The sequence below is a fragment of the Rhipicephalus sanguineus genome, chromosome 2 (assembly GCF_013339695.2).
Source record: "Rhipicephalus sanguineus isolate Rsan-2018 chromosome 2, BIME_Rsan_1.4, whole genome shotgun sequence".
Taxonomy (NCBI): domain Eukaryota; kingdom Metazoa; phylum Arthropoda; class Arachnida; order Ixodida; family Ixodidae; genus Rhipicephalus; species Rhipicephalus sanguineus.
The window spans coordinates 190,887,295-191,031,473 of NC_051177.1; the positions used below are offsets into that span (position 1 = coordinate 190,887,295).

The 144,179-nt window shown below is 47.2% G+C and overlaps 1 protein-coding gene across 1 annotated transcript; it reads left to right on the top strand.

Moving 5' to 3' along the window:
* Positions 1–12,683: 12,683 nt before the first annotated feature.
* Positions 12,684–97,363, top strand: LOC119383938 (uncharacterized). The gene is made up of 9 exons (XM_037652214.2): positions 12,684–12,947; positions 19,545–19,746; positions 35,886–35,989; positions 60,073–60,275; positions 75,121–75,289; positions 77,560–77,841; positions 86,796–86,940; positions 91,355–91,624; positions 97,221–97,363. Exons 1-9 carry the CDS (start codon positions 12,825–12,827, stop codon positions 97,337–97,339), a joined length of 1,617 nt encoding a protein of 538 aa, XP_037508142.1. The 5' UTR covers positions 12,684–12,824; the 3' UTR covers positions 97,340–97,363.
* Positions 97,364–144,179: the final 46,816 nt, after the last annotated feature.

A 144,179-nucleotide genomic window follows, 5' to 3' on the forward strand; every position in this document is an offset into this window, starting at 1 on the left:
TTGCACGTTGACCGCTTGAGCCGACGCGCTTTTACGACAGCAATTTGAGTGGCCTTATCACTATTGCAACTGCACTGTTATGGGAGGCATGCCAGCCATAATAGTTCGCTTGAGTACACTTTGTGTGTGTGTGTTTGTGTGTGTGTGTGTGCGTGCGTGAGTGCGTGTGTGTGCGTGCGTGTTCTTCCGTCGCGTCTTTTTTATGCACTACAGTATAAAAAAAGAGCAGCTGTTACTCGTTTTGGCGGTTCCTGCCTTGCTATATATATATATATATAAATATATATATATATATATATATATATATATATATATATATATATATATATATATATATATATATATATATATAAAGACACAGGTTAGTCCTTTTTTGGAGAGTGGCGCCTCCCACGACTCCTCGATCAGTGTTTAATGATATCCAAAGAGATTTCCCATGTTAACTGTCAAGGGTACTGAAACGAAGTTCATCTTTAAAGAGAGTTATTATCTCAAAGCTAAGCTCTTTATAGGGGTACTGACATGAATATTTTCATTTGTCGTTTTTGGACCCCAAGTGAAAGGTGCAATCCCTCAAGAGCCCAGGATATGCACTGGAAAGTGTAAGTGCGCTTTGAAAACATAATTACAATATGTTTCAAAGAGGTTGTTTCGGTTCCTGCTGTACCCTAGCGACACAGTATGGGCTTGTGGTCATTAGTTTGCGCAAGTTATCGTGACGTTTATGCAGCCGCTTCCGCTCCGTGGTTCCGTTGTTTAGAAGCAAGGGCTCGTTTTGTATGTTTCGCTACGTGACGTGGTCATAACTAGCCATAGCGATGCGTGAAGTCGCCAGAATTGATATTGAAGCCTCAAGTAACGCTGGCGTTCATGTCGGTAGATGCGCTATGAGGAAATTTAATTTAATGTCAAAATATAATATCTTATCATCACTTCCTCAGCGTCACATTTGCTCAGAGCTGTCTCTGTATTCACGAGATTTTTTGACGGAGTGAACTCAACTTCTAAAATGGGTTTCAGTACCCCTTTAAAAAGAGCCAGATATATATGACAAGTCAGGACTACTAAGCAAAAGTAAGAGCGCAGTTTTCTCCCCAGAGTGTACGAGCGAATAATTTTGAAGGGTAAATGGCTTTTGGGATTAGCCCTTTGAGACGCTATGCACACAATTGGGTACACCACTTGTTTTGCTATTTGTATCAACTAGGCCCTAAGAAAGAGCGAAATATGTCGAGCATTGGATGAATTAAACCTCCTGCATAATACATTTCTCTTCATTTAACATGGTTTTGCAGTGTACTATTGCATATTATCACATTACTGAAGGCACTACCACGTTTGACGAGTGATGAATTTACAGGCAGTTTTTCCTAGGCGGCGTCTGAAAAGGTTAATTAGTGTGCACACGAACACACTAATGGTCAATATAGCCTAGAAAACAATCAGAAATGAATTTACAGTCTGTGCCATGCAAGTGAATGCGAAGGGTAACACCTAGCGTCACTGACATCAATTTTGTTGTAGGTAAAAAAGCAACACCCTACGGCATGAGCCTCCGAGTCTGAGTCCTGGTCATCCCTGGACGACGAAAACGACGATGGCGAGGACGTAGAAAAGTAAGTGTAGGCACATCAAACGAATCAGAAACGCAACGTTCGCGCTCCCGCGTTGGCTCTCGCGGTGTGCACGTCACTATAATTTTTTACGTGCCATTGAAGCATGTTTTATTGCGATAGCAACTATATGTGCAGTCTCGGCTGGTTTTTTCCGTCGCCGTTGCCGGCGTCATGCACCGTATATGTATGAGTATGTATGTATATATAAAAGTCCCAAGGAAAAATAATTCAGAAAAATGCTTCCGAAGCGCGGTATCAAACCAGCGACCTCTCGCTCCAGAGCGCGTGATGCTAACCACTACGCCACAAAACGCAGATCCTCCAGGTAGCTAACGGCGAGCGTTATATACACACCCTTTACCGCAGCACTCAGAGACGGCATGCGCTTATAAGCGTTTCTTCATTACTAGCGAGATGGCGCGAGGAGCGCAACGGGCGCATTTAAAAGTCGTCGGCCAACTCGCTTGCGTCTTCTAATATTTGCGCAGGAACCTTGCCATTCCGCTGTCTGCTCGCGCGGTAGTTGCTGCCGGGGGCAGATGTTTCTGCAGCGTAGCAGCGCGTCCATCACGTGCCGCTTTTCTTGCTATCGCATTCATTGGTTCGCCTTTGTGGCGAAACTGTGACTTTTTCACAATGTATTTATCTACCATAGGCGCGAATAATCATGGATTGTCTGCAATTGTGTTCAGTTCGCGTAACAAAATTCCAAGGCGCTCGACATTACATTGACGCGCCACGGTGGTGTAGTTTTTATGGTGCTCGAATGCTGACCCGCAGGTCGCGGTTGTATATCCCGGCCGCAGGGGCCGCATTTTCGATGGAGGCGAAGATGCTTGAGGTTCGTGTACTTAGATTTAGGTGCACGTTCGATTTTCAGTTGTGTTCATTTCAAGCAAAAAAAGAAATTACTTATAGTGTTGGTCTTGGAACGCGGCACATTAAACGACCTGCCGAACATCGTAGCGCCTTATCCAAAGTGATCAGCTGTTACGCAGCACGTTGAGGTCCATTCTAGTCATATAGATTATGCAAAAGGTTCCACTGATCCTACGCGCAATGAATAACGTTATTTCTTGACCACCACTCTAAAGAACGGGCAAGAAAAAGCTGCGGCCACACATGTGGACATTGGGTTTCAGTTAGTTATTATTATGCGACACACCATCACCTCGTGACATAAATTTTCTACCCCATAATTTTTTTTTTATTTGGTCCCTTTGACGTTGGTACTTTGCGACCTTCGAATGCGCATTATCTCGCAGAAATATATTTAGGGCTTACGATTTATGAGCTCATCACGAAGATGTATAACAAAACGATGTGAGAAACACGCATGGCAATATAACAAAGACGGGGTTTGTAAACATTGCGGAATGAGGGGAGCATTATCAAATGAGTGAGTGGATGTACATTGATGACCTGTAACAAAGAGTTGCCATAACATCTGGACGTGTCCGCTAACTTTAGCCACAATTGAAGAAAAGGCAAGAAAACCTTGTAACAATATGCGGTTATTAGAACTCATTAGTGCTTGTTGATCTATACGCTTTCGCCAACAATACTATCGGCGTCAGTGACTTAGGTGGAGAGAAGAAACGTAACTAAAAATAAAACAAGCAAATACTTGGCTAACTTTACTTGGGGCACCCTATATACACTGATCAAGCGAATCGTCTGAGATCTCTTCAGTGATAAATGAACTGTCATGGAAACACTCGATGGTAGCAGTGTGTATAGCATACGTAAGATCAACCAGGCCGCGGCGGCTGCATTTTTGATGGAGGCGGAAATGTTTGAGGCCCGTGCGCTTAGATTTAGGTGCGCGTTAAAGAACCCCACGTAGTCGAAATTACCAGCGCCCTCCACTACCGCGTCTCTCATAATCATATCGTGGTTTTGGGACGTTAAACCCCAGATAATGTTATTATTATTACTATTATTACTTTTTTCTCTTTTTTCCAGTTCTTTCTACTCATTTCTTTCTTTCCCTTTCTTTCTACCTCTCTCTCTTTGTACTTGTTCTCTCCTCCTCCTTTCCCACCTTCTCACCCTCACTTGTTTATCTCACCTCTTTGTACATTATACAAGGTGGAGTACAGCACGAGCCGTTATTCTCGGCCCGGGCACGGCACTTGTTAAAGTTTACCCGTCCGAACTCGGCCAGTTGACTCAAAGTAGGACACGGGCCTGGCCCAACCCCGAGAAAAAATTTCACCTACCCTGCTCGTCCCGGACCGACCGCAGATCCGGCCCGACAGCGGTCCGAGCCAATAACCTAGATGGTGTTGCCCGAACATGGAATTGACAGTAAGGCGTTTTGGTAGAGAATATCTACATCTTTTGGCGCATGCTTCGCTGACAAGTATGCTTTAACCTACGGTGATGCCTTGTACAAAAAGGGCTTCATGGTGGTAACTGTTCACCGGATATGCTGGGTACAATGAACATCTTGTCGGCAGCGGCACAGTGTACTTATCTTTTTTCTCGAATAGAGTGGAAATCGTCAAGAGCGTTTTGTAGCAGATATCTTAGCAAGAAAAGTGGTTTGCAGCATGAGTTTCCATAGGGAGCACAATAAAAACAGAAGAGACAAACAACAGAACGCTCTCTTCACCTTGTTTTTATTGCAGAAGGGTGTTTTGAAGGGCCAGTTGGTACATGATACTGAGGGGAAACAGCGCAAAAACGGGACCGAGTAAGAATAACCACACAACAGAAGCTGTTTTTATTGCAGTCTCTCTTGAAATTTTAAAGCACGCTCTACCAAAACACCCAATCGTGCATCCTTCAGGATACGTATCACCCGTCTTCAGCATATTAGCAGCGTGCCACAGCAAAAGAAATAGAGGAAGAAAGCCAAATTTATTACCTGTGCTATAAATAAACTAACCTAGATTGCAATTATAACGAACCCCGTACACCACGTGCACTTTTCGAAATACGCATAAACAGCTGACAGGAAGAAAAAAATATGTGCACTTTTCGAAATACGCATAAACAGCTGACAGGAAGAAAAAAATATATGTCAGATAATTCTTTTGATGTATCACACCACTGCTAGTATATATACAGTCTATGTGTTTTTGTGGCATAGTTTACAGTTTATTTATTCACATGTTATTGTGCTAGAAGTTAAATTTTGAATATATTCTGGCTGCAAGTACGAAATGCGCTATTGCATCACATATCCTGCCGAGCTTAAGTTTTTTTAATTGCTTGCGCTAACCGCGGGTGCGCACGAAATCTGCTTTGCGAATTGTGAAGGCGTCGGCAGTCGTTGCTCTTAGACTTCCACCACTGGATCGAATTTTGCACGTATCGGCGGACCTCTGCAGAATGAACATATGCTGTCTAGCTAATTCCTTCGTTCCTCTTGTTCCCGAACGTCGTGGCACGCTTTAGTACAATCTATAAAACTCCTCTTTGAGGGTTCCTCCTTGCAGATTTCAGCGGTGTATATTATGTACGTTTTTTACCATGCTCTTTTTTTTAAATATTATACTGACGTATGCCTGCCTAACGATGTTGCACTGGTAAAAGGCGGATATTGGACTGCGCGGGTTGGACTGGCAAGAGGTGGACGACGAGATTTCGATCTGTTTTCGGAGCTCGTTAGAATCTGTTAATGAAGGAGCGAATAAGCATTTCGACGTTTCTTCATTAGATGCCCATGGTTCGAGGTAATTTTCCTTTTTTAAGCCAGATATTTCGTCGAGTGAATATACTTTGCCCCACACGCTCCTCGGCAACGTGTGGGGCAATTCCAACGCTGCTGCGGCAGTACCATGTAGCTCTCGCACCACATAGCAGAACAAGATGATCGCCCAAACGTTAACAATGTGGGCACACAAAGCGGGCTGTGCATGTCCATATCGCATCACATGACCACTAGGAGCCGTGACAGAGCCACGGAAAAAAACATTTTGTCTTTACTGCTCAGCCAAACATAATACTTAAGGATGGTCAACGATCTTTTAATTCCTAATATTCCTAGTATTTACATTGGCCGCAACAAAGTACTAAAGATTGGAAACGATGCATTTTCGACGGAGGCGAAAATGTTTGAGGCCCGTGTACTTAGATTTAGGTGCACGTTAAAGAACCCCAGGTGGTCGAAATTTCCGGAGCCCTCCACTACGGCGTCTCTCATAATCACATCATGGTTTTGGGACGTTAAACCCCAGATATTATTATTAAAGATTGGAAACGAAACCGCCTACCACGACTTTCCTGCACACATGAATGGCAGGCGTGCCGCTTTTGTGGGGGCACAGCTTGTATTCATTCTTAGGTTGTAACCGACTAAAGGGCTGCCTTTCCGCCGTGACAATCGTTATCAAGGACCATCGTGTCTTCAAAAATGTCCATAAATAGGAGGTAAGGTGTACTTCTCGCTCAGAAAGCGTTATCTCTGCCGTTTGTTGCCTCCTTCGTTCCCTTTTACCCAGTGCCTCTCTTAAATGTCCATGAATAAGGGCGTATGATAAATAACTAACAATTGGTGACATAAAGCACCATGATTCTTACGGGTGATCACTGTTGTGCCTGAATTCCTGTTCATTCGCATAGACATTCGTCTAGGGAGAAAAGAAAATATTACAAACGTTCGTAGTGGGTCGTGAATGAGGCTGGACAGTAGCTTACTGCTACTTATGATAATAATACCTTGTTTATTTTCATCAACGACGGAGGACACTGCGGGTAAAAGTCTCTTGAGACACAAGCAACTTAACAAGGCCCGCAGCCACCTCTACAAGGCAGGCAAAGATAGTGCACATACACAGAAATGAAAAAAAGGTACAGAACGCTTATTCCAAAACTAAATATTGACAAATAATGCACATTTATATCACAAAAATATAAAAAAAGATAGTGCTCTTATTTATCATGCAAGCATAGACTGGTGAATTGTTTGCGCAGTGCTCTTGCAAAAGCTATTTGCAACTCAAGACCTAATTTATGAAATGAATTTAAAAGGGTTCGAAGGTGTATGATATTCTTGCATAGAATAATCTGCCCACGCAGTGGCCAGATTATTCTATGCAAGCACCTTCTAGTGTTCAGTTTAAATAGTGGCCCATAGCTTCTGTATGCGCGCGTCTTTCGAGCTTACAGAAGCAATGGATCAGTACCAACTAGCGCGATGTCAGCGCTCGCTTAATAGTAGCAATGAATTTGAGTTTTTATCAACTTATGATAACTTATGAAAACACTTTAAATTCCATTGGATATCCCGTTGTGGCGCCAGATTTAACTTGTAGTTATAAAAGTGAAACACGTGGCATTTATCTGCTTGCAACAATAGGCCTGAAGTATGGGAAGAGCGGCTGAAAATAGTGTATCCGTTGTGCATTTTTAGCGCAAAACAGGACAAAGCACTTTCAGGCGCTTTGTCCTGCCTTCTGTCTTGTCGCTTTACGCTAAAAAAACACTATGAATTCACAGCAACTAGGCCGCAAAGGCATTGTGTTGGTAATAGTGAATGCGTTACATCATGAAGAGATCTTGGGAAGGAGCACGGCCAATCGACGAGAAGGAAATATGTGAACAAGTTAACAACACATGTTAAGGTTGTTGAAGTAGTTGCAACCAGAACAAAAATATAAATCTAAAAATGCTGCACTGCAGGCGATTTTAAGGGTCATTAGAATCTCTCGCACACATGCTGCAATCTCGAAATTCCCAGAAAAAGACGTCCTCTCCTAATATTAACCTTTGTGATAAGCAAACAGTAGCCTGGCATGAAAAACCGAAATAAACTGTGTGAGGACAGCAGCGCATTAGAAACAAAAATAGTCGTCCTAATATTCAGGATTGAAAACCGACGTTCATTGTGTGCGTTCAACAAGGAACAATGAGATCGCTAGCCTGCCGTGAATGTCAGAGCAAAAGCCCAGTGAAGATGACAAGCGGGTCAGTGGCGTAGCCAGGAATTTTGTTCGGGGGGGGGGGGGGGGCTCACATTGAAGCGCGGCCTCCTCATTGAATTTTTCGAACGACTAAGTATATGAATAACATGTATTACCGGTGACAATCTGTATTAGAAGCTACAAATCACTTCTTGAATGCTGCGCACTGTCAAGAACGAGTAAGACATGTGTTTTTTCATAAAAATATTATGTTGACATGCCCGCAAAATCTTTCCAGGAATGACTGTCTTCAATCTTTTCAATTTTTTTTATTTCTTTTGTGTACGAGGTACGGCAAATATGACGTAAACTTTGAAATTGCATCAGTGTTAAACTGAAGAAGCGCCTGATAACGAAAAAATGAAGTCCACAAAATAACCAGGCCGAGATCAAATATTTTAATAGAGATTGTTTACGCAAAATGTTCATCTTTTTGCACAAATGATGTGGCCAGGAAAACACAAGCATGGGAAAGTACACCTCGAATACGGGCAAAACACAAGTCACCGGAAACAGTGCGCAGTATGCTTACACAAAACATCACAAATGTACATTTAAATATGCAATCAATATACGGAACTAAGCAGTGATCACTACGCATAATGCCCAAAATAAGGCAAAAGAACATGCTGCACAATCACAGAAACTGATATGTCCTTGGACCAAGCAGCTGTCTCGGACGCACCATGTGGACAAAACTATAGGAAGAGCGCAGAAATAACGAAATAAACTATTTCAAAGCTGTTTTAAAAGTGCGAACCACTATTGTGCACTCAATATAAAAAAGGGGTGTCGCTTCTAGTTCAAAAAGCAATGAAGAACAAAAAGGACAAATGAAAGTAACAAACAATGTCGCTGGTACGGCTTCCCAATAGCTGAATTTGTTTGGTAACGCCGCGTATGCTGACCTCTCAGCGAACAAGGTGAAGCTGTCGATTGGCTGTTAATGTCCACCTGATGCCCGTATTCGTATGTTTATATTATGTCACGGTGTTAACTGCTAAAAGGTACAAAATCCTCACGGCTTTAAAAGGTGGTGAACAATAACGTTGCATTAGAATTATGGGCTCATTGACCTGAACTCTGGAACAGCAGTGCCTTTTCCTTTCTTTCGTGCTGATTTTTGCCCTGCTCGGTATCAAAGGACAAAGTTGAGCCGGCGAGGAAGCTTAGCGAAGCGGTCAATGACTTCCGACACGCTGATGCCGACATTTCTGTGGGTGTACAGAAGTGCCAGGCCAACCATGCGTTCCTCAGACATCGTGGAGCGTAAGTAGTTATTAAGTAACCTCATGCTTGAAAACGTCCTCTGCGCTGGCAGTGGTCACTGGAAGGATGACTAGAATGTGGAGTAGCTTGTACACATTCGGATAGAACCTGCTGTCGCATTGTGAGAGGGCATCGGTTCCTGTTGTGGGACGCTGGTTTGCTGCTTTGTTCGCCCACTTTGTCCACCATAGTCACAGTCCTCCCAAAGCAGCCCTCGTTTCGACGTCATGCGCAAAAACGGTGAGGACATTTTCTGCTCCTTTCTCCCGATCATCTTGCATTAGTGGTATTGCGGATGGTCCAATTACTGAAAAGTCATTTAGAAACGCCCTGTGCTTTTCGAATGCATAATTGGGCTAGTACGTGGTCCATGAACGGAATGAACAGGGTTCTGCGAAAATATTCTTCCGCGCTTTCGAATGCATTGCTCCCAAGGTTTTGCTTCCGGATACCGGCTCGAAGGCTGGTGACCTCCACATTCAGTTTTTCTGCCAATGCCTGCACTTGTGCAAATATTTTTGAGGGAGAACCATTCTTCCTCAAAAAATGACCGCAAGAAGCGTTCTTGCGGTCATTTTCAATTGTCTCCTGTATCGCTTCTACGTCGTCAGTGGCCGATACTCCTAGTCTGCAGCTTCTTTGACAGTGGCAAAGTCAGTGCTATAGCGCGTGCTCCGCCACATGCAGGCTTACAAGGAACGCTTACAAGAGTGTCAACATTAGACTGTTTGCCTGCACTGGACTTTCGCCATTTCCGTTAAACTTATTAGAGAGTTTTAGCGCTGGGGACCCCAAGCCACCTGCGTACGCACGCTCTTGTGTTCCTTTGTACTCCCAGCCGCATCCACCGAGAATACAAAAGAGCGCAAGGGCGCGCGCGCCCCCAAGCCCGCGGGAACCCAGCACTAAATCTTTCTAATCTCCTCTAGTGCTGCGATCAACGGCTCAAAGAGGCTCAGACATGAAAGCACTGCATCGTGCTTCTGGACCCAGCGCGTTTCGCATAGTTCCAAAAGGCGCTGCCTTGTAGACTCCGGGCAGCTCAAACTTATCATTTTTCGCAAAACGTGTGAGCACCTAGAAGATTTACGGAAAAAGACTGACGTCACCTTTAGAGTCCCAAAACAGTTTCGGATGTCTGTTATGGAGCATGCCGCACACAGAACTAGATTAAGGGAGTGACTGGCACAGTGAGTGTAGAGTGCGGCTGGATATTTCTCACGAATAGCAGCTTGAACACCACTCGTTCTGCGGGCCATCGAGCTTGCACCATGGTAGCCTTGACCACGGAGATGCTGGATGTTAATTTCCATGTCTATAAGGAGACTTATGATGGTGTCGGCGAGGGCCTGGCCACTTTGGTCGTGAATTGGCACAAAGCCTATGAACACTTCTTCGATTTCGTTCGCATCCTTATTAAGGTACCTTGCACAAACAGTTAGCTGCTGCTCGATATCAGCAATATTCGTCGTTTCATCAGCAAGTACGGAGAAGCAGCCTGTAACGTTTACTTTTGCGACTAGACTTTCCTTGATGATTGCAGCAGAGATTTCTATAATCTGGTTTTGTACATCTGGACTTAAATACGAGGCATTATTTGGGCAACTTTCCAAATGCCTTTTTTACATCTGTGTCGCCACAATCCGCTCGCATGCGAAGCAGCGCTCTGAATTTGCCTGTATTTGTAGAGGAGGCTGTCCTTGAATCCATGGGACCACTGTCTTTATGGCCACGGATAGCCAGACCTTCCCGTAGGCAAAAGAGAACTGTCTCAACAATAGGATGTAACTTCCTTCGGTTCTCTCTTATTTGAATTTGCCTGCCATGGTCCAATCTAGCTGATAAACAACACTGGCACACATCCTGAGAAGGTTTGAAGAAAATTATCGGCTACCAGCTGAGCGTCAGTGTGATATTTAGTGGCTTCATGTGCACCGAAGACTTCGACGGCGTGCTTCCACTTTTGGAATGGCTTGGATACGAGGGCCCCAGTGCGCGCATGTTGGCCCTTGCCAACCTCACTTCTGCTAAAAAGGACACTCACTTGGCAGCACCCTCTTGAAGCGCTGAGTAGCTAAGCCATCGGTACCTGCCCAGCCAAGCCACCTGAAACCTTTGTTTCGGCTTCAAATCGTCCATAGACCTAAACATGTAGCCTGGAGGAGGAATCCAAGGAGAAGTTAGCAGTTGATGTTTTGTATGATGTAAGTAACTGCATCGAGAGTAACTGTTAGATCCGGGGACGTTAGTCCTTAAAAAATTAATGTACTTAAACGTGCGTCGCCTTGTAGACCTTCTAGGTTAGGAAGAACACAGTGGCAGACGCCGGCTGCGTGAAAGTAAAGTAAAAATAGGAATAATCTGACCAGAGTCAATTTTCTTTTTATTGTTAAAAAAAGAAAAAAACAGTGACGCCCTGTTTCACAAACTGCATGGTTGAAAAAACCTTGCAGAAAAGCCACCTTCCAGAATCTTTCAACTGTCCATGGCATTGTCGTGCTCGAAAAAAAATAATTTTAGACGACATCCTGGGTGGTTTTCGGTGAAGGTGGTTATTTCGGACGGTGGTGTATCATAGAACAAAAAAAAAATAAAAAGATTTCAAGGGGGGCCCAATAAATAAAAATTTCAAGCCCAAAGATCCCACCCCCCGGGTGACACGCCTGGTTGGTGGTGTATGAGAGCATGAAAAATTTTGGGGGGGGGATGAAGCCCCATAAGCCCACCCCCCCCCCCTGGCTACGCCCCTGAAGCGGGTATATACCCGCGTGGCGAACTATAACATTGAATTGCTGCCGCGGAAAGCAGAACGAAAGCCCGCGCAAAATAGCCTTGCGTCGTTGTTAAAGGGTCACTAAAGGCAAATATTAAGTTGAGGTTGATTGTTGAAAAATAGCGGTCCAGAAACCTCGTAGTGCTGCTTTTGTGCCAAGGAAGTGCTTATTTTGAAATGAAATCACGTTTTTAGTGGTCCGCATCGCGTTAGCGCGCTTCAAATCTCCCGCCTGAAAATACGACTTTCATACGTCACTGCTGCCGTGCCCAACGTTGCCCGCTTTTACTGCGCGGCCGCCGACATTAGTAGCAGCCGAGCGGAAGTAGCGGGACCCACAGTAGCAACAACGGCGCTGCGGCAAAGACTTGCTCGGATGGGGACATTCAAAGCCTTCACCTAGTTGCGGTTGGTCTCGTAATCCTCAGTACGAAAGTGCAGCGAGCACACACGCAGAGGTTTTGACTGTTTAACACACTGGCGCAATGGCATGACACTAAGCCACTTCGAGCGTAAGGGCTCATTCCGCGGTACCCAGTGAAAACTGAAAAGACACACCGGTTTCCTTGCTGCAGCACTGGCGTTGTGCACCATTCGGGCATCCGGCAATATCACACGCATGCGGCATTTTGTCGAACTTTCTGTCAGAGCGACTTTCACGAGCGCGCAAAGCACGCACGGCAGTACGCGATCCCGAAACTACCAATGAGACGGGCGAGGCGCAGTTCGGCGAAAACGGAACCTTTGAACCACGCGCGCCGTTCCCCATGGCAACGCCACGGAGGTTTTGTTTTCCATGAAGCAAGCGGAAACGAACAAACAGCATTTTATTACGTCGTTTGATGCTCGGAATGTTCTTTTTTTTACAGCTGCTAGTTTGATTACTAGTGATTTATTGTAGGCCGACTTCCATACGTCATCGGGATCACTGCGAAAATGTCCCACTCGTGGCGCTCATCATGTGATACATTTAGCTTAATTTCTCGGTAAGTAGGGCACTGCTGTTGATAATATTGCCGTTTTAGAAGTTGTCATACATTGGACTTTCACTCTGACATAAATTGTTATTTGCCTTTAGTGTCCCTTTAAGTGAAAGAATTGTACAGTATAATTCACGGCATAAAATGGCACTACGTCTTTGATGAGATTTTATGCCGCGCAGCAAGTATTTGGCGATTACTGTAAAATATTATTTTGGTCACGCGTGTGACTCTTTCACTTTTCAGGTTTGGTTGACCGTGCAAAACCCCGAAGATGAAGGCTCGCATCGAAGATAACGTCATCTACTCGCCGTACCCCGACATCAAAATTCCAATGTGCTCTTTCTACACTCTCGCGAAACGAAAGTTGCTCACGGATCCGGACAAGATTGCTCTGGTAAGCAGTGGTTTTACTTTTTACACGATCCCTAAATACACATCCTCAGCATTGTGCGCCTTACCGCCCAGCTTTACACATTACTGCCTTAGACTCCAATGTGAGCGCCGACTCCGTAAACGTGCTGCAACGCTGATCGTTTTTCTGCCCCCTATAACGGGAATACTAAAGTATCGCTTATCGTTATTCACCTTAATTAATACAATAATTGAATTGTTGATAGCGGAGAGTTACCGACTGTTTGACACTGTGTATACGCCTCGCTTGTGTGCACGGCACTTTACTTTCGCTTAGTTTTTTTTCGTCCAACGGTTGGAATTGGTCGTCTATCGCCAATAATATTGTCGCTCCGTGGCGAACTACGTTAATAATGACGACGCTAAAAAGACCGCATATAAACGAGCGCTCATCAAATCCGACAAAGGCCCAGCTGTGACCCGCGATTTGAGTTTCAGAATGCGTTCGATATACATATACGAGGTCCCGAGCGACTACCTTGAATAAAACGAAGTAATGAGGCTAGAAGCAGTGGTTGACCACAGCTGTCCGTACTTAACACACAGGTGTCGACTGTGTCGTAAACACACAGGTGTCGACTTCGCCAGAGAGATCGTGAGAGCTTGTGTCAGTCTACATTTGCGAAAGATTGAGGCGCTCGCTTAAAAACTAGCAGTTGTTGCGTCTACGAATACAACCGATCAGCGAAGCTCGTCGTTATAAATGAGACGCAAACTACTATGCGCCTGACCTCGCTGCTGGCTTTCATGAAGGCGGTAGGGTGGGGAGCGGGTGGGGAGAGCATCTGGTGTGCTCGGTGGCGGGAACGACTGAGCGAGTGAGTGTGCGGCGCGCGCAGCGCAGGTAGAGGGAGACAAGTGGGAGTGGGGTGCGAGCGGTGATGCCGCTGGAACCTTCGACGGCGGCGGCGTTCGGCGCGCGCCACATTTAATTGTCTTGACGCGCCGGCGCCGGATGGGGAGACCATCTGCTACTACCTTGGACAAAGCGACCGTAGTGCGCTATAATCATGGTTGTCACTTCACAATCCACGATAGAGGCGGGGAAAGTGAAGACGACCATTATACCAGTTGTGCACAGGGCTTATTTCTTTAAACCTAAAATTTCTGGTGCGCTACGCCCAAACTGCTCAAGGCCTAAACACGTCCTCCTAAATGACCGGCCACTGCAACCTAAAGCGATGCAAAAGAGGAGGGAGCTTCGACGGCGACGGCGGGGTGCAGGCCTAAGGAGCTTCGCTCCTAATAAAGTTTAGAATAACAGAGCTGAGCTCGTCGCTGAGTAATCAGGCCTTTGTGATGTCTTGACTTCTTTCTTCTGTCCGTATCTGCACGCCCTGTCTCTTTAGCATGATCGCCTAAATAAGTAAGCGGTTCAGTGCAAGGCTTGTTCAGTTCTGTGTGATAGTTAATCAGAAACATCTTGACCACGCTGAGTGAACTGTAAAAACAGGCGAATGAAGCAATATTATCTATGTTTAGCGTAAATTGTAGCGAGTAGGGCTCAAGGCAGCATGTGCCAAGGTAAGACAAACCGGATACTCACGTTCTTGAGAACATCTGCGCAAAATATAAGTAAACGTGGGCAAACAAAGATACGCACATGGATAGGCGCTGAACCAAATGTTCTTGCCTTGCGTGCGGCCGCAGCAATTAACATCTCACACAGGGTCTTCTTGGGGAGGAAGGACACCCGAATAACTGGAAATAAACCTGCTTAGGCGATACTGGCGGCCTAGTTGGCTGTACGTCATCTTGAGAGCAGCGACGCAATATTTGATTCCTAAATTCTGAATTAAACGACGAAACTAGAACAAAAAAAAAAAGAAAGCAGTAGCAATGTTGGTAATAAAGCTATAGCGATTAAATACAGAACAGCTTACAGTGCTTCTTTGGTTGAAAGGGTAGCCGCTTGCGCGAGTTTCTGTTCCATCACAAGAAATAGTTCTAGCGCGAAGCATAAACTTCCCGACTGCCTTTGTCTTGTGTTTAATACTTCGTCTTATAACCCTCAAATGCCTTTTAGGGGCGAAGCACCTTAGGGTCCCGGCGTGTCGGCGTCCATCGTGCATCGTCGTCTGCTGTCGGGACGGTCCATTTGCTTGAGCGCGAGAGAGGGTGCCACCGCCTCAGCGCTCGCCGTCTGGTTAAGAGAGCGAACGGTACGCGTTGACTATGGAAACGCTGTTTTTGCTATGAACACTGAACTGCCAGCTCGCAAGGAACGAGAACGCACCCTCGCCCGCGAGAGACAATGCCGACGCAGGTAGCGTCTGCTAGCGAGTTTCTTGACTAGGGGTGTGCGAATCTTCGAAAGTTTCGAATATTCGTCGAATATTACATTCGAAATATTCGTATTCGATTCGAAAATCGTGTATTCGAAAAGTTTCGAATATTCGATAACTTCGAATATTCGAAAAATTCGAATATGCGATTCGATTATCATGCATAAAATAACTAGTCTTCCACATTTCTGCTGCGTTCGTATCGCTAAAAACATTGTCGAGAGGAGCGATAAACATCCTAAGTACACGGAGGCACGATATCTGCCTGCTACGAGCGCCCCAATACGTATGGTTTATTGCTGGTGCATCTCGGACGTGCAGCGCTGTTGGCGATCATGTAACCGTACATTTTCAATATTATGCGGCCGCAACGTGCCGCACTACCACTCGTTCACTATGCGGGACCACTTCTGAAGAAAGACAGTGACCCACGTGACTGGTGGCGGACTGTTCAGATACCCCAGTCTGGCAAAGCTTTGCTCCATGTAATTAACTCCCTATACCAGCCACTTCTGTTCCAAGCGAGCGTGCCTCTTCAGTGGCAGAGGTGGGGGGGGGGGTGTCTCTGTTACAAGGGAGCGCCTGCTGCCTGATCATGTGGAGCAACTCATATTTCTTCATGATAACATGTATTCATTACTTTCATTGTGCCGTGATATTTGCTTGTGTTGTGATGTGCATTGTGCTAGCCTGGACATTGTGTTCTGGAGATAGCAGTGTATGTTGTGTTGCCAGTCAGGCTGTTAATGTATTTTTTTTTTCAAATATCTACATGGTAAATAAAATATTGTTACTGTGGAGGCATTTTTCCTTTGATATTCGATATTCGATTCGATATTCGAAGGTGGATATTCGTATTCAATTCGTATTCGAAAAATTTCATATTCGCACACCCCTATTCTTGACTGATAAAAAAACGACTGCTCGCGCTGCACAACCGTTCGCCGGCCACCCCATATAATAGGCAGTGGATCTTGACCTGCAATGTAGTGCCGGTGGGAGATTTCTCTTGTGCGTAGTTGAACAATAAAGATTGGCAGCGTGCACGTTAACTAAAAGCGGCCTGCGGGACTGTGTGTCTAATCTTTGGTCGATCTCTCATTGCCCATTAACAGTGAGCTTGCTGTGGGAAACACCGGCGCATACTGCATGCTTTGCCTCTCGTCAGGTTTAACGTTAGTAGAGCTGAAACACCCTTTTTTTCGTCGCCGTCTGCCGCGGACCAAAGAGAAGCAGCATCAATCACCAGAACAAATGGACAAAGGAAACCTCGCTGCCGTCTTTTACGTATGCGAAATATGATTGTATGTACATTTTGACAGAATTCGCAAGAGGACACTTCAAATCCGACAGCAATTGGCCTCGAGATCTTGGAGTGGCGCCCTCTCGCGTGTGATGTCAGAGCGGGGACTCCGCTCTCAACCGCGCTGCAGCAGCCGCTGCTCTTGTATGCGGATCGTCTCCTTGAGGCGGGAGCTTTGTCGAACGAACAGCCTCACGACGGTAAAATAACGCCTGCAACGAATGCTTTCGAGTGTAATATTGAACTTGTTTTAGTTGCGGCCCAATCGACAGGGCCAAGAAATCCCCCGGATGGCTGACGAGTGCGTCGATACCACCGACCGCATTGCTGGTAAGAAAGTGAAACCATGTGTGAGTGTTCTCGCTCGTTATCTTGTTTCCGCCGTACGATACCAATTAGTTAGGGTGTTTCTTTCGATATTTCAGTAAGGGTACCGTTCTCCGGCATCTACAAGTATGTAGATAAAGCTTGTGAAAGGTCGCGGTACCTCAACGAGGACGAGGCGGTGTACGACGCAGGCGACGTTGTTGAATGCGCGGTCGAGGCCGTCAACGGAGATCGCATCACCGTCGCAGCTCTCGTCCTGCAAACAAGTGCGCAAGTGCCGCGTTGTTGCACACCCCCCTGTCAATGCCAATGATCGCAGATGTCCCGTAATGTTCGTTCAGTGAGAACGATATTACATGCGCCGCCGTCTAATCTCGGAGGCCATGGATATTAAGTCGTAGTTCATATTACCGCCGCACAGGGCCGTCGCTGGGTATTAGAATATAACAAATAGTTAATCAGTGATTATACCACTCACAGGGCCACAGAGATTAACGTGGCAAAGGCAAGCTGGGTCGTGTTCCACACCACGCAGACTAACGAAAAGCTTAACTCCGCTTTTAAAAGTGTCTGTGCTGCCTCAGGCGAAAACTTTAGTAGAATGTACACTAAACCGCGGCAACAGGTTTCGCTTATGAATTTATGATAAGTATTCCGCTAGGCGCTCGCTTGCCTTCATAAGTAAAAGGCGTATGTACACCATCCAAATGCAGCCGTAGTCTCATATCCTGCGCCTCTCAGCTGAGCTCACGAGGCGCGCTTTCCTGCAAGGCGATTCGGAGGCCGCGTCGTCGGCTCCTTCTCTAGGGGCCTCCGCGGCAGGTTGTGGGACGGCACCGCACCTGGTGTACGTCGCCTATGCTTATAGCCTGCGTGCAATAAACGGCTTAAGTATTGGCGAGGCGCTTAAACGCGGTCACAAGCTTACGTAAGAGTGGCGCGTATACGGTGGGTAGCAGAAGTCACTGTCCGCGAAGTGCTTGCTGCACACTGTCAATGAAGGCGTGAGGCGCTTTTCCATTCTGAACTTGACTATCCACTTCTTCTTCAGATTCGGGTCCTTAGGACAGTTGTGAAAGCTAACGGCTTTTTCACGAGCGGACGGAGTACACTGAGAGCAGTACTTCACCATTGCGCAGTACTCGCCGTCGAGACAAGCGGCCGCACTTCTACGAAACAAAGGGCTGTAGTTCTAAATGAACGTTAAAAGCAGACCAACGGTTGTTCGAACAGCGTCAGTAGCCACCATACGTAAAATAATTAATTGAACTGCTTTTTTGTTGAGATTTACCACAAAGGTGGTTTCAATACGGCGCTGGGCCTACGTAGCAGACGAAAGCGCGCGAATCCCCGCTCTGACGTCATACAGGCGCCGTTCGCAGCGCCGCCATCGGTCGCACACCAGGCCAATAGGGAGCTCATATGACCGGCCGGTCATGTAGGCAGTCTGTCTAGAGAGCAATGGCAATGGTTGAACAGCTGCAAAGCAACGCAATGCGCGTTTTAGAGCGTAGCTCTTAGGCGATCGATGCTGCGTTGAGCGGCGTCGCCGTTGTCGGCGTAACCGATAGAGAGAACGATGAAGAAAGAGAGCGAACGCGGAGCGCAGCGTGCCGTTGTGTTAATTTCTGCAATGCCTCGTGCCTGCTCGCGCTCTTTGTGACAGCGCAACGCATGCGCCTTGCACACGGGCACGAGAAAGTGGGTTAAAGGGCCCCTAAACCACCCAGAGGCCGACATTTAGTTGTGGCGTTGCAGTTGTGCACGAGTCTACAGCGAACGCTGGCGGATTTGCACGCGCGTTTTCGTTTCGCTCTTTCCTTCGCTAGGCTGCGTTCGTCGGCTCGTCTATCCACCTCTCCGACTGCCCCTCCTCAGCGTCCGAGGTGGGAACGCAAAAAGCGCGCGCATCTGCTAGCTTAAAACAGGCTTTTGTTCGCCCACTGACAGCGTCTCTTGCTCTCGACGTCACCTAATCATACAGGTGACGTCATGACGACTACTGTCGATAGAGGAAAGGCACGGAGAGGAGCAGGCGAGCGTCTGTTGGTGGTTTAGGGGCCCTTTAACCTGCGAGGCTTGGGAGAAGAAGTCGTGCGTTGGTCAAAGGGACACTTTGTGTATGGAAGCAGCTGATGGAACGCTATAACGGACTCTTACATTTTCCATCTACTATTCCAGGCACAAGTTCGCCCATAATAAACAAGTTTTTGAGCGCAGCTGTTAGGCGCCCGTCCCTGCGTTGAACAGCGTCGGCGTCGTCGTAACCGGCAGAGTGAAGGCGGGACCCAGCGGAGGATGAAAGATGGTAATAGCGAGGAGAGCGCAAGCAGGAGGCATCGACAGCGGCGATACCAAGGGTTCCGCGGCGGCCACCCGCCGCGGAACCCTTGGCGCCGTCGTCGACGGCGCCATCACTAAGATATGCGGCGAGGGCACCTGCCGATATCATATATGGAAATAAAGCCCTGCATGAAGGGAGGCCTGTCTGCGGCAGCTGTTGTGCAACGCGCCTAATCGCTGCCTTCCGAGGTCTCCAGGTAAGCGAGGAAGTCGTGCCTCAACCCGTCGCCGAATCAAAGCAACTAAACAGCTGCTCTCAGAATTCGCAGGCACTATCGTAATTGTCCGTCAAATTTCTTTCTTTTTTTATTGATACGTGCAGGTTAGCGATGGCGTCAGCCTTACACGAGCTAAGTTGTTGGCTGGAATGGAACGCTACGCTGTGGGTCTGCAACAGTATGGCTTGCTTCCTGGAGACCGGATCTGCGTTCACCACAACAACGGAGTGGAGAATTTACTAGTCATGTACGGCTGCATCCTGGCTGGAGCCACGGTTGTGTTAGCCAAGACATCGCTCACTGAAAGTACGTAAACAAATTGCCGTGTATAGGTTGCGACAGTGTCGCATTGATTGCAAAATGTCGAATGGGGATAAATTCCTATATTGTGTTTCCTAAGCTCTATGGTTTCCAAGCTCTTATTTTGCGTCAAGCAATGCGTAGGCATATCCCCCTCCCACCGCCGGGCTGGCACGCATCGAGGTGCTCAACGCAACCCGCGGCGCGTCTGTAAAGATGGAGTGACGATGTTATGGGCATGTTGGAAAATGCTTCAGTGCCACACTGCTCAGCCTGTCCACCATCGTTGCCGACACAACGAACCAATTTTTAACTGCGTTGCATAGCGCGTGTTCTCCTCTGAACTTAAAGGAGCAGTGACGTCAACTTTACGCATCTCGCATTTTCTGCGCCTAGGTGTAGTTATCGACGCACTAGTAACGATTTGCTACTGATAATGCAAAGGATGGACAAATAAATATCTCTAATATTGATTAGTATGAAAAGCATCAAGCAGGTATTCAAAACGGGTCCCAAGCCCGCCAATTTCCAGCGCTGGCAGCGCTGCCGCGCCGTCACCTCCTCCGGTCACGTCACGAAAGGCCATCATATTACGTGGCCACACAAAACGGTGACGCGAGTTTGAGCTGACCTTTCGTCTGCTAGGCACGCAGCGTGCCGTAACCATCATCGTCATCACCGCTGTCATCGGTATCTACCTGTGACAAAGAAAACACTGAGGAATATGGAATCGCTGCCATTCGCGATGTCGTGAATCATTTTCGCTTCGATCCTCTGCAAAGCAGCGATTCTGAAATCAGTGCCTGTCCGAGCAGCGACAAGGAGGCACCTGGCGACGCACGCTTGGGCCATATTGGATGGTAAGAACACAGAACAGGAAGAAACATTATGGAGAGCACAGGCGCTCCTATCCTGTCCATAAAAATAACCAGTCTTGTGGCTAACTACAACAGACATTTATTCGACGGTTTATAAGAGGTGAAATACTTCGGCACTGCTCATTATTTCATTCGCGTCTGCCGGTTCTTCTATTACACCGGGCTCACCTTCTTTCACCTCTGCGTCTTCGCCGTGCCGCTTCGAATGTTTAGTCGCTTGCTTGTCAGTGTGTGATAATTGGGAGCGATGATCTCAACTGCATTATCTGCCAGCATCTCGTGAAACAGTTGCGCGCGACTTACACCAGTGGCCTTTCAAGTACACAGGAAGAAGGAATGTCTTTGTCGCGGAGTGCTCCAACGTTCGTTTATAAGAACTTCCAGGTAGGATCTTATTGTAGATTGTATGAGCGAAAAACAGCAGGAACAGAAGCGAAGATCTTGAAGGACAGACGCTAAACTTACAACTGCATTTTATTGTAAATTTTTTCTCACGAGAGCACAGAATCGCCCATGTGCAACCACCTTATCACTAGAAAGACAAGGGCAACAGGAAGGTTACTTATCGTGAACTGATATGTTCGGCGCTTTAACTATTTAGGTAGCCTATTTTTCTATCGTTCAACGCTACCGAGGCGACACTGATGCACGTGGTTGAGTTTGGTCTAATCTGTCCAGCTTCCGTGATCTCCCTGGCCAGTCTGTGTTTTGATTTACAAAGAACATTAGTGCTTGCGAACAGCGGATTACATCCGCAATCTTTGCAGTGAAGAGACAAGTGCGTGCCACCTGCGAGATCCTTCAAAGACGAAGCATCTTCTTTGAGTCTGTCATTTAGACATCGGCCCCTCTGGCCGATGTACAGTTTTCCGCAGCTCAACGGAATTCTGTACACGACCTCCCCCGTACAGGGGACCAATTGCATGGCATATGTTTTTTGTGCAACCTTTCATGTCCATCTTTCCCTTCACATGATTTTTAAACATGGCGCACAGCTTGGCCAGTTTGCAGGGGGTTCTGAGCACGACGTCAACCCCGTGCTTGCGACCAATCTTCTTCGAATTGTGCGACACAGAATGCACATACGGCATGACAGCCATTTTTTTCTGTTTTCCTTTTTTCCTGGGTGTTGGAAGCACTTGTCCGCTTTAACTTCTGCAACAACGTGCCACCCATCGCAACTAGCAGACTGTCAGGGTAACCCGAGCCGAGTAGGCGAGTCACTTCGTTGCGGAAGCTATGCTCTATGTTATGCACACACCATTTCTTCAACGATGAACTAAGGCAGGAAATAGCAATAGCTCTTTTTACGAGCTTACTGTGCAATGAATCATATGGTAACAGACCTTTATTGGACCTTGGCGAAAAATCCCAGCAAACATGGTCAACTCGAATAAAAAACAAGGTAACATCTAAAAACTGCAAAGCATCATTGGCTTATTGTTCATGAGTGAATGATAATGAACCTGCACATTTTTTTAAAACAATATAAAACGTGGTGGCAACAGATGTAGGTGACAAGTTATCCGTTACGTTCAAAAATACTAGAAAGTCGTCAACATATCTGTAGACTTTGACTACAGATTGTGCCACAAGCTCGGCTTGAAGTTGCCTGTCAAATTTTGCTAAAAATATTTCGCAGAGCACTGGAGCCACACAGGAACCAATGCATATGCCTTTCTTTTGAACCAAGGTCAGATTTTCGAAGTTCACCATGGTCGCGCACAAGTAGCAATGTAGAAGCTCTAAGAAATTTTCTACATTTATTAAAGGAGCACTGACATCAAGTTTACGCATGTCAAGATTTTTGCATCCACGAGTAGTTATCTACCCCCTAGTAGCGATTCGCGACCGAATATGCAACTGAGGGACGAATAGCTATCTGTTTTATTGATTTATATCACCGGTATCTAGCACGATTCAAAACGGCCGGCAAGCCCGCCATTTCATAGCGCTGGCAGCGCTCCCTCGCGGTCAATTCCAGACCGCGCCCCAGTTTACCGCTTGTCCACAGAAAGGAGTGACGTGAGGAGCAGCTGCTCAGCTAACATTTGGTCTGCTAGGCGCGCACGTTCAGTCATGCCTTATCACCAGCATCGCCGTCGTCGCCGTCAAAATTATTGACTAGTGTTAAAGACGGCATTCTGGAACTTAGAATCACCGCGATACGCGACGTCGCGAATCATTCTCGCTTCGACCCTTTGCAAAACAGCGATTCCAAAATGGTTGCCGTTCCAAGCAGCAACGAGGAGGTGCCAGGGGACGCACGCTTGGGCCATACTCGCTGGCGTGTCTCAGTTAGCTATATCAGAGAATTTTAGCGTGCACAGCATTCCGGTATACGCAAAGGGTCTATGGAATATCGGCACAGCGAATGCACACCAGCGGAGAAATAGAATACGATAGGTTTCTACAATAACAATTCTGTGCTTGCCAGGTTCTTCTTTGCACCGCCAGATGGCACCACCTATCCGGCCTCTCACGGTTACGGCTGCAGTAACCCGGTATTACGCTAGCGCAAGGAAGTCCACGGACGAACTAACATTCACTAATAAAGCTACATATGTGTTAATTGTTAGCGATGATATTTATCTATAGGCTGCTCCACTTCGATAGCTTGTGGTCGTGTTGGCGTGTACCGTACGTGTAATGAAACGCCACGCACTTTCCGCTTTTTTAGCGCCTCGACGAGCAGGTCCGTACCACGCAGCGGTTCCCCGACATGCTGGCACGTAGTAGCTCCGATTGATCGCACTCGCGCTGAGGATCACACGACAAATCAGTCGATACGACACGATGAATCGCAGGCACGGATCGGGACAGCAAGGAGAGCTACCGGCTGGGAGTGAGAGCCGGTGCAGCGCCTTGGCCGGTGAGAGCGTCGCCTGGCGTCGGCAGCACAATAAATAGACTCAGATCGTCGACGTCATTGTTACTAGCGTATCGTCACTCAGGATGGTATGGTCGGAATGTATCACACCTGTTACGTAGCACTAGTGTCGATGTCGCAGCGTGATCAATCTTCCGTTGAGCTTTCGTACGCTGTTTGCCCTCGAAATAAAATTACTTCCACGCGATGGACGCCATTCTAATTTGGCCAAGGAGACCTATGCATACCGACCAATCGAATGAAGGGCACATCTCGACTTTGAAATTTGATGTCAGTGCTCCTTTAAAGCATTATTTTGAAAGGTCACTACACCGAAAGATTCAATGGTTTCCCGAACAGCTGAAAACAGTTCGTCGTGCGGGATAGAATAAAACAATTCCTCTACGTCGACTGATATTCTGTAATGAGCTCCAAGCAGACCTAACGACAAGTCTTGCACTAAAATGTCCGTACGCTTCAGTTTGAAGGGGTAACCCGGTGCCAGGGCTGGGCAGAGATACTCGGAAAAGTATTCCGTAATACAGACATCGAAATACATGGTCTGGAAGCCTAAAATACAGATACTGAGATACATTTTCCTTTACCGTAACGGGATATTTCAGAGATACTTTCGCAATAAGGAGAAAAAAAGTATTCCGAAATACAGACACAGCAATACAGATACTGGAATACTTTTTTTATGTCAAAGATGCTCATACTCCGCAAACACATTTACAAGTGCAGCATAATGTTGTAAATAAAGTTGGAGCGCATTGAAACTTTCAGCTCATTTATTTATTTCAGTACCTTCAGCGCCATTAACACATTACCGCGGGTTTGCAATATGAGTAATAATGACATAATCGCACGTATCAATTGCAATAAAAAGTACACTTTTTCACAGCAACAGTAACAAGCATTGGACACCGAAATCGACATACTTGGTGACAACAAAAGGATCTGTGCTAGAAATAGCATCGTTTAAGCAAATCACTAATCACTAATGAACACCAGTGAAATGAGAAAAAGTATACATTTATTTTGCACATAATATCTGCTTTGCTGAGTAGGTTGCTGTGTGAGCATCTCAAATAGGTTGTCTTCTAGACAGCGTCGGTTTGGCCTCAGAGCAAGACTCGCGAAAGAGAAAAAGTCTCTACCGCTGCAGACGATCACAAATCCGTGTTATAGTAAATAAATACCTCCTTCATAGCCGGATAGGCCTGCAGCATGGCGATACCTCTTCTCGGGTCATCTAGATACAGAAACACTTCGGCCCTGACGTGGGGTTGTTCTGACCGCTCAGAAGCCCAAGTCGGTCCCCATCTTCGGAATCCTCAGCCGTCTGGCCCGGTCGGCGCCGGGTCAGACGGCTGAGAATTCCGCTGCCCATGTAGGCCGGCCATAATTACCTATGTGCAATGGAGCCCAATATGTAAATACAGCACAATTCAGACATTGGCTTCCTAAAATCACGTTCTTTGGGGGTGAGAGGGTTTAAGCCCTCCCCAAGTCGCTCCTGCCAGCTCTCTAAACAGACGTGGAAACAGCGAAAGCTGCTCAGAGCGCCCCATCAGAAACTACAACGAGCACTCGTCGCCTGGGCCGAAAGGGTCACTCTTTTATTGCTGGGTTCCCGCGGGCTTGGGGGCGCGCGGGCCGTTGCGCTCTTTTGTACTCTCCGTGGATGCGGCTGGGAGTACAAAGGAACGCAAGAGCGTGCGTACGCAGGTGGCTTGGGGTCCCCAGCACTAAAACTCTCATTTCAGCAAGCCGCAAGAGGGAAAGTCGGCTCCGGTGGTGGGAGAGCCTGGTACAAAAGACCGTTTCACGCTTGTAACCAATTAGGAACGCACCCTGCCATGTGGCGAGGTGGCTGAAAGCGCGAAAAAGATAGCGTTCTTCTAGTCACTTCCGCCGCAACTACGGGAAGTGCTTTTGGAAGGGCAGCCGCTTTAAAGGGGCCCTGCAACACTTTTTGAGCAGGGTCAAAAAGCGCTGCCAATCGGTAGTCGAGGCTCCCGAGAACACGCGAGCCAAATATTATAGCGAAGCGAGCGGCCTGGATGGATGGATGGATGAACAACTTTATTTTAGTCCTTCGGTGCGCGCGATTAGCGTGCAGCGGCCTGGAACTTACAATAAATTCTCAAAGTCAGCTGAAAATCGCTCCCTCTTCTCTCGACAAATGATGTATTAGTCCGCAATATATGACGCGATTGTCGGCAGTTCCACCATTGGCTGATGTTTTAATCACGATAACACCCTCATTATTACCTTAGTTGTTAATTTTGAGTTCAATAAGTAGATAATATGTATGTTTATATTGTGTTATGCCGTTAAAACACCGAACAAACATTAATATTACCACTTCCGGTCTCGCCGACAGCTCGTCTGCTCGTAGTTGCGTGGTTGCGTTTTCTTCACCATGTGCAGTGCCGAAATCGTGAATATTTCTGTGCTTTTGACCATCGCCGGTTGCCGTTGAGAGTGGCAGCCGTTCGAGTGTTGCCTTGTCAGCTGGAAACTGCATCGTCGGCACGTTCTCACGACCGACCGAGACAGCGGTGCAGCATTTCTCCGATAACAATGCTGGCGCCGGCTAGCTTAGGATATCTGTGTTCGCTGTATGGCGAGAGTCCCGTTCGCTGTCTGTTCAGTATGTCATCGAGCCGTACCTCGGCCTATCCTCACCGTAGTCTCAGGTTCCCGAGAAACCGCGACACAGCAACCGAGCAGATTCGCATTTTCACGGTATCTGCAGACAGCCGGGGGATGGGTCCGCGCCGGCCCGATGCCCCACGATCCTTTCTTCTAGTCTGTAGTTCTTTGTTGTCAGCCCGCAGTCGCTGTGCGCCCGCATTCGAAGAGCAAACAGCATCGAAGTACCGCCACTGGGAGAAGGGTGCACGCAGCTTGCCGTGTTGAATACGATTCAAGCGCGAGCAGTGCGAAGAGGCGGTGTATCGGAGTGTGGGTCGAAACTGGCTGTCATTCGTTCCAAACGCGCACGCAAGTTTGCGTCCATGGTTGGCAGAGCGATGAAAACACTACGGCAGTTCGAGGTGCACACCCAACATTACCAAACCGACTCGCAGTTTTCAAGCACGCGCGATACACGGTGCCATGGGCTCCGCCGCTCGACGACGACCGCGCGAGCCGACCGGAAGTGGCGCCACAGACCACGTTGTTGCGCCGAGACGCCAAAGAGAAAAAAATGCCGCCGGCGCCATGGCCGGCGCTGACGTCGCCTCCTTGCACCTCCGCCCTCCCTCCCTCCCTTCACGCCGCGCGCAGATTTCCGCGCGCTCGCTGCGTTGAGTTGAGGGAGAAAGCTGCGGAACGTGATCTCTGTAATTTGGTAACACCACTTAGACTTGACGGATTCGAAAAATTTTTGCGGCATATGACTCGTGAAGAGTCACACGTCAATAATGAGACTATTCCAATATAACTAAGAAAGGTGTTGCAGGGCCCCTTTAAGCACTGAACGCACGCTAAGCATTGCAAAGCCTCTGTTCCAAGGCGGTATCCGCGCGGGGGGTCACGAAGTAATTAATTGCTTGCCACCCGAAAAAAATTAGGCGTGCTGCACTGGCCTTGAGAGACAGCGACTTTCGTCGGCAGAGGCCGACAACACTGCCTCCGCGATTCTGCCGTCTGTGGCGTCGCGCGCTTTACCACATGGACCAATTTGTGCTTGAGGGGAAAGCATTGCCGCCCTTTCTGTCGGCGACCGGCGGTGCGTCTTTGCTTGTCTTGGCACAAAAACAAACAAAAAGAAACGTCATTCCCCCCTTGGAAACACGCCTGAACTCATTTCCGACACAAAAAAAATGTAACGAGATACCAGTGTCCTGCATAGTATCGCGATGCAAACGATACATCGTAAAGGTATTCCACTACTGAGAAACAAATACATTTTTCAAATGTATCTCGATACAAAAATACAGATACTCAAAAGTATCTCTGAAATACTATCGCGATACTCTTGTATCACGATACTGCCCAGCCCTGCCCGGTGCCAATAAGTTTAGGTGTCGTTGCAGGTAAGAGCTGACGATGTGCTGCCAACATCCCCTTTCCGTGACAATGGCTCGCAGAGGACACATGGCCTTGTGGCTCTTGGCCGAAAAGAACACATCGAGAACGTCACCCTTGCAAGACTTCACAGCTTTGGAGAGGTTTCCAGTCCCATGTCCGATAGGAGCTCATTTGCTCTTGACGAAATCTTACAGAGCGACAAAGAAGGTGGGTTTGCCGTACTGCCTGAACAACTCTTCAAAGAAAAAGCGAAATTAGCTATATAGAAGAATTTTAAAACAGTTTGCGGGTCTCTCGCCAAGGCGAAATCAAGAGCAATAGAGCTCCTATCGCACATGGGACTGGAAAGCCTCTCCAAAGCTGTGAAGTCTTGCAAGGGTGACGTTCTCGCTGTGTTCTTTTCGGCCAAGACCCACAAGGTCATGTGTCCTCTGCGAGCCATTGTCACAGAAAGGGGATGTTGGCAGCACATCGTCAGCTCGTACCGGCAACGACACCAAAACTTATTGGCACCGGTTGACCCCTTCACACTGAAGTGTTCGGACATTTTAATGCAAGACTTGTCGTTAGGTCTGCTTGGAGCTAATTACGGAATATCAGTCGACGTAGAAGAATTGTTTTATTCGATCCCGCAAGACGAACTGTTTTTAGCTGTAAGGGAAACCATTGATTCCTTCGGTGTAGTGACCTTTCAAAATAATGCTTTAATTAATGTAGAAAATTTCTTAGAGTTTCTACATTGTTACTTGTGCGCGACCATGGTGAAATTTAAAAACCTGAGCTTGGGTCCAAAACAAAGGCATATGCAATGGTTCCTGTGTGGCTCCAGTGCTCTGTAAAATATTTTTAGCAAAATTTGACAGGCAACTTCAAGCCGAGCTTGTGGCACAATCTGTAGTCATAGTCTACATATATGTTGACGACTTTCTAGTATTTTTGAACATAACGCATAACGTGTCCACACATCTGTTGCCAACGACGTTTTAGATTGTTTAAAAAAATGTGCAGGGTCATTATCATTCACTCATGAACAACTAGCCAATGATGCTTTGCAGTTTTTAGATGTTACCTAGTTTTTTAATCGAGTTGACCATGTTTGCTGGGAATTTTCGCCAAGGTCCTAGAAAGATCTGTTACCATATTGTCGCGAGTCTTATATTTCGTGAGTTCAAGCTTCCCCCACAAAGACTGTGGGCAACGCGCTGCGCAGGCCTCGCCGTGATGTGTAGGAAGCTTCGCGATTGTTTTGGAACAATCCGTTAAGATTGCGTGCCGCACGAGAATGTTCCAGCTTTGTCGAGAGATAACGCCGCCAACAGCGATATCGCTGGAAAATTCGATAGCGCATGTATAAAAGCCGACGCGCTTGACTGTTTGTCAGTTGATCGACGGTCGACGCTCTGTTCGCCGCTATCAGCGTATTGCTGTAGTTTGACTCAGTTTCCCGGCCACAAGTTCGGCCAAATAAACAGTTTCATCTCGGAAGTGGTGACTGCTGTCTTCGTCGACGTCACGACCTCGTGACAATATGATTCATCACACAGTAAGCTCGTAAAAAGAGCTATTGCTATTTCCTGCCTTAGTACAACCAGAGTCATTCAATTCTCTTTATGGTCACGAAACTGCACCGTCACGCTATGGGCGAGCTTCATACGCTACTCTAAAATGACGCAACGCGCCGCCGCTGCGCCACAGGGGCGACCGTCTGCGCCGTCCGCGTATTGAAATACTCGCGCAGTGCGAGACAAGCTGCTGGATATGTAATGTTTAAGTTAGCGTAAACGTTGCCTCAGGACTAGGATGCCTAACAGATGTTGTGTGCGCCGGGGTGCCGTTCCGGCTACAAGGAAACCAGAAAGGTGTCGTTGTTTTCTTTACCATTAGACAAGCAGCAGCGCGAGAAAGGGAAGCGGGCCATATCGCGGCAGGAAAGTGGCGATTTTAACTTTGAGTCGAACTATACACGTGTATGTGCGAACTATTTCGACGCCTCGGACATTGTCACTGCGTATGACTTTAACATCAACGGCGACTCCGCGTCCCTGAAACGCGACAAACCAACGCTGAAGGTTGACGCCACTCCAACGATTTTTGAAGGACTTCCTTGGTATCTCACGAAGCGCCAACCTCGATCTCGCTCATCGACAATGCGACCACTATGCAAACGACCACGTGAGTCGTCTTGTGAAGAGCTGCGAGCATGGCCGACGCCCTGTTTATACCGCATCGTAGCCACACGAATGGGCGTGTAACAGCTCGTATTTTTGCATATGCTTACAACTGGCACCGCTGGCACTTTGCTGCGAATGCACGGTGCTTAATTTGAAGGAAATTTTAAAAAGCTGTACCTATCGTAGTGTCGTAGTGTTGAGGCGAAAGGAGCTTGCGAGGCCGCAGCGGCCACATTTTGATGGGGTCGACACGCAACAACACCAGTGCGCTGATAATTAGGCACATTTTGACCTTAGGTGGCAAAAATCATTCAGAAGTCCCCCGCTATGGCGTTCGTAATTATATCTTGGTATTTTTTTGTTAATCCCCGAATGTTCGTATTTTTTCGGCTGATACCAACGCGAGCTGCATGTCTTGAGCTGAAGGAAAGAAGATTACTTTTAAGGGCTCGTTTTTCTTTGTTATACACAATAATAATGAGAACTAACAGACAGTAATGCCAACGAAAGTATAAGGGGTGTTATTTGTAATAATTGGGATATAAATGTGAAGAAAGTAAAGTGGACGAAAAGACAACTTGCCGCCAGCAGGGACCGAACCTGCGACCTTCGAATAACGTGTCCGATACTGGTTTTTTTTTCCTCTCGGGTGCTCATTTTAAGACAGAAAACTTGTTCAGGAATGTATTTATGCATACCGAGTGCTAAAAGTAAAAGTGTGAAAGCAACGCGACTGTTGCGGAAGTTAGAAAGCTAAACCACCAAGGCTGTCCCACACACAACGCCAGCGTAGCAGCGTTCGCATCGCCTCTCAAGCACAGCTGCGGCTCTGGCGGCGGCCGATGGCTCCATATGAAACTGACGCGGCAGTTTCGTGACCATAAGAAGCATTGAATGACTCTGGTACAACGTTGAAGAAATGGTGTGTGCATAACATAGAGCATAGCTTCTGCAAGCAAGTGACTCGCCTACTCGGCTCGGGTTACCCTGACAGTATGCTAGTTGCGGTGGGTGGCACGTTGTTACAGAAGTTAAAGCGGACAAGTGCTGCCAACATCCAGGAAAAAAGGAAAACAGAAAAAATTGTTGTCATGCCGTATGTGCATTCTGTGTCGCACAATTTGAAGAAGATTGGTCCCAAGCACGGGGTTGACGTCGTGCTCAGAACCCCCTGCAAGCTGTGCTCCGTGGTTAAAAATCATGTGAAGGGAAAGATGAACATGAAAAGTTGCACAAAAACACATGCCATGCAATTTGTCCCCTGTACCGAGGAGGTTGTGCACAGAATTCCGCTGAGCTGCGGAAAACTGTACATCGGCCAGAGGGGCCGATGTCTAAATGACAGACTCAAAGAAGATGCTTCGTCTTTGAAGGATCTCGCAGGTGGCACGCACTTGTCTCTTCACTGCAAAGATTGCGGGTGTAATCCGCTGTTCGCAAGCACTAATGTTCTTTGTAAATCAAAACACAGACTGGCCAGGGAGATCACGGAAGCTGGACAGATTAAACCAAACTCAACCACGTGCATCAGTGTCGCCTCGGTAGCGTTGAACGATAGGGAAATAGCCTATCTAAATAGTTAAAGCGCGGAACATATCAGTTCGGATAAGTAAGCTTCCTGTTGGCCTTGTCTTTTTAGTGATAAGGTGGTTGCACATGCGCGATTCTGTGCTCTCGTGTGAGAAAAAATCTCCAATAAACTGCAGTTGTAAGTTGAGCGCCTGTCCTGTCAAGTTCTTCGCCTCTGTTCCTGCTGTTTTCCGCTCATACAATCTACAATAAGATCCTACCTTGAAGTTCTTATAAACGAACGTTGGAGCACTCCGCGACAAAGACATTCCTTCTTCCTGTGTACTTGAAAGGCCACTAGTGTAAGTAGCGCACCTCTGTTTCACGAGATGCTGGCACATAATGCAGTTAAGATCATCGCTCCCAATTATCACACACTGACAAGCAAGCGACTAAACATTCGAAGCGGCACGGCGAAGGCGCAGGATTTGAGAGGAACCATCCCAAACAATCGAAGTTAAGCCATACGTCGCCGGCAGCCGACACCATGATGACAACACTGAGATCATTGAATTTATCGTAACTAGCACATCGTCACTCAGTGCCTGGGGCGTGGCCTGGGAGCCCGCTGAACGCGTGATAGTAGTGTCGATGTCGCATGGTGCTGAACGCCCCGCTGAGCCTTCGTACGCTGCTCGCTCTCGAAATAAATTACCTTCCACGTAACGAAAGCAATTTATACTTCGCGAACAAATCTTATGCATACCAACCTATTGAGGGAAGGCCACATCTCAACCTTGAAATTTTGTGTCACTGTTCCTGTAAAAAAAAACAGAGATCCACAAGAAAATGAAACTGGACTGTTTACATAAAACCACATTTATTACGGGACACTAGACTAGATTTTTGGTAACTCTCTTAATCTATCCTAAATACTGGATAGCGCGGATTCGACACAGGACAGAGAAGCAACACTGACGCTCAGAACAAGCCGCTGAACATCAGTACTTGTCCTGTTGCGCTTCTTCTGTGCATCAGTGTTGTTTCCCTTTCTTTTGTCAAATCCGCGCTATCCAGTGTTTATGACTTTGAACTACTATCCCAGCAACAGATTTTGTTAACCTACTAATGTGCTTCGCTGTACGGCTCCAAGAAAAACTGCTTCGACGTTTACTGTCCTTACTGAGTTCTTGGTTGAAATGTTGAAAAAATACTGTAGCAAACACTATCTACAGTGATTTTAGCGACTAGGTCAAATGAAACAGACCCTGGCCTAGCACTACTCGTCGATCCATGACTCCACATCCGTAGATTTACATGCTGTCTTCAGATGGCCGGTATTACATGCCTCTATATACATGGCCGGTGCGTTTGCATTTTAGAACTATTTACAGAAAGTAATTCATCGAAATTTTCAATATGTGCCTAATAAATGCTTTGTACTGAAAAATGCTTAGCTTGTGTTATTATTAGCTCCCTAGCGGGCTATGTGTAGGCGCATTTTGATTATTTTTATTAGTTATTTACTCCTTTGTTTGCAACCTACCTGCTGCTTTAAGATTAAGCAAGTAAAAAAAAATCCTGCTGATTGTTCGATCATTTTAATATTCAGAATGACATCGTTTACTGTTCAATTGTCGAAACTATTCACAATATGGCTTATATTGCATATGGCTATAAATTTGGCGCTTTGAACAAGAAGCGCGAAAGACAGGGATACAAGAAGAAATGGGAAGACCACACGAACGCAAATTTCAAGCTAAAGTTTAGTCTCAGAAATCGACGCCTCTTTCTTTTTGTGTCCGTGTTTTGCGCTACTTGTTGAATATGAATTTCTAGGAACTCGCCCGATGTTTGATTTTCGTAAGCTATTGGCACACTTACTTTCGGGTACTCTGAACTTCAGCTGTGGCTCCGAAAATCTACCCAACTACAACCTTCATTAGTGTCATGTGTGTGTATCATCCTATTCGAAGCTACCTTCCAGAATATTTTGTGTAATGCTCAAAGAAAGCTGATCGGTCGGTGTTTCCCCAAGCGTTTTCCGTTACCCCCATCGCGTATAAACAGTACACTGAATCTTTCGTTTTTGTCTCTACACTTGAAATTTTAAGGCATAATTAGTAGAGTGTCAGCAGCTTCTTATTCATAAAATCTTCCTCATCTATAATCACATTGACTGATCTACTGTATTGCCCGGTCGCTTTCCCGCTGGACTTGCATCTGAGAGCAGTTCTTAACTAGTGGATAGTTACGCTTGTAACTTGAGCCTCATGTTTGACACTGATTTTACTGGCGGTAAAGCGAATAATATTTGAACTCTACAGTAAAGAGTAGTAGTCCTTTACAACCTTTAGCATGTTAATAATGCTAAAAATAATAGTACCTTATATATCGTATATTAGCTATCTCGCAATAATGTAAAAATAGCGGTTGATAATTAGGCCTACAGGCCGCTTTCAAATTGTCCTGTTCAACCGCCCTTTCGCCCCTGCAGGTTTTTCTCCGTACAAATCAAACACCACTATTAAATGGCGTCAAGGGCTTTTAAATGAAACCGTTTGGTAATAACATAAATATTAACTACATATTTGGCAGCACGTATTCCCTCTAACAGTCAGAAGAGAGAACTCCTCTTATAATATCTTGGTAAAATGCAGAAAACTTGTCTATAAATGAAGCCACGTTTCATTTATCATAGCATAATGTGAGTCATTTCTTAAGCATCCATAGGCTACAAAGACAACCTGTCTGAAATTGACCGAGAATGTTGCTGCTTTTCTGCACGTTGACGTTATTGGCAATTTTCTAAAAGCAGCGGGGAAGCCGTCAGCTTGGATCAATTGGATAAACTCTCACCATGAATATTACCCGCTTAGAAGTGCTTTCGAAGTGGCTGGTGCGCAGAAACGCCGTGGCCGATTCCTATATAAAGCTCCAGAATTTCATGAAGTGGCAATTGAGTACAAATCACACCTTAAACTCGATGACCGGATGTCCAATAATAAAAAAAAACAAGCTGTATAGAACTAAGTTTGTTGTAGTTTATGAGCTGTATTATATTTTCGCGCCTTATGTATACAAACCTCTGTGACCTAATACATTACCAAAAAAGGAACTCCACGAAGTGAATGATGAGGAGTGGGCGAAGCTAGGTCCTAAGGTCCATAATGTCTACGTTGTAATCGCCGACTAGTATCAAGGGTTTGTGCTTGTGGCAGTTTTGTATTTTTCTGTCCCAATTATGACTGATATTAGTCTACTGCTCAACCTTTTTTTGTGCCTCACATATGTTACCCGAGCGATCCTCATATAATGTAAATTAAGTGCCATAAAGTGACATAAAGAGTCGACGACAATGCTCAGTCCATAATGTGTACGTTGAAGTCGCCGACTAGTATAAAGGGTTTGTGCTTGTAGGTGCCTTATATTGTTTCGTCACGATTATGATTGTTGTTCGTCTATTGTAAACCTTGTTTTTAATTCTCATACACACATAAGTTTCAACTATAGCAACAGTTTTTTAATCACCATGACAGCGAACAGTGACCGTCGACGACAAAGCTAGGTCCTAAGGTCCATAATGTCTACGTTGAAATCGCCGACTAGTGTAAAGGGTTTGTGCTTCTGGGTGTTTTACATTGTTCTGTCACAATTATGATTGATATTAGTCTACTGTAAAACCTCTTAGGGGATTTACATGGTGCTGTGCCGTGAGCACGGACACCACACAACGGCCAAGCCTAGACCCTAAGATGCTTCGCCCCTAAAATTACTTTTTCCACGTTTGGTCAAGACGATGCTATCAGAGAGGTATTTTCTGTAAGTGTAACATAGGGCACAGAAAGTCGCTAGAAGTTTATTCGGCATGCTAAATAATAAGCAACGTCTTTTTTTGTTAATGTTACCCTTGAGCAAGTGCCAGAATGCTGAGAAAATTGCAGGCTGGTAAGAAGTGTTTCTCTAAGTATGACAACTTAGGGAAATGCAGGAACGTCATCTGGACTCAATATAGCGCGCGGTGTTGCAGACACCACAAGAATAGACCATTCCTTCGCTTACGAAAACAAAAGCCCTCTAAAATGTTAAATAGTTAAGCATGACATGACATTAACTTTACTGAGGTCCTGAAGAGCTCACGCTCGGGACGGCCCTTCATGAGCTAATGGCTTCACGCATGACGGGCTGGCATGCCTAGGCCCACCGCAACGAGCTCTAAGGACAAATTTGTCGTGAAACTTTTGTGATATGATGCCATGAACAAAAAAAACAATTCTTGAAATATTCTACGACACCTACTCATTCAAAAGATGTCGAAGATATTATTGTTCCGTAGCCGATTATCCTTTTCGACTATTGCTGTGCTTGCCGTTTGACGACTTGCGGGGTACTGATATACCTTGTGACAGTTTTTGCAAGCAGTAGCCTTAGAATGGAAGCGCTTTTTTAACCTCTCACATCTGGGCAACGTTACCCTTTTGATGAAACAATGTTTATGCAGTGTTACAAGCTTTCACTGCCAAAAGGACATCACGGCCACAAAGAGCTGGTATGCGCTACGTATATATCAGCTGAAGAATGCACGAGTTGCCGGGAAATCATTGCGGACACATGTTCAATGCCATTAGAAAAGTTTATTCACAAGGTGTTTGATTGGGGTGCACTTTTCTGCAGGGGAACTCCGCTACCAGGCCGAAGACAGTGACTGCACGCATATCATCACAGACGAGCAATATGCAGAGAAAGCCAAGAAAGCAGTTTCAAACATGAAAATGAAGGTAGGTAACCACGTATACTCACTGTTTCAGTGCCTATTATATGAACCGGTACATAAATGTCTAACTTCTCCACTAAAGGGAAACCACAAAGTAATTCAGATATATTACTAACGCAAGTTCCACGGATAATCGTTGCGTCTAACGCCCGTTAGACCTATTAGGAAACCAGAAGGGATCTGTTGATATTTAGTTAAAATACACAAGATAAGCATTAGTTTGGCAATGTCGTGCGGTGCAAACAACAACCGATTCATTTAAAATCAGGCAATATATCCAAGCATGTATTTAGTGGTAAGTGAGAACTGCAGCAAATATCGTACATTTCACCGTGCAAATCATTGTGTTGAGTAGACACACCATAGATTTGGAAGTCTTTGTATTAGGCCAATTAATTATATGCTTTATTAGACAACATTTGCATTAGTTTGGAGCTATGTTGCTCAGAAAAGCAACCGTGCGAGGAATGGCTCCAGTGGCATGCCCTGTTCAACCACGACTCATCCCTCGTCGTAAGCAGGCGTCAGATGATTGTGAAGGTGCCTCATGGGAAGGGAGGCGAAGGTTCATCGCAGCGCCCCCTCCTACTAAATGAATGTATTGGGAAGATTTTGCACTTCCCCCTTTTAAGTGAGTGGGGGGAGCGCCTCCCCCGTGCGCACCCCTATGGTGCAGAATAAAGCAGCGAGCCGGTAAAGCGCAAAACTTAATATTTTACGTGCGGAGCACTCTAGGGGCCCGGCTTGTCGCCCATCCGTACATCTCATGTGGCATGATCACGCTCACAGTAACGTGCTCAATACAGGCCATAACAAAGCTAGCAATGCTCAAAACCGGGGTAAAATGAACGAACAAGGTCTAAAATAATGTAAATAATAGAAATAACCAAGAAGTAATCGTAATAATTAACTTAAATTAACTAAAAATGTTTCGAAAACCTGCGGCTGACTCCGGGGCAGAGCAAGAGAGGGCGTCACCGCCTCTCCGAGCGAGTGAATTCCCCTCCCCCGACGCTTCGCTGGCGCTGCGCTGCTACATCTGATAAGGGAAACTACCTGATGGAAGTCATTGCAAACGACGCGTATTTCAACTGCTATAAGAAGCAGGAAGTCGATAAAGCACAGCAAAAAGTAACCCACATGTCGCACACCAAGTTTGCGAATCTCCCTAACAAGATTCTAGTCATGCTGTGGAAACCCTTCATACCTACCTAAAACATTGGCGTCATCGACGCTTAGGTAAATGTAGCAGTTGGAAGTCTACTAACGGAGAGCGCTGGTTGCCCCTGCTACGCACGTCCTCAGGGTTCACAGTAGTGGACCTTCCATGCTTTTTTTGCCACTCGTGGAACACCATACGCATCACCGTTGCGCGACTCGACGTTTCCGTAGATATCTGTTTTGCGGTTCTCATGGTGTTTTGCGCAACGACATTTTTATTGCGATAGCAATTATATGGACAGTCTCGGCTAATTTTTGCCGTCGCCGCTGTCATGCATCGTAGATGTACATGTATATATATATATATATATATATATATATATATATTGCAATGAAGAGCGCATGCACAGCTAGCGCGAAGAGGAGAAGGACGAAGAGCAGAATAAGAACAGCCGGCCCACGAACGGGCATTGTCTCTTGTTCTTCTTACAATGGCGCAGTCTACGACCATCGAACCGTAAGCGCGAGCCTCGATCATGGCACCCGCCAGCTTGCAGCCGCAGTAAGCGCGAGTTGAGGGCGGCGTCCAGGCCTCCTCAGCACCTACTAACCTGCCGCCGTTGCAACCACCGTTCGGGGACGGCGTTTAGGCCTCCTCGACGGCTCCACACCACTTCCCCGACGCCGTGATCCCTGTTCATGACAAGGGACGCCGTCCACGCATCCTTGGCCATGGATCCAGCCGCCGTGAGCACCGAGACCGCCGCGCACTCTGCGAACACCGCCTATGGCTCTTCGGGCGCCTCAACCGACAACGGTGGGGAACTTTTTCGTGTCCTGGAGGAACTATCTCGTCAGCTTCACCGCATGTCGTTCTTGAACTCCGGGTTCTCACCTGCCGCTTCATCATCGTCGGCTGTTTGGGCAGTGCCAGTGTTTCGCGGCTTCCAGGACGACGTTTTCCTGTGGATCGAGACCATCAACTCGCTCGGCGACCACCATGCCTGGACGGACCAGCAGAAATGGCTAGTAGCCATCGACCACCTTCGCGAAGCCGCCAAGGCCTGGCATGCCTACGAAGGCATGAGGCAACGAACTTGGCCTGAATGGTGTGCTAAGTTGAAACGTCTCTTTCGCCCGCTTTTTCATGACGGCGACCCCTTCCCTGCCGACCGAGTCACTACCACACATGGGAGTCGCGAGGTACACCACCTCGATGGTGCAGCTCGGGCATTCACCAGCTTGCCCTCCCTCTGTGACCTAGATCGTGAAGGGCGCCGTCCTGGCGGTGCAGTTGTGCCCTGCACTAACGAGCCCTCTCTCAGATACCGAGTTCCTGAGGGGCAACACCGCGATGATGAATCTGTGTCCTGCAGCTCCTTCACAGCAAGCTTAGCGGAACACCCAGCGACAGACACTGACAAAGGCCACAAGATTGGCTTTGCGGCTGAGGACTCACACTCCGCATCGCGACCAACTTCACGACCTTCCTTGTCCGAGACTAAGACCGCCTCCAAGCCACAGTAGCCAGTGAGCCACCACCCAAGCTGGCCAGCGCTAGAGTGCTTGGAGGCGTCTGGTGACTTCCACCGTGTGCCGACATCAGCATTATCCCAACCAGCCGGTGACGGTACACTAACGACCACTCCGGCTTTGGTCCACAACCAGGAGCCACATCATCCCGGGCTATCACCGCAGTTATTGGCCGAGTGTGCGGTCGCTCGCCACTTGCCAAGCACCGTCTCCCTAAAAGAAGCTGAAGTGCCTATCCCACCTAAGGCCATTGTCATCGAAGACCTGGTCGTGCAGCCCATGTTTGCAGATGATGACACGGCTTCTGCCCAAGACGGCTTGACTGCACGCGGCGCTTTGGTAAGAACCACAAGCTCGAGAACAAGTACATCAGCATTAACTCAAGAGCAGGACTTGCCTCATAAGCCAGTGCGTGAACCTCGCCCTGCGTTGCCGCAGATGTCTAGCGAGACGCCCCGTCGCCCGTTGACGCACCGCGAACAGCGCAGACGCCCCCGCTCATTCTGGAGAGTGGCGGTGCTACATTCACGATTTGCTGCCCTTTGTTATCAACTGCGACGTGATAGTTGTCACGAAGACCTGCAATCAATGAGGCCCGTGTACTTAGATTTAGGTGCACGTTAATGAACCCCAGGTGGTCGAAATTTCCGGAGCCCTCCAATACGGCGTCTCTCATAATCATGTGGTGGTTTTGGGACGTTAAACCCCAGATATTAATTAATTACCTGCAATCAATGAGACCACTTCGACACAGCCAGTGCCGTCCACCAGAACGTTTGGCAGCACAGCAGAACAAGTCGCGACCACCACAACCACACCCGACCCGTGACCGGCCTCCGCGACGCAGCCAATGGCGCCCGCCAGAAGCATTAGCGCTACCTGTGATGGACAGCACCCAGGACCTCTGAATGTTTTCACCAGCGAAGAAATGACCAACGCCAGAGAAGGGCCACTTTCGGGCAGAACTCGATGCTCGCAGCGTGGCCGAGTGTAATGAAGGCAGCTCTCGGGCACGGGCGCATGCACAGCTAGCGCGAAGAGGAGAAGGACGAAGAGCAGAATAAGAACAGCCGGCCCACGAACGGGCGTTGTCTCTTGTTTCCCTTACAATATATATATATATATATATATATATATATATATATATATATATATATATATATTTAAGCTGTTTATTGGACAGCACTCGGCGACAATGAGCTCGGCGACAAGGCAAAAGCACGGGCTCCGAGCGCGAGCGGCGTTTAGAAGAGGACGACCCACTAGGAGCCGCTGGAGAGCGCAACCGTTAAACAGTACCAATTGCTTCGCCACAATTACCCCGGGCACGAAAAGGGAGCCGTCCGGCGACCTAACAGCTCGTCACTATGAGTGGGTCATAGTAGGCCTTGAGGCGCTCCACGTTGACTATGTCGCGCCCTCGACGGCGCATGTCCGAAGCTGGTTCGATGGGTTCGATCAGGTAGTTGACCGGGGATGTTCGCTCGACGACCCGGTAGGGGCCTTCGTATTTCGGCAGTAGTTTTGACGAGAGACCAGTTGCAGTGGTAGGGACCGAGAGCCATACGAGCGCTCCGGGGAGGAACATGGACTCAGAAGTGGTGGTGCTACCGCGAAGACGACGCAACGCGCGAGTGCTTGGTGTTGCCGACGGATCAGTGAGCAAGTCTATCAGCGAGGCGATCCATTTATCCTTGCGCTGCTCGGTAGTGATGGTGTGAACATCGATAGAAGAAACAGCAATGTGAGATACTGAGCAGGAGGCATTGTCGTCAGGCAAGGGGGAGCGCGAGAGGGCGTCGGCGTCAGCATGCTGGCGTCCGTTGCGGTACAGCACCCGGATGTCGTAGTCTTGCAGGCGAAGTGCCCAGCGGGCAAGACGGCCCGAGGGATCCTTCAATGACGACAGCCAGCATAATGCGTGGTGATCGGTGACGACATCAAATGGGCGACCATACAAATAAGGTCGAAATTTTGTAAGGGCCCAGATGATCGCCAGGCACTCTTTTTCCGTGACAGTGTAATTGGTCTCGGCTCTAGTAAGCGTACGACTTGCGTAGGCGAGGACATATTTGGGGAACTCTGGTTTGCGTTGCCCAAGAACAGCACAGAGGCCTACACCACTGGCGTCCGTCTGTACCTCCGTTGGGGCCGTAGGGTCGTAGTGGCGTAGTATGGGAGGAGACGTCAACAAACGACGGAGGTTTGCGAACGCGTCGTCGCATTCGGACGACCACGAATGTAGGGGCCCGTTACTTCCAAGGAGCTTCGTCAGCGGCGATATGATGGTGGTAAAGTTGCGTATGAAACGTCCAAAAAAAAGGAGCACAATCCTACGAAACTGCGCAGTTCTTTGACGGACGTAGGTTTGGGAAATTCGGCCACGGCCCGAAGCTTGGCCGGATCGGGAAGGATTCCGTCCTTGGACACGACGTAGCCTAGTATTGTCAGCTGCCGTGCTGCAAATCGGCACTTCTTCAGGTTCAGTTGGAGGCCGGCGTTGGTCAAACGCGTCAAAACATGCCGCAGACGTTGAAGATGCGTGGAGAAGTCCGGAGCGAAAACGACGACGTCGTCCAGGTAACACAAGCACGTGTGCCATTTCAAGTTGCGCAGAACGGTGTCCATCATGCGCTCGAAGGTCGCGGGCGCATTGCACAGACCAAACGGCATGACGTTGAACTCGTACAAGCCGTCGGGCGTGACAAAGGCTGTCTTCGGTTGAGCGTCATCAGCCATGGGTACTTGCCAGTACCCCGAGCGCAAATCGAGAGATGAAAAGTATTCTGCTCCTTGGAGGCTGTCAATCGCGTCGTCGATTCGCGGCAGTGGATAAACATCCTTCCTAGTGATCTTGTTGAGCCTTCGGTAGTCCACACAGAAGCGCACAGAACCGTCCTTCTTGGCAACGAGAACAACAGGAGACGCCCACGGGCTGTCCGAAGGTCGAATAACGTCGCGTCGAAGCATATCGTCCACTTGCTCATTAATTACCCGACGTTCTGTGGGAGACACGCGATATGGACGTTGCCGCAGTGGTGGTTGGGCGCCAGTGTCGATGCGATGCGTAACAGCGGACGTGCGGCCGAGAGAAGTTTGCCCGACATCGAAAGAAGAACGAAATTCTTCCAGCAGGCACAGAAGCTGGGAACGCTGGACCGACGTAAGGTTGTCAGCAATGGAGGGACCAAATACATCCGCGGGTGAGGAATCAGACGTGGAAACGGCACTGGTGGTACGGGAACTGGTGCAGTGCGAGTCATCTGGTGCGTCCAGAACTTGTTCGTCTTCGAGGGGCTCCACTCTGCCGAGACATTCCCCTCGCACCAACGTAACAATGTGCGGGGATGGGTTGGTAACAAAAATAGCGGTGCTACCCTGAGTGACTTGCACGGTCGCGAAAGGTACCAGCAACCCTTTCCTAGTGCAAACGCGGTCAGATGGCGAAAGGAGTGCAATTGTGTCACAGAGACCGGCGCAATAAACAGGCACAGCCGTCGACGAGTTTGCAGGAACTTTGGTATCGTCTTTGACGAGGGTCTTGGTGAATACCGATGGACTGTCTGCCGGCGTCAAATGTGAGAACGGTGAGAGTTCGAGGGCGGCTGGTGCGCAGTGAATTATGGCGTCGTGGCGGGAGAGAAAATCCCATCCCAGGATGACGTCGTGGGAGCATGCAGCAATTATGAACTCGACGTCGTACAGAACGTCGTGAATGACGACGCGAGAAGTGCATACTGCTGTAGGCCTAATACTCTGGGAGCTGGCGGTACGGAGGGACATCCCAGAAAGTGGCGTCGTCACTTTTCGAAGTAAGCGGCTAAGTTTTGCATCCATAACGGATACGGCGGCTCCAGTGTCGACAAGGGCAGATGCGCGAACACCGTCCACAAACACGTCTATGACATTCGATGGACTTCGCTGAGGGCTTTTACAGTTCGATAGCGTCGCAGCCCTTGCCTCGTGGACTGCGACGACTAGTTTTCCTGCTCTCCTGCGACAGAACGTGGCCGCATTGGTGACAGTGAGCGACGGCGTGGAGACGGAGAGCGGCGAGTGGATGGAGCTGGACGTGACGTCGGCGACATAGGCGGGTCGTAGAATGCGCGGCTGGACTGGCTGGTGGTGGTTGACGCGACTCGAGGCGGCTGCACGCGATGGCAGTAACGGGCCACGTGACCGGCATAACCGCATGCAAAGCAGATGGGCCGATTGTCCGGTGTGCGCCATCGGTTCGCCGGGGCAGGTCCCGCCCACGTCGCAGGATGCGATTGACGGGGCGGCTGCTGAAATGACTGCAAGGTGGGTTGCAGTCGGTGCCTAGAGATGACGGCAGCATACGGAGCCGGCACGCCCGTATCGAAAGACGGAGGTCTAGCGGCGGCTTCGGCGTAACTCAACGGTGCAGCCGCAGGGATAGCCTGGTGCGTCCTGGCGACAACCTGAGCGTAACTCTGTGGCGCAGGAGCCGGAGGTTGCTGGTGGTACTCAGGCATCACCTCCGCGATTTCCTGCTCAATCGCTCGGAGGATGGGAGAAGGAAGGGTCGTCGACGACTGTTGAACATGCGGCGGGTGGGCGAAGGCCAGGAGAGAGAACTGGCGTGCGATTTCCTCGCGCACGAATGCCTTCATTTCTGCCAGCAGCGTGGCCTGGTCAGGTATGGCCGCCAAGCCAGCAAGCTCTTCGTCGCGTGATGGAGAGCGACGGGTCATCGAACGTTGCCGGCGGAGCTCCTCGTAGCTCTGGCACAGTGTTATGACCTCGGCCACGGTGGAAGGGTTTTTAGCGAGCAACATGGTGAAGGCATCGTCGTCAATGCCCTTCATAATGTTCCGGATCTTGTCAGACTCGGACATGGTGCCGTTGGCTTTCTTACACAAGTCCAGGACGTCTTCGATATAACTGGTGAAAGATTCACCGGCCTGCTGAGCTCGTTCGCGTAAGCGCTGTTCTGCTTGCAGCTTACGAACTGCAGGGAGGCCAAAAACATTGATGACGGCGGTCTTGAAATCCGACCAAGTAGCAAAATCGGACGCGTGGTTGTTGTACCACAAGCTTGCTACTCCCGCGAAGTAGAAGACCAAGTTGCTCAACTTGCCTGCTTCGTCCCATTTGTTGGGTACGCTCACGCGCTCGTAAATTGCCAGCCAGTCCTCCACGTCGGTGCCATCGGCGTTAGTGAAGATAGGTGGATCGCGGATGCGTGGGACACCGGGACATGTGGCCGGTGTGGGAGGAGGCGTTTGCTGAGCGACGTCTTGAGGCATGGTAGATGGCAGAGTACGGGAACGAAGCTCCAGGGGCATTGAATGGAAGCACAGCACTCTCCACCAATTTGTTAAGCTGTTTATTGGACGGCACTCGGCGACAATGCACTATGGCGACAGTCAAGGCAAAAGCACGGGCTCCGAGAGCGCGAGCGGCGTTTAGAAGAGGACGACCCACTAGGAGCCGCTGGAGAGCGCAACCGTTAAGCAGTACCAATTGCTTCGCCACAATATATATATTGTAGAGAAGCCTTGGGACATGGTAATGGGTTACCCTCTCCAGCGCCTTCTAGTGGGTCATCCTCTTTGGCTGCTTGAAAAAAGAACGCCGCTCGCGCAGGGAGTTCGTGCCTTGCCGTGACTGTCGCCATCACTCATTGTCGTTGAGTGCTGTCTATTAAACACCTTAACAATATATATATATATATATACAAAAGCAACAAAAAAATAATTCAGAAATACTTTCCGACGTGCGGAATCGAACGGTTGACCTCTCGCTCCGAAACACGCGGCGTTAGACGGCTAAGCCACGGAGAGTAGCGTCTCTCAGCATGCCAACGGCAAGCTATTTATACACACCATTTATTTCAGCGCGCTTTCTTACTCACCAGCGAGATGGCGCGATGTGCGCACTGGGCGCTGGGCGCGCTTTAAAGGTTGTCGCCCCGCTCCGGCGAGCGCCGGGCCTCTTCGCCCTACAGGGCGTGGTCGCCTTCATGCGCTCATCTCAAGTAAAGAAGGTGTAGCGAAGCGTTCCTACTCAGTAATGGGTCGTCCTCTCGAGCGCCTTCTAGTGGGCCGTCCTCTTCTCTGAGAGCACGCCCCTCGTGCTGAGAGTCGGCCCGCTTTGACTGTCGCTGTCGTGCGCCGTCGCCGAGTGCCCGTTAATAAACGTCTTGACAATTTGGTGGAGGTGCTGGGTCAGTCTGTGTCACGGCTGTGTCAGTCTCTTGCATCGGTCTCGCCGACGCCGTTGCACTCCTTTCTTCATCTAACCGCGTCTTCACTAGAAAAGGCTTGTTGGTGCCATTTGCGACCATGCAAGTCATTCAGGGCGACACCGATATTTTCGTTACGAACCCATCGCCGTACATTGTTAGGTAGGTGCGAGGGGAATGTCTCGGCAGAGCGGAAGCCCTCGAAGACGCACATGTTATGGACGCACCGGGTGACACGCACTGCGCCAGCTCCCATTCGCTCAGTGCTGTTTCCACATCTGATTCGTCACCCGCTGATGTATTTGGTTCCTCGATTGCTGAACACCTTACGTCGGTCGAGCGTTCCCAGCTTCTATGCCTGTTGGAAGAATTTCGTTCTTCGTTCGATGCCGCGCAAACTTCTCTCGGCCGCACGTCTGCTCTAACGCATCGCATCGACACTGGCACCCAACCACCACTGCGGCAACGTCCATATCGCGTGTCGCCAACAGAGCGTCGTGTAATTACCAAGCAAGTCGAAGACCTGCTTCGCCGCGACGTTATTCGACCCTCAAACAGCCCGTGGGCGTCTCCTGTCATTCTCGTTACGAAGAAGGACGGCTCTGTGCGGTTCTGTGTCGACTACCAACGACTCAATAAGATCACCCGTAAGGGCGTTTATCCCCTACCTCGAATAGACGATGCCATTGACAGCCTGCAAGGAGCAGAGTTCTTTTCATCGCTCAATTTGCGCTCAGGGTACTGGCAAGTCCCCATGGCTAATGACGCTCGACCGAAGACAGCGTTTGTCACACCCGACGGCTTGTAGGAATTCAACGTCATGCCATTTGGGCTGTGCAATGCGCCCGCGACCTTTGAGCGCATGATGGATACCGTTCTGCGCAACATGAAATGGCACACGTGCCTGTGCTACCTCGACGACGTCGTCGTTTTCGCCCCGGACTTCTCAACACACCTTCAACGCCTGCGGCAGGTTTTGACGCGCTTGAGCGACGCCGGGCTACAACTGAATCTCAAGAAGTGCCGATTTGCAGCACGGCAGCTGACGATACTAGGATACGTCGTGTCCAAGGACGGCATCCTCCCCGATCCAGCCAAGCTTCGGGCCGTGACAGAGTTCCCCAAACCTACGTCCGTCAAGGAACTGCGCAGTTTCGTAGGAATATGCTCCTACTTTCGACGCTTCATCCGAAACTTCGCGACTATCATATCACCGCTGACGAAGCTCCTTGGAAGTAACGGGCCCATCAATTCGTGGTCGTCAGAGTGCGACGACGCTCTCGCAAAGCTCCGTCGTTTGTTGACGTCTCCTCCCATTCTACGCCACTACGACCCTACGGCCCCTACAGAGGTACACACGGACGCCAGCGGTGTTGGCCTCGGTGCTGTCCTTGCGCAGCGCAAACCTGGGTTCCCGGAATATGTCGTCGCATATGCAAGTCGTACGCTTACTAAAGCCGAGACCAACTACACCGTCACGGAGAAAGAATGCCTGGCAATCATTTGGACCCTTACGAAGTTCTGACCTTATTTGTATGGTCGCCCATTTGATGTCGTCACCGACCATCATGCACTGTGCTGGTTGTCGTCATTGAAGGATCCCTCACGCCGTCTCGCCCGTTGGGCACTTCTCCTGCAAGACTACGCCATCCGCGTGCTGTATCACAACGGACGTCAGCATGCTGACGCCGACGCCCTGTCGCGCTCTCCCTTGCCTGACGACAATGCCCACAGCTCAGCGTCTCACTTTGTCGTTTCTTCCATCGATGTACACACCATCGCTACCGAGCAGCGCAAGGATCAATGGATTGCTTCACTGATAGACTTGCTGACAGATCCATCGGCCACACCATCCACTCGCTCGTTGCGTCGTCAAGCCCCCCATTTCGCCATTCGCGACGACCTGCTCCACCGACGCAATTACAACGGCGACGGCCGCCAGTGGCTAGTAGTAATACCCCGAAGTCTGCGTTCTGACATATGCGAGTCGTTCCACTCTGATCCGCAGTGTGCACACTCTGGGGTATCGAAAACCTACCACCGCATTCGCTAACGGTACTTTTGGCGAGGGATGTACCGCTACGTGCAGAAGTTTGTTCGCTCCTGCATCGATTGTCAGCGCCGCAAAACTTCAACGCATCTGTCGCCGGCAGGTCTGCAACCTCTACCTTGCGCTGACCGACCGTTTGGGCGCGTTGGCATCGATTTGTATGGGCCACTTCCCCTGACGTCCGCTAGTAATCGCTGGGCCATCGTCGCTGTAGACCACCTCACGCGATACGCTGAAACTGCTGCCCTCCCTGCGGCTACGGCGAGCGATGTGGCCTCCTTCCTGCTCCATCGATTCATGCTGCGTCACGGTCCACCCCAGGGGCTGCTCAGTGATCGAGGCCGTGTCTTCTTGTCGGAAATCGTCGAAGCCATTCTCAAAGAGTGCAACGTTGTTCACCGCAAAACTACTGCTTACCACCCGCAGACGAATGGCCTCACCGAACGCTTCAACCGCACGCTCGGCGACATGCTCTCGATGTATACGTCGCCGCCAACCACACGAATTGGGATGTCATTCTGCCCTTCGTCACGTACGCCTACAATACCGTTCCTCAGAGCACTGCTGGTTTCTCACCATTTATCTTATTGTATGGCAGGCACCCGTCGCACACCATCGACACAATCCTTCCCTACAAGCCGGATCGATCTGAAAGTGCGCTATTTCTGCCACAGCCAGACTTGCTGAGGAGTGTCGCCAGCTCTCCAAGACCTTTACTACGCGTAACCAAGAGCGGCAGAAAAGCATTCGTGATGGCACCACCAGTTCTGTGCCCACGTTCCTTCCTGGAGCGCTCGTATGGCTCTCGGTCCCTACCACTGCACCTGGGCTCTCTCCCAAACTACTGCCCAAATACGAAGGCCCCTACCTGTAGTGTCGGCAACACGGCGCGACTGAGGACAACGAACACACTCAACCCATGCCACACAAGAACCCCTTTATTCCGGTGACAGTCGTATTTATATATGTCAGAGGTGGCGCCATCTGTTGATGACAGTTGAACATAACTAAAGTCACCTAGTGTCGACCTTCGACACTACATCTACTCCTCCCTAAATATATACATATTTACACAAAAATAATTACAAAAAGAGTCAATGTTCACATCATGGTACATTATACATAGTCCTGAAATCTCGTGGGTTGTCTTCGGTTTCTTGCGGACCTACGAAGAGGTGGTGGCTCACCAGCCGGTTCGGTGCCAACAACTGGAGCACAATCACCATCACCATTCACTGGAGCACTATCACCATCACCATCCACTGGAGCACTATCACCATCACCATCCACTGGAGCACTATCACCATCACGATCATCATCATTAGGAGCAGGGTGCTGGTGAAGCTCAGAGGAGAGAGTCGGTCTGCCAGGCGTCGGTGGACCTCGCACGGTGTCGTGGGAGTGTCCTTTGTCATTCCATATTAGCGCATGGTGCGGCAGGGCTTCCTTGGGAACTGCAGTCAATTGAGAGGCATTCCACGTGCGACCATCTTCCAGGCAGAAGGACCAGCGTCCTATTCGCTTGAGAATTTTCAAAGGAGGTCCAAAAGTGGGAGTGGAGTGCCTTTCGGACCAGGGACTGGCTTCTTGACCCTCACGTACTTTCCAACTTGGAACTTGGGTACTCGGGCAGCTCTCCGTCGGTCAACATAATCCTTGCTTTTAAGCTGGCGCTCTTTCACCCTCTTCCGAAGTGAGGACATCTCCTGAGCGGGATCTGCGAAGAAGTTTGCGGTGGGATAGCCAATGACGTCCAAGGATGTCCTCATGTGCCGGCTATGTAGAAGCACTGCCGGAGAGAGTCCAGTGGTACTGTGAGGAGTGGCTCTGTAGATTCCCAAGTACTCTGTAACAGTATTTTTTATTGGGCGCTGCTCCAGTATTGCCAACTGAATGTATGATTTGAGGACACGGTTAAACATTTCGACCTGTCCGTTGGCTTGGGGGTGATATACAGCCGAAAAGCTGTGCCTGATGCCTCTGTCTTGAAGAAAGGACTCGAATTCTTGAGATGTAAACTGTGGTCCGTGATCCGAGACGAGTTCAACCGGATAGCCTTCCCGTGCAAATATCGACAAGAGGAAGTCAAGCACTGTACGGGAGGAGGCTTCACGACAGAAAGCTATTTCCGGCCACTTTGAGAAGTAATCGACTACAGAGATGACAAAACGACAGTCAGCTGATGCACGCTCAAATGGCCCAACAACATCAATAGCTATCTTGCTCCAAGGCCGGTCGGGAAGAGCTACTGGCTGCAGTGGAGTGGGGTAGCTCTTAACACTCTTGTCTGCAGCTTGGCAGGTTGCGCAGCTGTGGATAGCACTCTCAACCTGCTTGTCCAGACCTGGCCACCAGTACTTTTCGCGAAGACGTTGCTTTGTCTTCACTATTCCCAGGTGTGATTCATGGGCTAGTTGAACAAATGTAGCTGTGAGCTTGGCTGGAACTACAACGCGTTCTGAACGCATCAACAGGCCGTCCACTACTGACAGTGCCTCTCGCACATCATAGTAAGGTCTTAGTTCAGGTGACAATGTTTTCTTGGTTGGCCATGTAGCCTGAACGCATTGTGCAACCTGCTGGAGCTTGCAATCCTCGGCTGTGGCAATACGGAGATCATTGATATGGACGGAAGACGTTACGATGGACACTATTTCTTCTTCAATCTTAAGGCCGTCTTCTGTGCCTGGGACAGGAAGCCGGGACAAAGCGTCTGCTACTTTGTTGTGTTCCCCACGCCGGAACTGTACAACGAAGTTGTAACGCAGCAACCGAGCAGTCCACCTTGCAATGCGAAGTGGTCGTTGTCCTGTGCTTTGTGTTGACAGCAAGGATACGAGGGCCTGGTGATCTGTTACCAAAGTGAATGATCGTCCCCAGAGGTAAATGTTCCATTTCTCGCATGCCCATAGGCAGGCCAGGGCCTCGCGTTCTCCTGTCGAGTACTTCCGTTCTGTCTCTGTTAAGGTTCGTGATGCGAATGCAACGGTTCGAATGGATGGACCGTCAACTTGTTGCAGTACTGCACCCAGGCCATATGCATACGCGTCTGTGGCTACAATAACTGGGAGCGCTGGGTCGAACATTCGCAGAACTCTTCTCGATGCAAGAAGTTCCTTTACCTTTGTAAAGCTTTGTTCAGCAGCAAGATCCCATTCAAAATGAACGTACTTGCGAAGTAGCCTACGCATAGGTTCTACCTCTTCGGCAAGGTTGGGAATAAACTTGGCATAATACTCCACAGACCAAGAAATGAACGCAGCATGCCTACATCTGTGGGGGTGGAAGCATGTACAATTGCGTCAACTTTTGCTTGAAGGGGTGCTATTCCTTCTGCGCTGACATGATGGCCAAGAAATGATAGCTCTGATGCATTAAAGATGCACTTATCATTGAGTTTGAGTCCAGCTTCGGAGATGCGCAGCAGAACTTGCTCCAGGTTTCTCACATGCTCTGACTCTGTCCTGCCGAAGATGATGATATCGTCTATGTAGCAGAGGACCCCCTTGCAACCATGCAGGATTGCAGTCATGAGTTGCTGAAATGCGGCTGGAGCAGACGCCAATCCGAAGCACACTCTTTTAAACCGGAAAAGGCCGTCGTGCGTAATGAAAGCCGTAAGGTCTCTGCTGTCCGGATGAAGGGTAACTTGGTAATATGCAGAGGCCAAGTCGAGCTTTGAGAAGTAACGTGCACCATTAAGAGAGTGCAGCAGCTCTTCCGTATGAGGCAGGGGAAAGCTATCAACTACAATTGCTTTGTTGGGCTCTCTGAGGTCAACGCATAGGCGGATGCTGTCATCTTTCTTGCGGACGACAACTATAGGAGAGATCCATTCAGAGGCGTTAGCCCTTTCAATTACATCATCGGAGAGGAGCCGCTGAAGCTGGTCGCTAACTGGCTTGCGCAGGGAAAGTGGGAGGCGTCTCAGCTTCTGCACCACTGGAGGGACTGACTGCTTCATTTTGACCTGATGCTGGACGCCTTTGGCCAGGCCAAGGCCCGGTGAAAACAAATGTGAAAACTTAGCCCATAACAGAGGTGGCATATCGAACTTCGGCGGGCTTGCAGGAACTGCGCCGCCCGTATGCGCAGATGTTGCTGTTTTCTGACTCATGGTCTCTGAAGCTTCGGCAGCCGTGCACAGGCAGCGTAGCTGCGCGCCCACAATGTGCAGTCCTAAAGCTTGCACCGCGTCCAGACCCAGAAGAGAAGTTCCTCCGGGGGTGACATGAATGGCTATCACGGCTGTTTCCCTTTTAAACGAGATGCTTGCTTTAAACTGGCCCAATACGGGGATCTTCCGGCGTTGGAATTCCAACAATGTAAGGGCAGAGCTGGTCAACTGAACCCCTTCAAACATGTTTCGAAATTCTTGTTCCCGTATAATTGACACAGCTGATCCCGTGTCGACCAAGAAATTAGCAACGCGCGGTTCTGAGCTCGAGGCGACTGGCGTGACTACGACATCAATGTAGACGCCCTTGCGCTTGTCTTCGTGCACAGTGAGTAGGCTAATGACATCTGATGCATCTTGTTCAGGAACTACTTCTTGGATGTGAGTCGGGCGTTGTCCTCGTGCTCTGCGTGAGCTACGACACACTCGCATAAAGTGGCCACGGCGGCCGCATGCGAAGCAGGTTCTACAGCGAGCGGGGCATGCCGTCGGTTCACAGTGACATGTGCCGCAATTACCACAAGCCTGCGTATTTTTGCTGTACTGAACATCGGCAGCGTTGGTATCTGAAGATGGCGAGCTCGTTTGACGAGCGTGCGGCAAGCTAGGGCGGCTCTGATAAAGGGGGCGTGCCTCGTCGCTGTACCGGCGACTATCGCGCGTGCTTTGTTCGGAAGCGTCATACTGACGTGGATGTTGGCGTGTGATGCGCTCAACGGAATTAGAAAAAGCTTCCGACTGCAGCTGGGCTCGCTCGCTGAGTAGCGCAATTCCAAGAGCAACCGTGATCGCAACTGCGGGGATGCAACTCCGGTAACGAACTGATCGCACATATTATCGTTGGCTTGCTCGGCGAAATCGCAAGAGGCTGCCAGTTCACGAAGCGCGAGGGCGAAGTCGGGGATGGACTCACCATGTAGCTGACGGCGCTCTCGGAAGTGATGTCGTTCTAGGCGAATGTTGCGCGCGCCGGCGAAATGTCGTTCCAGAATCTCGCGGGCCGCGTCGTATACGTCTGGGAGACTCGTCGCTGCTGCTTCTTGCTTGGAGGGCACGCCACGGTCTTTGACTTCACCGGTTGAGGTAGCGGCGGCGGCCAACGGCTCAGTCGTCGGTAGCTGGGGTGCGGTGGGCGTCGGTGGAAGCGCATCGAAAATACGTTGTCCTTCCGGGCCCAGGCAGTGCAACAGCAGGGCTCGACGGCGGGGCGCAGGCAGGTCGGCCGCTCCAGACGCGAGAAGAAAATTCTCGAAGAGGCGTATCCAGCGGGTCCATGGTATGGCTGGAGTGCCCGGGGCGGCGAGAAAGGGGGGAGGCGGCGAAAGCGCGGCGGAAGCCATCGCGGTGTGATCGAAAACCTCGTCGCCAGATTGTAGTGTCGGCAACACGGCGCGACTGAGGACAACGAACACACTCAACCCATGCCACACAAGAACCCCTTTATTCCGGTGACAGTCGTATTTATATATGTCAGAGGTGGCGCCATCTCTTGATGACAGTTGAACATAACTAAAGTCACCTAGTGTCGACCTTCGACACTACACTACCGTGTCGTCGAACGCACATCCCCGGTCAACTACCTGATCGAACCCATCGACCCATCTTCGGACATGCGCCGTCGAGGGCGCGACATTGTCAACGTGGCGCGCCTGAAGCCCTACCATGACCCGCTAATAGTAACAAGCTGCTAGGTCGCCAGGCAGCTCCCTTTTCGTAGCCGGGGTAATTGTAGCGAAGCGTTCCTACTCAGTAATGGGTCATCCTCTCGAGCGCCTTCTAGTGGGTCGTCCTCTTCTCTGAGAGCACGCCCCTCGTGCTGAGAGTCGGCCCGCTCTGACTGTCGCTGTCGTGCGCCGTCGCCGAGTGCCCGTTAATAAACGTCTTGGCAAAGGCAGCGGGCGAGGGGGGCGGGGTTGGAGCGGGGGGTTGTATGTCTTGTGCTTTCCCCGCGATGTCCGCGCTGAAGTCACAGAGCGTACGTAGGTCACTTCGCTCGCTGCAGCGGCTGCGTTTGCGAAAAGAGCGCGCTGTTCAAACAGAAATAAGTAAAAACTGCGACATTTAGTTCTCGCTCGTCCTGTGTGTACCTGTTCGTTCGTTTCATGTGTCCTGCTTTATGTTTCAGCCGAGCGCTACAAGTATCGAGCTGTGACACATGATAGTTCACGCTCGTCCTGTGTGCGTTCTTTTCGTGCGTCCTTTGGGCTTGAGCGACGCGCTGGCAATTTTGAGCGGCTTTCCGTTATTCGCGTTACATACCAATTTGTTGCTATCACATTCATTGCCTCGCCGTTGCGGCGAAACTGTGACTTTTTATTTGGGAAACTTGTGCGTGGTAATACAACTGGAATCACAGCTCTAGCGCCGAGCGCAGTCGTATGTCAGATAAATCTCACATGCGCGCCTATTTATGAATGATTCAGGGTGAATTGTCTACCCAAATGAGTAACGATGCTTGCGCAGATTGGATGCTCTTCACCACTAGTCACGACACGGAAACAATGTTATTAGAGAATCGGAAACAAGTAAGATGGTTCGGAAAATACTACTCCTTGCTTCAGCCGAGCGAAACGCACGAAACAGTGTTAGCCAAGTAAACCCAGCCACAGTAAGTACAGAAACACTATGTAACAGCGTCACTCGGACCTAACAGTTTTATTATTTATTTTTATTTGCCGCTTTCTCGATTTTTCGGTCACGGACAAGATGATGATTTTTCGCTCACAACCAACGACGCTGACACCTAGGCCGACGCTGACGCCTACACTGGAATTTCTGCAAGACGAGTTCTTCAACGCTATCGCGGTAATATGATATGGATGAGCCTCTATTCAACAGATGAAATTGGTTTTGTCTCCTTTCAGTGGATACCACTCGCGTCTTTTCCTACGTCGTCTTGTCCAACCAAATGAAATGTAGGACCGAGTGCCTCGTTGACGGGGCGAACGCCGCTGATGACTTTCCCATCACGAGAGGTGAGGCGCCGGTCACAGACGCCAGACTCTGCCCAGGCGGCGCTGGAAAAAAATCACAGCATATCCACGGAGTGAATGATGATAGCTGGGCGAAGCTGCGGAGGTTCATCGGTAAACAGTGAATCTTCCGTGAATTCTGCACAGTACATCATCACCGACGTGAGATCGGGCGCGTTTATACTAAAGGTTCGATGAGAGTTATGACGACTTGCAGCTCACTTTAATTTTACATGTACGCTGTGAATTTTCATTGTTTAGAAAACCATTGCTTTAGAAAACATCTCGCGTCTTTCGTTAAGCAGCTGTCGTCTTTTCGTTTTGCTTTAGAAACATCTGGCGTTCTTTCGTTTTGCTTTTACAAAACATCTGGCGTCTTTCGTTGGTTTATTTCATCAATCAACGGCGTTTTGAACAAAATTTTTATTGTTTAATGACGCACAGGAGAAATCTCACCAGGCACTACCTTGGAGGTAAACAATGGCTGCTAATGGGAATGAGAGACAGAAGAAGTCGGCTTTTAGCTAACACTTACACTTCTACTTCTACTAACGTTTCCTACTGGAACATGCCAATGGCTGCTAATGGGGAATGAGAGACAGAAGAATTCGGCTTTTAGTTAACGCGCACGCTGCGAATTTTTTATTGTTCAACAACGCACAGGAAAAATCTCCCACCGGCACCACCTTGGAGGTCAAAGCGTAAGACTGGTTACGCCCTACGACTACGACTACGAGGGACGAACGGGTGCCGCCTTAAGGAGCTTCGCCCCTAAAACACCACTGCCAGCGCCCTTATCGCCGCCTTGGCCCTCACTGGGTAATGCAAAGAGAGCCGTCCGCAAGCGGATGTGCATAGGCCCCCCCTCTTTCGTTGGTGTCGAGGCACGGTTTCCTGAAAATCAAGGACCTGGAAAGATTCTTCCGCCAATTCACGCTTCAGAAAATTAGGAAGCATATCAAAGCGGACTGCGGGTACAATGCAAAACCCGTTTCAGTTATTTGGGCGCGCTGTAACTCGCAAGTGCAAGCGAGTTCGAGGCAAGCCTTTCGACCTACAATCTGCAGCGCCTAAATGCGTAAAATTTGGGTATACTCATAATGTCAAACCGATGAAGTACATATACGATCAGTTTAGTTATCTATGTATCATACGGCACAATCAGTGGTAGAACACTCGCTTTATTAGGGACGAATGGCCCCGGTTTTATGATAATTCAAGGGGAAGCGCTTTACTGTTTGAAGCAAGGTCGGGCTGCCTGAGAACGCGTAGTTATAAAGCGAGATTCAGTAACGAAGAAGAACTATGTACATGCTGCGGGGGAACTAAGGAAACGATGGAACATGTACTTATTGAATGTGGCGATATTCACCCAGGTATACGTGTGGGCACGAGTCTACATGAAGCCTTGGGTTTTAGGGACAACAATGGAAAGCTGAACACGCCCGCGATAGAAATAAGTAAGAGACGGTTAGAGTATTGGTGGCAGAAAAGTAGAGATAAAGTACAAAAATAAATAATTGGGGGAAAAAAGGTTATTCTGCCTTAAGAGGCAGAGAGATGGACTGTGAATTTATATTTTTTGTTATAATAACATAGATTTAATCAATGTAGATAAGGCATTAGGACAACATGAAAGAAGGAAGTTTTTTTCTTTTTTTTTTTTTATCCTTCGAGCCTGGTGGCAGACATGTCACCGCCCCGTTATAAAGGGGACGCTCATAGCATCCATCCATCCATCCATTCCAGAGTCTGATGTCTAAAGCGGCAACATCGTTTCTCCGAGTGTGGCTGTCAAGTGGAGTGAAAAAGCGGGAGGAACAATCAGGGATTCTAGGAATAACTAACACACCCAGGCTGATTACTTCCATTTAAAACCACTTTTTACGCAATGCTCCGTTACTGTACACACATCTGACACGATTGTTTTGTTTTAAATAACTTCGCAACGAAAACAAATTTTCACGAAAAAGAAGGCGGGAACCTCGTTTCGCAATAGGCGCAGGTCGTGCACGAATGAAGTAACTTTTCTGAAAAATCGCTTCAAAATTTGCTCACGGAATAAGCCCGGCTTTGCGACACCCAATCGTATCCTTCGGTCGTATATATCGTATATACCGACACCCAAGCGTATCCTCCGGTGACAGCGTGTTTTACAAACGTAACCCATTCTTAAAGACTCATATAAACGCATGCGAGTACGAGCGCCCGAACGACACCCAGCGTGCGCGGACGCCGTCTACGTTCAGATCAGATATGTAATATGCTAAAATTACCGCGCATAGCTCTGTGATGCAGGTTCTTTTTCTGTTTACGACAGCTCTCTAAGACCTGAGCGTCGGAGAGCTTTATTGAGGACAAAGCCGTTGGTTTGACAAACAACACACAAAACGCTTAATTATACACTGAAGGAGAAATACTATACACCAGTACAAAAGGTTCACTGCACACGGTAACACACTCTTAACAACAAACAAGAGGCATGTTCAAAGCCTTAAACTGTACAGTCTACTTCTGACGTGGCTGAGCAGAGAAGCGTGGAATAAAACCAGTTCAGTCTCACCAAATCGCCGAGGCTTGACGGATGGATTTGACGGGTCTGGCTGGTGTCGACAAAGGGGAAACGGTGGCTGATGGGCCATGTACTGAGATGCCAGGGCAACCTGGCCAAGCAGCTGGACGCACAGCTCGGGCCCGTAGCCCAACTGCTGCTGCTACGTTGCCTGCCGGCACTGGAGTCCGAAGGCCTTGGGGTGGAGTTCTCGCACCATGTCTATGGCTTCTCACGGGAATTCGATGGCAGGAGGCCACGGCCGGTTGAAGTCTTGGTGGCTCGGGTCCGAAACCCGACAGTCATCTTTAGCGCCCGGTCCGGTGACAACCTTCTCCTTGCCTCGTTCCCTTCGAACTCCCTGGCTCTTCTTCGACCCAGGCTTTTCCTCGGTATCGGGTCAACTTGTCCCGTCCTGATTGGCGATGCTCAAGTTTCGTGGTGCCCAATTATTGGCCCCTGAATTCTCCGTGGTGACTTCCTATTGGGCCACTTGTCCGTCGAACCTTTGTGCCGCGCGCTCTCGTGCTGGACGTTATTTCGACGTCGTCATCGTCGTCGTCTTTCATGTGGCCACCGTTTTCGCGTGCTGTTCTTTTGATGTTGCGCACTTTTGAAAGGCGCACACTTCGAACGCGCACCACACATCACAAGCTCCCACAGTGACGTACACTCGCTCCATTCTGTTATAACGCCGAACGTCATCGCAGATGTCGGCAAACAGCGAAAACCGCAAACAGAAACGAGGAAAAAGAGTCCATGGCGGCGGCCCCAACAACGCGCACCGTCGAAAGCTTTGAGCTTTTCAGCTTCCCGACGAGACGTGTCCAACTTAAGTGACTACCACGTACGTACTGGAAGCATCGTACTATATATGCGCTTCAAACCATGGTATTTAAGCAAAAAAAAAAACATTATATATAGTGTATCTAAGTGTTTTGTACAGAGACTTTTTTTTACTTTTCCATGTGCTGAAGCACGCTGCGAACTCAATATGGATTGAAATGTTATTATGATGCAGACTAAAGCGCATCTCAACCCGATATCGTGCACCTTCAGCAGTGCAGACACAATGTGCGATCAGCAAACAATCGCCCTTGATAATTGATTGCATCGCTCACTTTACAGTAGCTTTTACAACAACGCGCATAACGGTCTCAGCTCGTTAATTGACACTTTTATTTCAGCATCCGCTACAGGCGCGTGGACGCAGGCTGCTGCTGGGAATGGCTGGCAGCCTACTTCCGCAGAGCTGCTGAAGACGCCCAGCTAAAGTTGTATAATTAGTACCTATGAAAGCAGTACACTCACCGTTAAAGGTCGCACGTTGTTCGTGTCCGCAGCTCCATAAATATGCCGCCCTTCAAGCGTCACTTCGAGCACGGAGCCTCTGCGTACAATATGGCATGACCGCAATCGAAGATGCGCATGTTCCCTTGAACACAAAACTAGAAGACACGCAACCCACACCGCCCACGCAACCAACGCAACGCATTCCAAGGTATCAATGAGACTGGAGAGGAGGCGGAGGCGGAGGCGCCGCGCCATCGGAGCGCCCGCCTCCATCGGCGAGCCACGGCGCCATGACGACGCCGAACGCCAAACACGCGATATGTATGCCGTATACGGCGGCATCTTCATCACGGAAGTCAATCGAAGCGCGCTTCTCGAGAGTCAAGTGACTCTTGCAGAAATGGTAACTGTCTTTTTCTGCTTCTACCTTCCAAATGGGGTCAAGTGGATAACAGAGGAGACTCACGATGCCGTAACCCTCTTTTGACTTTTTTTTTCTTTGAGTGTAGTGGCAAACGTATGTGTTCAATCACGGCGAGCAAAATCATTCCTCAGTCTTTGTCAGCTTGTGCGAAGTATCGTGATGCCAAGCTGTCTCTACGTGACAGCTTTTGCTAGAGTTAATTTAACCGGTACCCCGCTCTTCTACCAGATGTAACGTGGTTCTGCCGGTGATTCATGCACCGGCCAATGTGGAAGTGACTGAAATCTGTATTCTTTGTCTTGGTACGACAAAAAAGTACGCACTCCCACTGCAACGATGACGGAGAGAAAGGCCACAGCATGATATAACTGAGGTGGTTTTACGTCCGTCAACCGTGATATGATTATGAGGGACGCCGCAGTGGAGGCCTCCGGAAATTTTGACTTCCTGTGGTTCTTCGACGTGCACATATATCTAAGACCATAGGCCTGTAGCATCCCATATTGCACACGAAATTCAGCACACCGTAGGAAAGACTGGCAAAAAGATGGAAAATTGCGGATAGTCCTGCATAGCCTAGCGCTATGATTGGCTCGCTCCACTTAGCGTTCGTATTCAAAAACTAAACTGTTTTCCACCTCGGCTAGCTCAGGTCCAGGCGGACGCTCATGGTACAATTCCCCCGATGCAGACAGCGATGACGACATGTTCTCGCTGCCGCGGGACGCAGCTGCGCGTTCCGCAAGAACTGCTGCCGCGAGGTGGAAGCACGCGTGCGAAATGTAGCAGACGGCGCACTGGTTTGCTGTCACCACTATGGTACTCCACGGGACGGTGCTGTAATATGAAATTAATTTATGGCGTCACACGGAAGTTTTCTAGCTCTTGAAGTGGGGGAGGGGGGGTTGAAATACTGAATGATTTTGGTCTATATTACTCTTACTTTATACTTGAGTGTCTTTGCCATCCTGCAAGCATGCGCTAAAACCCAATAAAGCGAAAGTGCGCAATCATCACATACGCCAAAACTGACGGTATGCGACGATTGCACATTTTGCGCTTTAGGGAGAGCGGCGCATTGCTTGTCATGGTTTGCTAATGTCTGCCATATGCGCTCCAATCCTTCCTTTTCTTCTATAACAACTTTTTTCTGTGGGCATCGCCCTTATTAGTTGATCTGTGCATATTTACATACCCTTATACAGACTTTTGTAGAGATTTCAAAATTTCCCAGTCGTGAACTCATTCACTTTGGTCACGCTCATGAGCATTCCCTTTGTCTTTATGATATTGAGATTTGGCCCTATTATAAATACGTTCTCTGTTTCGGTCTTAAACGAAATTTTTGCAATTCGGGGTCAGCCTTCCTGAAAAGTAATATGTCATCGAGAAATCGTAGGTTGATCAGATGATCTCTATTAACTTTTGTTCTTAATTCTTCCCAATCCCTTCGTTATAATGCTTCTTCGAAGGATGCAGGGAATATTTGAGACATCATGTCTGCTTGTCACGGCTGTTTTTCTACTGCCATTCTATAGCAATTTTTTCTACAGAAGACGTTTTTTTGTGTGTGCTGTTTTTGTAGCTGTAGGCTGATGTATTTACAGACGTTTCAAGCACTTCTTGGTGGCGAAATACTTGCAAGACTGCTGATAGGTCTGTAATTTAATTGTCATTTGAATCATAATTCATAAGCTCTAACTCCTTTCCTCTTGCAGGCCCTCTTCTGCGTGGGAAGTGCAAATGGTTTCGTGTCGGTCACTGAGTTTTTGAAGTTCGACGAGCGAGGGTTCCGTGATTGCCCCATGGGTGACCCTTCCAACAGCATGCTAGCGGTGTGCTACACATCAGGAACTACAGGAATGCCAAAGGGTGCTGAGATAACGCACTACAACTACGTCGCCTGCTGCCACACATTATGGTGAGGCAGCTATATTTGGAGGAGACTCCTCCCAGTTGAATTAATTAACAACCAGCAGCCTACCTGCTAAAAATTTTTAAAGGGTATTCATTTTAACCTAAAGACATACGTCAGTCAACATAAAACCCAATCGCTTACGGGCGAATAATGATCTTAAAAGAAACTGTCTTTAGCGTTCAATCATTCGTTAGCAGCATATCTGAAATTCCGTCGTGCTTTGTGCTATATATTCACGATAGCTCCCAAGAAACAAAAGATCACAGGAAATCAAGAGAATTGTTAAAGCATATCACTCCCGAATTCCGCGCTGTGTTCCACCTCGTCCAGGGATGGGGAGTGTCGCGGTAGTATCTCTATTTCTGTATCAACATATATTTGAAATTTTATTTGTATCTCAGTCATGAGTTATGTTTAAGATGCATCGATTATATCGCGATACTGCCAAGAACATGGGTATCTTTTTACCTTTTTTTGTCGAAAATGAGCTGACATGTTTCTAAGACGAAAATGAAGATGTTTTGGCTAAAGCACTAAAAGGCGCGCCGCTGGTCGGCGACCCAGGGAAGGCAGCGAAGGGTACCCACTCGCACAGCGCCTGAGGCCAGCGACGGCAGAATCCTGGAGGCAGTTTTGCTGGCCTATGCCGACTAAAATCGCTGCCTCTCAAGCTGCCTGTCCCGCACCCAGAAGTGGATTTCTGGGCTTTATAGAAATGATGTTGATGAGGCAAGACTTACGTCCTGCTCACATCCTTATTTCAGGATTCCGTGGAGCTCAAACGAGGTGGCAAATCTTCCAACTATGAGAATTTCCTCGCGAGGGCAGCAGATGCACAAGTTAGCGCTTGTGTTCGTCTCGTACATTTTCTTTGTCGTTGTGTCTTCCCGTGTTATGCTACTAGCCAGTTTACGATGAACCAACAAGCCCATATTGGTACCCTTGTAGATGCATGTGCACCACAAGACAATGATACGTGCGACGAGTCGTCATCATGTCTAAGTATTTCTGCGGCGTATCATAGTTGTTTATTTGTTACTCTATGTTAAGCTATGTGGTCGTGGTAGTGCTTTGTTGTACTGTTGCAACTGCTAGTGCAAAAGCATATGCTGCTGCCACTTTCGTCAGGTGTTACATTTCGCTGCTAAGTTTCGGCAGTTTACAGTAACGATTTTCAAGACGAAGGTCTTTCTTGGGATACTTGAACGCAGAAATTTTGGTCTGTCTGTCTGTCTGTCTGTCTGTCTGTCTGTCTGTCTGTCTGTCTGTCTGTCTGTCTGTCTGTCTGTCTGTCTGTCTGTCTGTCTGTCTGTCTGTCGCACGATTCAGCCACCCGGCCAATGTTTAAGCATTTGCTGAACGCCCAGCCATCTTGAACTGGTAACTGCGTTCATACATGTGAACATTGTCGATCAAAAAGCAAATATCACGCATATCTGAGGCGCAACATCAATACGTAAGCATTATGTGGTGTTCCTTTACTACAAAATACATAGATACGCAATGTTAAAGACCCTAGTGTTTCTTAGGCTGCGCTGAAAATGCGACGCTATGAGCCCGATGCGGCGATTCAACATAGAGGAAAAGGAATCATGTAGTACTGCCGGCAGAAGCCTATCGTCTTTCGACGACATTTGCAGCGAAGCACGCAGATACGCGCCCATTTTTTTCGTTCTTCGGGTTAAGTCATTTGAATCTCCCGCAACGGTATGCTAATTCCTAGCTGTGCTGGAACGCTACACTAGCGTTCCACTGCTGGCGTGGCCCATTCCATCTGGCACTCGCCCAAAACGCGCATTATTATCACGGCCACGCTAGAGCGCAGCAGCGTTGCTGCTGTGCATAACATGCATGTTTCGCCAAGTAAGTTTGGCGCGGCGTCGTTGAATGTATGCCCTCTGCGCATCCAAGCAAGCACATAACCACGCTCCTCACCTTCTACTCCTGCGAGCGAACTTCTCTCTCGATACGTTCGGCGAAGTGCATTCCTTTCCCTTTTCTCTCGAGCCTCACTCTCGCTACGCCGCAAGGCCACCTGACCCAGCGGAGAATCTGCGGGGGTACTAGATGTGCGGTCCTCGTGACGACCAGACACTCCGCGGACACGGCTAACCCCTAAGCAGCTCCGTGGTTTAAAAACTAAGGCCTCCTTTCGCCAGTGTGACGCCGCGCATATGCGAGGGGTGAGAAATCTGGCTTGGCCGCATCTACATTCGTAGCTTCTCTTCGCGTAGCGTTACTTCGCGCGGCGTGATCCCTACAACTTCAGCAAATTACTGGTTTGCTTAAAGGGGTCATGAACCACTTTTCCAAGTAATGATCTAATGACCTCAGTATCGGAGTTTACTGCCTCCCGAATCGATTGCCGCAAAAATTTCTCGAATCCGTCAAGAATCAGCGGAGTTATGGGGGTGTGGCGCACGCTCCCAGCGCTTTCTCTCTTTTCTCGTGCCGACGAGCGCACTGAAAGCTAGACAGGGAGGGATGGCACGGGGGAAAGAAGTTACGTCAGCGCGCGTCATGAAACGCGATCGCTCTCCCGCTGTGATTCGCTTGCGCGAGTGCGGCTACCGTGTACTGAGGATGCGGCGCCGGCAAGTGGCGGCACCCCGCGGCAAGAAGCGCATCTGATCTGAACGCCGCTCTCGATTTACGTCGGCTATCGGCCAATAAGCATGCTTTGTCTCTTGCGACATAAGCTGGCAGATCCGCGACGTCAACGTGCCGACGCCCCGCCCACCGACGAGAGTGAGAACCGGCCTCTGTTTGAAAAGAGGGCGCCTGAGGAAACGGCAACTTCGCGCTCGGCTTGTGGCCTTTACGCGGCGCGCACGACTGTAACATTTGGCAGAGCAGTTCATAGCCGTGTCAGCTTTCCGCAGGATGTGTTTTTTCAACAAGCCCATGGGGCGCTTCCTGACCCCTTTAAGGGGGGTCAAGAAGCGCAAAATTGACTGAAAATGCGACTTTTCAATTTTCATTGGACGTTATTCCAGCATTCTTGACAAGTGTGTCCACGAAGTTGCACCTTCATATGCACCACGGAAAGCATTTAAAAATGGCGCCAAACGCGCCTGACCCCTTGAGTGCACCTACTTACGGAGCGAGTTTTGGCAAGGCGTTGTAGCGTTTGCTTTGTTGTGAATGTAATGACACTCAAGCGCATGTATAGGTATAATCATGGTAGTATTTTTAGCTAGTTCAATTCTAGGTCAAAGGGGGATGTGATAGTCGCTCATGTTTGCGCGCGAAAGTGTTTACATCCGCGTTACCGCCGTTGCCATACGCACGTTGTGCTCGTGCGTTGTGCAATTCTTGCCATTTAGGGCGGCTCACAGCTGTGATCTGTCTCACAGGCGCAGTGAGGACGCATAAATTCTTCGGTTTTCAGCAAATCCATGCAAGACGCGAAAATTCTGTGGGAACCAGTTCATCACAGTGTACATTCAACACACCGAACCGCCGCAAGTGAGTGCAAGTGCTGCCAAGTTTGGAAGCGCTCCGCGAGATTTCTTTTTTGATGATGCAGGTGCAAACTCATCTGAATATCGCATAATAGACATGCCTTGGTGACCATTATGAATAATGGCGAAGAATATGCAGCAGGACCATTTTAGACTTCACGGTAACTCGAACTTTAAATGGCGTTTTCTACAAAGCACTACTTTTCGACAAAAAAGGACCATTTTCTCTGTAACCGCTGCATCTATCATGTGGAGATTTCTGCGACTTGTTTCCGAATGTCATGCGCCCTTTCTGAAGGAAAAGAATAGTGTCGCCGCCAGAATTTAATTTTTATGAAATATTTTTCTTTAGAAAAGGCTTTAAAATTCCACTCGTCAAACATCTAAGTTTTTCACTAAGGAATGGTCATGCCTACAGTTGTTATGTTGGTTCAGAAAGCCACCCCGTGAACATTTAAACACCACAAGAGTTTTCGCCTTTTTACATGCAAAAACATCTCACAAATGTTCCCTCAAAAATAATAGTTATAAAAGAATTTATTTATTATTTTTTAAAATGGCTCGCTATTTTGAAGCCAAATTCATAAAACGTTTAGTCAAATCTCAATTCAATCAGCATGCAAAATTTGGTATACTTTGCTTTAAATCTAACAGAGTTACGGGCAGTAGTAATTATACACCTGGCTTTGCTATCCATACCCCGTTAAACTGGTAGAAATCTAGCCATATAAGTGATTCGGCTCCAAAGCAGGACACGTAAAATTGACGCAGAAATAACTGGCGCCTACGAATTCATCGCGATGAATCTATCATAAAAAGGAGCATCCTCTTGTGGCGTTTTGAATTCATTGACTAATGACATTTTGTACATATTGGAACAAGGCATCTCTGACCTTATTTATTGAGGTAACATTTATTTAGGCTAAAGCACGCAAACTGCATGCTATCTGGACTAAAAAAGGACTGTAGACTGACAGAGAGCGCAAACCGAGTAGTACAAGGTGCAGAATAAATTTTATTCACAATTGTTAAAACATCGTTTTCCCCAACATTTACTTCGTCAACCCGATGGATATATTTCATTGTCCGCTTTTCATTCTTTCAAACGGTCTCTTCCATACACACGAATCTAGATGTTCATTAGATTAGTGCCTATTTTATGAGAACAAAAGGGTCATGTACAAGTTATTCTAACATAGAAAGATTCAGTCAGCTTTTATAATACCATTTCCTCACATTCATTTTTCCATCTACCTTGTTCACGAGCCTTCTGGGTTTTTATAAAGCGTTGAGATAGTGATGAAAGCCTAGCGACAAGCGTGATGCCTCCTCAGCCAAGATTAAAAGAAGGGATACGCTAATAGAGCACCGCAACTAGACAGTTCCGAGCAGCCCTTACTTCCTCAGGTAAAGCTAAAACTCATGCCAGAAGATGACGAGCCATTTCAGATGAGTGTTGATAATTAGGTGAGCTGGCTCGTCGTAATCGAACTGGTACAGTGCATCACGGGAAAAACAAAAACAAACAACAAAAAAAAAACGGCCGAGTGGGCCAGACGAAAGGACAGAGCCCTCTGTCCTTTCGTCTGGCGGGCTCGGCAGTTTTTTTCTGTTTTTCGCGTGATGCGCTGTATCATTTCAAGTACTATTTCAGATGGCTGAGAGCAGATCTCCTTGTGAATCTGTTCAATCACCTCTGTTTTCAAATTTGTGAGGTCCCATTTCATGGGCAAACACATCACCACACTCCTCCACGCGAAGTACACCAAATACACTTCTACGCGAAGCTCATTAGACACAATGACGGAAGAACAGACCGCAGGAACAGAATGAACTGCCAGGTTCAAGAAGAATACCGTCGAGTCCCTTCGACTCTGTTGATGACCGCCCGGATGAAAGAATCTTCAAGGCTTTGCAAGGCATTGACGAAGTCTGTGGAGCTACTGATCGTACTTATGGCCTCCTCTTGAGCTTGAGTTTGTTATGAAACCATTATTAGAGAGCTTTATTCCCGGGGACCACAAGCCTCTTGCGTGCGCACGCTCTTGCGTTCCTTAGTACTCCCACTCACACCCACGGAGAATACAAAGGAACGCAAGGGATTGCGTACGCAAGCAGCTTTAGAGCCCCGGAACAAAAGGTATCGATTGCGTTTTGCGCGGAAGCGACTTCCTGGCGCACTATTTTCTGATCCTGTACATTTCGAACATACGCCCGTGGAGGTGATAAACATGCAAGGCAGATAGGAAACAAGCTTGGAACTGCAGTGTGTCAGCAAGTGGATTTCACTGGGACTTCGACAACTTTTCTGTCTTGACGTCGGTACAGACGTGTGTTCACGTAATCTGTTGACAGGAAATGGTTTTCGCAAAAATGAAACAAAATACAAAGAGTTACTACAATAAAACTGTGGCGAAAGCTGCAATTAACAAAGCCGCCGTCAAGTGCTACTATCATTGTAGCGTTTCGCGTGTTTCGCCAAGGACACGGTGTAAGTTATGCAGGGTAGTTTTTTTGCAGAAAATACAAGCTTTTTTTACAAAGATGCTAAGGTTCCTGTCATTTTCGCACGCGCACTCTACGTCGAAACCGAAATACTTTGGCGCAGCTAAAACGACATTCACCCGTTTATGTAACAAGACCTCGTTAATTAACTTTTTATTTATTGATTTGAAAAAGTTGCTTATATTAGAATGTGGTAGTGCATGCTAGTTTATGGCACACCCACATTTCGAAATCACAAAAGTTGCACAGAATTCGCGATATTCATAATGGAGTTTTAAGCGTGACATCTGAACTGATCGCGCCCGGTGCGCAGGAAACGCGACCACAATGTACCGTCAGACCGGAACTACACGTGATATGAACCAAGGCGTGCCGAAGTAGAATCTGGTCGGAAAAATCGGCAAGGATTATGAAATACACAAGTAGACAGCTTATTCCTTGCGTGCGATATGTCATGCCTATCTGTTTCATTCTTAGAGTATAAACAGGCGTGAAAAACTATTGCGCCTGTCTGCAAGTAGAAACGCCGCAGTTGCTGGCCCTGAGTTTTATGCCTCACGAAGAACGCAAATATTGAAATCACGGTTTTCTAAAGCACAGCGCAAAAGAAGCAGATAAGCACCAAACATCATACGCAAAATAAGGCTATCCGCTGGCGCAGGCCAGATGACTTGCCACTTTACACGAATAAATACGCCTGCGAGGTATCTTGTGAAAATCGAGGGCTTCATTTGTGCACACTCGAACTCTTTCACTCGCTGGCGCCTCGTTTTTGGGAACTATGCCGCCGCCACCGAAATCTGTAACTCATAGGAGCCTCGCTTAATATTTTTCAGCATTTTTATCGCAAACTGCGCAGTAGCTACAGATATAAGTGCCTGAAAAACTTGCTGAAGCACTCACAGTTATGAGTGCAATGCTCATTACGTTATAACGCAGCGCTCACACAAACTGGATCAATTACAACTCTCCCAGTTCTCAATACTGTCACGCTTTACAAAAAAATCACACTTTCGCCGCAATGGCGAAGCAATGAATGCGATCGCAAGAAAAGCGACCCGTGATGTTCACGTTGCTACGCTGCATAAACATCTGCCCCACGGCAGCAACTATACTCGCGGACAACTTTTCTTGGCAATGAAGCGAAGACTACAGAGCCACAATGCACGTATCCTACAACTAATGAATGTAGTGCCACAATTGCGTCCGTATTTTCTGCGTGAGATATATGAAATAATCCTTCATTTTCTACATGTAGCTTTTTGAGGCGGAACGCAGCGCTCACAAGCGAGATATATGTATTTCTTTTACTTTATACGTTCTCATTTTGCGTTTTTGCGTGCGTGAAAAAGTCGCGCCTTTTACCCGTACCTTACACGCTAAGCAGAATAACAGAGAGCTGAGCTAGTTGGTAAGTATTCATTCTAAAAAGACAGGGCGTGCAAACAAGGACACAAGAAAGAAGTCAGGACACCACAAACGCCGACTAACAACTGAAGAGACGCACAACGGCTGAAAAGAAAGAAGGCACGAAAACTTATCTGCGCATGCCCATGCAACAGGCGAACCTATCAATCCGGCACGCGTTACGGTCTACGTTGAAGATAACTGTTAAGGCATTTGATTTCATCTTTATGCAAGTTAATCGACGGTTGGCTCACGCATGCGTTACCACTATTCTCGATATGCCATGCTTCTATCATCAGGCGCGTTTCTTCATTTCTATGACGGTACAACACTGCGCATTCATCGAATTTTGGCGTGCACTTACAATCTCGACAATGTAAAGATAGATTAGAAGGTGAGCCTCCTGTTAGCGATCTCTTATGTTCTAATAATCTCTGGTTGATGCATCGGCCCGTCTGTCCTACGTAGAAGCGGCCGCAGCTGAAAGGGATCTTATACACCACGCTCGTACGGCAATCAGTGAATTTGTTGGTGTGTTTTACGAAACAAATATCGGTCCGCTTCTTGTCTTTTACTCGCTCATTCTTCCACTGAACAGCGGCGCAAATCTTACCTAGCTTATTGGCAGCCGTGAAAACAACATTAACGCCGTATCTACTTCCTACTTTCTTTAGCCTGTGAGACACGCAATGAATGTACGGTATACCTACGACACGTTTCTTCTTATCGTTTTCTGCAACCATGCTCGGACTTAACACAATAGACTTCTTTAAACGTTCAGCGACCGTGGCCACTGCATCACGAGGATACCCTACATCTAAAAGACGCGTAACCTGTGCGTTAAAGCTATCACTCATTTTGTGCTCACACGACTTGGTGAGGGCTGATTTAAGGCAAGACATGGCGATACCGTTTTTTACAACCTTCGAGTGCTTCGACGAAAAATTTAACAGCGGTTTCGAAGATCTAGGAGAATACTGCCAGCACACGTGGTTCTTCTGGAACGTTAAAGAAATGTCTAGAAATTGTATTCCATTATTCTGAGGCACCTCTTTAGTAAATCTCAGCCCACCTCCATTAATTTCAAATTTTTCGCTCACGGAAGTTACCACCTTTTCAAAGTCCTCACCACTACAAAAGATCAAGTAATCGTCCACATAACGAAACACCTTAATAACCGAATTACCTAAGGCGCCTTCCAAAAGATTGTCAATCTTGCTAAGGTATAAATCACTAAGAACCGGAGCAACCTTAGAACCAATACATATCCCTGATTTCTGCACATAAACGCCTTCCTTCCAACCTACAAGCGTCGACTTTAAATACATGGAAAGGATTTCTAGAAAGGCCCCGGTAGAAACACCACATTTATCGGTGAAAACGGTCTGGTGCGCTTGTTCGTTAATACATTCATTAACACAATTTAACAACTCCCCATGCGGCAAAGAATAATACAGGTCTTCAATATCCATACTAAAAGCCTTACAACAGCCGGGGTTCTCCTCGGAGAGGAACTGCACTAGTGCCTGAGAATTACGCATACGAAAAGGGTCTGAAAAACTCAAAGAGGTTAAGCAGTTCTGCAAATAACTAGATACAGCGACTTGCCAGGTACCTTGCTCTGAAACGATTGCTCGAAATGGGATCTCGTTCTTATGTGTTTTGGCTGAAAAAAACAATTCTAAAGTAAGTGATTTTGCCTTCTTGACATTACAAGCTGTTCTCTCAAGATTATGTCTTAACAAAAGGTCGACAGCACGTTGCCTGACTACCGATGGCTTAAGTTTTACCGTCCTAAAATTCTTTTCTATGGCTGTTAATGCTTTTTCTGAGAACAAACTGTCCGGCATAATTACAAAATACCCTTCCTTATCTGAAATTACTGGCCTGAGTTTCTTTTCGACACAGTAATTAACCAAAGGCTGGACAGGATCAGAACACTTGAGATGCATATTTGAACCTTTGATGCTAGCAACGCAGTCTGAAATGCAGTGGGAACGCTCTTCTTCAGGAACAAGTCTAGTGATTGTACGCGGCAAACTTAAAACGTCTATTGGTTTCAGGTTCGGCTTAAAACAGTATTTAGGACCTAAGGCTAGGGTTTTACGGTGACTAACATCTAAGGCAGCTCCTCCAAGGACTAGCAAATTATTTTGCGATGAAACAGTAGAAATAATCTTCCTCTTACATGGTTGAAGTTCTCGAAGTTTTACCCTCCATATGAATTCCGCATGCTGGTTAGCTACCCTCATCCAGTCGGCGTACATCTGCTTCTGGCGGCGATCGTCACGCGAAGTCGAACAACGGACCTTGAGGCATTCCTGGTAAAATCTCACTTGACGCCATGATTCCGCAGTCAATATGGCACATATCCTCCTGGCATGTCCGGTAGATGGTTGCAGAAACCCGCACAACAGTTGAACTTCAACTGGGCAAACTCTATTCTTAGAAAACCATGAAAAAGTTCTAGCACGGACCAACCATGTAAGAGGAAGATTATTTCTACTGTTTCATCGCAAAATAATTTGCTAGTCCTTGGAGGAGCTGCCTTAGATGTTAGTCACCGTAAAACCCTAGCCTTAGGTCCTAAATACTGTTTTAAGCCGAACCTGAAACCAATAGACGTTTTAAGTTTGCCGCGTACAATCACTAGACTTGTTCCTGAAGAAGAGCGTTCCCACTGCATTTCAGACTGCGTTGCTAGCATCAAAGGTTCAAATATGCATCTCAAGTGTTCTGATCCTGTCCAGCCTTTGGTTAATTACTGTGTCGAAAAGAAACTCAGGCCAGTAATTTCAGATAAGGAAGGGTATTTTGTAATTATGCCGGACAGTTTGTTCTCAGAAAAAGCATTAACAGCCATAGAAAAGAATTTTAGGACGGTAAAACTTAAGCCATCGGTAGTCAGGCAACGTGCTGTCGACCTTTTGTTAAGACATAATCTTGAGAGAACAGCTTGTAATGTCAAGAAGGCAAAATCACTTACTTTAGAATTGTTTTTTTCAGCCAAAACACATAAGAACGAGATCCCATTTCGAGCAATCGTTTCAGAGCAAGGCACCTGGCAAGTCGCTGTATCTAGTTATTTGCAGAACTGCTTAACCTCTTTGAGTTTTTCAGACCCTTTTCGTATGCGTAATTCTCAGGCACTAGTGCAGTTCCTCTCCGAGGAGAACCCCGGCTGTTGTAAGGCTTTTAGTATGGATATTGAAGACCTGTATTATTCTTTGCCGCATGGGGAGTTGTTAAATTGTGTTAATGAATGTATTAACGAACAAGCGCACCAGACCGTTTTCACCGATAAATGTGGTGTTTCTACCGGGGCCTTTCTAGAAATCCTTTCCATGTATTTAAAGTCGACGCTTGTAGGTTGGAAGGAAGGCGTTTATGTGCAGAAATCAGGGATATGTATTGGTTCTAAGGTTGCTCCGGTTCTTAGTGATTTATACCTTAGCAAGATTGACAATCTTTTGGAAGGCGCCTTAGGTAATTCGGTTATTAAGGTGTTTCGTTATGTGGACGATTACTTGATCTTTTGTAGTGGTGAGGACTTTGAAAAGGTGGTAACTTCCGTGAGCGAAAAATTTGAAATTAATGGAGGTGGGCTGAGATTTACTAAAGAGGTGCCTCAGAATAATGGAATACAATTTCTAGACATTTCTTTAACGTTCCAGAAGAACCACGTGTGCTGGCAGTATTCTCCTAGATCTTCGAAACCGCTGTTAAATTTTTCGTCGAAGCACTCGAAGGTTGTAAAAAACGGTATCGCCATGTCTTGCCTTAAATCAGCCCTCACCAAGTCGTGTGAGCACAAAATGAGTGATAGCTTTAACGCACAGGTTACGCGTCTTTTAGATGTAGGGTATCCTCGTGATGCAGTGGCCACGGTCGCTGAACGTTTAAAGAAGTCTATTGTGTTAAGTCCGAGCATGGTTGCAGAAAACGATAAGAAGAAACGTGTCGTAGGTATACCGTACATTCATTGCGTGTCTCACAGGCTAAAGAAAGTAGGAAGTAGATACGGCGTTAATGTTGTTTTCACGGCTGCCAATAAGCTAGGTAAGATTTGCGCCGCTGTTCAGTGGAAGAATGAGCGAGTAAAAGACAAGAAGCGGACCGATATTTGTTTCGTAAAACACACCAACAAATTCACTGATTGCCGTACGAGCGTGGTGTATAAGATCCCTTTCAGCTGCGGCCGCTTCTACGTAGGACAGACGGGCCGATGCATCAACCAGAGATTATTAGAACATAAGAGAGCGCTAACAGGAGGCTCACCTTCTAATCTATCTTTTCATTGTCGAGATTGTAAGTGCACGCCAAAATTCGACGAATGCGCAGTGTTGTACCGTCATAGAAATGAAGAAACGCGCCTGATGATAGAAGCATGGCATATCGAGAATAGTGGTAACGCATGCGTGAGCCTACCGTCGATTAACTTGCATAAATATGAAATCAAATGCCTTAACAGTTATCTTCAACGTAGACCGTAACGCGTGCCGGATTGATAGGTTCGCCTGTTGCATGGGCATGCGCAGATAAGTTTTCGTGCCTTCTTTCTTTTCAGCCGTTGTGCGTCTCTTCAGTTGTTAGTCGGCGTTTGTGGTGTCCTGACTTCTTTCTTGTGTCCTTGTTTGCACGCCCTGTCTTTTTAGGACGCTAAGCAGCGTTTGCGTCGAAATTCAACGCTAGCCATCACTTTCCACGGCGTTACGAGACGCGCGCCAAACCGGACTACTTCGCGTAGCGGTACATGTGCAGACGCTCCGCCCCGTAGCTTTCCCTTTACTGCCAAGAAACGTTTTCCGCGAGTATACCGCGCGAGCAGACAACGGAAGGGCAAGGTTCTACCTGCTCAAATATTTGAAGAAGCGAACGAGCTGGCCGAAGACTTTTAAATGCGCCCGTTTAGGGAGCCTTCATGTGCGCGAGGCACGGAGGCGCGCACATGAAGGCTCCCGACGCCCGTTGTGCTCCTCGCGCCATCTCGCTGGTAATGAAGAAACGCTTACAAGCGCCTGCCGTCTCCGAGTCCTGCCAGCGGTAAAGGGTGTGTATATAACGCTCGCCGTTAGCCATCTGAATGATCTGTTCTTTGTGGCGTAATGGCTAGTGCCACGCGCTGCGCAGCGAGAGGTTGCTGGTTCGATTCCGCCCTTCGGAAGCATTTTTCTGAATTCTTTTTCGTTCGGGACTTCTACGCATATATATATATATATATATATATATATATATATATATATTGTGAGCGCTGACTATATAGTTCATCTTCATCTGTACAGAAACCATTGTAATCATCATCTTCGTTTGTCACGCGGGCTGCGCCGCTTTGGACATTGAAATATAACCTTTCGATTACTGAACTGGGCGTCGTCTCATAAGTGGTGGAGGTGCGGGGTATCGATCCCCGTACCTCTCGAAAGAGAAAGAGTGCGGCTCGCGTAGGCCACGACTTGTTCTTCGGAAGCGTGGTTCCGCTGCAGCAGGACGGCACCGATGCCATGTCCACTTGCGTCAGTGTGTAGGACAGTAGACGCTGCAGGGTCGAAATGCCGAAGCACTGGCCGCGATGTGAGGCATCGCTTGAGAGTGTGAAAAGCTGCTGTGCATTCATCCGACCAGACAAAATTTGCGCTCGCGGTCAAAAGTTTGTGCAAAGGAGCTGCAATAGTGGCGAAATCACGCACAAAGCGGCGGAAGTACGACGCTAAGCCGAGGAAGCTGCGAAGGTCTTTAGGTGTGGTTCGTGTAGGAAAGTGCAGTACTGCATCAACCTTGTCGGGATCGGGCTCAATGCCATGTCTGCTGACAACGTGACCTAATACCTTGATGCTGCGGCTGGCAAACCGACACTTCTTAGTGTTTAGCTGGAGACCGGCCTTAGCTAGACAGGTCAGAACTTCGTCTAGCCGTTCCAGGTGCTGTGAGAAGCTGGACGAAAAGGTGACGATGTCGTCCAGGTAGCAAAGGCAGGTCTTCCATTTTAATCCACGCAGTACCGTATCTATCATTCGTTCGAATGTGGCTGGGGCATTGCAGAGGCCAAAATGCATTACATTGAATTCAAAGAGTCCATCAGGTGTGGCAATTGCAGTCTTCTCTTTATCGGACTCGTGCATCGGGATCTGCCAATAACCAGAGCGCAAGTCGAGGCTCGAAAAGTACTCTGCACCTTGTAAAGTATCAAGAGCGTCGTCGATCCGAGGCATAGGATATACGTCCTTACGAGTAATATTGTTCAGCGCTCTATAATCAACGCAAAATCGCACCGAGCCATCCTTTTTTTTTTTAACGAGCACAACAGGAGAAGACCACGGGCTTGCCGAAGGCCTGATAATGTTGCGTGCGAGCATATCGTTGACTTGTTCTTCTATAACTTTGCGTTCAGAAGCTGATACACGGTAAGGGCGGCGACGAATGACACGAGATCCGTCTGTGTCGATGCGATGAGCGGCCTCTGTTGTTTGACCCAGGCCATCGGAACAAACGTCAAAGCAAGCGTTGTGTTTCATTAATATGGTCAGCAAGGCATCAGTCTGGGTCGGATTGAGATCTGTACTCAAAGTGGCCTTTAGAGCACGCGATGAACCTTCCGCGGGCGTACACTGTGGAAATGACGAGTCAGTTGAAACAGTGACGACACATACCAGTGCGTCTTCGGTAATGCTGGCAACAGTAGTCCCCTCTGGCAGCAGTAGGGCTTCTGGCGTCGTGTTGTAGGCGGTGATGCTTGCATAACCACGTGTGAACCGCACTAGACAAGATGCGATGGCGATGCCTCGAGAAATACAGCGCTGGCAAGGTGTAACCACCGCGTCGCCATCTATAACGTCTCGTGACCTGATCGTAAGTACACGTTCTTGCCCTGAAGGCAGGAGAAAATCCGCAGCTGTGACAAGGTTGGGCGGTGAAAAATCGGCAGCAGAAGAACGCTCAGTGTCCGTAATACGAATGAGAGGTTGACCGCACGAAATGACAGCCGACGAAGCCGATAGGAAGTCCCAGCCTGAGATTATCTGATGAGCGCATGAAGAAAGCACAGCCAGCGCGGCTACTGATCGTCGTCGCACCGAGATCGCTCATGTCTCTCGCCTGAAACCATATATTCGGCGTTCCTACCCTTAACCTGCTGCCCGCTTTCGCGAAGGTGGAAAATAGTGTGAGTGCTGACTATATAGTTCATCTTCATCTGTACCGAAACCATTGTAATCATCATCTTCGTTGTCACGCGGGCTGCGCCGCTTTGGACATTGAAATATAACCTTTCGATTACTGAAGTGGGCGCCGTCTCATAATATATATATATATATATATATATATATATATATATATATATATATATATATATATATATATATATATATATATATATATATATATATATATATATACGTGCATGACGGCGGCGACGGGGACGGCAAAAGCCAGCCGAGACTGTCCATATAATTCCTGTCGCAATAATATTTCTGCAGGTTACACTTGCCATGGGGAGAAGGAGATGTTTTTTTCGGTGCGCTGCCCATTACACACCAGTCCGGTTTGGTGTTTCCCATGGCAGCTATGCTGGATGGCGCCACTTGCGCTCTTGTATCGGCGAAGCTGACCCCTCGGGAAATTGTGGACGCTGTCGACAAGTACCAGGTAACCTTTATCTGAAGTCCCATCTTGTGAGTGAAAACTTAAAAAGTGTCGTGTTTCGAAGAAGTAATGCAATTTATCGAATACTGTTTTAAGTTCTGTCCTCAAAGCTGAACATCTTCGCGCTTGTTAACAAAATATTTTGAAAAGGTGGAAAAGTTTTCCGACAAATCACTGAATGATTTATGATTAAATAACGACCCTGATGTTTTTTACCTTTCTTTGAAAATTATCTGCCACGTCGTACTTGCGAGATAGATAGATAGATAGATAGATAGATAGATAGATAGATAGATAGATAGATAGATAGATAGATAGATAGATAGATAGATAGATAGATAGATAGATAGATAGATAGATAGATAGATAGATAGATAGATAGATAGATAGATAGATACGACCAAAGTCCCAAATGTTCGCTAAAAAATGTGTCGCATTTGAAAATTCGAAACCCAGTCTGGTAGGAAATTGCAGAGCGTTTTTCATAATCTCATTTTTCAGTAAAATAGTAGAAACATTAATCGAAATCCTTATCTCTAGCTACTTCGCAGCGCAAATTTAACATTCTCTCTTTGCCTAAGCTTGGGCTCCGCGCTGTTCTTTCAACAGAACACGCTATCAAGAGCTTTATTGACTAGTTTAGAACACCATAGGACAGCGGATTCATAGCAGATTCAGTGTTCATTCATTTGAAAATATGCCTTCGACAATAGTGACCACATGATTTTGTTTTCTAAGTTAGAACATTATGACATCTATCGTCCGTGTTTAGTACTTTAGTACTTCAAACATGTACAAAGTATCTATCTACATTAATGGCGCCTTTTGCCAACATAGGCTCGTTATCAAAGGGCATCCCAAGGATCAATTATTTATCCACTCTTATTCTTTATTTATATTACTAACCAGACACGTATATAATCCCAAATGTTTTCTTTACGCTGATGATACGGCGACTGTAGCTTCTGCCAAACACCCCATTCCGCTTTAAGGCAAATTAAACTACACTATAGGCACGCTCAAACAATAATGTCATAGAAATACTATAAGCATAAACCTTGCTGAATTTCAGTTTGTAGTCTTTACTCTTCTCATAAATTAATGACATTTAATTTAGACATACAGATGACAATATTGAAAGTAAAGAAACAATTTTTGTGAAGTTACTAGGAGTCACTGCAAATTCCAGTTGAAATGTGATGCTCACATTCAATAGTTGAAACATCGGCTTCGGCCTGAGAGCATTAATTAAAACTCATTCAAGTTTGAGCGCTAATGCACTTCTATCGCTTTATTTCGTCGTTATCTATATACACACAAAATATTATGTTACTGCCTGGTGAAATATTTATTGCACTCACGTACTCGTTTATTTAGCATGCGGTAACGCACATTACAACTTATAATCTCAACATTCCCTCATTTATCGTCAAAGCCCCTATTTCTAAAACTGGGTGTATTACATGTTGTTTGCACATATGAAGCTAGCCTGATGGTCCTGCTCTAGAAAGTCATCAACCGCAAAGTTTGTATTGATCCCTTTCCAATTAATCGATTCACTAACAAGAGTACACATAGGTATCCTCTGCCAAATAAATTGCCGCAACAAAAAGTCACTACGAATTATGGTAAATGAGCTGCCGGTTTCCGTGGATTTATGTTCGGAGCACTCTTAACTCTGTAATAAATATATTATCATTAAATTGTTCTAGAACGTCTTTGGAAACAGACCTGATTTCGACACAATAATTAATCTTTCATTCAGTTTTTACGTTGCTTCGAAATATGTTCTTCCATGTATTTTTATTATTTATTATCCTTGCATGTGTGCAGTAAATCCAAATCTCTGTAATCAATCCATTCCTGTGCAAACAAACTTAGCGTTGATCGATTCTGATAGGAAACCCTCCAACAGTTCTTACTTTTGGGCCTCCGTCTGAAAATGTTGCACCTTTTAATATGCACCGTGTCTTGCGATTCTGCTAATAATTCTGAAACGCGACAAGTTTTATTTATTGTGTGACATGACGTGGATTTAATACTGAAGTACCTTATAAAAGCACTGTCGTTTGATTAGGTGTTTCAAAATGAGTGCCATCACACTGAGTGCTCCCTATTATCTGGAAATCTCTGCGATGTTTTATTGCAAAGTAAAAATATTCGCCATTTGCGAATTAGCTTTCGAATATTCAGCTTTTCTTACAAGCCTTCCCGCGTACAATACTAACCAAACTACAAATGGTAACACGCATTCTTCTGTGTTCTCAACACAGGCGACGGCAGCATTGTTCTTCCCGACTCAGCTGCAAGCTGTGGTGCGTGAAATGCAACGGACTGGCCGGGGGATGCCCACTGTGCGAGCGGTCGTCGTAGGCGGGAGTGTGCTCTCGGCTTCCACGGCCGAGGCAGCGCGCAAATCTTTCACGGCTCTCAAGCTCTTGCTCAACATGTACGGCATGACAGAATCATGTGGCCTTGTCGCAGGTCAATCGAAGACAGGCGATGTCCACACCAACGGTGATGTAGGCTTTCCAGGAACCGGTGTTCAGATAAAGGTGCGCTGCTTTGAAACATCCGAAGGCCAAAAAAAAACAAAAAAAAATTCTTTTCATTTGTAATCACAGATGAATTTCTGCACTACCTGGCTCAGCTGACACTAGCTAAACGGTCATGAAGGCCGCGTAATATACGTCATTTGCCTGCGGCTGTAATTACTATTTACGAATCAAAATAAAATGTAACAGCTATTCGGGTTCGGATAAACGCTCCACTTTAAACAGTGACTGTGGCGATTTGTTCGTAAATATCCTTAATATTTTCGTTGCGTCTTAAACCATACTGATAACTGGCTAAATAGGTAGTATGCGTAACATCTACAGGCATTTGAATGCAACATAATGTGAAACACCGTTGGTCTCTAAAGCGGTTGATAAATGAGTATTGAGAATATGAATAAACTTCGCTGGTGTGCGCCGTATATACAAGACATATTATTATGAGCAGACTCAATTCAAGCGGTTGCTTCGGCTCTACATTAATTTAGTGCGAAAGCAGCATACTTTTGGAACAAAAATTACCATATCTTTACTTCAGGCCACATAGACTAGAAACCAGAGGTTACGTGGTTGCTCGTTGACAAAGAACAGTTTTCTCTCGGGAAGGATGTCATGTTTTCATATGGGTGGCAAATTCCGAAATAAATATGTTATGTAGATAAGGGCATAAAGAGCGTTATATCATAAATGCTGTGTTTTATGTTATGGCCGCCTTACCATCCCTCTGATAAAATGGGCTTCTGTATTCCCTTGTGTAGAATGGATAGGGCGCAAACAGGGGCGCCAGTGAAAGACGAAGACGAGGACGGTTGTTGGTGCTCGTGCTTGCTCCGCTTCGGACTGCTGGTCGCTGAACCTGTGCTGTTTATTCATTAAACGCTCCGCGGACTCAACGCTAAACGCGTACCATCAAGTGGTGGAGAGTGCTGGTTCTCTTTTGCACCCTGGAACTCCGCAACCGGACTCTACCTTCCCTGTCAACCATGCCCGACGACGTCGCACAGCAGCATGCTGCCACACCCCCAGCTCCTCGCTGTCCCGGTATTCTAAGGGAGCGCGACCCAGTCATCTTCAGCGGTACTGATGAGCAGGACGTCGAAGACTGGCTCTCTTCGTACGAAAGAGTGAGTGTCAACAACAAGTGGGACGATAACGACAAACTCGGCCGTGTCCAGTTCTACCTGAGAGGAGTCGCGGAACTCTGGTTTAACAACCATGAGGCTGAGATTACCACCTGGGCCTCTTTCAAAACGACTTTCGCGGACGTATTCGGCCGACCGACAGTGCGCAAGCTCCGTGCAGAGCAGCGCTTGCGTGATCGCGCCCAACTGTCTGGAGAGTGTTTCACTTCCTATATTGAGGACGTCGTAGGCCTCTGCCGCCGCTTCAATCCTGCCATGTCCGAGGCCGACAAAGTCAAGCATATCATGAAAGGCATCGAGGACGATGCGTTTCACATGCTTGTGGCCAAAAACCCTCAAACAGTCACGCACGTCATTCAGCACTGCCAGAGCTACGACGAGTTGCGAAAGCAGCGCATTTCCACACGCCGTCCTAGCTTCGACACGACCAGTACGTCAGCACTCACCGTTGGCGCCATCTCTCCGGACCCGACGGTGTTGACTCAACAAATCCAGCAGTTCATCCGAGAAGAAGTTGCGCGACAACTGTCTCTTGCACCCTTTCTCCCAGGCAATGCTCATGGGCTCCCCTCGTCGCTGCGACAAACCATTGAGGAGCAAGTATCCGAAGCCCTTCCGCCTACGCACCAGCCGCCGCCTGTATCCGCGCCCTTGACCTACGCTGACGTCGCGAGAAGGCAGTCACATGCGCTGCCACACGGCACGGACTCTGCTCACTCCTCAAGTGCATTCTACTCAGCGCAGACGCCGGCAGGCCCGCCCGTTCCACTTTATCGCCGTCCTGTCACCCCTCCTCATAATCCTTGGCGCACAACGGACAACCGACCAATCTGTTACTACTGTTGTCTACCCGGCCATGTCGAGCGTTTCTGCCGCCGCCGCGTTGCCCGTCCAGGTACCGTTGACGCAAGTTACAGCTACGTCCGTCCAGAGCCACCACAGCCGATGCCCTCCCACGCTACTTCAGACACCTCTTCATCCAACCGCCGAGCCTTCAACTCCCGTCGATCGCCGTCCCCGCGCCGACGTTCGCTTTCGCCAATGATTCGTCGTCCCTCGCCCGTCCAAACGGAAAACTGACCATCGCAGTTCCGGAGGCAAGAACTGCGCCGCTGTCGAAATTTACAAGACCTCGTTCTCAACCTGCTAACGAAATAACTGTCTTCATTGAAGGTGTTGCCGTGCAGGCCTTAGTCGATACGGGAGCTGCTGTGTCTGTGTTGAGCGAAGCAATGTGCCGCAAGTTAAAAAAAATTACGATTCCGCTTTCTGGTCTTTCTCTCCGTACGGCAACCGCACATCCCATACAACCTTCCGTGACGTGCACGGCTCGGCTACTCATTCAGGACGTTTTGTATGTCGTCGAATTCGTCGTCTTTCCACACTGCTCGCACGACGTTATATTGGGCTGGGACTTCCTTTCCACACATCATGCCATTGTTGACTGTGCCCGTGCTGAACTAGAATTATCAGCGATCTCCGACATCGATTCTGGCAAGTCATCTTTTCCTCGTGTCGTCGTCGCCGCGGACACGGACATCCCACCTATGTCTTCTGTTCGGGTACCGATCTCCTGCGACTATGCTTTCTCTAGCGCCATGTTCACACCGTCAGAAGCATTCACTTCTCGTAAGAACTTCATCCTCCCCTTTGCTCTTGTCACGATCGAAGACTCCTGCTCATGCATTTATGTCACGAACCTGCTTTCGGTCGCAGCCACAGTATTCCGCGGAGAATGTATAGGGCGTCTTGAGGAGATTGATTCTGTTTGCGCTAGCCAACTGCTCGATCGCACAACAAGCCTCCAGGTCGTCAGCGTTGATCTCGTTACCACGTCCAACACATCTTCCCTAGACGCTTTCCTTCCATCAATTGATTCGGACCTTCCTATTGCTCAACGCACCCAACTCTTGAAGCTTCTCGACCGCTTTCGGACGTCTTTCGACTACAAGCAAACCAGTTTAGGTCGAACGTCTGCCATCGTCCATCATATAGACACCGGCAGCCATGCACCCCTGCGACAGCGTCCATACCGGGTCTCTCACGCTGAACGCCGAGTTATTGATGACCAGGTGACTGATATGCTTAGTCGTGGCGTTATACAGCCGTCCCACAGTCCTTGGGCCTCCCCGGTGGTACTTGTGAAAAAGAAGGACGGTAGCATCCGATTCTGTGTTGATTATAGGCGCCTTAACAAGATCACACGCAAAGATGTCTATCCGCTCCCCAGAATCGATGACGCGCTCGACTGTCTGCAAGGCGCGGAGTTCTTTTCTTCACTGGACCTTCGATCGGGGTACTGGCAGGTACCTATGGATGAAGCTGACCGCCCAAAAACTGCGTTCGTAACTCCTGACGGCTTGTACGAGTTCAACGTGATGCCGTTTGGCCTTTGCAACGCCCCCGCCACCTTCGAGCGTCTTATGGACAACATCCTTCGAGGTCTCAAGTGGAACACGTGCCTTTGTTATCTGGACGACGTCGTAGTTTTTTCAAAGGACTTCGACACCCATCTTCTGCGCCTCGCAAGTGTCCTGGAATGCCTCACACAGGCTGGTCTACAACTCAATATGAAGAAGTGTCACTTCGCCGCCAGGAAGCTCACCATCTTGGGACATGTTGTCAGCAAGGATGGCATTCTACCCGACCCTGCAAAGCTCCGCGCTGTCGCCGAGTTTCCCAAGCCGTCGACCCTGAAAGAACTCCGGAGCTTCATAGGCCTATGCTCATATTTTCGGCGATTCGTTCGTGATTTCGCATCCATAATGGCCCCTTTAACACGCCTACTTGCTGATAGCCAAGGTGTCATGGCATGGTCTTCCGCTTGCGACGCCGCATTCGCGAAATTACGTCGTCTACTGACATCGCCACCGATTCTCCGTCACTTTGACCCAGACGCCCCTACCGAAATCCACACGGACGCCAGTGGAGTCGGCCTTGGCGCTATTCTTGCTCAACGCAAGTCTGGCTTCGACGAGTACGTTGTTTCTTACGCAAGTCGCACTCTCACCAGAGCTGAAGAAAATTATTCGGTCACGGAGAAAGAATGTTTAGCCATCGTTTGGGCAATTACAAAATTTAGACCTTACGTATATGGCCGCCCATTTGATGTCGTGACTGATCACCACGCCCTCTGCTGGTTATCTTCACTGAAAGATCCATCTGGTCGTCTAGCTCGATGGGCATTACGTCTCCAAGAATACGACATCCGCGTCGTCTACAGGTCAGGCCGTAGACATTCAGATGCCGACGCTCTTTCTCGCTCTCCCCTCCCCCATGACTGTGGCAACGGGTCTGTTTCCAGCTACGATTCTGCGGCCCTTACACACGCTGACATGCCTTCTGAGCAGCGTCAGGATCCTTGGATAGTCTCTTTAATGGAGTTCCTATCTAAGCCCTCACCACGTACCGCCACTCGCTCGATGCGGCGCACAGCTCGACATTTCACCATCCGCGATGGGCTCCTATACCGCCGCAACTATCTATCTGATGGTCGCAAGTGGTTGTTGGTGATTCCTCGCCACCTCCGGGCCGATATCTGTGCCTCCTTTCACGCGGATCCCCAATGCGGCCACGCTGGTGTAATCAAAACCTATGCACGCCTCCGGCTGCGGTACTACTGGCGTGGCATGTACCGCTTCGTTCGCCAATACGTGCGTTCATGCTCCAAGTGTCAGCGCCGGAAGAGCCCCCCACGTATAGTCACTGGACCGCTCCAGCCGTTGCCTTGTCCCTCCCGGCCTTTTGATCGCATCGGAATTGATTTGTACGGCCCCCTTCCGTACACACCAGACGGGAACCGCTGGGTGATCGTCGCTATCGATCATCTGACACGCTATGCTGAGACTGCCGCGCTGCCAGAGGCCACATCACGTGAAGTCGGCTTATTCATACTTCACCAACTTGTTCTTCGCCACGGCGCGCCTCGCGAGCTACTCAGCGACCGCGGACGCACGTTCCTCTCTGATGCCGTACAAGCCCTCCTCCGTGAATGCAACGTTGTGCACCGGACAACCAGCGCCTACCATCCACAAACCAACGGAATGACTGAGCGCTTTAACCGCACACTAGGCGACATGCTGTCCATGTACGTCTCCGCTGACCACACCAACTGGGACCGCATACTACCCTTTGTTACGTACGCTTACAATAGCGCTACTCAGTCTACGACAGGATTTTCTCCCTTCTTTCTTCTTTACGGCCGCGAACCTTCCTCATTTATGGACACCATTCTTCTGTACCGCCCGGACGCTTCAGAGTCCACAACTCTATCTGAAGTCGCCACCTACGCCGAGGAATGCAGGCAGCTCGCACGTTCCTTAACCGCACAAGACCAAGCACGCCAAAAGGACCTCCATGACGCAAACCTGCCTCCCCAGTCATATTCGCCTGGAACATTGGTGTGGCTTCGCGTTCCCTCCTCTGCTCCTGGCCTTTCCACAAAGCTACTGCAGAAGTATGAAGGCCCCTACCGCGTCCTAAGTCAAGCCTCTCCCGTCAACTATGTTGTCGAGCCCGTTCAACCATCCGCAGACCGGCGCCGCCGTGGCCGTGAGATTGTTCACGTCGACCGACTGAAGCCGCATTACGACCCGCCAGTCGTCCCTGTTCCTTAAGTCGCCAGGATGGCTCCTTTTCTGCGGGGGAGTGATTTGTAGAATGGATAGGGCGCAAACAGGGGCGCCAGTGAAAGACGAAGACGAGGACGGTTGTTGGTGCTCGTGCTTGCTCCGCTTCGGACTGCTGGTCGCTGAACCTGTGCTGTTTATTCATTAAACGCTCCGCGGACTCAACGCTAAACGCGTACCATCACTTGCAATGCGTGCTGTTTTAGAGACCGCAACATGGACGAAGCGAGCCATTCCTGCATTTTATATGCTTTGCTTCAGTTCTCCGTTCTTCCCTTATCCCGGCCAAGGGATGCAGGCGCCATTCGTCTCGTACACTTTCCGGCACTCCAACTTCTCGGCGGCCTCTGTCTTCATTCTAAATAGGATAATACGGAGTCACGCATGCGCCGGAGTTAGCTTCGGTTACCTTCGCATTGCTTTTGTAGTAACCTGATTTCGAAAGGTCTTGGTGACACTGCATGGATTTCTATGGTGATCCTTGTAGCAGCCGGGTCTGTATTTGACCAGGATGGAGACCTCGGTGAGAATTAGAGGCAACTTTCTTTAGTTCCTGCTTTTTAACCTTCTGTTCATCCCGAACAGATAACTTACCTTTCTTGCGGTTCCCGGTATTGTAGTGACCGTAATACTAGCTAATTGACCATCTGGAGGGTTTTCCGAAAAGTAAGAGTGAAGCCCGATTGCTGTGTGTAACTATTATTGTATTCTCCAAAGCACATTCAAGGTGGCGCATTCACCTTTCGGCTGACCCATTGCACAATTTTCGCTGGTGTTTGTCGGCCGCCGGCGTCATTGAAATTTCCGTCACTTTTCCCTTCGTCTTTCCTCGTAGGCACGTTGCTCTTCGGGAGTCCTGACAACAAATGACCTTAACAGAGTAGGTGCTGAACACAAATGGAATGTGCTACATTGCAGCTGCTAGTTTTATTGCAAAATATTACAAAACAAGCTACAAAACATATTTCTTCGCAGTACTTTTTTAGCGTTTGTTCACACTATCACTGAAGCTGTAACTTCTTGTAGGCTGAAAATCTTATGTACAATTTACAAGAGCGGCCTTTGAAATGCATATATGGCACCATACCCTAGCGCTTTTAAACGTCAGCGGTGGGTGAGTTAACGACATGCTGTCAGTGGTAATCTTGAAGGCCGCAGTTTCTCGGCGCGGTTAGTGCATTCATCGAGATATGGTGCCACACTGCTTGAGGCACACCAGCCTCCTGTCGCCTCGTGGCCGTATCGGTCGCATATTCTAGACAAAGCCAAAGATTTATCTCGCACAGTGGCAGCAATCGATTGCGTCCATATTGAACAGTGCATAGTGTAGCGTGATGTAGTTTGGTGGTCTGTGGCCTTGCAAACATATATAAGATTGTGGCTATTATAATATCTAACCAATCTGCTTCGCCGGTAGACATCGTATGCTTACAGCTACTTTAGATTAAGGGAGAGCTAGCCACTTTAGAGCGCAGCTCTTAGGCACCCGTTCCTGCGTTGAGCAGCATCGCCTTTGTCGGCGGCGTAACCGCTAGAGGGAACGAGGACGAAAGAGAGCGAAAGACTGCCCCAAGGAGTTTTATATTATGTGAGCCAGCGGGCCGCTGTGTTAGCGCCTGCAATGCCTCGTGCCTGCTCGCACTTCTTCTGACACCGCAACGCATGCCTCTCGCGCACGGGCACGAGAAATTAGGTGATCTAACACCACCTGTTGTCGTTGGTTGACCTGCGAGGTTTGGCAGAAGACGAAGTGCTTGGTCGAGGGGACACCTTATGTGTTTAACTAACACCATGTCTCAGAACATCATCTCAGAAGTACCTTGCAGCACTGTGGAAGCTACAGGGCTTATTGTCAATAGGAGAGACGAAAGACTCCCAGGACGTGGTCGTCCGCGTGGCGTCGTCCGCTCGTCGTCTCTTTGGCGTCAGCTCGCCTGCTTTTTCTGTAGTTGCTTCCAGCAGTTAGGATAGCACGCCAGAACTTCTTCGGAAACGCCATCTTGCCGTTTAATTGATGTTCAGAAACCCACTTGTACAGAACGCGCTCAATGGCGTTTATGAGGAACGAGGTTCTTTTTATAATAGCGTTCATAGTGGCGCTTTTACCGAGTTCTTTTTTGACCGCACCGAAATGCTTCTAGTACACACTAACCCATGGTCGGACGGGAAAGGCCGGCCCTGTCTAACAAAACACATTTAGCGCTAATAACGTTGCTTCTTTCGGAAGAAATTGGATCTTTGACCTATAGCGGGCCGTTGATTAACTGAACGCGCTTTCAGCGGTCATCACGTATCATTCTTGTGCGCAACATCAAGTTATTCGCGCAGTAAACAATTATAGGCATTCAAGGTGTTTCGTATCGTCAGCGCATCACCGGCGCTAATGCTGTGGTGAAATCTGCTCAATTTACACCAAAACACTTTTACGGATCAGCACCGCCTTGGTAGCCGTAGCAGCATCAAAACAAGCAATTTATCTAAATAATACCGACAAAATAAACTTGATGGTTTGCCCGCAACGCTAGGTGAGACTAAGCGATGACAGATACCACCTATTTCTTGCTGTCCGGGCAGAAAGCCAGTAAAAATCACAAAAATAATTGTTCCGTCTCTTTCTATGTCGTCCTTTGTGCATGTTCGCTAGCAATATGGAAGCATACAATCAATACCGACTAGCCCAGCTTAATGCATTAACGAAAAATCACTAATTTGGAAGGAAGCGGACGGTTTTGACGCTACCATGTTGCTGTACGTCATTGTGGTTAGGGTGGTTATTACGGTTAGTAGCCGGTAACCGCTACAATAATTCAGAAAATGCGAAGTACAAGCGCGGAGGGTCTAACGTACCACGTATCCCTGTAACGCTTCATGAAAGAAGCACGGCTAAAACACTTGTATCTCGTGGATAATAAAACAGTTACGTTCGGAACTATATTATATGGTGCGCACGGATATGCCTATGTATTCTTTGTAGCTTCGGCAGTACTGCTAGGTAGTTATGAGATGAGTATAGCTTAGCTATTGTCAAACGCTATAGCGGACACTTTTGTGTACGTTTTTATCTTGCTTCATCGTACTCAATTCATCAAAAAGATGTTATTCCTTCAGGAAGCTCTTGTGTAAATCATCATGACAATTTTCCTTTGACATAACCTGAACGATAAAGTGCATTTTCTATTCACAGGTTGTGGACGTGTACACTCGTCAAAAACTAGGCCCCCACGAGACAGGAGAGATTTGCTTCCGCTCACTGTCTGTGGTGAAGGGCTATTACAAGCGACCAAAGGAAACGGCCGAACTCTTTGACGAAGAGGGCTGGTGTAAAACAGGTAAGAATTCGGCTACCAACGCAGTTGCAGTTTTATTGCTTTCTTGCACGCTCTGAAAACATGATTGCACAACTATGCATTCTCTTTGCCTCTAAGGAACATTACAGAATTGAAACAAACGCCACTGGATGTTCTAACCATTGGGCATGTTCAAGAATTCCGCCATTGTGGAAGTTTCGGTCTCCGTTCATACCCATGAATGAATATGAATGGAACACAGTATTTGTTTAAACATGGACAGATAAATATCACACGAGGACGTGTACTGACTGCCAAGAAAGCATCTATTGCACGTGCACAAGTATATAACTTATGAAAATATGTGTGTGTGTGTGGGGGGGGGGGGAGTACAAAGGAAGATGGTTTGCAGATGCACGTGGTACTGATGATGAAAGCAGACGGGTAGATGATTAACATTGCTGTAGGAAGCTGTATTCCTTGTCATAAAGGATGAGTGATGGGGCGCTGGCACACATCGAGCCTTTGCGCGTCATTGTGAAAGTCTCGAAAATTTTTCGAGCGCGATTGTCTTTGTTCTTGCGCACTACCTTAGTGTCTCGAAGCAGAGGTTCGCACCCGCATTTGGCACAGTGAATCGCCAGATTACTGCCATCCTTGTTCCTCACGTTGTTCTCGTGTTCCCGCATGCGGTCGTTTAGGCAGCGTCGCGTCTGGCCTACGTACGTCCCGCCGCAAGTGGCACGTACGTAGGCCTTTCATATGTCCGTTCATATGTCTGCCGCTCGGCTTTTCTACATGACTAGCATACATAAAAATAGGTGCCTGCATGATGCACAGCTGATAGCCAGCACAATACGAACATTTGGTAAGTTCTGTGCAGTGAGTGAACTACAAGCACACACCAGTGATTCTGTATATATACGTCTTACAAAAACTATATACACAGGGTGTTTTTTTTTAGGCAATACATATTTTTTATGAATATTCTATGAAAAAGTCTATACTCAGAGGCGGAAATACTGTCAAGCAGCTAACATTACGTCGTCGCGCCTAATTAACAAAAGCTCGCTAATTTTTAATCATTGACTTCAGTGCAGTTGTTTATATTAGGAAGTTGTAGTGTATAATAATTCAATGCATACACATTTTCTTAGAAATCACAAAAGTTGCACGTCGTTCGAAATATTCATCATCTAATTTATTATCGAAAACTGATCGCGCCCGGCGGGCACAAAGCGCGACGGAACACCGCTACGACCCGTGATAAGGAAGTTACAAAATTTCAATGAAGGCGCACCAAAACAGAATCTGGTCTGAAGAACCGGCAGGCATTCTGAAATACACAAGTAGACAGCTTAATGTTTGCGCGCGATGGGTGGTGCGTATCTGTTTTTTTTTTCTTAAACTGTAAAGAGGCGCGGAAAACTGTTTCGCCTGTTTGCAAGAAGAAGCGCCGCAGTGGCTGCCCCCGAGTTTAATGCATCCCACGGAAAGAAAAGGTTGATATTGCAGTTTCCTTCTGCACAGTTCGAAAGAAACGGATAAGCACCACACACTTCACGCGATGCGCTGGCACAAGTGAGATGACTTGCAGTTTTTCATGAAAACATACGGCCGCAGCGCGGCTTCATTCAAGTTTCGTCACTCCCTTCTCACGGGTAGTTTCGGTCTGACGTAAGAGAACAGGCGCGCTTCGTGCGCGCCGGGCGTGATCAGTTTCGATTTCGCACTTCAAATCCGATGACGAATATCTCGAACTATCTGCAACTTTTGTCATTTCTAAAAAAATAGGTGTACCATAAAGTGGTACGCACCACAACTTTCTAATACAAACACCTGCCCTGAAGTCAACATTTCAGAAGTTAATTAATGAGGTTGTGTTAATTAGTCACAAGGGTGTCATTTTAACTGCCGCAAATTATTTCCGCCTCGGCGTGGAGATCGTGTGCGAAGACGACAGGAGCCTTACTGTCATAGGATTTTCATAAAAAATCTGAATAAAAAATTTCATTAAAAATTTTCATTAAAAACGCCCTGTATATAGAGGGTTAAGGTGCGACAAAACAACCGGGCTCTCCGACCATGGTGAAATGGGCGGCTCTACATAGGCATCGACTTCACAGCGCGTCAGCATTTTTCACGGTGCCACACGGCAAGGAAGTGCTCGTCGTCCCGGATAAGCGATAGGTTCCTGGTCCACACGCACAATTGTTTCGCTCGAACCTTGGTTGACAGTGCTGTGACACGGTAACGAACGAACGCAGTCAATCGGTTTGATTACATATATCGCGGGCCTTCCTTAAACGCCGGAAGAAAAATCACCACGCAGCACGTACATGCTCAGAAAAAAACTGATCGGTCGTTTTGGAGTGCCCTCTACAACGTAATGAAATGCACTTGGCCCTAAAGAGAAAAGGTAAACGTTTCATAACCGATCTAAATGATTAACTAACTTGGCGCAACATCAAAATATCACAACAAGCCCCATATGACGGCAAGCCTTATGTTCTTGGTCTCATTCAGTTCTTCTTGACCTCGTTTCCAAACGAAGATTGCACTGCTTTGCAAGTGTCGCTGGCGTAGACAGTGTGACAGCAAAGAAATGCGACCCTCGAGGGTTCGTCGGTCACTTGTGTATTTAAATGTGCCGCTTGAATGGTTGCTCTCTCGACCGTGGACATGTCGGTGATCAGCCGTTTCTGATGTGAAAATTGGATCTTTTATCGAGGTTATCACGGTGGCTTGTATTTTCACGTTGCCATATTTCTATTTAGATCTGACTGCTTGACCGTCGTTGTTACCAGTAGCGACTGAAGTGTTGAGCTGCTAAGCGCGGATGACGGTCCAATTCCCCACATGGAGGACGGAAACAATTAGGAGGAAGCATTGCGCAATGCGACAGAAAGAAAAAATTACACCATCTCGCACTCAAGGGAACCATGAGGGGATGCGAAGCAGCATTGGGGGCGCACACCAAGTTTCGGTTACGTTCACTCGGCATTTCCGTTAGTGTGTGAGGTTTGTATTTAGTGTTGCCCCGCTACGGTGGTCTAGTGGTTATGGCGCTCGACTGCTGACCCGAAGGTCGCGGGATCGAATCCCGGCCGCGGCGGCTGCATTTTCGATGGAGGCGAAAATGTTTCAGGCCCGTGTACTTAGATTTAGGTGCACGTTAAAGAACCCCAGGTGGTCAAATTTCCGAAGCCCTCCACTACGGCGTCTCATAATCATATCGTGGTTTTGGGACGTTAAACCCGAAATATTATTATATTTATTTATTGTATTTAGTGTTTGTGTTATCATTACGTTGTGTTTGTGCGTTGTTTTCCGTTAGCGCCGAGTGTTTCGGCATCGCGTTCGGCATCGCTAGCCCTGCGTTGCTGCTCCGCGACGATGTTGATCTCGGCAGTGGTTGGAGTGCTGCTGCAACTGGCGCCGATGTTGACGTTACAACTCATCTGAACGGGAGCGAAGCGAGAGTGACGGAAGCCGACCGAGCGCACGCGCGTATATACACATCGAATGGGGTGGGGAGAGGAGAGAGTGGGTTACAGGCTGTATTTGGCTGCACCACGTGGGAGCAGAGGTTGCGCCGCGGCTGCAGCGCGGGGGGGGGGGGGGGGGGGAGGAGAGGAGAGAAGGCGACCGAACACCTGCGTAAAGGAAGAGACTGGGAGAGAAAGTAGGCGCATGCGCAGTGGAGTGCGGACGCCCCCGCCGGACACACCCCGAGCAAAAGCTGCTTCGCAACTAAAAGAAAGAAAGAAAGAAAGAAAGGAAGAAAGAAAGAAAGAAAGAGAATTGGTTGCTTAGGCACGTACGCGCCAAGCATTGCTTGCCCCCATTCCCCGATAGGGAAAGGACTCTCGGTTTCTTTTTAATCCTTTGTTCTTGTTACGTCAAACACCTTGTATAGATGAATGCTATGTTACCTGAATTCGAGTAGCGTACGAGTCGAATAAAAGATGGCATTATTAGAGAAGCCATAAACGGAGAATCTGCATTAGTTTTGAGCAATCATGGTAGTTAAACTTGCATCTAAGTTTAAGTTAACAGGGGCATTGAAGAAAAATGTGAAGCTCGATAAGTGTTGTATTTATTTTTAAGAAGCATAAGAGAAGGAGACAACAGACAAAAATGAAGGAACAAGGACCAGCAAAGTTTAGTTGCAATGTGTTGCAGCAAGACAATGCAACCCATTGCGACACTGACCTCGATCAAGTGCGACCGCCACGGCCGAGAATCAGAGCTGCGCAATCGCGCATAGTCAAGGAACGTCGCAGCCGCCTAGTCGACACGGCGGGTATCCTGTGAATGAATGCATCTTTACTGCATACGCTGATAATTCAGTGAGTTACTGTTAAAGGACTGATCTTGAATGTGTGATGAATTCTGTATGTACGTAACATACTCTAGAGGCCTCATCGTCTGAGCGAGTGGTTCTGTGATGCAGGTGACGCAGGCTACTACGACGAGAGCGGTCGGTTGTACATAGTCGAGCGGCTAAAACAGATGATCAAGTGCATGGATAACCAGGTCGTCCCCGCAGAGTTGGAAGAACTGCTACTGCGCCACTACGCGGACGAAATTGAGGAGGTTTCTGTGGTTGGCGTTCCGCACCCGGACTTCGGCGAGGCACCTGCGGCTGCCATCATCCTTACGGAAAAAGGCAGAGAGCAGGACGTGCCGAGTCTCGCCGAGAAGATAAAATCCACTATTTCCAGTGAGTTCTTTCTAGAGAAAACTGAAGCGTAAACTGCTTGCTCTAAATGACTTTACAGAGGTACATAGTATGTAATGTGCCAGTGTATACATTACACACGGCGCATAAAAAACACACCAGGAGGAGGAGGAATCAAGTTTATTAAAAAACACACCAGAACTCTATATGTCTTCAGAGTAATATGAGTACTTTCGGGAGTAGTCAGAAGCCAGTACACAACCAGAGGTACTGCCAACCATTAAGGCGAAAGCCTTGGATACCTGATCATAGGCGTCAACACGAACGACGCAAAAAGCCACGTGATCGGATGTAACGGCTTCCTGACACCACAAATTGCCAAAATTTGTGATGTCATCATGTCGTCTCTGTGACGCCTATAATATGACGTGACATGATGACATCATCACACGAATTCATCGCATGGTGGAAGGCGGGGGTGGGCCGACCCCGGATGCTGTGCGAAACCAGATATGGCGCAGAAAGCTTGTAATCCCTCCGTTCCTGGAGGCAGCGCAGAATCACGTTGGGGGGAGAAATCTTTTGGGGAAGGAAGGGCGGGGGCGGGGGGGGGGGTAAGTTAAATTAGCAATACGTCGACTGAGTAGAAAGAGAAGACGATGGCTTTTGCCTTCGAGTCGTCTTAGGCGAATGCTTAACGAACCCCCTGAGCTTTTTTTTTTTCATTTACGTGCACGCATCACGCACTTGGGTCTTCATTTCTGCCCATGTTAATTTTTGAGATATATTACATTGTGAAGACAATAATACTGCCTCTGCAGCTTTTGTTACGCGTAAACTTTCTTATGATCAGAAACTATTCGGCACTTGCGCACGCTCACACTAAAAATTGTTCCTTTGTGGTTTGTTTACAGGCTTGTCAATGGCTTTAGAATCAGGATAATAGATCCGTCGCTGTCCCCTGACCGTGTACGGTTCACACACCTTCGTTCTTTCAATGGAGGTGTTCCATGAATTTTCAGGTACAAGCATCTTGAAGATGTCGCGGAAAGATCCAGTTCCTCTTTTCTGTAATGTTTAGCTAACATTATTGTACGATGTTCTCTTACCGTTTGTAAACATTTAGTAATATAGGTAGTGACTTTCATTTCACTTTCCTTGCATTATTACAAAGACATCCTGGAAATGGCGTCTTATAGAATTCTTATTCACAGCGCGAGATGATATCACTGAGAAAAAGGCACACAAGACCTACCGCTCTGTGCGCCTTTGTGCCGTTTTCTCTGTGGTGTCGTTTCGCGCTGTAAATATGGAAGCTAGAAACTAACTCACCCAACATATTCTCTTATATATGGCATGATGTAGAAAATGTGAACAAGATATTGCTAACAGTCGCGGAATAGAGAAGTGCTCAGCAACGAGTTATCACAAATTTTCAGGAGCCATTCCACTCAGCCAAGGTGGATGACCAACGAAGCTGTTTAGCTCATAACACAAAATTGCACAAACGTTCGAACCATAGCCGATCACACACCCTGCAACTTAACGCGTAATGTGTATCCGTAAAGTCCCATTTGAATGTAGCGTATGCCCATTGAAAGTTTTCGATTTGAGCAGCATGCGTCATTTTGGCGCGACATACGTCTTGTCTGCCTTGCCGCAAGCCGCATGCGCGTAGTGGAGCAGTGGTGAGTAGAAGGGTTTGTCGCATTTGTGACGTTGGCGTTTGCCGCCAGTGTGTTACCTTCTTAATATCGAATGTACCAGTGGTGACTATTGTGCTTTGGCCAGTTTTTGTGACACATACCTGCGCTAGGGTTTTTTTTCACCAAAGCAAACGGACAAATTCCTTCGCACATAGATCTTCGCTGAGTATGGCTACGGGATGTGACCACGGCCGTATTAGAACGCCAGCTGCAGTGGAGCGCTGCTACTGCTGTGCATGATATATGACAGCTGCGCAGACAGCGTTCACCCGCCACGGTGGCCTATTGGTTACGGTGCTCGACTACCTACCCGCAGGTCGCGGGATCGAATCCCGGCCGCGGCGGCCGCATTTTCGATGGAGGCGAAAATGCTAGAGGCCCGTGTGCTTAGATTTTAGGTGCACGTTAAAGAACCCCAGGTGGTCAAAATTCCTGAAGCCCTCCACTACGGCTTCTGTCATAATCATATCGTGGTTTTGGAACGTTAAACTCCAACAATGGTTATTGTTATTGTTAGCAGGCTGCGTTAAACGGCGGCCGCGTCTATGCACTCCTCGCCTTCCATTCCCTCGTAATGCCGCGTTCTGATTGGCTTGAGACATAGGCCGCGGTGAACACTGGTTACGGTACTTGGCTGCTGACCCGAAAGTCGCGGGATCGATCCCGTGCGCGGCTGTTGCATTTCGATGGAGGTGAAATGCTAGACGCGCGTGTACCCTGCGATATCAGTGCAAGCTAATGAACAACAGATGGTCAAAATTTCCGGCGCCCTCCACTACGGCGTGCCTCATAATCATAACGTGGTTTTGGCACGTAAAACCCCATAAATTATTACTCATTGGCTTGTGACGATCGACGCTTTTCCCAGTCTGGCGATGTGTCAACGGTCTCATAAGTTTCTCGGCGTGAACGGGGTTTTAGTGATGAGTGCCCGTTAAAACCCCCGAATCAGAACTGACCTTCAGCTCCCTACGACTGCGTGGCATATCGTCACATCCTGGTTTCCTCGAGTAAAATGCCAGAATTAATAACCGTTTAACATGGCTGCACACGAAAATGATTAAGCACATGAGGAGATGCACAAGTTTCAATGATTCAAAATGATAATGCAGAAAATATACGTTGAGATTTAAGGACAGCAAGACAGCTGCCGATGAAACACTGAAAAACTGTGACTGACAGTGCCATATCAAGCGAATAGAGTTTCAAACCTATTTCGCACTTTTTATAAGGATACTAAAACGCCAAATCGCACTTAAGAAGGGTGTTGATTGCAATCAATGACTATGTTTAAAAATTCATATAGAGGAATTTCAGTAAAAGAAGTTTGATATTATGTCGGGCATCAGTTGATGTGCGGCGTAACTATGCTGTCTCTTGAAATGCCGTCTTATTTAAGATTTCCTTTTGTCAGAATACGAAATGGCTTTTTCAAACAGACATAAATGTTTAATAGACATCTGTGTTCAACACCTTTAGAAAAATTATAATAGGCAACCCAATTCCGTAGTTTTCCTCTATAACTGCGCACACAACTCCCCAAAAATTAATGTTGGATTTTCTACATGACTTACTGCAACAAATATTCATTTCCCATGTATTATGCCACGTATGAAGCCACCAAAAGCACTGAGCGGGATGATCATGGGCATCGGTAGTTTCAACGGTTTGATATAATTTACAATCGTCGGCAAAAAGCCGAATTTAAGTTGAGGTACCTCATTTGCTACTAGGCTTTGTAACATACAGCAGAATGTTATTTCTCGAAATATTATCGGTTTCTTGTGTATCTGTCATCGGTAGCGCGTATTATGGGCTAGATTATAGTCCGGTACAATTTTCTGTGGCTGTGCAGAGAAAGCTGCTGAGCAGGAATGTGTGTGTGACAGCGCCGCTTGATATTGCTCCAAATTTATGTCTTCGCTTAACGACAATGAAAATTCGAGCGAGCCGTTACATTATTGAAATGATAATATTCCTATGTGTCTTTTAATATGAAGTTTTATTGAGGGTATGGTAAAGTGAAAGGGCCATCTTTGTTTTAGCTTTGTATCTCAGGAACGTTTCCACAATTTATTGTAAAATTTTGTGTGCTCAATAAGAAGGTTCTTGTCCTTTGATTGGTGCGATTTCGGCCCTGTAGCTTTTGTTACTCATTTGTATTTCTGTACCAAATTTTATACTTGAGTGTAAAATGGAATGCACGTTTTCTCAGAAACGAAAAGCAGTATGGCCGTAAAATTTGGCATGTGAATTCCACATGGTAGTAGCATTAACTCCTAGTTCTCAAAAGGGGTTCCTATATTTATCTACAAGAAAAAAAGGAATATTGCCCTCAGAAGTCACGTGCCGTAGGGGAGACTTTTCAGTTAGGTTTTGTTAGTTATAACTAACACATTCTCAAAATTTTAGACTGAGACTATTTGAAAGGAATTTAAGCATAATCTCAGAAAAATTCAACGCAATCGGTCGAATAGTTTTCTGGAAAAGGTACATCAAGTTGAAAAACTTTTGAAAAAACTGATCGTGAGAAAAACGCACCTGTATATTTCAAAACACGCCCAAACAAGTGCTCACACCATAAACCAATGACTACTGTACAAAAGCATTACTGCTGGGAAAATGTCCAATCAAAACTTATGAAAATTGTAGGAAATGAACATATTCAACCGATTTAGACATACTTATTATTAAAAATGCATGCATGCAGCAACGATAATGGGAAACAAAAAGTAAATAAGCCCTTGCATCCGTCAGGAGGCGTGGTTCACGGCGCCATTTCTAAATGGCTTCGAGCGCCCCTACGCGCTCGCCAATGCACGGTTTTACTCCTTGGAGTGTGTATTATTTTTAGTAATGAAATCAAGAAATCGCTTTTTTGGTCGATCTACCCTACTATACCCCTTTAAGTGGAGCTGCAACAAGAAGTGATGACGCCGTACTTTGCTCACAAAACAAAAGTATTGGAAACTTCGACGTTCCCGAGGCATGGCGCCACTTCGCTATGCTCCACCGGCGAGAGACGCGACGGCGCAAAATACAACACAGACGCAGGCACAGGGTGGCTTTTGTAGGGGATTCGTATGGCTCATCATGAGATTGCAGCAGGCCTACCAATATTCAGACCAAAAGGGACGCGAAGCATCTCTGTGCTACGTTTGTAGATATATAGATCTGTCAGCTACGTTCGCATGACTCATGATGCATAGCCACAGAATGTTTCCCACTATTATTTTTAATAAAGACCATACTGTGTTCTATCGTACAAGACACGAAGCTGAACTGTAAACTTGCGGCGCTTTATGTTGGTTAGCAAAGACACTGCCGCTAGAAAGAATCTTAAGCGCAGTTAGTGCGAGCATGAGACGACTCCTTGTCATGTTCCTGTTAAGCGCCAAATGGGGGAGTTGACAAATGAAGCGCTTGCATTGGACGTGGTAAATGCGAAATATCGCCGTTCGTTCAGCATACTTTATGACTGATCTGCTTTTTTATGAAACCGGATGATAGATGCACGAATTGACTAAGCAGTTGGGGTGCACATCTAGAGTATGGATTCTTTGCACACTATAGCGGAACAGCGCTATAGTGCTCAGTCGGGTGTCAAAGTGTCAGTACATCTATAAGTTGTAATATTTAAGGAATCATGAAATATGGCGTAAATATTGACATAGGAGAAGTGGTATCCAGAAGAATTACATTACCATACATAACTTTGTGCATAAATACTCAAAAACAAGAGTGTCGCAGATAAACACCATGTATGTCGTGCAGTTGCGTCTTCGTACTTCTGAAGTAGATGTAATCATCCACCAGTATTATTGAGAATCGTCTGTGGTCCTTTGCGACATCTTATTGTCTTGAAACTGTTGCCACATGTGGAATGCATGTAAGATGACACCTTCGACAATAAACTTCACTTGATCTCGCAGCCAACCTTGCCGTTCACAAGCACTTGTACGGTGGAGTCTACTTCGTGGACTCATTCCCGAAGACCGAGACGGCGAAAGTCAACAGAACAGCCCTGGCACGCTCTCTTCTGAAAGTCTAGACGGGTTATTTTACTTGGCATTAATAAAATGTATTGCGTTATGACTTTTATGAAATGCTATTTTTCTGTGAAAACGGCAATCATTCAAGTCAGCTACCCCTGAACTTCATTTATGATTGTATATATATGGAGCACCATTCACACAGCTTTCAAATACGCACGCAACTCTTTGCTGCGAGATTTGGTACCGAGAAAAAAAGTACGATAGCAATTATGCAAGTTTAACTTACTCGACACCATTGAAAGCAAAGAAGAGACGCGAAAACAGATGAAAAGGGAAGAAAAGAAAAAGGTCGGGTCACATGATAGCATGACATATTAATAGTCTTCGTTACGACCTTATCTTCTTCCCTTCCTACGTATCCGAGAGGATCAAGCATTCCATTGAATGTGGTGATATGCCGGAACAAAACGTGTAGCAACTGATATACCCCCAAAACATCTCTGGGCTGGACCTACATACCGGATCAATGGTTACCGTCACCCATCCTTAGCAGCTTCGTTTCGCACTGGCTAACATTGTATCACGAAGTGAATACGACAGACATATGAGTCAAGGAAAGCACAAAGCGCATTATTTGTTGCTTGTAACTGTAGTGTACCTTTTATAATGCAACATGAAATCAATTAAAGAGGTAAAGAGGACGAAAAGACACTGTTCACGTCGTTGCTGCCTAAACCCACCACCTTCGGATTATGCATCCAGTGCGCTCTACCGATTAACCGAAGACGGAGGACGTTCCTCCATCTACTTTGTTGAATATTTCTCTTCGTGTGGTCCCTGGTAGTGTCAGCCAGCGTTACTCGCGTGGAACACTCTTTTTGTCAGGGGGTGTCAGAGGGTGTCAGAACGTACATGAGTACCGCCGTACGAAACGTGTGACCATAAGCTACCTTTCAGGCGTCAGCATAGTCCGCGTGACTGCTTTGAGCCCTCGATATGAGCAAAGTCATTCAAACTACGCACGTGCCGTAATTTTTATCGCTTTGGTTGTATCTGCGCCGTTCTTTTATCGCTTTACGTGCGCGTGATGCGCCGAATGCTTTTTTTACTGTGTCTGTAGTTTGTACGCACTTGCGCGCAAAGTGTTTGTCAAGAGAAATGCAATAGATTCTGCTTTAACACAAGACAGTTGTCTTGCTTTATTGAACACCTTAGAGAGTAAAATAATATTAAATCTTCATGGGACGTAATGTAATGAACAATGCACGCCACCTACTGAGAGCGGCATTTTCATTTCTATGAGCTTCTTATAATATGTACAAAATTTGACCGTTCTATTTTTAAGGGTTTTCGAGAAAAAAGTGGAATATATGTGTCCCACTCAGTGCTGGGTAGTATCGAAGATACGTTTACCTTCGATACTATCTTAGATACTTTTTGGGTATCTTGTATCTGTATCGAGATGCGTCTCGCAAAGCAAGTATCTGTATCTGTATTTCCGATACATTGAAGAATGTGTCGTGTATCTTAAAATACAAGATACTGCGATCGCACCACCACCGTGCAAAGCAATAAACGTTGGCTGAGCTCGAGCTTCTCAAGATGATACTGCTGCCACTTAGTCACCGGAATAAAGCTAAAGACAGTGACATATTTTATCTTTCCGCAATAGTTTTCCACCGAGGATAGGCGATAAGCTCAGAGCGTCCTTATATATTGGTTGAGCAGAGTTAAGCGGTGGCGCTCGCGTCGTCTCGACAGACAAGCGCGCGAACGTCTGCGCCCAGCGAATGTTTGTTTAATCGATTTGTTTTTAGTTTTGGCAGTGCCAGGACACTTGGCACTTAGCCACTCGCCTGGGCCGCGTACTACAATGCGTGCGGCGTCTTTCGCACACATGTTGATGCCGCTGTAAAGTCATTATCGAAGTTCCTCTTGTGTGGTGCTTCGTTACGAAGTCTGAAGAATGCAAGAATGTCGGGTTGCTTTGCCTCTCGTGGCTCTCACACTTCGGCGATTTGAAAAATCTCGTGAATGTAGGTTTGCATTACATGCAATGAGATATACTTATATGCAAATAAGATTCTAACACCTGTAGCACCAATGGTACTGATGCTAGATTTAACAGAACAAGCATTCACCTAACAGATGCTATCTTAGCATACGTCTGTTTTTCGTTTATTCAAAGAGTCTTTAAAATCATAATTTGAGTGTTAGTAGAAGGTATTTCTTAGCTGTCCTTCTTTTCCATCCCATACATTACCGATGTCTCTATATTGTTTTTTTTTTGTGTCGCTCTGCTTATTGCAATATGCCTTTAACGTGCTGCCAATGTAAGATCTCTGCTTTATTCCTAGTTTTAACTGTCTGCATCATTTCTGCTGCTGTCCTCCTTCAGGTGGAATATAAGTTTTCATACTTATATTCCACTTGAACTTACTGTTATGTAAAGGGGATGTTCAGAACAGATATGTAATAATCCGGCGCGCCTGGAGCATACAGTAACGATAATTCTGCTTACTGCTCATTAAATTAGCAAAATTCAGTTTGCATTATAATAACGTAAATTATTAGGCGCCATCTTAAATACGTTCGCAAAGCTATTCGAGAAACACTGTTATACCAAAAGCTCCGTTTTAAATGCGAAGCATTTCTTAGCGAACTTCTGCGACTTTGAACGTATCTATCTATCTATCTATCTATCTATCTATCTATCTATCTATCTATCTATCTATCTATCTATCTATCTATCTATCTATCTATCTATCTATCTATCTATCTATCTATCTATCTATCTATCTATCTATCCGCCTACGACTTTGTGCTCTCCTGGTCACTTGGTTAATCGAATGTACACCAAAATTGGTATGGCGCAACATGACTGTATGACGAACATCAATGACAAGTCATAACATGAAAATCATGACACGCATGTCATGTACCGCATGATTTACATGCCACGCTCATGGTGCCGTGGCGGCCGTTGCGCTAGCTTGATTTACACCAAAATTGGTATCTTGCTACGTGACTGTGTGACGAACATAAATAACACGAGTTAACATGAAGATCATGACACGCATGTCATGTACAGCATGACCTACGTGCCACGCTCATGGTGCGCTGGCGGCGTTTCGCTTGCTTGATCTACCCCGAAATTGTTATTGCGTGACGTGACTGTGTGACGACCATAAAAACACGTGTTAACATGATAATCATGACACGCATGTCATGTACAGCATGACTTACGTGCCACGCTCATGGGGCGCTGGCGGCCGTTTCGCTAGCTCTATATACACCGAAATTGGTATCTTGCGACGTGACTGTGTGACGAACATAAATATCACGAGGTAACATGAAAGTCATGACACACGTCATGTACAGCATGACTTACGTGCCGAACTCATGGTGCGCTGGCGGCCGTTTCGCTAGCTTGATCTACCCCGAAGTTGGCATTGCGTGACGTTACTGTGTGGCGAACATAAATAATAGGAGTTAACATGAAAAACATGACACGCATTTTCCTCAATGACATAGAAGACGATGTATGCAGCTTTTTGCTGGCTGCTTCGCATTACATCGATTCCCACAATGTGTGGGATCTGTCGGCTTGTTTTTCTGATGAGCGTCCCAAAGAGTCGTTTTACGCCATTTTCCATAGGCATTTAAATTGTCGTAGCTATTAGAGGTTACCCGCCGCGTTGGTCCAGTGCTCATGGCGCTTGACTGCTGGCCCGAAGGTAGCGGTAGCCGGGTTTCGATAGAGGGAAAATGATAGACGCCCATGTGCTTATATGTAGGTTTTAAAACCCCAAGTGGTCAAAATTTCTGAAGCCCTCCATACAGCGTGTTTCATAATTTTATCGTGATTTTTCGACGTAAACGCAACCATTATTATTAGCTCTTGTGGGTGCCTCCGGTATCTGTTTCTATACTTATTCACTGTGTTTGATACGGAACCACTTTTCGATTTTACTTAGATATGTTTGTTTTCGTTGTTTAGGTTTCCCTGAATCCTTTTACTGTTGCTAATCACCAGGTAATCGGATCTATAAATATCAATAACGTGAATAGTGTGGTGTCCTGCAGCGCCCTAAGCAATTCTACAATACGTCTGAAACGTTACTGGGCTGCACATGTTCTTGGTGACGTGCACCCGTCCGGTGATCCGTCATTGCGAAAACCGTAATATGTTTACCCGCAAGGTAGAACTCCACAGCGGCATTTGCACTATCGCGCGGAGGCTTCTTATTGACGTTCATATGGTTAGTTGACAACCCGCTTGTTGGTCAGCAAGAAGAGCAGCGACTAGCTCCCATCATAGCTCGGCAAATTCACTCATGAATCCACTCACTCAGACTCAGTCGAACTCAGATCGAGCCGTGAGTCTGAGACTGAGTGAATCCGGGTGAGTAATATTTTGGTGAGTCTGAGTCCGAGTGAGTCCTGTTGTGAAAAATTTTAGTGAGTCTGAGTCCGAGTTAGTCCAGTTAAGGAAAAGTTTGGCGAGTCTGAGTCCGAGTGAGCCCTAAGCGCAAAATATATTTCGTGAGTGAGTCTGAGTGAGCTCCACATATTTTGCCGACCTATGGGACTCCTATCTACTTAACTTCGGCATTAATATCCGCCTAACGTCGACTCACGTTTATACTCACGTCTATTCACACATAATTCCAAGCACTAGCGTTCATATGCTAGCTCAATATTTATTGATCAGAGGCGTGAGTTACGGACGGCGAACACTACCGGAATTACTAGATAAAAATATATCGTGTGGCTCGTCTCTTACAATAAAAATTCCTTACTAGATTGCAAACACTAATAAGTCGCATTTGAAAGTACGAGATGAAAAGGTGCCAAGTAGAGCAACGAATATGCGAGATATTGGCGTTAAAGCGCAGTGGCACCATGGTATAAAAAAGCTAATCATACGCTTACGCACTCATGAGTCGACTCACTCAGACTCATAGGCGTGCGCAGGGTTCCCCATTAGGGGGGTGGCAAAGGGTCGTCGCAGCGCCCCCCCCCCACCCTTCTAAGTCAATGAAGTGGGCAGATTTTGCACCCCCCCCCTCTTAGGTGACTAGAAGGGTCAATGTACGGGGCAGGTTTTGCGCCCCCCTCTTAGGTGATTAGGGGGGGCGGCCGCCCCCCCTGCCCCCCCCCCTTTGCGCACCCTATGCTCAGACTCACTCAAAGATCGAGCCGTGTGTATGAGTCTGAGTGAGTCCGAGTGAGTAATATATTGGTGAGTATGAGTGCGAGTGAGTCCGGTCGAGAAAACATTTAGTGAGTGTGAATCCGAGTGAGTCCGGTTCAGAAAAATTTTGGTGAGTATGAGTCCGAGTGAGCCCGAAGGGCAAAATATATTTCATGAGTGAGTCTAAGTGAGCTTCACATTTTTCACGACCTATGGCTCCCATCAATTACAATAGCTAAAAGCAAGAACCGCTACCAGCGAAATGCATAAAGAGCTGTCATGTTTAGCAGCTAAAACAGCGCCAATAAGTTGTCTCGGAATGAAGCAGATATACCTTGAACAAGAAGTACGAAGCTTTTGAGATACTAACAGAGTTTTCATTCAAATGGAATACAATTGGCCGCAGTTATTAAATTTTCAAGCGAACATTTGCGTGCATGGGTGTTTATTGGTGCATTATATAGATATATATTAACAAATTTCAGAATGTATCGAAGTATCTTAAGATATAATTGGAATGTATCGTATCGGATACAATCAGTGTTGCAGTGTCTTGTATCTGTATCTCACATACTTCTTGCCTGGGTATCTTGTATCGTATCGCGATACAATTTCAAAGTATCTTTGCCCAGCCTGGTCCCACTGACCACTGAAAGACAGTCATTTCAGAAAAAACAAGTACTCTTATTTTTTATGCGAAGTTACTGCTGCCTCAAAAAGCACAAAGAGCAGAGCCTACAAACACCTACTCTCTATCACAAAAAAAAAAACTAAACATCCATTGGACATCCATTTGCTAATGGTATTCGAGCAGCAGATTTGGGCACTAGGCATAGCTGCAACAGTCAAATTTTTGTCCGTGGATGATGCTCAACTGCTCATCCACTGGAAGAGACTTTCGTGCGTGACGCAGAATGTAAATGGGCACTGTAATCAGTTGCACATAATGCTACACTGGCTACGCTTTCGAAAATATATCGCTGAAAGGTTGTCAACTTTGCATTGCACAAATTATATAGTACACTGTATGGGTAGGAACGAATACACTCGCTATAATAGCACATTTAGAAACTCGCGAGTATGAAATGAACTTTTCAAGCATACCGCTCATGTTGAATCGGGTGGAGAGCGCGCAAAAATCTGAAGAAAAAAAAGGATACAGCGCGTTCAAGCGGAGCGGCTCGTTTGGAACACGGCTACCTGCTGACATCTTGCGAATACCATAAATACAAACAGCAAAACCGCTTTCTAGAATATTCACGCGGTCGCACTAAAAGTTTGAAAGCAATCGATTCTGTGGTTTTGATCTAAAATATTAGAACATGAAGGAAAAAGTGGGGCATATGTGTCCCACTGCCTCACAAAGGGTTAAGCCTGCCGTATAATGTCGACTTTGCCGCAACACTATCATCATAGTTCGAAAGAAAAACCACGACATCATACAAGTAGACGAAACAGGACTGCCACTTCAGGCCTGCGAATATTGTGATGATTATATGTTGGAACGTCGCAGGGGTCGAAAAAAGCCCCAACGGCATGACGTTAAGCTAAAACAGGCCATCTGGCGTGGCGAAGGTGGGTTTCTCTCGGTCCTTCTCGTGGACATCTGTTTGTCAGTAGCCAGTTTTCAAATCCATCGACGAGAAATACATTGTGTCGCACAGCCGTTCCAAGGTGTCGTCACTGCGAGGGGAAGGACATCCTTCGCGATATTGCTCAAACGACAATATTCGACGCAGAACAGCAAGGACCAATCCCTCTTTTTCACTAATACTACAGGTGATGTCCACGGACTCTTGGATGGCTGTGTGATTTTGTCACGCAGCATTTCCTCGACTTGTTGTTTTATGGCCTCGCGTTTGCGTGAAGAAACTCGGTACGGGTGCTGACAGCGCGGACGGGCATATTCCTCGGTTTTAATGCGGCGTTTAGCAACAGGATCTTTGTGGAATCCTTTATGACGACGAGAACCAGTCCTTCTATTGCCGGAGCAGGCCCTTGAGCTATTGTAGCCTATGCGATGGAAGTGTGGGGTTCACGTCGAAACCTTGTTCAGGAGCTTGGACCGTCGGAGGAGGTTCTGTAGAGTCAGTGAGGGCGAAAGCGTCGGTGACACCCACAGTTTCTTCTATGAGGGCGATTTTCTTGACGTGCTTATATTCGTGGCTGAAATGGGTGACCATCGCCCTCGCTTTCCGTCCGTGCAGTTCAGTTATGCCTCTGGCAACACAAGTCTCACAGTCGAGCAAGAGGTGCTGGTCACCCTCAACGACGCCTGCTAAGTCATCAGATTTTTAACACTGAACGAGGAATGACACTAGAAGGACGCGGAATGGCGACATGGCCTTCGAGCGCATTTAAGGCTAGATTTCCTGGCATCGTCTGCGGCGGTAGTGCTCTTTCCGTGGATAGCGTTATTGACTCGTATCTCACGTCGATGACTACATTATAGTGGCTTAAGAAGTCCACGGGCGCTTCTTTTTGGCGGGTGTCGGGAATGCAGCGATGGCGGCTGTCTTCTGTGGGTCAGGGCGGGCTTATGAGTTGCTGATGACCTGTCCTAGTAAGAAGAGCTCTTCGTACGCTAATCGGCGCTTTTACGATTTGAGTGTTAGGCCAGGTGACCTCTTTGCCTGAAGTACTGTTGCACGGTGTCGGTGATGTTTGTCAAAAATGGGACAGAATACGACGACGTCATCCAGGTAGATAAGACAAGTCTGCCACTTTAAACCTGCAAGCACTGTGTCCATAACGCGCGAGAACGTCGCAGGCACCGAGCAAAGACCAAATGGCCTGACCTTGAACTCGAACAGGCCTTCGGGTGTTATAGAGGAGGTCTTTTCGCGGTCTCTCTCGCTGATTTCAATTTGTCAACAGCCCGTGTTGAGTTCAATCGGAGAAAATCGTTACACAGTCTACCTAAGGCGTCGTCTATCCGTGAAATCGGATATACGTCCTTATTTGCGATCTTGTTCAGGTGACGGTAATCGACACAGAAACGCAGAGTTCCATCCTTCTTGTTCACCAAGACCACTGGTGATGTCCACGGACTCTTCGATTGCTGAATGATGTCATCCCGCAGCATTTCCTCGAATTGTCGCTTTAAAATTTCTCGTTCCCGCGTCGAAACCCGCTAAACATTCTGAGGGAGTGGTCGAACATTTTCTGCCGTTATGATGTGGTACTTAGCAAGTGGCGTTTGTCGAACCCTTGACGATGAGAAACAGTCCTTGCATTGCTGCAGGAGGCACCGGACCCGTTGCTGTTGGCAAGCGGGAAGACTTGGGTTGACGTCGAAGAATGACCTCGAGAACATATTACTGCGTCACGACGCCCCGGAAGTCCTTATCACCGACAGGTTTACGGCTTTTACGGCAGACTTAATGCAAAGGAACTTAAGACACAGCCGGACAGCTCACCGAAGGAACATTGCCTACCGACCGCAATCTAATGGCCTCATCAGGTATCTGAATAAAACCCTTGCCGGTATGCTGGAAGTGTGCGTCGATGTCGAACACACGATTTGGGATACCATCCTTGCAACGGTATGTAAATTTCGTTTGAAACATGGCGGTGCAAGAAACAACGCACATGACGCCGTTCAAGCTGGTTTACGGAAGAAGCCCAGCAACGACACTCGACACCATGCTGCCAACTGCTACCGAAGAAGACAATCTAGACGTCACCGCTTATTTGCAAAGCGCCGAAGAAGGTGGACCGCACACCCGCGTGCGTATCAAGAACCAGCAGAGGATCGACAGCCGCCACTACAATCTTCGACGTCACATGGAATCCCAGCCCGGCAACGGTGTGTGGGTCTGGACGCCGATACGCCAACGCGGACTTAGCGAGAAACTTCAAAGATACATCAGACCGTGCAGGGTAGTTCTACGTCTCGGCGCACACGACTACAAGGTTGTCCCCGACGGCATCAGGAACTCTCAGCGCCGCTAGGCACGCCTCGAGATCGTGCATGTGGTGTGACTTAAACCGTTCTCTGCGCGCTGGTGAAATTTGAGAACTTGGTTTTTCCTCTTCTTTTTGGTGCTTTCCTTATATTCATGTATAGAAGGTTTCAAGACTGCGATAGTAGCAGCACGTGTTGCACCCCAAGAAACTTCCGGTCCTTCATTTCAACACCGATGCGGAAAGCGTGTTTTTACGATATGTCAGAGTAAGGAAAGACCCTTTTTCCGCCTTCAGATAAAAGGAAGGCACATAAGTTAAGGACTAACTCTTCTAATGTTGGGTATAGATTAGAAGCATCTTTATTTGAAATATTTGGCTAGGCACAGGGTGAGAAGTGTTGAAAATCTGCGGGCTACCCGCCAAGGCTTTTGTTCCCCGCCAATGCTACGTCAGTTCACGAAACCGGAAGCCGTCCAGGGTCTCTGTAAACAGGGAAACCATCTATACGTTACTTCGAATTCGTATGCGTTTGCAGCATCGGGGCGATGCTCTTTCAGGGGAGGCAGGGGGGGATGTCGGGGGGAGGGGCGCAGTGCCACGCATGCTTCCTTTTGGGCCTTGCGCGCCGCGCCTGAATGTGGAATATTCCCCATTAGATTACATTGTTGTGATAAGCTTGATCGCGACAAAAACCTTCGATGCCACATGTATTCGAGCCGACGCGCTTTACCGCAGGTCTATTAATACGACCAACCTCTGTACTTGCCGCTTTCGTTCCACTTCTACTGGGCAAAAGTACACCCAAAAAGCTTTCACCTTTACCGGCTGCGTTTTGGCTTCGTCACCGTCACAACCACGTGTGAATACTAAGCATTACCTCTCGCGAGCCTGATTCGAGATAACGAATTCCGCTTGATAAATCCGGTCATGAACGGCAACTTGCCATGCAAACACCGGTCGACTTTTTTTGCGTGTTTCACAGATCAAAGCAGCATTTCGGTTATCGCCGGCAGCGGCCGCCATTTCTCACGTGCGGCATCGCTTGAGCGCGGCCTTTGTTCATATGCGAGTCGACGCTTCCTTTTTAACACGATAGCGTTAACGAGCTCGTTTCGCAGAAATTTCGGTGTCGGGGTCGGCGGCGGCGTCTTTGGTTGTGTCCGTGAGCGGAAATTCGAGGTAGATGCAAGTAAAGAAATAATCACAAATATTCGGTTGGAGTGAGACCGGGGATTCGAACCTGTGACCCCTCACGCCTTGTCGCGATGCATTTAGCCGCTCGGCTGCATGTATATATCCTCCAGCACGCTGACGGCGAGCTATTTATATACACCATTTAGCGTTGGTGGTACGCACATCTTGGAGGTTGTTCAGCGGCTTGGCTATAACCCGCTAGATGGCTCAAAGGGCCCACGGGCGCGCTTTTAAACGACATCGCCCCGCCGTGTGGTCATGGTTCGTCGCGCCGCATGCATAGATATTGTAGCCGGAGTTAGTCCGCACTTTGCTTTCCCTGCGGCACGGTCTCCCCCAAGGAGCGAAGCCAGGCTAGCAGTTGGCAAGGCGATACGAACATGGTCCGATTACGTTATGGAGTTCTACTCTTGAAAGCGAAGCTCAAGCGTCCTCCAAGTCGTTTTTTTTTTCAATCCGCGTGCGTGCCCTTCATATATTTCGAATAGCACCACGCATCTGCCTTTCTGTAGTAACCGTACCTGCTGTGTGCCTCATTGCACGGAAAAGGCTTCATAGGAGACATAGGAGAAGACAGCCACGATAGACAAAGGGTTGAGCGATGTAATGGTGTCGCGAAGTGGCAGCTACAGGTTACAAAAAACGCGCCAGTGGCAACGAATTTTAAGCTTACCGCAGAAGCATGGCTCGTCGCGATAATATAGTTGGGCGCCATGTTGTAAGACGCGTAGCGCCACATAGCGGCACCGTGAAACACGCGAATCAATTACCCTCCAGCCGTTGGGATTTGGTGGCGCTAATATGCAGTCCTAACATTTTTCATCTTGGCGGCGAAGGATCCACTATTAACGGAGTGCTCAACTCTGGTGTCCAATAAAGCAGTGACTGCGTGGCCGTCAAGAAGAACGTCGTTGTCGATCGCTCGTCGTCTTCGGTTGCGGTTAACTCTTGGCGTCCGATCATGGTTGCGTCGCTTTGTTTCGCTGCTGCTACGTGGCGTCGTCAGGTCTTCCGGCTGTGAAGTTTCATTTTCAGGGCCCCGTTTGGCTGGCGGCGCGTTCTTAATGTTTCTTCGCAGAGTCGCCGTCGGCGGCGGAAAAACTTCGCTGTTACGACGAACAGGAACTAAGGCAAAAAACAGCGCGCACTTGACGAGGACGAACAGAAGGAACATCGGGCACACGCGCTGAAGCACAGGTGTGTTCATCTTGTCCGTCCTCGTCACGTGCCCACTGTTTTTTGCCTTGTTATGATCAACCAACTAGCTCGAGATGTGTTAGAGCAGCAACCGCATCTGTTGCCATTTTTAGTTTTCTGGATACGAGCTAAGTGACCGGCCCCCGAGTTGGGTCTGTGTATGGTTGGTGTTGGGGCGACAAGTAGTGCCCTGGTAAAAGTGAATACGACGGCTGTCGAGCTGTCCACTCGGCTGCCACGAGATAGTCGGCGGTATCCTGCGACCGTTCACCACGCCCTGGGTGTGGCGCGTCGATCGCGACGCCACGAAGGCCCATCTCCAAGGCTTAAAGTCTGCCTTCATCGGAGGGGGGGCCTATGGCCTAATAGCCCCCCCCCCCCCTCTGAAGAAATCACTTTGAAATAATCTTTCTAAAATATCACGGGATGTCAAAGGATAACTAAATGCGAACTCAAACCAAATAAGTCTAGCTGAAAACAGAACATTAGTTCGCTCGCAGCACAGAGAACCTCAGTCATGACAATGCAATATCTTAATTTTACATGTACGTGCCTAAAAAGTAGGCAAATACATACATGCGTCTTTCGCATTGTAACAGAATCGTAATACGCAACTAAACATATGAAGATTGACTGTTGACCTAAAGAGACTAAGGTGAACCTTCACTGATTGACGAATGGGTAGCCTCACGCACAGGTGCCTCGTTGAAAACTGTGTTGTGCCAAGAAGCTCAGTTCAACATGGCGGTGACCCATGGCGTGCAATGCCTGAGGCAATTGCATCCAGCATTACGAGCAATCCTGTTTCTTTTTTTTTTGATGATGCCCCATCAACCGAGTCATTGCGATTCAATCATTATTAAAAAAATGGAGAGCTATAATTCACGTTCAGAAAGCACTACTGCATAAAAAAGAATCAACTCCAGTGCTTGTCAAATGGGTGCCGCGATGCAACAGTTGACCTGCCGAGGGGGGACCGAGCCCCTCCTTAAAAATTGGAGGGGGTGCCGGACCCCCTTGCCCCCCCCCCCCCTGACTTTAAGCTCTGCCCATCTCGCGGTACAAGCGGCGAGGGTAGGTGTGGCCACCTACCTCGCTTGGCCACCTATCCTCGATTGAGGAATCCTGCGCACGCCTATGATTGCAGGGTTGATGTTGGGGCACTAGACTGGTTGTCGTTGCTGCTACCCATGTCAGGGACTTGGCCTGACGAGTGTCATCTGGAAGGGACTCGTACTGTGGAGGCTGTGGTTTCTGCCTGCGGATAGTTCGACGATCCAGGATGTCCTGACAGTCTTCTTCTTCGAGCTTGGCCCACGGCTTTTCTTGGGCTTCCGGAACACGAACGGACGAGTACCGACGCCAAATAGCACATGGTCGTGATAGTAAAGTACGCATGAGCACAAGCTGGTAAAGGTGAAAAACTCTTTATCGGGCGAACATTGCCCAGGAAATGAAAACTCAAATTAAAAGCAGTACGCGCTGTACACTGACAGTGGCCATCCCAGTTGTCGGCCATCGGTAATCTTGTCATAGGCAGATCGCGTCGTCTTTGATACAACAGTCATCAAACATTCCAGCGTTATCGCTGGCGCTCGCGTAGGCTCTCGAATCAAATTGACTCTTCGCGTCCTGCGCGTAATCTGAACAAAACCACCGTAGCCATTGCGAAGCTTCGAAACATTGCGGGGCGGCCTGCGTCGACCGCTGCTAATAGATCGTGTGGGTTAGACCCGAATACATCAAAATAGAGAAATAAGGGCTCGTGGTATTATCAACTGTAGTGGAAGCAGTGAGAACGCTTGTGCTCGCGAACCTTCGGTTAACGTGCATAGCCAAGAAATAAAATGCCGATACCGTTATCTCTTGCGCTTATCCGCACGTGTGCCTGAATGACAGGTGACGCTCACACATCACGCGTGCGCAGATAAATATTGTGTTAATTTCTCTTCGGCCACAGCACGCACTTTCAGTTGATAGTTGGCGTTGTCTCACTCTCTTGTTCGATATCCATGTGTGCACATCTTGCTCTCTTTCAAAATGAATCGCCAAAACTAGTTCAACATTCTGTGATTCTAAAAATCAGCAACGTTTATGACGAAATTGAAAAATTTCATATATAGGATTTTCTAATAGAGGCGGGTCCGTGTTAAACTGGAATAAAACAAGCTGTGTGTGAGGCTCGTTTTAATGAAATATTTTTTAATTGAAAGCACATGCACGCCATTATGTATGGAATATAACATCGCAGAAATGTCCGTCGTCGCTTCTCACGATGGCGCGCATACGAGTGGTACGATTTTCAATGACTCTGCCACATAGATGCGGCTGAATGTTAGCGATGATCTGGGTTATGTTGACTTTAAGGGCAACGGTCGATTGTGGCTTAAAGGCATAGACCTGCGACTTCACGAAGCCCCAAAAGAAAATGTTGAGCCAAAGAAAAGCTGAGCCAAATCGCACGATCTTGGTGGCCAATTGAGTTCACTTCCGTGAAAGATACCCATATTCTGAAATCGTTCACGCAGAGTGCCCACCATTACCACCGCTGTGTGGTACGTAGCGCCGTCCTGCAAGAACCACATGCCGTTTAGGCCCATCTAGTTCAATTTCGCTCAAAAGAAATCGGTTATCACCTTTCTGTAGCGCTTGCCGTTGAGGGTGATGGCCTCACCAACTTCATTCTCAAGGAAGTATGGATCCATGGCGCCGCTGGCCTAAAATGCACACCAGACAGTAGGCTTTTGTGGATGGATTGCCACCTGGTGAACCTCGTGTGGGTAGGTGTTGTCCCATATACGTCAACTGTGCTTGTTAATATAGCCATTCATCCAAAAATGTGCCCCGTCAACAAATATGATTTCTCGGCGCAACGTTTGCACCAACGAACATACATTTGTGTAATAAAATCTCATCATTTGGACGGTCTGCTCAATCGTGTAACTTGCCGTGTTTTCCATCAGTGAGTAAACAGTACAGAACGGATTACATAAACGCCACGAAAACAACGTGACCGCCACAGATTGCCAACATCGACTTGCCCTTAATGGAAAACCACATAGATAGGGTTTTGGCTTACGTTGCGGCTTTATTTTCGCAGCGTAGCTTTTCGAGTAAAATACGGCTTACGCATCACTGAAAATTGTGGAACTGGCACAAGCAGTTTTAAGAGCGAGCTGTGCGAAATTTCTCTTGAATACACAGCATTTCGGAGGAGGATTTCATATCCTTCCATGAAGAATAATGCTGGGTGTTTCAGCTACAACATATCAAGTATTAAAAAAATAAATGTAGGCGATATGCATCTCAAATTGACGCGGTATTGTTCTGAGCCATATAGAGCACATCAGAATATTTTTTCCAATCCTCCAAGGTCGGGAATTAACAAAGATTGCTCAATGAACTTTTCAAATAGTACCTCCAGCGAAAAATGTTCAATGCAAAAGTTGTAGCGCTTGTTGAGAAGCGAATTTTTTTCCAGCCTTTCTTTAAAGCGCGCGAATTTTAAAAATACCACGTGCTTGCCGCCTAACGAACGGCGCTTTTAGTGCCCTCAAATGTGAGTTGAACGAATTATGAAAAGCTGCTCCGCGCGCAGAGGTCGATTCAACGGGCTGTCGGGGACTGTGTCATGGACGTTAAGCGAAAAAAGGCATACCGTTTTTAGAAGAAAAAGCTTCCTAAATGAAAAAGTGGCCGCCGCGTGGAATTGCCTTATACGAGACCTTAGGCAGCGTATGGCGCAGCGAATACGCATTTCTTTCTTTCCTTTTCGCGCCAATGAAGAAGTACATTGGAAGGGGCGAAGGTGACAGCGTGATGAAGGAGCGAGATGAAAGATTCACTCACAGGTGGCGGCCTCTTTTTCGTCGAAAGCTTTTTTTTTCTTTTTTTGAGACAGGTTGCCCCTGCCATCGCTTAACGTCCATCGCAGTAACCGAGAGCCTGTTCAATCGATCTCCATGCAGAGCAGCCTTTGATGATTCGTTCAATTTACAACTAAGGGCACAAAAGCACCGCGCGTTAGGCGGCAGTCACGTTGGATATTTTTTTGAATTCGCGCGTTTTAAAGAAAGGCTGGAAAAAATTAAGCAGGAGAATTATGTTAGCTTTGATTAAAAAATCTGATGTTTCTGAACAAGCGCTGCAATTTCGGTAATGAAGATTTTTCCGTTCGAGTTACAATTTAAGAAGTTAATTAAGCAATCTTTGTTAATTACCGTGCTTGGCGGACTGAAAAAAAAAACATCCTGACGTGTTCCATTTTGCTGAAAACAAAACTGCGTCAATTCGGTACGCGTCGCACCTATGTTTTTTTTTATTACTCGGTTCCTTTTAGCAGAAACACCCTGTATATGAGATACGCGAGCGCTGTCACCCTCATACAATATTATTTGCTCTTAGGTCACCATTTGTCCCTGCTATGCTACTCAAACCTGCTATAGTTTTGAAACGATGGGAATAACATGGGAGGAGACAAAATGAATCTAAAGAGAGGGGGATCACTGAAGGCGGAAACTGTTACACATTACACCCTTCTCACATGACGTGTACAATATCATTAGCAGTGAACAAGACGCTCACCCAACGCCACTGTGGTTGGCGTTCCTAGTCTACAGGGCTTATAAAAATGTAAATCGCAGTTGGTGGCATCGCTCATCGGCTAAGCGCTATGGTAACGAAACATTGCAAATTACGCTTTTAGTTTACGCATTTTTACTGTCTTCTACGTCGCATAAAACTCAGGCCGGCAAAACTGCAAACATGTCTGTTAGGACGGCGACTTGCGAACAAACATGACCGACAGGAACCGGCGGGGAGTAGGAACCATAATAGGCTATAGCTCCTAAAATTGCTTCAGATGCGATTTTTTTCACCAAACCGATGAAAATAATATTAACAAAAAATTTGACAGATCCCACGTATCATCGGAGTCGATGTTATGCGAAGCAAGCGGCGGGAAGGTGACTGTGGAGAACGCGCACGTTTCATGAACCCGTGTGCATGTGTGGAAAAGGGTTCTTGACAGTTCTTGAACAAGATCATCACCGTGATCAGTGAGCACCATCAGCTGGAGAGGACTCGTTATCGGATCCGTTCGTAATCGAGCGACGAGGAGTCTATGTGTCGTGAAGTATGAAGTATAGTCCAGCTGTCTGAAATCGTGGATGCATCTTGCGAAGAAATGATCTATGAAGCCTCCTGTCCTGGGCGTGGGAACAAGGTGTTGTGATGCTCTGGCTTCATCGCAAACCTGTTTCATGTAGTATGACAAACGGTTGTTGAGTCTTGATACATAAATGTTGAAGTCATCGGAAATGATGAGAGGCGCGGTCTTCCCCGGTGAGGTACAGGCCGTCGAGGCTGGTAGCCCAGGAAAAGGTGACGTAGACCAACTTAAGTCGACCGTGCTTGTCGTATTCGTTGACGACCTGGCGTATGTGGCCCCTTGTAGGTTATGTATAGTTATTGCGTTTGCTTGCGCGAGGGGAAACTGCGTCCTCTTACATGAGATGTTTTGTCTGGTGTATATCGTGGTTGTAGTGGTTCGCAGTCCCACGGGCAGCCATTTCAGTGGTACTGAGGGATGTGCGGTAGTGATGTGCTTTGTCCTGGTTTGGACGAAAATGCCTACCGTGTACATCGGAAATTCAAGCGGCAGTCGTACGAGGTTACCATGTTGACGCCCTATGTTCTGAAAGGTGCCCACGTTTCCATTAACGAGGCTGTCGCTTACGTCGATGTTGGCCGTCATCATGTAGGACTTGCCGAAGGTCAGGCAAATTGAGGCCGGCTGGCCACCCATGTCACTTGCGTTCATCTTGGCCACCTTGACAAGGGCATCCCTGTGCACCTGCTCGTCCTTGTAGCCAGTTGTGTTATCGCATGCGGGGTGACACAGAACGTCGTCCGCAGGGCCGAGACAACGAGCATTATAGAGGTCGAAGTCCATGTTGTTGCAGTATAGCCGTATGAGGCCGGGACACTAAGCGGCGGCTTCTTCGCGTGTCACAAAGCAGCTAACAATCAGACTGTGAATCACCTGTGGCGCATGCCCGCATAACATGAACTGTGGTAAACGGCCACGTGCCACACGTGACTGACTGAGGGAAAGGGTATCAATATGTACGCGACAGACATTTCGCGTTGATAATGTCATGACCAGTGTAGCGTGTTCGTCATACACTGATCCCCTGCTATGCCAACTGTAGTATATAAGAAGTTATCGAGACGACCAGGAGACCGCCCAGAGCTAGGCAGCTAGATAGGTAGATACGTAGATAGGAAAGGCCAAAGTGCCTGAGGATCGCTAAGAAATACTTCGCATTTAAAATTCATCAGAACCCTCAGTTTGATCACAATTTGTTTCCTCTTATAAATCCTTGTATATCCACCAAGGCCGTGCACGAGCCACACATGCACACGTGATACATGCAAAAGTCCGAGAAACGCATTCTTAGGCGAATAAAATCGCACTCGTTATGCGCTTCAAGACGTGGCAAAAAAAAAAGAAAACATCAAGGCATAGTCTTATTGACTTGGAATGACAGATAATGTTCCGTGTGAAAGGGGTGGATAGTATTGTTGCAGAAGAGTATGTTTCGCATGCAGACACACGAACTGCTGAGTGACCACATGGGAATTGCAGTCACAAAGGAATTTTCAGTTCCTACATTATTATCCTTCCGTTGGGGAAACTGCGATGTTACCTTCCTTTATTCTTGCAACGTTCCTCTTCAGTTAACAATTATTAATGAAAGTTAAACTCATATTAAAATACTCTTATCATGCACAACCTGTAACGAGTAAATTGAGCTGAAGAGATATTATCATTGCTAAATTTTATTCGCACAGTGCACCACAAGGTTGAGTCAAGACGAAAAAAAGATGTTAAGGTGCAGCATAGTTGTATCGGGCCGAAAACAGCACGATATGAAGGAAAATGAGTGGACTTAGTGGACTTCTACTAAAGTTTGCCGAAATACGTACACGGCATAAAACGCCAGTTACGAGTAGGGGGTTTATAGTTCAAGTAACGGGGACATTATCACCGTCAATTGAGGCGGAAATGTTATGAGGGCCACATAAATTATAACGCTTGTATAAACAGGTTGACGCTATATATGATGAGAAGTTAGGGCTCATTCAAAAGAAACAACACTGTATTGGCCAATAGTACGCTACGTGACCAATTTGCAGGCGCTTTCTTGATCGGGCGAGGTGTAATTTTTCCCCAGGAATGCAGCCAGTCTGTTCAAAGTGCGCAGTCGGGAGTACTCGCCGTAGCCGCACGAGTTGACAATGTCATCGTACTGAATGTCATCGGCGACAATGTTATAACGCAGATCTGTGACGTTCTTCTTGGTCTCACACAGCTGCAGAAAAAAAATATGTACGGGGCTGAAACACTGTATGTCAATCAATCAATCAATCAACCAATCAATCAATCAATCAATCAATCACTCAATTAATCAATCAATCGATCAATCTGTTTAATCCCACCTGACTAAAGCGGTTAAAATGGCTGGCAAGAAAAAACGGCTGAATTGTCGGTGTTTGCCTGAATTCCTGCCACATTCGCAGCAGCGAGTTTGCAATAAGGAAACAAACACAAAAAATAACATTTTTTTTTCAATCTCAAATTTAGTAAATTGTCTGACCCATGTCTGAGTGACAATTATACTAAATAATATGACATCGTGAAACATGTATTGAAATTGTCAATTATCAACAGGCCAAAATTTCCTAAGGCGACCCTAATGCAAGAGCTAGGGGTCTGGAGATGGCACTCGCACCGTTTTTGGATACGCTTGTGTAAACTTGGTAAACTAGAAACGCAGCGGATGTTCGTGGTCCCCTTGCGTGTTGAGCTTCATGCGATAGGTTTCTGAGGTGTGATGGCTGCCTATGCTAATTTTCACTAATATTTTGACTGCAATTTTAATTTATGACGTACTTTATTGACCACTCTATCATATGCATCCCTTAGCTCAAATCATATTATCACTTTTATATACGTTTTCGGGGATCGTGTGGCCTAGTGTATTGCCCAGGTTGACTTTGTTTTGCGCACTGCTGAAGCCGCGCGGAGGGAAGCGCGTGTTTGAGATCTGATCGACACGTGCCGGAACGAGCCCCATCCGATGGGTATCTGATTGGTGTTTACACTAATGTACACCAATTATACAAGTCTAATTTTAACGTATGACAAACCTTAGAGTCCAGTATATCATATACAACACTCAGCTTAACCCATTGCGTCACTTTCATATACGTTCTTATTTTATCAGCGTTTTCGGACGACTCGCCGTGGCGCTAGACGGGGTGGTCCGGAAGATAGCAGAGAGTCTCGGTGCTCGTGCCACTAATAGAAACAAAAGCCATGTCCGCCGGGATGGTACATCGGCTACAGTACTCGACCCAAAGATCGCGGCCACGGTGGTCGCATTTCATTCCGGGCGAGAGCTACAGACCGTAATACAGTGCGATATCAGGGCACGTTGAAGACCAGATGGTCAAAATATCTGAAGCCTTCTACTACCTCGTGCCTCATAATATATATAGCGGCTTATAAAAAAGCCACTATGTAATCATATAGTGGCTTCGTTCACGTAAAATTCCGCATCAAGCAGAAAACTGGGCGAGTTAGTAGGTATTCATCTTCACAGGGTAACGCGCACTTACTACGGGGAGAGAGCGAGAAGAACACAACACAAGTGCTTGTGTTGTCGTGTTCTTCATCCTTTCTCCCCGTAGTAAGTGCGTGCTATCCTGTGAAGACAAATTCAACAAATTATTATAACTGTAAAGAAAGGCAACTGCGAACACGCATTTCACGGTACCTAAACATAATGCACACATGCGCATAATTCACTTGAAAAAAAAAACATATACTGCCACACGCGCTCCTATCTTTCTACGTTTTATGTTTACGCCGCCTTTCACGTGTTGCTACTGCCTTGCGCTAGCCACGCGAGAATGTCTGGGACCATTCAAAGTTGTAGTAGGTCAGTTTGTTAAGATTGCGCAACATGAGGCGAATAGTCAACATTATTCCAGAGCTTGCGCGACCACCAGTGATAAGGCTGGGAAGTTCAATGCATGATGTATAAAAGACGGCGCGTCCCAGAGATCATCAGATTATCGACGGCCGACGCTCTGTTCGCCGCTATCAGTGTGTATTGCTGCAGTTTGACTTTCCGTTTCTCGGCCACAAGGTCGCCCAAATAGAGAGTTTCGCCTTGGACACGCCGGCGGACCCGTACCCGACAAGACGAAGACCGCGACGACAAAGACAACAGGCACCATGACGGCTGTTTTGCCACCTCAGTGAGTCGTCATGAATCATCGCAGGGAGCCGCCGACTTTCCGCCGATCACTATGTGAAGACCCGGAAAGCTGGTTGCAAAAATACGACCGAGTTGCCCAATTCGACAACTGGGACTGTGATGAGAAACATGATCGCATATACTTCACTCTTGAAGATGAAGCCAGGACCTGATTCGAGAACAGAGAGGCCGCCCTGACGATCTGGGATCTATTTCGCGCCACAATCCTCGGTACCTTCAGAAGTATTGTGCGTAAGGAGGGCCGTGTACAGCTCCCAAATGAAAACAACGGGATGTACAGAGTAGAAATGAGCCGTCTCTTCCGTCACGCCGACCCCGTCATGTCTGGGAAGAAGCTCCGGTTCCTAATGCGAGGAGTCAAGCACGAGCTGTTTGCGGGACTTGTTGCCACACACATCGCCGGGAAAGCACGCCTTGCATGTGCTGGAAGATCAAGTCACCATTCCCCCTCGCACCAGTGTCATCATTTCCGTCGGCACGCAGAAATCAGCAGGCCTAGAAGGCGTCGTTGAAGGTGACCAGCACCAGTTGATTAGCTGCGAGATTTGCGTCGCAAGAGGAATAGCGGAGCTGCGGAGAGGGAAAGCAACATTGATGCTTACAAATTTCAGCAACGAGTACAAGCACGTGAAGCACGTTCAAGCACGACGGTCGCCTACATCGAAGAAAATGTGGAAGCCACCACTGCTTTCGCCCTCACGGATTTTCCCGAGCCTACTCCGACGAACCAATGTCCTCAACCAGCTTTAGGCGTCAATCGCAGCCTACAGAAGCATAAGCATGAACAGCTCAAATCCCTGCTCTTGCAATACAAGGACTGCTTTTTGTCGTCCCCAAGAATTCGGCAGACCCCTGTCGCAAAACATCGCAGAATTGCAGAGGAAAGTGCCAGACCACTACGTCAGAGCCCATACAAAGTTTCGACGCGAGAATACGAGGCCGTAAAGGAACAAGTCAACGAAATGCTAGGCAACGACATCATCCAGCCATCCAAGAGTCCGTGGGCGTCACCTGCGGTGTTAGTGAAGAAGGACGGTACCCTACGCTTCTGCGTCAATTATCGCCGCCTGAACAAGATCACAAAAAAGGACGTGTACCCTCTCCCACGTATAGACGCCACCATGGACCGACTCCATAATGTCCGGTACTTTTCTTCGATCGACCTCAAGACGAGCTATTGGCAAATCGAGGTCGACGAGAGAGACCGAGAAATGAATGCCTTTATTACACCAGATGGCCTCTTCGAGTTCAAGGTCATGCCCTTTGGCCTTTGCTCAGCACCTACGACTTTCGAACGCGTTCAGGATACAATACTCGCCGGATTGAAGTGGCGGACTTGCCTCGTGTACTTGGACGGCGTCATTGTGTTTGCCTCAAACATCGGCGAACACCTCCGGCGCCTTGACGCTCTACTTCAAGCAGTCAAGATCTCTGGCCTCCATGTGAAGCCTGAGAAGTGCCGCTTTGCATACGAGGAGCTATTGTTCTTGGGTCACGTGATCAGCAAGTCCGGGGTGCGCCCAGACACGCACAAAACAGCTGACATCGCTGCCTTCCTCTGACCCATTCACAAGAAAGCTGTACGCCGATTTCTCGGCTTGTGCGCTTAACATAGACGCTTCTTCAAAGGCTTTTCACGGATCACCGAGCCAATAACTGAACTCACTAAGACCGACGTTGAATTCAGTTGAGAAACGGCATAAGTTGAAGCATTTCAAGAACAGAAACGACGCCTGCAGATGCCTCCTATATTTGCGCATTTCGACGAATACGCCGATACGGAAATCCACACCGACGCAAGCAGCGTAGGGCCCGGAGCCGTCCTAGTGCAGAGGACCGACGGCCTAGAAAGGGTTATCAGTTATGCTAGCCGGTCGCTCTCCAAAGCAGAAGTCAACTATTCCACAATGGAAAAGGAGTGTCTTGCCATCACCTGGGCTACATCAAAATTTCACCCATACTTCTACCGCAGACCTTTCAAGTTACGAGCTACCACCATGCCTTGTGTTGGCTAGCTAACGTGAAGGACCCTTCAGGTTGCCTGGCACGGTGGAGTCTGTGGCTTCAAGAATTCGACATTACCGTCGTTTAAAAGTCCGGAAAATAGCACTCTGACGCTGACAGCCTGTCTAGTGCCCCGGTCGACCCACCGCCACAGGACGACCAGGAGGACGACTGCTTCTGGGGAACCATAAGTGCCGGCGACTTCGCCGAACGACAGCGAGCCGACCCAGAACGCAGGGGCCTTGTGGAATACCTCGAGGGCAGGACGGCCGAAGAACTTCGAGCCAACTACCTTCTTGTGGCACCCTCAGTGTTGCGACCAGAAGTCCTCCAGGATCTACACGATGACCCTATGGCTGGACACCTCGGTGTTTCCTACACGCTTGCTAGAACACAGGAAACGTACTACTGGCCGCGCCTTACCGCCGACGTCGCTCGCTACGTAAAACCTCCCGAGACTGTCAGCGAAGCAAGACACCGCTGACTAGGCCGGCCGGACTTTTGCAGCCTATCGAGCTACCTCAACGGCTGTTTCAGCAAATCATGATGAACTCACTGGGGCGCTTGCCAACGTCGAATTCCGGAAACAATTGGATCGTCGCAGCTACCGACTACCTCACCCACTACGCAGAGACAAGGGCCCTGCCCAAAGGCAGTGCTGCTGAGGTAGCAAGGTTTTTCGTTGAAAAAATCGTCCTGCGTCACGGCGTCCCAGAGGTCCTCATTCTTGACAGAGGTGCGGCCTTTACTGCGGACCTAACTCAGGCGATCTTCGGATACAGCCAGACAAACCACCGCCTACCATGAACAGACCGATGATCTCACCGAGCGTCTAAATAGGACCATCGCCGACATGCTGGCCATGTACGTCGACGTCGAGAACAAGACGAGGGATTGTGTGCTTCCGTATGTGGCCTTCGCGTTTCTAGAACAGGGCCGTACATGAAATGACGCAGATGACTCCATACAAGTTGGTATACGGAAGGAGCCCGGCGATGACCCTCGACGCAATGATGCCAACTGCCACCGACGAAGACAATCTTGACGCGCCGAAGAACCTCGGCAGCTCACCCGCCTGCGCATCAAGAGCCCGCAGAGGGTCGGCAGCCGTCACTATAATCTTAGACGAAGCCATATGGAATACCAACCCGGTGACCGTGTGTGGGTCTGGACGCCCATACGCCGACGGGGACTTAGCGAGAAGCTTCTTCGACGGTGCTTCAGGCCATGCGAGATGCCCAGCGTCTCGGTGCCCTAGACTACGAGATTATCCATGACGGCATAACGAACTCTCAACGGCGCCGCGCACGACCTGAAGTCGTTCATGCCATGCGCCTTAAGCCGTTTTTTGCGCGTTAGCGAACCTGTGGACTGTAATTTTTTGCTTAATTATTGCACTTTATTTCTGTATCCACATCCATCTTCTGTTTAAGCATGAGGTCGATGCCGCTTCAGAGGGGCGATGCCACACGCGCTCCTTTCTTTCTATTTTTTTATGTTAACTCCCCCTTACACGTGTTACTACTTCATGGCGCAAGCCACGCCAGAATGTCTGAACATTCCATATTGTAGGAGATCATTTTCTTAAGATTGCGCACATCACGCGAATAGTCAAAAATATTCCAGAGGTTGCGTGACCCCCGTGATAAGGCTGGAAAACTCGATGCATGTTGCATAAAAGACGACGCGTCCCAGCGATCATCAGATTATCGACGGCCGACGCTCTGTTCGCCGCTAACTGTCTCCACTGTGTATTGCTGTGTCTTGACTTTACGTTTCCCGGCCACAAGTTCCGCCAAATAAAGAGTTTCAACTTGGACACACCTACTGCTGCCTTCGTCGGCGTCCCAAACCCGTGGCAATATCAGGCACTTCGTTACAAAATATATACTCACATTGAGCGCAAGAATGACGGGGAGGGAAAAAAGGACACACGAAGTTCAGCTGATTCTCATGCAAAGAAACTAGAAGCGCTGACATGTACACCGACATTTCTAAGAAGTAACGTCTAAGAATGGTAGCTTTGAAATAAAGTGGCGCTCCCGTTAGAGACATACTGCCAATGATTGCATAAATTCAGGAACTGGTGATGCGCAGCCATACTTTGCTAGACAACAAGAGAATTGGGGTAGCTACGCAATAGTGCGATGACTGAGGAAACAGTGGAGTTGATGGCCTTCTCCTCCTCCTTTCTCTCCCCATCACCTCTCTTCCAACCCCTTCCTATACCATAATATACAAGGCTATGTGTGCACTACACTTTCCCCTCCTCCGTTCCCTTCTCACCCTGACATCACTCCTCAACCCCACTTCCCTTTCCCACCCTCTTTTATATAACTGTACATGACCATGCTATGATTTAGCCTCTCTCCTCCTACTTTCTCTCCTCCTCAGCCTGATGTCACTCATCATGCTTCGCTTCCCCACCCTCTTGCTATACAATGCTGTACGTAGCTATGCTATTGTTTGCCGCCTCACCTCATCCTTTTCCTCCTCGTTTCTCTCCTCCTTGTCCTTACATCAGTCCTGCTCACCCCCACGTCCCATTTCCATGCCCTTGCTAAACTATACTATACAAGGCTATGTCATGTATAGTGTGGTGTAGCTCTCCCCTCTTTGTTTCCTCCCTCCTGACCTTCACATCACTTCTCCTCACCTCACTTATCTTTCCCACTATTGTGCTATACTATACTACGTTCCTTTCTTGGCTTTGCGTGCGTTGGCATAACTAGGCTGCGCTCGCCCTTTCTTGACGTCGCTCTGCTGGCTCAACCAGTTAATGCTGGACGACAATAGAGTTTTGGCAAGCCTAAACGTCTCAGCTGTTAATTTCGCAGTAATAAAGTCCCGTGGGCTCATAGCATACGGAATATCGAAAAAGCTCAGTGACCTATTTCTATATAAGCTTTCGCTTCCGGGAAACTGTGGGTAGCCACGCCACTCTGGTGTGATGAATTCAAGCTCTCAAGGCACGCGAAAGCGAAATTCGGGAGATGAAGAATCGCTGACAGCCGTATCCAGTGCAGCAATGTTCTCACCGCGCGTGCTCGACTTCAGGTGAACGCATTCGGCTGCTCGATGGTTGCGCACGACGGGATGAGGTGTAGGGTGGGGTGAAGAGAGTGCTTTCTACAATGTGCAAAATGTCACGTATCGTTCCTATTTGAAAAATAACATTTCCGATATCTCATCCATGGGTCATTTTGAAGGGGATTTGGCGCGAGGATTCCAACAACCTATCGATACCGATCTTGCAAATGACTAAACTCTGAACGCTGATTCGGAAATATTTTTGTTTCACGGTTATGTATCAACATGCGGTAACTGCAAGGGGTACCTAGCGAAAAAAATGCTTTAGATTAGTCGTGCCTGTTTTGGTCGTGGACCCTCTTATACAGAAAGAAAATATGGGACGAGGACAAGTCATGTGTGGGCCGGGCCGCCAGCGAGAGTTCCGCAGGTAGCGCATCTGAGACCCCTGTTATAGATTTCCAGCGTTCATCCCACTCTCGTACTGTTATCAACCGGCAATTTGTGGGTATGTAGCGCTATTCTCAATCACAATAAAATATCAGGAACACAGAGTAGCGCCAAGAACTTCGAGTCATGTGGAAGCACTTGTAACTGCTTTCGCTTATTACTGAGATCAGTTGGATGCTATTGAAGCTTGGTTGTTGACGGTTCCTACCGCCTCAAGTTGGTGAGCCACAGTTAAATCTAGATTCAACATTTTGGATGTTTTCAGTTCGGATATGTTTTTATGCGGAAATTTGGCACTGCCCGCATTGTGCGCAATTAATATCACGCCATGGTATGTCGCACATCTTGCTTGTTATATATGTTATGCAGTAACACCTGCCTACCATTTATTCGAAAAATTTTCCCAAATAAGCTGTCTTCACTTTGATATTTTCCAAGATTTTATAACAAATGTGCTTGACACTTTTAACAAAATATGTGCAGTATGGGTGATTGCTAAATTATACGAGACACATGAAAACACGAAAATTTCTGGAGCAAACATAATCGTAAAATGCTTGATAAGCTCACAGCAATTCAGCAACTGGCACTAGTAGCTCTAATGGGTGGGTGCATTGGGGTTATGCTTCTGGCGGTATTGAAAAGTTAAAAAAATATATACCGGGTTTTATCCATCTACTTATTCCTTCTCCTGCTTTTCATAGGATGTAAGATAAATTTTCTGAAAAGACCGGGAGTTCACAGCTGCTCTATGAGGAGAATTTAGATACCAAATTTTTCTGTCCTATGTATTCTGACCACCCAAAAATGTATCCGTGTCCAATTGGTCACTGCTACTACTGACAGCGCCACCGCACCCGATTGTCTAAGTCAGCAACGGAAATGGGTCTATTGCTGAAATAAGCTTCATGTTTCACTATGCACTCTTCACGCGCTTCACTATGCCCTCTTCACTATTTCACTATGCCCTCTCATGCATGCTTCACGCGCCCTAACTCCCGTAGAGACACATTTGTTGTCTGAAGGGCGTGATGTGGTTTTGGCATTGCGCCTGTGATTTACCTCACTTCTACTGGTTCTATTACTATCAGCGTAAATATAGCAATTACAAGTTCACGTTCACTTAAGATTTTCATTCCGGGGACAGCTTAGGTTCTGCCTATTAGTTTTACATACCACTTTATTTCTTCCATGTTGGCAAAAAATTTGTGCCAACTTGTCCTCCTTCATGTCATTTACCAATCTGCATCTGGACGCGCGTTTATGTTCATGTCCTTACGTTTCAGTCGTGTTTGAAGGAACAAACCAAAGTGCACCCACAAGCTGGCGCATTACGTTCTTTGTGAGTGCGAACAGGGACTGGCCGGAGCTTTAAGTTTTTGCCACTCATCTCAATACGAACGTTTCTTGAACAAACGTCATCACAAAATGCCTGACGTACTCGCACATATTTAGCAGCGGGCTTTCTCACCTTGACGCGAAATGATTCGGTGCTGTCGTAGGTGAACAACGAAGTGTAGGACTTATCGTACGCAAACAAAGCCTCGAAGGTGCTGTCATAGCTGAACATTTCATTGTAGTTGGGGTCGTCACAGGCCTGTCGGAAGAGAGCAACGTCATTGCTCACTGAATTGAATATTGAATAAACAATATGCAGCGACTTCAAGTCAGTATCAATGATTTCAATATCTCTAAGATATTCCAGAATGTGCTCACGCTGAACCAAATAAACATTCCGCATTTATTACGAGCACTGCACAATAAACTTCGTTCCACTCATGGAGAAAAGGAGCGCTGACCTGAAAATTCGGAACAAGATACACATTGAATGAGCAACAAAGAATAAATCCATAGGGAAATACACTACACCAAGTATTACCATGGCCTTCTCTTCGAAACAAGGTCATGCAACATATCAAGCAAATAATAGGTTTTCGATTGGAAGAAAATATGCAGAAACAAATGTTTCGCCATCTTCAGGCTCTACCCTACCGTGGCAATTTTCGCGAGAGGAAGAACTAGAATATTTGGCCCTCATTACAGACCAAGAGTAAGTCACCTCTTATCTCGCTGCTTGTGCTTCATCAGTCGGCGCTCTTCCATGGTGCTATAGACCATAAGCACGCCCCATTCATACATACCAGTAGTGGCTTGCTCTTTTACTATGATACAAAAAATCGACTGAGCGCCTTTATTAGTTTATTTCTTTTGACACATAAATTGACACAGAGGTACTATAGTAGGATCATGTGAACACCAATAGCAAAAAAAAATAAACTTATTTAACACATACGCTGTAATCGAGGCCCTGAGAAGTCTATGGAACTAGGCTAGAGAGAAATTCAGCGCTAATGTCATTCTCGGGTAGCGACTGGTGTAGTTCTAAATATTGGGCGAACTGTAGCTCTACTACTCTGAAACCTGAGGAAGTGCGTCGCACGGGCACCCAGCGATATCCGTTTGTAGAGATCTCACTACTCCGTTCACCAAACCGTCGATGACGTAAATGTTTGAGAAAAGCATGTAGGGTTTCCTCGGCACGAGTAGAATGTTGTTAGTGAGCTTCGCAAACGCTGTGTGCCACAAGCGCGCTACATTTTGCTGCGCTTTATAGACTTCCTTCTTGGTGCGACAGTTGAGATCCGTGTCGCCTGCAGTGTCCCGGTCCGGTTGTTTCCATCTTCAAATGTAGCTACGATGGCGCCGGAGAAGCTCCAGTGGAAGAAGCGATTGCACGCTTGTCGAAGAGGTGGCGCCCTCTCTTGCGCGCAAGCGTGCAAGCCGCGTGTTTCCTAAGTGTTTTTAGTCATTAAAAAGTTGTTATTCCAATTACTTGTTTGTTATCTCTGTGAATCATATTATTTTAGACCTTGTTCGTGTAGACCTCTAGACCGCATTAATTGTGAGCCTGTTGACGTCACATGAGATCTACGGATGGACAAGTCGGGCCCCTAAAGTGCTACCCATTTAAAATTGCCGCAGAAGCACTCCGTACAGATGGCTAAACAGCGAAGCTGGTATACGTGCGGCCCCTGTTCCTGTCACCACCTGAGATTTATCGAAGTGCCTTCTGTTTTAGCATTTGATTTCTCTATGACTACATTTACGAGATACGCGCTGTACTTTGCGTTGAGGTACGTTAGCTGAAGGATCCTAAGGTCACCTAAAGGATTTTATAGGCAGCGATTTATGCTACCTCGGGTATCATCACTGTGTGTGCGGACAGAATCTGAGGAGAATCTAGTGCCAACGCGGAAGCCCATCGAGCTAAACGTGTACTAGCACTGCTTCTTCTCTATACTTTCTGCGCATTCATTCCCCGGCACGTTTTCCACCTCCTAGCCTTATAGAGCGCCACTGCAAAATAAATTTTGTCGTCTATATAAACTCTTTTTTTAGGAACATAGCCTCCCCATTAGAAAGAAACATGTGCGCTTCACATATCACGCTACCATGAGCGTTCGTATTTTTGTAGCTGTTATTCTACCACGTTCATCTCTCTTGCGACCTTCATATAGCTCTCGCGTACCGCGAAATTTGGGACCACAACTCCTATGAAGGGCACTCTGACTACATTTAATAGTGTTTCAGTTCAGGGGTGCTATGCAGGATGGCCCGAGCTTCTCCGGCACACGAGTTTGCTCCGAGCTCGCATTATGGCGGTCATGACAGGAAGACAGTGCGGAGCACGCGATAGCAGCGTTGATCCAAACGGCTACAAGAACGAGCATGGCGCGACATACGCATGTGCGGCATTTGCGGCGGTTTTCAAAGGAACGCCGCTTGCGAAGGCCTCATTGCCGCCACTCAGTCAACATTTTGACAGTCTAGCGACGTCAGCGTGATTGTCGCGCTATCTTTTTGCCAACTGATCATCGCGCCTCCCATGAGCGTGTTCGTGGGCGTTTGTCCTCTTTCGGAGAATTGTTTCGTTCCACCTGCAGCATGGAAATTTCCACTCTCGAAGACAACAAGAGCGCACATGCAGCACTCTGGAGCAGCTCGTTTCGCTTCTATTGAATATTACAAATAAATAAATGGACAGGTTACTGCTACTTACGTTCCACGTCTGAAGATCTTTCTGTAGTAACGAATCGGTAGAAACAACGTCGCCACAAACAAGTAAATAATAACACTTCTCGCCGCAAATCCCACCAGGGGCGCTTGCGTCATGGCAGTGAGTCATAAATCGTGAGCGCGGTGAAGTTCAATGCGAGACATCGTAGCCACGTGATGATATAACCTTTAGTTCTGCGTGCGTGTGTGCATACTCTGTACCATTAGGCTCATGGGTGAATCGTGCCACTCGCTGGCCTTGCGGCGTGAACACTGCTCCTCGGCAAGAGCAAACGCGATGGGCGGACCCGATCTTCGCCGCGGGCGTCTGTCAATAAAATTGATTCACTAGCGAACTCGGGCACAAACTCGTTGATTCTGAAAAGGCCCCAGTTCAACTCGTGACTGTCATAGTACCGGTGTGCCTGTCAAGTGTTTCATGCAGTGGACGCTACTCAGGAGCTGCTCTGCATATAAAATAATTTGGTGAGCTTGCACTACTTGAGCAAGGCTGGGGCCATCGGAAGAGCTTGTGGTCACCTAGCTTCTTCGAACTTATTACGTGGCTCGTGTACTTGTATGCTTGGTCTTCTTCAGAGTAATGACCGTGTCCGTTCGGTTTCAATATTCGTGCTAATCATTAGCTAGACATTAATTAACATGGCAGTGAATAGTTATGTCTTAATTGGTAATGTTTTATCTAACACGGCATTAATTACTCAGGTTTCATTACCAAGGTCCTCATTAGCACGAATGCAGTTAACATAATCCTAATTAGGGTGATCGTAATTACCACGTACTTGGTGAGGAAGTTAGCGTTCTGTTAATTAACATGTCCCTAATTAGCTCGGTCCTAGCTAACATGATATTGAATAGTCATGTCTTGATAGCTAATGTCTTAATTGCCGCGACATTAATTACTCAGGTTTAATTAACAAAGTCCTGAATTGTACAAAGGTAATCAGCATAATTCTAATTAGCAATATGCTAATTACCACGATCTCTGTGAGTAAGGTCTTAATTTTGTTGGCTTTATTTACATGCTCCTAATTAGCGTTGTGTTAAATAGCATGGTCTTAGTTTGTTCTTAGTTTTACACTGTTCAGTAGCATCGTCTTAGTAAGACGCGGCTTAATTAGCTCGGCCTTAGCATGATTTGGCTTAATCAGCTTCGTCATAGCATGTCCTGACTTAGCCAGATATACCGCCCAGCCATTTAGCTAATCAACCGGCCGCACCTGCTCGGGGAGCGAGCAGACGATAAATAAGATGACGAAGGGGGGCGCGCGCTGGCCGAGCAACGCGCTAGAATGTAGAGGCGGACCATGGTGTATATACACGTGGCCTCGGCAATTAGCTCTGGCCGCGGTGTTGTAAGGTGCTTGGTCGGAACTAATCTCGGAGGCCATGATTCTGATTGTTCTAAATGATACTTAGTGCAGACGTTAAACACTTGAAAATGGATTCAAACGGCCCGCGAACACATAAAAAATATAGTTAGTAGAACGTGCTGTCACTTTTCTTGCATGGGTGCAATTCTGCACTCAGTGGAACGACAAACAAATTAACGAAGGTGCCTCTAGTTTGAATGCACCACCCAACCTTCTCGACTGCCCTTGACGTAACTCCGCGTTCCATCGTAACTAATGGAACGGAGCGCGCGCTGAGGGATGGATTTCACTTCCTCGTCCTGTTAGCTCGTTCAAAAGGGGGTGTTGCCAGAGCTCGGAAAGATCCCGAGTTTCGCCAAACTCGGGCCATCCTGCATAGCACCCCAGAATACGTATTTATGTGGCTGTAATTTTTCTTTGTCCGATATTTTATGCGCTATATATTATTGGGCATAAACGGCACAGGAGACTACATACGCTCCTATGATTTCCACATTTCAAAGCTTTCATAACTTCCGGCAAAAAGCAAATATGAGGCACTGTTGCAATTGGAATAAAACAAACCCCCAGAGACAGACCCACATACACACACAAAAAAAGCACTACCGTGACCTGTGCTTGTATAGTGATTTCAGCCTTTTCTGATAGCTATTCCAAAACTCAAGCAAGAAGTACATCTGCAACATGTCAATACCTTGACCCCTGTCGGTAGGAACATAGTCGCAGCTGCCTTTCAGCAATATCTGCAGCAGTTTATCCTATACTAAAACTACTTTTAAGCAGTGTTAGATACGTCTAGTGGCAATTAGAGATGGTAAAGTCGATGAAGGATTAATTTCTTAATCGATTAAAGGTCCACAATTAATCGATAATTCATAATCGAAATTTGCACTTCGATTAATCGAATTAATCGATTAAAACTATTCGATTAATCGATTACGGCATCCCCCACTCCCGCCCCGACCTCGCCCCTTGGCCGGAGCGCATGACTGCGAGGCGCGCTATACTGAGACGCAGACCCTGAACGCTATCCTTAGACGCAAGGAGTTGCAAAGCCGAATACAACTACTTTTTCTTGTTCTATTTGGGATGTCTTCGATCGCGCACTTCTACGCAATTGCGTTGCACTGGAGTAAGATCCGATGAACTAAATGCCTTCTCAGTTCAAGACATACTACAGTAACCCTGTAGTCGATCGCCGCACCAATCCGAATTCACTTGAGACTTGGCACAGCATGCGAACTGGCCTAGATCATGTGTTTGACGTTGCAATGGAGTATTTGCCAATTCCTGCAACGTCAGTAGCATTCGAGCGCCTTTTTTCGCATGCTGGATGTGTGCCGACCCAAAGGAGGTGTTGGTTGTCGCCGGAGCATCTCGGGCAACTGACATTTCTTCGCTCGGTAGAAAAAAGCATGTGGTTCGGAGCAGCAACCCCTTGAAACAAAACACAAGGGGACTGCTCAAAAAGTAAGCAGCACTTGGATTCGCCAAATTTCAAACGAGAAGTTTATTCTTTTCTGTAAGTTTCATACGTGCCAGCGCCTCGTCTTGTAGCTCATTTTGTTCGTGTTTGTTTTTTGCCGCGCTGTTTCATCGTGTTGCCGCATAAACGCATGTCTGTTTACATTTAATAAACGAGTAGTTTTCGTCACCTGTAATGTCAATCGCAACTTTCTTTGTATTTTATTCAACCCTCAGATTTTACTCGTTTCTTGTGTAAGTGCGGCATTGTAATATGCGCTGCTTATTTACTCACTGGTTCTTAGTGTCTTTCTGTTTTGCTCTTTAGCAAATAAAATATTGTTTACCAATGAAAGAGAGAGAGAAAATGGATTATAAGGCAGAGAGGGTGGCCTGAGCTAGTACGCCCCTGCCTTCTACTCTGCACCGGGGAAAACGCAACGGGGCAAAAAGAGTGATGAAGTACGATGATGGGGATATGATTAGGTAATCCGTATATACATAATAAGATACGTTTGCTAGCGTAAAGAGGACAACGACGCTAGTAACCATCTTTTATTATGCTGTACACCAACTAGTCCACTGCCCGTCTTATAGGGTATATATATCATTTTCATAGCTGTTGAGCTAACTTTCCTACGATGCAGTTAGCCCAATTTATGGCAGCTAGTCACTTCCTCAAACAGTGTTCAAGCGCGGTTTGCTTGCGCTGGGACGCGGAAAGTGTAAACTCGGCTCTCTTAACACGAACACGCATAATAGACAAACGCCAGCACGCGCAACTACGACCTCGTCTTCTCTTGAAGCACGAAAGTTGCTGCCATTAGTAGAGAGAAAATGTAGTGCAGGAATGCGCACTCGCGAATTGTGAAAAGGCCCTTATAGACCCTTTATGTAATCCACAACTTTACGGCGTCGGTTTACCGAACGACTAGCATCCAGTGCAATACTATTGGAGTAGTGAGCTTGTAGCACTTAGTAATACTCTATGGTCGCATATTTAGGGAGAAATACAGCTTTCAGCTAGAGGCCCCCGTCTTCTGCTGGGACAAGAAAGGACAGTCGCGCACTTAATGTTGTAATGTCTGGTACACTAGATAGCGCTCACAGTTCAGGATGTACGCACGATTGAAAAGGTGTGAGTGGCGCCGTGTTACGGCAAAGATCAGGTGAAACCTGCGGAGTATACTGGCGCAGCTGCTGTTTTTTCTAGTCGGGAGGCAGAAACTCATGTCACTCTATTTCCCGCAATAATAATTAGAACTAACAGACAATATTGCCAAGGAAAGTATAGAGGATGTTATTTGTAATAATTGGGATATCAATGTGAACAAAGTAAAGTGGACGAAAAGATAATTTGCCGCCGGCAGGGACCGAACTTGCGACCTTCGAATAACGCGTCCGATGTTCTACCACTGAGCTACGGCGGCGGTGATCCCCCCGTCCACTTCATAGGGTACACATGTGCATTTAAACCTAGGAGTGTTAGTCAGCGCCAATCACAGCCATGGCGGCGAGTGTGGAACACTTTTTTTCTGCCTTTTGGCGTCACGTAGCAAGTGACCTTTTTTTTCGAGCTGGCAACTGACCAATAATCCCTCGCATACTACCTGAAAGCACCAAGTCTGCCAGAACGAGACCCTCGCTATGAATGTGGGAAAGAAGGTGACTTTTAAGGGCTCGTTTTTCTTTGTCATACACCCTTAACCTCCCCTATACTCTCGTTCGCATTATTGTCTGTTAGTTCTAATTAATATTGTGTCTAACAAAGAAAAACGAGCCCCTAAAAGTAATTCGAAGTTTGCAGGTTCGGTCCCTTCCAGCGACAAGTTTTCTTTCCGTCCACTTCACTTTCTTCAGATTTATGTCCCAATTATTACAAATAACACCAACTATACTTCTTGTTGGCAATATTGTCTGTTAGTTCTGATTAATATTGTATCTAACAAAGAAAAAACGAGCCGCTAAATGTCATCTTCTTTCCTTCTATTCCCCGAAGTTGCCTGTACGGATGATCTGTTTGAGGCCAGTATATTTCTGTGTAATCTCTGCATAGGTGACCTCAAGAAAAAGATGGTTGGTTGATCCCTCCGTCATAGGAATCGGTATAACACGAAAGTGAAACGTGTCGTCACAGTAGTAATTTATTTTTATAGTGCATTGGTATATCAGAGCTTGTACAATGTCTACTGTTGTTTGCCAGATATAGCACTCACGTTGATGTGGACGCATCGCACTCACGTTGACGCCTAGTGGCACATCTCCGTACCGACAACAAACGTCCATGATTATGATTCAACCCTTGCGGTAGCTGAAGTTCTTAACATATACGTGGACTCCGCATATGTTGAATCCCGCTCAAAGATGGCATCAACAGGCACATAATAAACACTAATGCTCGATATGCACTCCTTGAAAGCGTCGTGAAATGCGAAGAGAAACGCTACGCGCGTCTTGTCTTCCCTCTAGCCTGGCCGTTACTTCTCACGGGGCGAGCGGGGAACGCGGTGCGACAGCCAGGCGAGCGTCGGAGAGCTCTTTCTCGATATGGATGGACGCTATGAGCGAGGCTTGCGCTAAAACGGCCACCTCACGGTGCGTTAAAACGTTGACGAAAAAAACTTGTATTGGAAACGCGCCGAATGGGACGGTCGTTGCAACGGCGCGTTTTAAATGCGACTGCATTTCTTAGTCGGGCTATGTCAGGCGTCCGGCGTTGTCCGCGCGCCTCTCCGCTCTCACTCCCTCTCCCATAGCAACAGCTGCGGGCGCGCGCGCTTATCCTTGCCCCTAGCAACCGGAGCAGGTGGTGCGGGCGGAGTAGCGGAGAGTGAGTGGAGAGGAGGAGCGCGCTCTGGCATGTGAGGGCGCTCGCATCGCGGGAGCTCTAAAGCCCCTTGATCTAGAAAGTAGCGACACTCTCCTCCGCGCGCGCGTTTTCCTCGTCAATTCTCCTCGGATTTCTCCCCTCCCCTGGCAACACCTTCTAGAAAAATATGAAGGCCTTAGCTCTCTCTGCGTGACGTCATACGATGGGACGGATTGGAAAAAAATAAGGAGCGCTGTTCAAGAGAGATGGTCTCGCGGGTGCACTGCGCGGAATCTTTTTTTTTTTCTGCAAGAACAATCATGCATGCATGTAAAAGAAATTAGAGGGCAAGAACACTGTAGCGGGAAAACATTTATTTACGAAGCTCAGTTTCTTTTTGTACTTGCTCTATATTAGAAGCAATACGTGCAGCTATTTCGCCTGGACAGTTGTGGCTTTCCTTTTTTTTTATATATCGGCAGCGTCGAGAAGTTTATCGTTCAGCTTCCTACAAAAGTTTTTTAGCAGAATGTTGGTGCTGCACCGCAGGATGTGTTTAAGCACTAGTTCAGTCGTGTGGCCATCATCACACGTATCGAAGTCGCACTGCTCTTCACTAGCCAGCAATTGTAGCGTCAGTTTCGTGACGACCTGGCGTTGTTCAGGCATCATAAGCAGTGCTGGCTGTGTAGTGAGCTGCTCTACCACAACGTAGCTGTGAGCAACTGCGTTTAGTGCAAACATTGATGGATAAACTAAGCCTCCTCGGTCCAGGTGCTTCACGAGACCATAATGTTCGTTTGTGACAGAGACTGTGATCTCCTTGTCCACGGTCAACGAGTCCCTGCATTGAGCGCAATTCAACTTTTAGGGGCGAAGCTCCTTAAGGCGGCACCCGTTCGTCCCTCGTAGTAGTGCGTAACCAGTCGTAACGCTTGTACCAGATCTTGACCTCCAAGGTGGTGCCGGTGGGAGATTTTTCCTGTGCGTTGTTGAACAATAAAAAATTCGCAGCGTGCGCGTTATCTAAAAGCCAAATTCTTCTGTCTCTCATTCCCAATTAGCAGCCATTGGCATGTTCCAGTAGGAAACGTTAGTAGAAGTAGAAGTGTAAGTGTTAACTAAAAGCGGACTTCTTCTGTCTCTCATTCCCATTAGCAGCCATTGTTTACCTCCAATGTAGTGCCTGGTGAGATTTCTCCTGTGCGTGATTAAACAATAAAAATTTTGTTCAAAACGCCGTTGATTGATGAAATAAACCAACGAAAGACGCCAGATGTTTTCTAAAAGCAAAACGAAAGAACGCCAGATGTTTCTAAAGCAAAACGAAAAGACGCCAGCTGCTTAACGAAAGACCCCAGATGTTTTCTAAAGCAATGGTTTTCTAAACAATGAAAATTCACAGCGTACATGTAAAATTAAAGTGAGCTGCAAGTCGTCATAACTCATCGAACCTTTAGTATAAACGCGCCCGATCTCACGTCGGTGATGATGTACTGGGCAGAATTCACAGAAGATTCACGGTTTACCGATGAACCTCCGCAGCTTCGCCCACTCATCATCATTCACTCCGTGGATATGCTGTGATTTTTTTGTTTTTGTCGAGCCTGGTGGCACAGATGTCACCGCCCCGCAATAAAGGGGACGCACATAGCATCCATCCATCCATCCAAGGTCACTGTGAGAGGCAAGTGTGAAAGATAAAAGGCGCGTTCCTGTCGCCTGCGTAATGTGTTTGGCGGTAGCTTAGTGGGCTAAACACCCGCCAGCCATCGTCGCGGACCGAGAGGTCATGGGTTCGATTCCCGTCAATGGAATTTTTTCTTATAGTTTCTTTTCTGTGCCATTTGATGGCATTCATTTTGCTGACATACATCCGTGACGGAAATACGTCATGAAAGTCTGGGTGGACCCTGCCATAAAACACTTTCGTGTTAAAAGATCGCGTCAGTCCGCAATTATATTATTATGTAGGGCTTCCACAATATCTAACTGATAAACCGACAAAAAGGACTTGCTTACTAGAGCGAGCGTCTTATTTAATTTCTCATCGTCTCCCTTTTACCATTCTCGGGATTTCCTCACCCTCCGCCACACTGCATGTTTCAGATGCGACTTTCCAACCAGTGTAATCCCCGAACGCGCCTCTGGTTTCGATGAGCTCGAGTAGGCAGGCTTCGTGAAAATACGACCTGCTGCCGAATAGTCCAGGGATGATAGCCACAGATGCTTGATTCCGCGACATCAACCAACGACGACGGGACCCTTGTGTCCAGTGTGCGAAAGTGTGAATTTTAGCACACTGGACGCAGGGGGTCCGTCGTCGACACTTTCGAAAGCGGGAATTTTGGATCGTCAACGCGTGTAATGAAAAGACTTGGGCCCATATTAAACACGAACGGTGCCTCTCAAACAAAGAGATATCGGTTTTAAAGCACCCATTAAAAATGCCGATTAATCGATTAATCGAGTAAAAGGTTCCACCGAAAGTAATTAATCGATTAAAGGCTATATCGATTAGAGATTAACGATTAACCGATTAAAAATTTTAATGGACCATTCCTAGTGGCAATATGAATAACTTCGCCAATATTGTCAGCAATAAACGTGGCTGGGTTATGGCTCAGATCGTAACATGTCAGCGCGAAGCCTGCCTGCCATCTTTTTATACCGCCGAGAAATTGCGTTTGTTAGTGCTGCACGTTTGGAATAACGCTTCTTCGCTACATTCATCCTCATCCTTGCAAAGCCAGCTCAAAGCTTGTCCACATGCATAGTGCATAAAGAACCGTAGCGGTCTCCGCTGTACGCTTGTGTGGCGTTCTGAATCAATGTTATGAAAGGCACTTCACTCTATTTAAAGGAATCATAGTCTAAGAACTATGATTCCCCGTTTTGTTTTTGTGTCTTGTGCAATCAGCACAAGACACAAAAGCTACTTGATTTTTTTATCTTACATTGTTATTTTTTGCTCTCAATAACTAGTATATGGCATACTAACAGTTAGAAAAAAATCCAATTGGATATGGTCCGTGTAGAATTTTACCGTATTATCAGGAGGCGGCCCTGTCTTTAATAGAGTCCAGGTGTTTCACCATTAGCACTCAGAAAGCTCAAGGTATGCGTTTAACGCAAGGAATTTGCTCCCTTTGTCAACGCGTCAGAAGTGAAAGTTTTCGCGTTATCAATCAGAGTCAGTTTATTGCGCCAACGTATACGTCGGTGACATCTTTGTTGTAAAATATTCATAACATGCCTGTGAATAAGATAAAGCAAGATTCTCGTATTCAAATAAAACGCAACAAAAAAGACTGTTGTCTTACTTCTGCGATGCTCGATATCTGGTGCCGCGGCGGAGCATCTGCGTGCGACGTTGTCTTGCAGGGATGGCCGAGAGAGTGATTACTGTCCGGGTACGCTGGCACGTACCACCGGCCACCCATACCGAGTGACACGGCGAGCGCAGTTGTATTCGCCCACTCTTTCTTCAGATTCGCTAGGGCCGATATCACTCTGACCTGGGGAGAGGTGAGGTGCGAAATACAAGTCGACGTTGAGTTACAAGTCTTGAGGGAGCTCTTTTGTAGTCTTATTATTCCCACAGAACTACTGAGGTCGCAAAAACAGGTGCTCTGTTCCAGCACATAAACCTTCTCGACAGGCAAAGCCATGGAAGCGTCGCAAGCTCGCCAGTGGATAGCGCTTTATAAAAAGCCGAATTGAAGGTGAAAGCCTGTCAGGTTTGCAGCGGCACTTGCGAAAAGGATTCGCCTCATATACCACCGCGGCCAACCACGACGCTACACTATCAGGGGTCAATATTGTATACAAACGTAAGAAAAAAATGTGATTTTGAAAACAGCAGCTGCATCTGCTCACTTGATGCAAACAAGGAAATCATTGGCCAACTTACTCGGTTTTCCGGTTAGCGTTTACAAATAATAACTAAAAGAAATATCGAACTGCAGGCAACCTGCCGCTCAAATGATCCCAAATATCCCAACCCACAATGGGAAGCTAGGTAGCGGGTTGGGATATCTGGTATCATTCGAGTGGCAAGTGTGTTTCTTGTGGAGTTTGATGTCCCTTTTAGTTATCATTTGTAAACGCCAATAGAAAAACCCAGTGACCTTTCATATGTTTCTCTTGGTTTTATGGTTGGCTGTATTCCCATGCGTGAGAATGGCGCATGTAGCATTTATAATATGACCGCAGAAAGTTGTAACCACTTCAGATTTTGCTATTTCTTTTCGCAGGGCGCTATATTGAAGCGATGCCTTTTCCGAAGCTAATGCACTTACGTGCTTTTCTAGCTTAGCCACGGCTCAGTGCGACTACGCGCTTATTTTATCAACGGAATTAGGCGGCCGTGAGTGGAGGATGAGAAAACGAGCATACACTCAGCAATAACGCCAAACTACAAACCATTAGCGCAGTACTACATTCCGGGCGCATAAGCATTGCTTAGAAGGAAGAAACTGATAGGTTAGCTTACCAAACGGACCGGGTAAGCGTCATTTAAAAGAGCAGGATCGAGTAGCTGTGTAGAATGAAGGATTGGTGGCACCATGCGACAGTCCTTCCTACCGTAGTCACTATAGGCCGTGTATCCAAAGGCAACAAATAGGTCTACGGGATAAGCCCTGCAATGTCAAAGGAAAACACTGTGATCCGCTCATGTTGGCCGACACATTGACAGGCGTCCTATAATCCCTGTGTTTGACCTTCGAAAATTCAGTCAAGCTTTAGGCAAGCCGCTTGAACACGTTGGACTCAGAGGCTCAAACAACAGGGACTCAGAGGCTCAAATCTCAATGTTCAGCAATGTCACTAACCATCACTGATTTCAAGATAAAGAAAACGAATGCATGTAATACGTATGTATAAAGAGACGTGCAGTGCCTTCACTGACGGTGAAGGCGCTGCGCGTCTCTCTCTTGCGTTTGCTCTGTGCAACCGCGTTATTTGAACTCGCGTCTGCTCATGGCCCTTCAGTAAGAGACACGACGCCATACCCCAACAAAGCTACCATGTGCGCTCCTTTTGTGAATGACCGGCTGGGTGGGCGCAGCTCATGTGAACTCCCATAAAACAAAACCACTGGGCTTTCTGTCCAACACTGGGGCCATAAGGATACGCAGACGTATAGTTATATACCATCGCATTCTGAAAAAATTTCGGCAATGCGCCTTGCCTCACCGAATAGATACAGAAACGTTTTGTCCTCAATAATCACACCGTGGGCATTTATTAAGTTGAATGTGAGTGATGGACGACAATAACGTGCAGCGCGGTGGAGTAAAATTTCATGAAACACTCAGCGAAATTTCTGCCCCCGACTTTGAAATTGCGATTGGAAGCTAGGCGCATACTTTTCATAAAACTGAATGAATTTATTCACCCTCAAGTCTTCGCAAACTTATTATCGTCTTCCCATTACGAAATTGCAAAGGCGTCAGGATATCGTCATTGATCGAGGCGAGCAGACGACAGCTTACTGGCGCATTGAAGTAGAAAAAAAAAGGCGTTGGCAGTTTTATTCGCGGGCTAGTTTAAGGGAAGGCTTGTGAATATTCTTACGAATTCAATGTGTCTCCCCTAATATCCTGCCCCTCGTGGACCATGTTTTACTTTGGGCTGGTAGACAATGCCCGGCGAGCTTTAGTCCTTGTGTGCTGTATTGGCGGAAGAGATACTCAAAAGGTGAGAGCAGTGTACAGTACATTTGACACTCCAGTAGCACATCATTGATGGAGAACCTTGCACCGGGCAGCGAAGGCCTTGAACGCCAACAAAAAAAAAGCTATTTATTCTAAGCATCTGGTCCGCACTTGGTGAATGACCTTGTGGTGGTACATGAAAACATCACAATGTATACGTCCAATCTAAAAGAACTTGTTTTTGGGCGAGTTGGTGCCTTAGTTTGCCGAACATATCGTAAGTGGCGCGAAGCTAGGAACATGAAAAAGGGCCGGAGGAAAGAGACAGAAGAGCGCCAAACTACCAACTGTTTATTGCCAGCGCAGGCTGAAAAACAGGTAAACTTCCACACATGCGCAGTGGAGTGGGAGAGTTACCCCAAACATGACATCACGTGAGCAGTTCATTAAAGAAGGACAACTCAGACTGAAAGAGAACAATGGATGTGTCACTGACACAAGCGGACCCTTTACTTCTAATATGATACGCCTCTAGTAATTCGGCAAAAGCAGAGATCAGACAGCAAGGGAATTACTAGAGGCGTATCATATTAGAAGTAAAGGGTCCGCTTGTGTCAGTGACACATCCATTGTTCTCTTTCAGTCTGAGTTGTCCTTCTTTAATGAACTGCTCACGTGATGTCATGTTTGGGGTAACTCTCCCACTCCACTGCGCAAGTGTGGAAGTTTACCTGTTTTTCAGCCTGCGCTGGCAATAAACAGTTGGTAGTTTGGCGCTCTTCTGTCTCTTTCCTCCGGCCCTTTTTCATGTTCCTAGCTTCGCGCCACTTACGATATACGTCCAATGTCGTAGTGCCGTTGCGTCAGCAGAAGTTTTCTTAACTGAGCTGCTATGGAAGCTACTTCGAGAGGATCCTTATGCCACAGCACATGTTCGACGGACTCGTCGGTCAAACCGAAACACAGAACCTCATTCAATAAGGCTTTGTGCCCCGTCATTGTCAAGTTTCGTTTTCTTTAATACAGGGTGCATTCCTGAATGCTCCTCATAAGGAGCTCAGTGAAACTATCTAGCTACCGGAATAAAGGACACGGCGGAAAACAGGACTAGGTGCTGTAGAGGGTCTCTGACACGAAGTAAAATATCTGTTTCTTGAGATTAATGCAGTCTAAACGTCCTTGTTGAAGGGCGTGCATGATATCAGTGTAGTACAAGCAGCAGTCAAAATAATGCATTATTCTAAGCCAGTCGAACACTACTTGTCGAATATCAGGTGTTATTTACTATGTGCGAACTGAGGGTTTTTGCGTCGCTAATAAAAGTAGATTATTCATTTTAGGACCAGTGGCACTTTAAAGAAATACCCGTTATAACCGACAAAACAAAAGTCGCTTCATAAACTGTTGCGCCGAGAAAACTGCTGCTTCATACGTCATTATATTTTGCATGTCACAGTGTCTCTAAATTTCAAAGCTGAAATCAAGAGACGCGACTCGTCATTTACCGGTAGTCTAATTTATGTGCGAGGGTCTCTTCCACTTTGGATTCTTTTTCGCTGTGAGTTGTGTAGCGTGTATCACAGCTATCAGCGAATAAGCAGGCTTTCTTACACTGCTTGTAATGCCACAAAGAGTACTGGTGAAGTTTAATCATGAGTATTCTGTTGTTGACGAAGTTTACCGAGTGCAGCGCTTCCCTATACATTCATTTAGCATCATTTACAGAGTTGCAATGCTTATTTTGACATGCTCCTCTTGATTTGGAAGTCCCTTGCGATGGCGTCATCTTGCGCCGGATTCTTGAAAACAGTGTATAGCCTAGAAGCTAATCCGGGGTAATATGAATGGTTTTGCTAGTGTAACGAAGCCCTTCCTCTTGAGCACGTTAACAGTTCTATCATCAATGCTCAATCGCAGACGCATAGCGAATCCACACGCATCTCGGCTGCATTCAGCGAAGAAGTGCAATATTTGTTGTCGCTTCCGTATCGATGTATTTAGAGTGGAAGCATCGCTACTAGCTGTGGCGGTTTGGCAAAGAAACCGCTTGGCTCTCCTGAAAAATTCCATCTCCGTTGACACCTCGTCGTTGCCTCAAAGTGTTCGCAAAAGGTCCAGGAAGAGAAAACAGTGGAATAAAAAAGCCTGAAGGATAGTATGGATGGTGAATAACCAAAGTACAGTTTGCTCTACCCGTTTAGTCAATACATTATGTTTTTCAAATCAAATCAAATCTTTATTGTAAATTTCATAAGAGAGCAATACACATATCAGGCCTGCCAAAGCCTCATAGGGCTGGAGCGGCAGTGCCTGGCAGCAGCGAAAAACAGTAATCTTTGAAGTTATACATTTGCTTAAAAAAAATGAAAAATAATATACGGCACAGGAGAGAGAACAACTACTTTGTTTACGAAGGTAAATAAATCATTCGCCTGAGAACTTTTTTTAACTTATGTTTAGGTCGGGTGCGCAGTACACTTGGAGGCAGCTTGTTGAAATGTACAGCAACGTAGCAATCTCGTACTCTTTTTCCATACTTTGTATGACGCCTGGGTACTAGAAATGGATCCTTGGGAGGCAGACAACGTGCAGGGACATACTTTGTTTTGAAGCTATTGTCCCAAAAGTGCCTAATCACTACGCATTCCATTGGTAAGTGAGTAAAGTCCGGCATACATAAAGTTTTGAAAGCATCTTTTTTGGCATTGAGGTTAAGGTCGTAACAAATGTTTTTTAACATATGACGGAGAATAGAGTTTACCCTCATCTGCCAGCGCGCCGCACAGTGGCCATATACTGTTATGCCGTACCTTACTACACTATAAACCAAAGCATGTACAATAAGTTTTCGAATAGAAAGAGGCGTATAATATCTCAATTGTACAGCATGCACGATACACCGCGAAGACGTTTGCACACATAATCTACGTAGGATTTCCAGGACAAATCACTGTCAAAATACAGACCAAGGTATTTCACGGTATGCACATATTCTAAGGGTGTACACATAGAAGGATAACAATTGGAATCGTGCAGCAGAAAAGAAAAATTGACATCTAATTTTTTTAATGGGTTGTGAAAACAAATCAGTTTTGTCTTAGACGTATTAATTTTAATTAAATTAGCTGAAAACCAGTGCATAGCCATTGTTGCAACTACCTGTAATGAAGTAATGGCATGCATAAAGTGAAGTCAATACAATACAATACGTTTAGTCAATACGACGGGTAGAGTTTCCTCTCTACCCGTCGAATAGTCAATACAATTTCACCGTATAGTAGGATCCACAGAAGTCCTAATACATTAGTCGATTTCATGTCATGTGGATTTCCATTCCGTGGCCATCTCTTGAAACCTGAGTCGCCCGAACTTCAATCTATCTTTACGATTCCAAATCGACCACCTTCCCCCGGCGACTTACCGAAACTATAAATGTTCACACGTGTAGTATTTACCCTTACTTTAAGGCCTTGGCAACGTCAGCGGCCATTGACTCATAAATCAGGGGGTAGTGTGGTATGGTGTAGCTGGCTTGATGCTGTCTGTCCGCCTTATCCTTCATAAGTCGGGAAATCTTCTGCAGAGTAAGAAAAGGTACGAATGATTATTATGTCGAAGCGCGTTAAGAACGGCGTGACAATACTACGTAAGATGGGTACTTATACACATGTGGCATTCCCTTCAACGCATTTTTTAGCGATAATAGCTGCCATTCGCCACTACCTAAGCACCAAATTGCATCATTGATCTTCACAAAACAAAAGCGAAAATTTCCTTTTTATATTATTTATTGCAGATGCATGTCCAAGCAATAATATAAGACTAGCACGTGAATATTCACTCATTCATGCAGTGATATAATGGACAGTCGATAACGAATCTTTTCAGTTTTCTGGAACTGTGATTATAGAATTAGCTAGGCGCCCATATTTCAAAAGTAAGACTCGTTGCCCTGTCGAGACATTAGAAATACTGGCTGGCTCTCCCGTAATTGAGAGTAGGTCTAAGCAGGGTTGCCAAGTTTGGCTACTTGGCTCCTTTTTGGCTACTTTCTTGTCCCCTGAATTTGAGCACAAATTATCAACACCTTGTGATGTGGTGCCAAAACATGGGCAGTCAATGCGCGATTTCAGCTCCGAAAATTCAATTTTGCACTTTGATTACGCAGATAATGAACTTTAATGAAAATGATGGCACGGTGGCTTAAGAAGGCGTAAGGGTCAATGGTTGATCATCATATAAAAAAATTGGCCGCGTATCTGCGTGCTGCGTTGCAAATGTCGTCGAAAGACGATAGTCTTCTGCCGGCCGTACTACATGAGCCCTGGTCTGATCCGCGGCCACCCGTGATGCTGTTCCCAGGGCCATTGCCAGGTGGCAGCACCATATCGTCGGCAGAGGGCTTTTATTTTCGTGCATAGCGTCGCATTTTCAGCGCAGCCTAAGAAACACTAGGCTCTTTAGAATGACGTATCTATGTATTTTCCAGTAGAGGAACACACCACCTAATACGTAAACTTACGTATTAATGTTGCGCCTCAGACATGCGTAATATTTGCTTTTTGATCAACAATGTTCGCAAGTATGAACGCTTTGGCTGGGTGGCTGAATCGTGTGACAGACAGACAGACAGACAGACAGACAGACAGACAGACAGACAGACAGACAGACAGACAGACAGACAGACAGACAGACAGACAGACAGACAGACAGACAGACAGACAGGTCAAAATTTCTGCGTTCAGGTATCCCAAGAAAGACTATCGCCTTTAATATAAAAGCTGCACGTTTATAACCTGTCAGACAAGCAGGCCTCTCTCGCGCACACACACACACACAGACACACAAAATGCTTTTGGATGCCTGGTTATGACTCAGCGAAAACTGTTGCATGGGGCTCATTTTGCAAATCACCCAATGTTGAACGCGGCTTTAAACCACAATTGCAAGTGACCAGGAATCGAAAGCGGGCCGCATCCTGGGTGCTCTGCTCTCATCGACATTAAATATCGGATATTCGATATTTCAAGTGAGCACTGAAAAACCAAGACACAAAAGCCAACGGCGCTCACCAACAATAGTTGTTAGTGTGCGCTTGTGTTGCCGCCTTTTCCACTTGTATCCTGTTTTTTAGTGCTCTGGTTAGAACGTTGCACTAACTCGCCTAAGAAACAATCCTTCTCGG

What these genes read in the sequence shown, in the direction of transcription:
- LOC119383938 (XM_037652214.2), top strand. Translation starts at nt 12,825, where the DNA reads ATGAAGGCTCGCATCGAAGATAACGTCATCTACTCGCCGTACCCCGAC. An exon ending in TTTCAAACATGAAAATGAAG is followed by an intron (nt 35,990 to 60,072) that starts GTAGGTAACCAC and finishes TTCCTCTTGCAG; the next exon opens with GCCCTCTTCTGCGTGGGAAG. An exon ending in AGAGGGCTGGTGTAAAACAG is followed by an intron (nt 86,941 to 91,354) that starts GTAAGAATTCGG and finishes TCTGTGATGCAG; the next exon opens with GTGACGCAGGCTACTACGAC.